The following is a 121,896-nucleotide window of genomic DNA, read 5'->3' as shown; positions in this document are numbered from 1 at the left end:
AGCTTTTAATCGATGCTACGTATTAAAAGAATTTGCTTTTCGTTACTTTTTTTACGTTTTTAAAAGCTTAAAACTTAGCGACGGATGCTTTTCTTTCGTCGAAAGTATAGTTAATGCTTTAGCAACTTAGCTTTTTGCAAACAAAACACCTTTTCTTACTTTTAATAGCCTTAATAGCTTTTTTACTTTCGAAGTATTAGCGGTTTTAAATAAAGCATTCGTATTTTTTATTTAAATCGGAGTTAGCTTTTAAAGCGTGCTAAAAGCAAGTGTAATCGTATAGCTCGCTAAAGCTCGCGTAAGCTTTAGCTTTAACGGAAAGTCGAAAGGTTTTAATTGCAAAAGCAATTGCTCGACGAATATTAGCAATTGCCGCGATAAAAATAAAAGCAAGATTTATTCGTGCAATCGTAATTTTTAATACGTTTTTATAAGCTAAATACAACTTATTAGCTAGATTTCGATCATCTTTTAAACTTAATCGTAAAGAGCCTTAAATGCTTTTAAGCTTTTTAACGAGCTTTTTAAAGCACTCGTTAAGCGAGGTTCTTAGATTCTTTTTTTTAATTAAATCTAGCGAAATTTTTTTTTAGCGGTCGTATTTTGCTTGCCGCTTGTGACGACCTTAAGCGATTACTTAAAGGAACTCACGAGAGCGCGGGGGTTTATATAAGAGCTTAAGAGAATCTCAAAGTAATAACTTAGAATTAACAACTATCGAGTGTAAAAGTCGAAGGTAGCTAAGGTTTATATACACGAAGGTAAGAGCGCTAAAGACTCGTAAACTATGGTTCATAAGTCAAAAGCGGAGAATAAGAGAATACGAAGAATACGAAAGAAAAAAAGAAGGAAGTAGCTTAGCGCATGTAAAGTGCGTCTAAAAGACTTAACGTATCGTTATATTACTTTCCCGTTCGAAAAAAGCTCGTCTTCGAGCGTTTATCTATTGCTTTATTATTGCTTAAGTGATCGTAATCATTAATACCGTTCGAATAAGTCTTAATCTATTCGAAGAGCTTCGCGAGAAAGCCGAAGAGCTTTTTGTGTTTTAAATAGAAGTCACGTACTTTAAAAAAAGCGTATATAAACTCGAAAGCGGAGTATTAAGTAAAGTTAATATCGCGGCCGAGCTAAGAAGCGCGGTATTCAAAGTGCTTTTTAGTTTAACGTACCGTTAAAATATTCTTTACTTCGTACTTAAGTTCGTTAGTGATATTAATCGAGTCAAGTTCAAAAGTGATTTGCTCGAAGGTAAGGTTATTAAGAGCTTTTCGTAACCGTTCGAAGTAAAAGACTAAGTGAACCTTTATTAAATTAAAGAGCTTAAGTTTAAAGCTGCTATAAACGTTATCAATAACTTCGAACGGTCCGTTCGTCGAGTTATCGAGCTTTTTTAACGGTCAAGAGGTAAAGAACGAGCGCATGTTTAATCAAACCTTATCATTGACGTCGAAGTTAACCGAGCGCTTTAATTTATTAGCTTGTTTAGCTATACGGTCTTAAGCGCGCTAAAAGTGCTTTTTAACGAAGTTCTAAGCTTCGAAGTAGCGGTTAGCGTAAGCGCGAGCTTCGTTTTAATTGAGCTTGCGAAAAAAGGTTTGATCGTTAAGTCGTTTTAAGCTTTAATTTTAAGTGGTCCGAGAAGCGTAGCTGTAAATTACTTTAAAAAAAGAAAAGCCGCCGAAAAAGTCGTAAAAGAGCGTCAATTAAGCGAAGTCTATTATAAAAAAGAACTCGCTTTAATCGTCTTAATAATAGCTTACGAAAGGACAAAAGCGCTTTTGCAAGTACTAGTTGTAGATTTCGATTTGACCGTTAGTCTTAAAGTATACGGCGGTGCTAAAGGTTAATTTAATGCCGAAGATCTTATTAAATTCTTTTTAAAACTCGGATTAGTATTAAAGTCCTCTATCAGAAATCAGCGTCAAAAGAGCTTTAAAATACTTATAAATATAGTAAATATAAAGCTTAGCGAAGCTTTTAACGTCGATAGACTTATAATAAAAGATCGAGATTGCTTGTTTAAAAAAGCGGTCGATTATTATAAAAACGTTGTCGTAGCCGTGTTTGTCTTTATTAAAGCTATAAAAATCTATAATAACGTGCTTTTAAAAGCGCGAAAAGATCGAAAGAAGTTAAAGCAAACTAAGTTTTTTATCGCGAAGCATTAAAGCTCGTTTGCAAGCATAGCAATTGCAGCAGTATTAATTGACGAATCTAGCTATACCGTGCTAATAGTACTATACTATAAAAAGCTTATAAGTTTTGCGAAAGCTAAAGTATATCGTAAATACTTAATCGTAAACTTTTCGGACGAGTAATAAGCGTAAGTTTTAAACGTTAAAAACTAATAAGCGGCCGTTATAAAGCAATAAGTCGCTTTTTATAATAAGTTTAGCTCGTAAATCGTAGTTTACGAGTAAAGACTTAACTTTAAAAGCTTAAATTCGAAGTGCTATGAAGTTAAAAGCGGTCCGATTAGCTTTTAAAACTTAGTTAATAACTCGGAATATCGATAAGAACTTCGCGATCTTTTCGATAATAACAGCGGTCTTCGAGAGCGTAAGTTAGCGTAGCTCTTCGATTAAAAGTCGTAAGTTAACGTTATCAGCGCGGAGCAGCGTTTGCAAGCGCTAAGTGCGCTTAAAGCTGTTTTAAGAAAAGAGCTTTTTAATGCGACGTGTTAACGCGTTAGCTAGCGGGTTGTCTTTATTTAATCTATACGTAATAATAAAGTTGTAATCGGAAAAGAGCTTTGCTTAGCGTGCTTAACGAGCGTTAAAAGTCTTAAAAGTTATAAAGTATTTTAAGGCTTCATAATCGATGATTACTTAAACTTAATAAAAAGAGCCGGCGAGTTCGGCGCAAAAGTTATTAAAAAAGCGTATAATAGCTAGCATCTTTTTATCGTAGACGACGTAGTTAAGCTTAACGAAAGCTATAGTTTTAAAATAGTAAGCGATTAATAACTAATCGGAACTATGCTTTTAAGAAAAGACTAAAGCGATTACGCCGTCGAAAGCGTTAATCTTTAGCATACAAAAAAGGTTTTAGTTATAATGCTATAAGATTAGCGCAATAATTAAAACGAGCTTTAAGAGGTCGAAGCTCTTTTAGCATTAAAAATTGAATAAAAAAAGAACGTTAGCTTTAATTAAGTATATTAAAAGCTTCGCGATCACGCCGTAGTCTCGAATAAATCGGCGGTAAAAGTTACAAAATCTAAAAAAGCTTTAAACGCTTTTAACAGTTGTAAAAAGCGCTTAATACTTTACTATCGAAGTCTTATTCGGATCTATTTTTAAGCTTTCGATAAAGATAATAAAGCTTAAGTATTTTACTTTAATAATATTAAACTCGTATTTTTTAATATCAGCTTAAAAGCTAGCGTCGTCGAGTCGTTAAAGAACTTAGCGGACGTAGTAAGCGTGCTTTAAAAAGTCGGAGGAGTAGATTAAGATATCGTTTAAATATACCGTGCAAAAGATGTTTAAAAAGTCGAAAAAAAAGTTATTTATATAGCGTTAATAAGTGGCGGGTCTATTAGTTAATCCGAATAAAAGAACTTTGCACTTATAAGCATTATAACGTGTTTTGAATGTTATAAGCTTTTTTAAAGTTAAGTCTATTCGTATTTTATAAAAGGCTTGCCGAATATCGAGTTTCGTAAAGATTTTAGCTTTTAAAAGACGTGCGAAGGTTTTATCGATTAAAAAGAAAAAGTATCGATTTTTACGAGTAAAGTTGTTTAACGCGCGGAAATTAATACAAAAGCGGAAAGAACCGTCTTGCTTCTTAGCAAACAAGATTAAAGCTATAAATAGCGCTATTAAAAGTTCGATAAAACTTTTATTAAGATTGTCGATAAAGTAAGCTTTAATAAGCTTTAGCTTAAAGATCGATATCTTATATAATAGTGAATATCGAAGCGCTTTTTCTTTTCTTTCGAAAAGCTCGATTTTGTAATCGTAAAGCTTATATAGTGTTAGCACGTTGCTAGCGACTTTAAAGAATACGTATGCGTAATCAAAGTATTCGAAAGAGATAAAAAAGTCGTTAATAAGCTTTAATAGTTCCGCTACAAAGTCAATAGCAAAGATAAAGCCGTTAGTAAAGCGTATTAGCATTGCTTAATAATCAACTTAAGTAAAAGCAATCGTTTAACGCTCGAAGATTAAGCAATCGAGCTTGTAAAAAGACGTAAAGAATAGTTCTACGTCTTTTTAGCGAGCGATTATATAGAAAGCGTGTTCGAAAACGCTATTGATTTTAAAGTTTCTATTAATTTTATGCTTAAATGTTTAGCAAAAGCGTTTAACGAGTAAAAGAAGTTCTATAAAAGCGATATCGGTTAATACAAGCTTACGGTTCATTTAAGATATTGATTTAACGTAATCCTTAAAAAAAGTGTTTTTCGTAAAGCGAAAGAGTGACGGCTTTACGAAAAAGTGAATAAAAGAAAAAAGTTTAACGATCTTAAAAGAAGAAGCGGAAAAAAAACGATTTTAAAAAGAAAGAAGTGATTTTTCGATTATCGTTGCTGCTTGATCCGCTCGTGAATTATAGTTTACAAGTAAATTAGCGTCGTAAGCTCTTTAAAAGCGGTCTAAGGCTCGATTACGCTTGTTAACGTCGTATTAATAACGAGCGTTTACTTTACGCTAATTAAAGTGTATAATCTCGATAAGTTTAACGTAAATAGCGGTCGAAAAGTTAAAACGAAGCTAATAAAGCTTACGACGAGCGCAGTTAAAAAGAATTTAATGCTTAGCTAGCTATGCTCGTCCGAAGATCACGCTGTAATTTCTAAAGTTAATAATAAAAAAGAGAGTAAAAGATTAGACGCGCTTATCAATCGTAAAGTTAAAAAGTGCAAAATATAAGATAATAGCTTTACGAGCTCTATTATATAATTTAATAAAAAATAAGGCCGAGAAAAGTTGAATTAAAGGTTTAAGAAAGAAAGAAAGTGATTTAAATAGCGCTAAGTCAATTAGCGCGTACTTATTAGCTCTTGAATCGAGCAAAGCAAATACCTTGTACGAAAAGCTATTCTTAATAAAGGTGACGAGTATAATTATAGCTTTATTATTAAAGAGCTTCGTAAGGTCGAGGTATCGCATATCTCGAAGCTAGTTTAAGAAAAAGGCTTTGCTTAAGCTTCGACGTTTCCTTTATTATCGAAAGCGTCGGAGTTAGCAAAAAAGAGCTCTTAATGATCCTTAAAAGCGTCGGAGTAAGGCCTATCGTTCGAATCATCCGAATAAAAGCCGTATTTAAGTCTAGCGCCGTATTTTATCTCGTTGATTAAGTAGTAGCGAAAAAGCTTCAGCGTATTCGAATCTTTGCGAGACGATCTAAGAGTCTTAATCGTTAACTTAAAAGCGTTTCCGAAAGAAAAGAATTTGTTAAATCGATTAAATCGATTTGCATTAGCGTTAAAGCTGTTAAAGGTTTAGCGCTAAAAAGTAAGAAAAGAGACGGAAGCTAAGCTACTTTAACGGTTCTCGTAATAAGTAATTTGCTTAACCGCTGCTTTTTAAGCCGAGCGAGATTCGTTACGAGCTTTATTATAAAAGCTTTTCGCGAATTGAGTATTATACTTAGCTTGTAAAGCGTCGTAAAGCCTTGCAAACGCGTATTAGCTAGCAGCTAATTGTTAGACGGCGGTTTAAAAGTCTTTAAAAGTTGTAGTCTTAGCAAATTCTAAATAAAGCTAATCGCGTAGCGTCTTAATAATCTTAAAACGTAAAGCTTTACGTAATCGGTCTTCGTCTTTGATTTCGGCGGTAGCGGCAAGCTTCGAGAAAATAAAGTAAAAGTCTTAAAATTGCTAGTTAAGCTTTATATAAAGTTTTTCGAACTCAATTAACGCTTTAGCCTTTTTAACGAGGTCGTTTAAGAACTCGAAAGCGATTTAAACGAGTTCCGAAGCGGTTACGAAGTTGTTACGATCTATGATTAAAAAAGCTAAGAACAAGTAAGCTGTCTTTTCGGTTTAGTTAAAGACGTAATTCTTGCGTTAGCGTTTTGTAAAGAAGTATTTTTTAAAAGCTTTTAAGTTATCGAAGACGCGAGCTTGCTAATAGCGTGCGCAGTAGCTTACATCGTTTAAGAGCTTTTATTTAAAGTTGAAGATCCGTTCGATACGAGCGCGACTTTAAAAAGCTAAAAAAGAAGCTTTAAAAGTGTTGAACTTAGCTAGAGTGCGAAAGTTAGTTAGCTTATAAAGAGAAGGTGGTTTATCGTCGTCGGCAAAAAAGCGGCAAAAGTTAACGGTTTTATAAGTAAAGAAAGTAGTTTAAAATACCGAGGGCTTGTATAGCTCTTTGCTTTTAGAATTATCTTCGAAAGACACTTAAAAAGGCTCTAACGAGCGTTCCGTAATTAGTAAGACCGCTTAAAGCTAGTCTAATTCTTTTCGAGCTCGACGGGCTTCTTTTTCAGCCCTTTCGGCGAAAGTTTTTTGCTCGCTAGCGCTTTTATCGAGCTTTTCGTTGCGGGTTTTCATATTTACGAAGAGCTTCTTAAGCTTAGCGGCTTTTCGTTAAGACTAAAAAAGAGCTTAGTATTAGGCCAAAGCTTCTTTAAAGTTAGTAAAAGCCGAGGAGTTATTTTTATCGTCTTGCTTACTAATAGCTTCTTCTTAAGTAAAAAGAACTGCTAGTTAAGCCGTAGAAGAAGAGGAAAGAGCTGTTAAAGCAGCTTTAAGAAGTATGCGAAAGATTTTGCTCGCGGAGCGAAGGTTGTTATGTTGTATAAGTGCTATCTTTTAAGTTATACTTAGAATAAGCTTTCTCGTGACCGTTAAAGTCGTTTAAGTGTTTTAACGTCCAACTATTAAAGAATTCTAAAGAAGAAGAATATTATTAAAGCCGTTCTCGGCGGAATGAAGTAGTTGTTAATAATGTAACGACCTTAAGCGATTACTTAAAAGAACTTACGAAAGCGCGAAAGTTTATATAAGAGCTCAAGAGAATCTTAAAGTAATAATTTAAAATCAATAACTACCGAGTGTAAAAGTCGAAAGTAGCTGAGGTTTATATACACGAAGGTAAGAGCGCTAAAGACTCGTGAACTATAGTTCATAGGTCAAAAGCGGGGAATAAGAGAATACGAAGAATACGAAGGAAAAAAAGAAGGAAGTAGCTTGGCGCATGTGAGGTGCGTCCAAGAGACCTGGCGTGTCGTCACACCGCTAGTAGTTAATCTCGAAGTAATCTTTTATTATAATAGCGTTTGCTTTAAACGTAAAGAGCCGAGCTTTAATTACGTAATTGTAATAAAAGGTAATAGCTTTTTTCGTAAGCATAATAAAGAACGCCGTTAAGTAATCGTTTAAAGTTAAACCGTATCGACTTGCTTAATTAGCAAAAATCTTTAATTAAGTCTTAAAGTTATCGTCGAGTCTCGAATACTTTAGTTTTTTAAAAAAGCTTTTTACAAATAAAGCTAATTCTTTCGCTTTTAAATAAAAGTTTGCTGCTTTAAGCTTAAGGAAATCGTTTTTATTATCGTTAAAAGCGCTTAAAATGCTATACGCAAGTATACTATGCTTAGCTAATAGTTTAATCGGTAAAAAGTTACCGATATAATTGCTGATAGTCCGTTTTTTTTTAAAGTCTTTAAAAAGCTTATTTCCGAATTCGAAGTCCTTTAAAGGTCCGTTTTCGAATCTTTTTAATAATTTAAAGGGCTTATTTTTATTTCTTTCGTACTCGTAGCTTCGATCTTTTTACTAATCTTTTTTGTTTTCTTTTCGTCGGTTATCGTTAAAATCGTTAAAGCTATTCGAGTCACCGGCTAAAGCTTTAGCTTAATAATATCCGTACCTTTAAGCGCGCTTTTAACGATTCTTATACTTTTAGTTTCTCTTTTGCTAATACGTAGCTTTTTAAAAGATTTAAAAAGCTTATCGATACGTTTAAAAGTATTAGATCCTTTTTTTAAGTTGCTAAAGTTAAGTACGGAAATCTGCACGTTATCTTTAATAAAAGCTAATTTTTCTCGAAATGCTTTTAAGTTTTAATAGGTCCTCTTTTAGCGTATAGCTTCCGTAGCTTTAAGTGTTGTTTAATCCGATGATAATCTTAAAACTATTTTTATTGCTATTCGAGCGTAGAATGCCGTCTGAATCTCTAGCTATTTATATACTTCGTTAGCGTTAAAAGTGTGACGACACGCCAGGTCTCCTGGACGCACCTCACATGCGCCAAGCTACTTCCCTCCTTTTTCCCTTCGTATTCTTCGTATTCTCTCATTCCCCGCTTTTGACCCATGAACCATGGTTCACGAGTCCTTGGCGCTTCTACTTTCGTGTATATAGACCTCAGCTACCTTCGACCTCTACACTCGGTAGTTGTTGATTCTAAGTCATTACTTTGAGATTCTCCTGAGCTCCCATGTGAACCCCGCGCTCCCGTGAGTTCCTTCAGGTAATCGCTTAAGGTCGTCACAAAAAGTGCTATAAATAATTACAAAACCTTTCGATATATTAACATAGCTATTCGATTCGTGCGGTTCGTTTAATAAGCTTGCGATAAACTAATCGAATTCTTTCGTAAATATAAGTAGCAAGCTTTTAATCGATGCTACGTATTAAAAGAATTTGCTTTTCGTTACTTTTTTTACGTTTTTAAAAGCTTAAAACTTAACGATAAATACCTTTTTTTCGTCGGGGATATAATTAATGCTTTAGCAACTTAGCTTTTTGCAAATAAAACACCTTTTTTTATTCTTAATAGCTTTAATAGCTTTTTTACTTTCGAAGTATTAACGGTTTTGAATAAAGTATTTATATTCTTCGTTTAAATCGGAATTAGCTTTTAAAGTGTTATAAAAGCAAGTGTAATCGTATAGCTCGCTAAAGCTCGCGTAAGCTTTAGCTTTAGCGAAAGATCAGAAGGTTTTAATAGCAAACGCAATTGCTCGACGAATATTAATAATTGCCGCGATAAAAGTAAAAGCAAAGTTTATTCGTATAATCGTAATTTTTAATACGTTTTTATAAGCTGAATATAGCTTATTAGCAAGACTTCGATTATCTTTTAAATTTAATCGTAAAAAGCTTTAAATCCTTTTAAGCTTTTTAGCGAGCTTTTCGAAGCATTCGTTAAGCGAAGTCTTTAAATTCTTTTTTTTAATTAAATTTAACGAAATTTTTTTTTAATAGTCGTATTTTACTTACCGCCGGTAATTAGTCTCGAAGTAATTCTTTATTGCAATAGCGTTTACTTTAAAAGTCGGAAGCTTAGCTTTAATAACGTAATTATAATAAAAGGTTATAGCTTTTTTTATAAGCATAATCGAAAACGCCGTTAAATAGTCGTCGGAGATCAAATTATATCGATTTGCTTAATTAATAAAAATCCTTAATTAAGTCTTAAAGTTATCGTCGAGTTTTAAATACTTTAGCTTTTTAAAAAAGCTTCGCGCGAATAAAGCTAATTTCTTCGCTTTTAAATAAAGGTTTGCTATTCTTAGTTTAAAGAAATCATTTTTATTATCGTTAAAAGCGCTTAAAATGCTATACGCAAGTATGCTATGCTTAGCTAATAGTTTAATCGATAAAAAGTTATCGATATGATTGCCGATAGTCCGTCCTTTTTTAAAGTTTTTAAAAAGTTTATTTTCGAATTCGAGATCTTTTAAAAGTCCGTTTCCGAATTCTTTTAATAGTTTAAAAAGGCCGTTCTTACTTTTTCCGTGCTCGTAGTTTCGATTTTTTTATTAATTTCTTTCGTTTTTTTTTCGTCGGTTATCGTTAAGATCGCTAAAGCTACTCGAGTCACCGGCTAAAGCTTTAGCTTAATAGTATTTGTACTTTTAAGCGCGTTCTTAGCGATTCTTATACTTTTAATATCCTTTTTATCAATACGTAGCTTATTAAAAGATTTAAAAAGCTTATCGATACGTTCGAAAGTGCTAGATCTTTTTTTTAAGTTGCTAAAGTTAAGCACGGAAATCTGTACGCTATTTTTAATAAAAGCTGATTTTGTTCGAAATGCTTTTAGGTTTTAATAAGTCTTTTTTTAACGTATAGCTTTCGTGGCTTCGAGTATTATTTAGTTTAATAATAATCTTAAGACTTTTATTATTATTATTATTAAGCTTAAGCTTTTCCGAAAACTAAGTGTAGCTTTTAAGAAAAAGATTTAAAAGTCGTTAAAATGATTTTAGCTTTTTTTAAATGATTAGCGTATTACGTAACGATTAATAGATTGAAAGCGTTAAGTACGCTAAAGCGCTTCGTCGTAACTTTTCGTTAGATTATATAACGTAAGTTCGTAATTCCGTTATTTGCTTTGCTATTACTTTTATATTTTGCTTTATATTTTTTTTTTTTTCGTAAACTCTTCGCGTAACTTTCGAATCTTTTCCTTTTTTTCTTTTTTGCTTAAAGTCTTCTTTTCTTTTTCTTTTAGACTTTTCGAAAATAATAAAAGTAATTAAAGCGTATTATTTTCGTCGTCCGTAAGGTTTTTAGCGGTCTACTTTAAATCGAAACTTAAAAGTATTGCTTATTGCTTTTTTATTTTTTCGAAAGTCTATTAATGCTGCTGCTCGTCGTTTAAAAGCTTGACTATTTTATTAGCGTAGCCTTTTTGCTTTAAAAAGCATTATACGCTTTTAAATAGCAAGTATTTTTTAAAGCTAATAAAAGTAGCAAACTTAAGGCCTCGTTTCGTATTATCTTTCGTTATTATAAAGCTCGTTTAATCTTAGCGTAAGAAAGCGTGCCGAAATAAGCTTTATAAGTCGTAATCCTTTAGCCCTTTAGATTTCGCATTTAACAAGTCTTTTATTATTATTCGAGCCGTAATTTTATTATCGAGCTTTGCGTATAATAGCTCGTTTAAGTCAAATAAGATGCTCGATATTTCGTCGTTTAATCTTTTCGAGAGGCTTAAAAGTCTTAAGTATAAGGTTTTTTTTAATTAAATAGCTAAAAGTTTCGTAGATAATGATAAGACTCGAGAAGTATAATACTCCGCTTTTTATCGGCTAGACTTTTTACTTGTAAATTTAATTGCTCGATCGGCTATAATTGCTATTTGCTCGTACGTAAATCGATTTTATTAATTAGGTTTGCTATATATAGCAAGCGCGGCTTTTATAGCTTTAAAAGTTATTGTTTTTAAAAGTGACTTGGTTCGGAATCACTTTTTCGTAAAAATAAAGAAAAATCAATAATATAAGCAAGCGACTTAATACGGAATCGCTTTTCCGTTATAAAAAGAAAAAGGTATCGTATTGAAAGGTATCTTCGCTATAAAGTTTTAGCTTCTTTATGATTAATCATTTAATAATAAATCAACTATTGATTAGTGTTAGATTACTTTTAAGCGATTAAAAATATATTTGTAAAATCGTAACGGTCGTTAAAGTACTTGCAATTGCAAAACACTCGGTTGATAAAGTATTTAAATTTTAATTGCTTTTTAAAGCTTAAAGGAGCTAATTCTTTTTATATGATTAAAAGGAATCACGTGTATTAGCTAGTTAATAAGTTTATTAATTAAGTTGAGGTCCCTTGATTGCTAACATGCTAAGCGAGGCATGCCAAGTGGCCCGTGAACTATGGTTCACGGGTGAGTTCCTTAACTACTATTAATACTATTATTACTAGCTAAGGTCGATATAGAGATACCGACAGATATACTTCCGACGATATTGCACTCGATTAGCTTAAGCATTTTAATAAGGAAACTCGACGCCGTATACACGGTCAATAGCGCCTTTTAATATTCGATAGCTACGGCTCTTATATAACGTATAAGTTTATATCTCTTTGCGAACAACTTAAAATTATTCTTTTTTGTTTAATCGCTTATTCGACTTACGCTACTCAGCTTTTAAATATAGCTTGCTTTCAAGCCGAAAAACATTAGCACGGCAAAGCTATTAAAGATAGAATTCGAGCCGGATGCAATAACTTTTCGAAATACACGTTTTTATAATGCTTTATCGAGATTCGAAAGAAGACTTTTAAGCCCGAAACTATCAAATCTGCATTTGCTCGAACCGGAATACATTCTTTCGATCATACGATTATCCTTCGAGCTTTAAAGCTTACTACGGATCTCGAAATAAATGAAAACGAATAAGGAAGACGAGTATATACTTACGATAAATATAATCTTTTAACGCTAAAGATTAATATACTTGCTTCTAATGAGCTTCGCGTACGGCAGATTATCGAGCGATTTATTTAAGAGCTTATAAAAGAAGAGCTAGCCGAAGAGCTAGCAATTATAACTCGAATAAAAGCTTAAATAAAAACAAAAGCTATAAAAATCGACGATTATAAGCTTCTTGCTCATTCACGCGAGTTAAAAGAGCTTGATCCTCGAGAAGAGCTAGCTATTACGCTTTTTAGTTCTCGCTTAAAGCTATCGATAACCCTTTAACGAAGAAATCATAAATATCGAGAATACAAAAAATACGGTTATAATCTTTCTTAGTATAAAAATACGGCTTTTATGTATACCCTTTACGAAGTAGCTAATATTAACGCTTACGCCGAATTTCTAGAAAAACATAAGAATATTATATTATCACTTTTTAAGCGAGTTAATAATAAAAAGTTTCGAAAAAGTGTAATTTATAACGCTATTCTAGCTGCAATTACAGCAAAACAATTAAAAGATACTTTTCTTTAAAATATATAAGGAAGCTAGTCTTTAATATTAAAAGAAAGCAATAGTAATCGCCGAGTTAAGCTAAATAAAAGAAAAATGATTAGTACTTCGAAAAGCGCTGCTTTACGTAATATTAAAGATCGGAATTTTCGAGATGAGTTGACCGTTATCGAAAAAGCTTAAAATTCAGCTAAATCAGCTCAATCAATGCTTAACAAAGCTATCGAAAAAGCGGCAAAAGAGGAAGCTAAGAAAGCTAGAATTGCAAAGAAAGCCGAAAAAGACGAAGCGAAAAGACTCGCTATATTAAATCCTCTTCTACTAAAAAAAAGAAGTCGATTACGAAAAGAAAAAAGTATCGCAAAGCTTGTTCTTAAGCAATTACGAACTATTAAAAAGGAAAAGAATCAAGTTGAAGAAAGTCAAGTCGAAATAGCTTTATCTTAGCGCCTTTCTCGAGTTCGAAAGCTTAGCGCTAAAACTCAAACCGCTATTATAATCGATTTTGAAAATAATATAAAAATCAGCGACGATAATTCAGCTTCATATAATAGCAAATCTAAGCTTAACGATAATATTAAGAGTCAAATAGCGAAGGAAAGTAGTATAGATTACGATGATTATTAATTGCGTATATATCAAAATTGCTATATAAATATCAGAATAAGCGAAGAACACGAAAGTCGGACTTTTTCTTAAATCTAGTATAAAAATACGTGCATCACTACCAACTTTAATTTAATAATTAATACCTTTTGTAATATAATAAATTGAATTATTTATTTTCGATCTATGTGACGTTTTTTTTGAATTAAAGTTGTAGTTGTTAAGATATTTATAATAAACAAGTAAATTTAAATTATTTAAAACAGTTTTTGATCATTTTTTCACTACATTTCAATGTATTAGATTACTATAAATTAATGCATCTTAATAATTTTAATTTACGTTTGTAAAACAAAATTTTCTAAGCATATAAAGATTTTTTTTTTTTCTTTATATTAGTAGTTGTTGTTTAATAAATGGTATACCGTTATTGTCCCGCCTTATTAGGTGTCCCGCCTTAGTGGTGCCGACCTGGCGCAGCCAGGTCGGGATTTTTTACAAATTAAATTCAAGGTAACCGACGATTAGCTTTTAGAATTATCAAAAAGTAGAAAGGAAAATGAGTTCTTACTGCATTCATCTTTGACATAACTGAGGTTCTGGCATTTCAGAAAGCCAGGGTCTTGGCAGAAATAGAGTTCCCTTCTGAGATCACTAGGCTCTTGTGCAACCGCGATGGCAAAAGTAATTGCAGCGAAAAGAGCGTTGGTAAATCGCATATTGATAGATCAATAAAAGAGGAGTGTTATTTTGAGAAGTAGATAGGTAGCAATAAATAAGATGGTGCCGGACCGTGCTGATGATAGACAAATGTGTAGCGCGACTTTGAAGGTATATAACTACTTTTCAAAAGCTTATTGCGTATCTATAAATACGTAGTATAATGATTTTAAACTTTAAACTAAGTATAACGTTTGTCGCAAATAAATATGGTTTACTATTTATTTTTTCTTCCCCCCTTTCTTTCTTGTATCAACTCGTTTCATTTGATGTGGCGCTCGCTGGGCGATGAATTTTACTACCCCCTCCTATGAATAAATGTCGAAAGTATAATTTCGCAAGGGATCTTACCAGGGGTTAAACCAATCAACTTATATCTTTGAGCCAGTATTTAGTCTATACAGTGGAATCGACAGGGCTTTGAGCCATTAAGAAACCACCGCTCTATGACCGATCGAGGCTCAATTAGACTTTTAATTTCACAAAGAGCCTGCAGCAACCTCAGTACTATTTACCACGGTACAGGCCTAAGTATTACCCCTCGAGGGTGCCTTAAAAGTTTAGTTTCCACTTTAAACCCCCTGTTTTCCCTACCCTCGAGGGGTAATACTTACGCCTGCGACGTAGTAATAATATCAATCGACGAAACAGAAGCTGTCTAGCGCATACAGCTCCTTTGTTTGAAGCCTCCTTGACCTTTCAGCGTCATTTTGTGTCGGCTAAATTGTATCTCCGGGCACGCGACGGGCACGTGACGATAGGTTTTGATGGTATTTTACTATGCTCCTTCCAAAACAAAAAAGCCAGCATGAACAGGTCGACTTGATTTACACACAAACACGAAGATGGCAGCCAATGGTGATGCTTCGCAAGCTCAGATCTGGGACGATTCTGCTCTTGTAGAGTCGTGGAACGGCGCCCTTGAAGAATACAAAGTCGGTTTTGAAATCTCGCCCCTCGATTTTAATTAGGCACAGCTGACACTAACCCAGAAATACCATAGCCTCAAGGCCCGCGGCGAAAATATCGAGCAAGTCTTGAAAGAAACAGAGGATGGGAGCAACCAACTGTCAGTTCAGTCGTCATTCAAATTCACTGGGTATCCAACATAGTCTCATGGTTACACAGGGACGAAAGCATGTATTATGAGGGAGGAGGGCTCGACCAAGATCCGGCCAGAGATCTTCAGGCCGACAGGGAAGCATCCGAGAAAATAGATGATCTTGAAATCACCTCTCGAGATGGGCGTGTTCCAGTAAGCATCGAGAGCATGGAGAACTAGAGAGCGAATCATGCGGAGCCTCAGACCTCGGCTTTCACCGTTGAGGCCCGGACCTAACTGTTGCACATCTCTAGGTGACGGAGAAATCAAATGCATCCAATGGACCAGCACTGCCCCAGCATTTGATTGGCCAAGGTGAGACCACCATCCGGCTGGGAATTTCAAAATTCATGATTGCTGATGGTGGATTGATTATGCAGTTCACGATGAGGGATTGAAGAATCTTTTGATGTCTTGGTACTACGCTGGATACTACACTGGCTTGTACGAAGGACAAAAAAATGCTGGGATGTCTGCCAAGCACGAATCTTGAGATGAACCTGTCAGGCATGTCCCGAGTGTCCGCGATAATAACATTCTAAATCATCCCATCACAGAATTCTGTTCCCAAGTCCGAGCGAAAGTTCGCCTTTAGCAGGTGTCAAAAACGTGGGATAGGCTGGATGGCGGGGAGGAAACACAGCCTGGCTCCATGAGCAAGGCCGCCACGGAGGGTATGCATCGTCCCAGTGGCTCTCGACGCAGTGAGGCGCTCAACCTCTGCTTTGGATTCAACAGAGCCTCAGACTGGCTTGTTGCCTTTTCACGATAGCCTTCAGACTTAGTTAAAGTCAAGCCCTCAAAATATCACAGCGACCCTGGTACCGGTGCACGCCAGACCTTCCAAATTCGATCATCTTGCCTTAGATAGGTTGGTTTTTTGAGTGACTGCTATCACTTTCAGTCTGGCAGGACCGCTACTGTATTACTTTCTTAATCAGTCCCAGTCATCTTCCTCTTTTTCTCGCCCACTCATAATGCATCCCAATCCTGAGAAATGATAGGATAGCAGGCGAAAAATCCGACCTTTCGGAGCATTCTAACCTCATTTTGGTTTATTCCATAGCTTTAACCCTGATCTGATGTTTTCGACCCCTATTTGCGACGTTGGCGTTCGTCGGCTCAATCGTAATCGATGAGACGAATCTGGCACGGACTTTAAAACACTCTGCACCCGGAGGTCTCGCTTAGCCAACCGTTAAGCGATCCGCGTATAGCTTTTTGGCATTTCTGCCTCGCATCTCAAATCAATTCGTCCCAAGCTCACTGCCATTCGGATGGGAGTACAAGTCTAGGCAAGGAGCACTCCGGCCTGTTTCGCTCAGGAGCTCCTGTAGCGCCAGCCTTCATGGACTATCAGCTGTACTGCCCGGCCCATCTCACGGTTGGTTTAATATCTCACTATCCCTGAGAACATGCCTTTTTCCCGTTCTTATTCATTTCTCTTGCTGCGAACACACTCTTTCGCTCGGTGATTTCATCGCTCTTCATCTCTTCATCATTACGAGCAGGCCCTCATCATCTGGCTAGTATTATTGCTGCACTTTTACGGTCCCTTGCCAGCCTCGACAACTTTGATAGCTTGACACTTCCGCAGTGCGGCTTTCATCTTTGCAATACTGTCTATAAAATACCCAGTCAACAGTTATTCATATATCCATCATGAGATTCTCCGCCATCACAGCACTTTGCGCGGCGCCGTTGGTGTTGGCCGGATCCTCTCAAGCCGAGTTAGCAGCACGAGCTGCATTTAATTCGGGCTTGATCGCACGACATCGAGGAGCATCGGTCGAAGTGATTCAAAGCTCAAGCAGCGAATCATCTGGATCTAAGAGTGACTCGCCTGAGAGCAAAGGCAACAGCAACGCCAATAACAATAAGGGAAGCGCACAAGCGAACACACATGTAACAGAGGTCATCATCATCTGGGTCAACCAGGGAGGCAATGCACCAACCCAGACCCTTGCCACGACAGCATCTGTTGCTGCTGCTCCTGCAGCAACTCATACTGTACGTACACCGCCGAGAGTAGAGGATTTACCAGCTCACAGTTCATCAGGTTATTGTTGGTGGAGCCGGTGGACTTGTCTACACACCAGCTACACTCGCGGCCGCTGTTGGGGACATGGTCATCTTCGAATTCTACTCACAAAACCACACCGCAACACAGTCGGCTTTTACCACTCCTTGCGACCCCCTTGCTGGCGGTATGGACTCTGGTTTCATAGCCAATGTCAACAACACCGTCAATCCAGCACCGCAGATGGCTATGCAAGTTACTGTTGATACTCCTCTTTGTAAGTGTCTAAAACTCTCTCAAGCTCAGATGGCTTCCTAACACAAAGATGTGTAGGGTTCTACTGCAAGCAGAAGGGCCACTGTGGAAAGGGAATGGTCTTCTCCATCAACCCGTCCCTGAACAAGACGCAAGCAAAGTTCCAGCAGATGGCAATCGCTCAGAAGGGTACCGGAACCCCCGCAGTCATCGCAGGAGGAGGAGAAGCCACACCAGCAGCGTCCGGAAAAGCTTCTGCCGTAGCGTCGGCTTCCACACCAACAGCTAGTGCCGGGACTTCCATGGTCGGTGGAACTGGATCTTTGAACACCGCTGGCGCTTGCTCATGCTCGTGTCTTTGCGGCGTCGCTGCCTTCCCCGATGCTGCTGTCCAAGGAGTTGGTGCGTTCGGCGGCATTGCAGGTCGGTCCCACCAGACTCACATTCTCATCTACGTAATCTAATATTAATACAGGTGCTATGCCAATGTCTGAGCTCACGGAATAGGTTCGGTCACTCTAGAGACAATTCGTTCGCGGAGCAGAGCAATTCTTAGAGAGGTGCTCCCAGGGTGGCCGTTGAAAGGCTTGACCAAGATTTTCATCCGGGCTTTATGACAGGTTCGGATAAGAGGATACATTTTAATAGTCGGGTGAATGGGTATACCTTTCTCGCAGTCCACTCCGCGTTCAGATAACATTTCTTTTTCTCTCTTTGTGTTCGCTACCATGCGGAATGGACAGCTTATTATCAATGTTTACGTCTAAATGAGACTCGTTGAACTTACCTCTCCCAACCATTCCTGTGAGACTTGTTTACACCTTGTCTTTGCCAATATTGCTGATCGCTTGCACGCGTATTAAGGACTTTCGCATGATACAGATGATCACCATTCGAGACAAAATCCCCTATACAGGATGAGGGGGGCTTCGAGGTATCTCCACGAGGGCATCATAGCCACGATTCTTCCCATGGAGACCAGCGCGCCAGAGGTGTAGCATATGGAAAGTGTCCGGTTACCTCCCAATCTGATGCCCAAGCTAGCCTCGGCTTCCTTGAGCGATCACCGACTTTTGGGTTGACACTTCCCATGCTTTATTGCTTTCGGCGACAAACAGGTCAAGCGAGCCAGCTCTCCAAGAGCAGTCAACGGGTGACAATGTACCACCCTCTAAATTTTTCTCGTACTGAGTGCAAAATTTGTTTGCATGGAGAAGCTTCCAACTAAAATACCTAATCACCAATAGAGCTGCCCCTATTTCCCGGCTTCCATCCCGGCCTACTCTAACCCCTCCCAAGGACCCGATCTCGATCCTCCGGAGCCACCCATCCCATTCACGAAATAGTTAATCAGATTCCATCTCCGACTCTTCGGGATCCGGACGAGGCTCTCCGATATCCCTGCCCCAATCCTGGACCGGCTCAGACCCAGCGGGTTGACGACCTGACGGACGATCTCAACGGCAAATCCATCTCTCCCCGCATCATGCGTCTCGTAGTAGATCCGTCCGTCTATGGTACGGCCTTCTTTGAAATTGGCATCTGGTTCATCCCGTTTCGCGTAAATGCTACAATGGTTTCGCACGCTGGCATTGGCGTCCTCCAGAGTGGAAAAGATGCCGACAATTCTCACTTCTGAAATTTCATCGCTGAGAGGTGCAAGTGTCTTTTCCAGGGAGCATTGCTCGCCCTGGGTACAGTCTCGGAGCTCGTTCTGTATACAGGTTGTGGTTGTTGGAAGGCCTCTTCGGCGGTCTTGATAGCCTGGATCAAAGCCTCTGACGCGTCGCGAATCGATGTTTTCGGTGACTTGGGGACAGTCTGATGTCTTTTTGTTGAAAGACCCTGAATGGGGCTTTCCGTGTCTCCGTTGGCTCTCTTACGAGATAGTGACGGCGGAATTGAAGAGTCCATGGTTACTTTAGGGATTCCGACCGGTGTTGTCAGTGGTGAGGAGTGGACGCGTAGGACCTTATTTTTCAGGGGTCCTTGGCTAATCGAAAGCTAGTAATTCAGCACTGCATGTCACCCGGTGAGCTCCATAATCCCAGACTGTACTCATGTAATCTTCCGTCGAGCTTCTCCAGAAGGCATCACGTCGTCCTTCAACCTGAGTATACTCCCAGAAAAAGAAGTGAAGTATGTTGAGGTCCATACCTGCGAGGTGTGTGTGTATCACCCGCTCCGGTGCGCCCTCCCAAATCCAATATACGGAGACCTGTCCTACCTACCCCACATCTAATAGCCCCCCAACCTTGGAGAATAAGGAACTTCCATATCTTGCAACACCCCCCTCTTTCATTCCCAACCATGTCAACAACCCTCTTCCTGCGTCAAAATCTCAGAACACTCTCCAGCATATCCAGAGTAAGGACCATGGCCTCGGCAGCACCAGAGAAATTCGAGTGGCTGGTCATCATGCCCGATCAGCCCGGGAAGCTAGCAAAACGCATGGAGATTAGACCGTCGGTGCCCCTCGACCAAAGCGTGTGCTGGGATCGGGCTAATATGATGGGTGATAGTGCTCACTTGGATGGTCTGAATTCTGCTCGTGAGAAGGGGTTCTGGAAGATGGGTGGTATGCCTCATTTGCTTCCGAGAGCTCTTTGGCCTCTGATCAAAATGACAGGACGGAGGTGCTAATCAGTGATAGGAGCCTTGCTTGAGGAAGTTCCCAGAGAGGGGGAAGGGTTAAAGATTCACGGGAGTTGTATGGTTGCGCTGGCTTCGTCCAAGGAAGAGGTCTTGGAGCAATTGAAGGCGGACACATACGCCAAGAATGAAGTATGGGACTTCAGTAAGGTGAGACTTCTGTATCGAAAGTCGTGATTTGGAAAGGTGCTGAAAACCGGGGCTCAGATACAGATTTACCCCTTCAAGTGTGCTTTCAGGACTCCGTAGGAGTGGATGAATCTGGTACCTACTCCAAGCTTTGTGGGAGAATAGGGCAAAAAGCCGACTCACCGTGAAAATGGTCGAAGAAGTAGTGCAGAAATAATCGGCCCAAAGGAGCTGATAGCTGAAGAAGAGTCCTTTCATTCGAATCATTGTAGCAAACTTTTAGTGGAAAATGCAGACCCCCACCGAACACAATCATCTCAATCGTAGAACAACCCCATAGAACCCGATCCCTACACCTAGACACCTGACATCATGACATTTATAGGTCTCCTAACAATCGTATGTCATGTAGAATCCATTCAAGGTTGTACCATGAGTAGCACTGCGTTCTGTCACTAAAATCGGTGTTAGTGTTTGAGTCCAACCATTAAAGATATGACGCTTACTTGTGAACCAACTATCTGTGCCCTCCTCATGATCTCGGAGCTCGAATAAAAATTGCAAGTGCCCAGCTTGGCCATTGCTGCTTGCTGGACAGGTTGCACTGTTGATAACCCGCGCACCCATTCCCTAGAAAGACACGGGAGTCAGTAATCGCCTCTTCAGGAAGATTAGGAAAGGTCGAGATTTTTCATCCATTACCTACAGTGGACACCTGAAGCTCGCCATAATAGGAGGAAGAGATCCTATCGCCCTTGACCACATCATTGTAGCTGGGGCTGCCATAGAAAGCATTGGGGATAAACGACTTGATCTTGATCGCCGGGGACGAGGAGCCGGCTTTGTAGCTGACGGACCCATTGGCATCTGTGACATGGAGTTGGCAGCCGTAGGACCCAGTTGGGATCTCGAAGTCGAGATATTGGATCGAATAGAACGGATCGGAAACTGAGGGGACCATGTTAGCTCATGCCACCTCAACTCCTGGCAGGCCTTGATAAGGTCCGGGAGACGATGGGAGTATGCATACCGTTGAAGGAATCCTGTCGGAGATAGAATGTCCCTTCCTTCACTCCATACTCGAAAGTTGAGAGACCTTGCGAACTTCGTTCAGGCTGAGAGCTGGTGACTGTATTCATGAGGATTGGAAAGGCGGTTGAGCAAGCTTTGGGCACCACGACAGGAGTTGGGATGGCAGCTCCAAGTGATGACAACGCGGCCACAAGAAGGAAGATTGAGCAATGCATGTTGATGATTGAGCTGGGTAAAATGGATGATTTGGTAAGATGAAGAGTACTGGATAAAGTGTAACGTGAGTTAGAATGAATGGGTATGTTGTTTGTGGATCAGGATTTTGTTGAGAGAGAAGACCATTATATAGAGCTGGCAGGTACTGAAGGGTACTGAAGGTAGAGAAACTCCATAGCTGCTCTCACAGCTGACTGAACGACATCAAAGCGATAGACTGAACCGCGATGTCATTTTCTTTCAGACACGATAGGAGTGAACTGTCTCCTCCAGATCACGGCAGGAATTGGCAACGTGAACTACCAGCAGGCATGGATGCTTTTGCGATCAAAGAAATGGTACTTTGGAATGACATCCGGGGAAGAAGCTCGCCCACCTAGATGGTCTGGTACCCCGGTAGCTCTCCCCAGATTTAATTCGCTTTGCCAATGAGAAAGGCCATCGGTTTGATCAGAGTCAGAAATGCCGTGCAAACGGAATAAGGGGTAGGCAGAAACAAAGGACGATCGACTGGTGTTTTAAGAATACGCATCTGGGGTACATGGCGAGAATGCAACCTAAAAGGTAAGCCTGGATAGTAAGCTCAATCGGAGTTACGGAAGGGAATTGAGAACATGCAGCTCGCAGCCGGCACGTTTCAGCAAGCTTTGTCCTGGGAGAACAATTCTTTCCTGACCCTCAACATCCGTTTGTCCAATAACTGTGCCCCGTAGCGGCGCGTATAAAATCCCGGAGCGGCCGCAAGACAAATTGTGAGGTTGTCGCGGACCTAGCCACAGCAAAAGGATTTCACGTGGTCACAGACAGAGGTACCCATTTCAGAGTATTGTACAGTTCGGAATCCTCATGAGTTTCGCCTTATCTATGAAAGCCTACTCGACCAGCCAAATGTTGCACCGAGAGAAAAACCGTGGCCATGCATTTGAAAGAAAAAGAGAGATGGAGAAAAGGCTCTAATCGAAAAGACCGAAACCCATATCCTCGTCTGACTCCTCCTTGGCTGTAAAGCAAGTTAGTACAGCTGTAGTCGATAGAAAGTGGCAAGACCCTTGGGAAAGTCTTACCCTCTTCCTTTTCCTCCTCCTTGGGCGCATCAGCAACGGCATCAGCACCTGCGGCAGCTCCGCCAGCAGCTGGGGCAGCGGCTCCACCACCGGATCCGACGTTCAAAAGAAGGTCCTTAACGTCCTTTCCCTCGAGGGCCTGTATTCCCAAGTTATCAGCGCCTGTTCCCTCTGTGCCGTGTCTCCTGCGATCTCACTCGTACCTTGGCGAAGAGGCTGGTCCAGATTGGCTCCACATCATCAATGTTAGCAGCCTTGATGAGGGTCATAAGCTTGTCGGCCTGTGAATTCACATCAGCAACCTGTTCCATATCGTAGCATCCTGCTGCATGGTCTCCAGAGTATTTGGATCATACAGTGATATCGACACCATCATCGGCGAGGATCAAAGCCGCGTACGAGGTTGCGAGCTCAGCGTTCGACATTGTGGAAATCTGTAGATTCGAGAGGCAATTAGTTAATGCGCCCTCTCCATTCCAATAGTCCAAGGCCTGCGACTTACCGACTGTGGTTGGGATGTCGGTTGGGTTTGGTTTGTCGTGGAGAAGAACTTTTGGATTCGCGAAGTTTGGTTTTGAATTGCGAAATTCAACGTGGGAGGGCGGCTATGGTAAAGTGGGTCCGAGAGGCTGATTGGCCACGGAAGCGATATCCACTAGATTAGCGTTTGCTGATAAGCTCCTCTTTTGTGCGGGGAACTCAAGTGATAAGTCGTATGGATGCAGCTCGATGTATTGTGACTACTCGAAGCTTTCTACAGAGAAGTCTACGACATAGGCAAAATACAGATTTCAACATTCAACAAGTGACTACCAATCAACAAATCACCGCTTCACGATTTCAGCTTCACCTTTCGACCTAACCAACGCACAGAAGACCCCTTACGGCCTCGGCAAGATGGCGGATACGCCGTCTCTCCCCCTTCCCCTTGATGCACGGGAACAGCCGATTCTCGATACCCTCATGAATATTCGGGACGAGTTGACCCTGTTGAAGCAAGACAGGTCGACATATATCAAATCTTCTGACGTCTTAGCAATTTACGACCGAGTGATTGAGCAAGTGAAGCTTCTCAATGACATCCGAGCCGAGAAACCGCAAGAAGACAATCGAGGTCAGCTCCACGCTTCCCGGATCACAACAAAGCTAATTACCTATATATCCGTAGTCGACCGAGTCTTAGATGGATGCTTCCAGTTGCTCTCCTTGTTCTTCATGACTATTGGACGGAATTCTGAAGCCCCTGCTGCTTACGCCTTGACATCGACTATACAGCGACTATGCACGCACTTGAGAGAAGTGGAGTTGTACTCCGAAAAGGATCTAATTCACTTATCGCATACTTTGGCTCGACTCAGAACTATTGTCCAGGAAGCAGAGGGGGCATACTCGCCCTACTTCGTCACTCTGCTGTCCAATCGCGTTGAGCTGTGCCAAGCAACACTTACGTTCCTTCAACGAAGGCTTGACAGACTCGGCGGAGACTTACTATCTATTCAAGAAAGACTGATCTCAATTTTACGGTCCATATCACTAGCAAATACCAGGACAAAGGTAAGAAATTTTGCTCACGTTTCCCTCTCCGGAAGTGGCGGTTGTTAATGATTCTCATACAGTTCTCCGCGAATGAAGTCGCACGTCTGCAGGCGCAGTTGAAGGAAATCGATGATTTGAGAGTCGATGGCAACTTTGTTTCTGAGAATGGAGAAATACCAGTTGGTAATGAGGAAATCTGCGATCTCTTGAACAAAGTCTTGCTCTGGTCTGAGATCGTGCAGCAAAGGTATGTACTACTCACCCATTTTTGTTAACATTTATTGAAATTTCAATAGGAAAGGAATGATGCCAGATAACTTCAGCTCAGCCTATCAGGAACTGATCGAAATTCGGAATAATCTGGAAAAACTATCACTTACCCAGGCGTGGTCATTACGAGAAACCGACCTGTATGACTACCAACGACAACTGGACAAGATTGACGAGAGCCGTATCGATGGAAATTTTGTGGATGCTGACGGCAAATTTGCTGAGCTTTATGTTCAACGAGTAAGTTATCGTCGAAAAGCACCCCGAAGAGAGTAGCCGCTGACAGTAGTAGACATTGCTGTACCTCATCCGAAGAAGTTATGGTTACATTTACTACTTGATGGTGTCCTCAGAACCTGTCTCCGAAGCTCTTTTGCCGGTTTACAACCAGCTTCAAACACTAAGACGATGCCTTATTGAAGTCAAGAATTCGGGAGGAGTCAGTTCGCCTCGCGAGCTGTACCCTTACAGTATGAAGGTGAAATGACCCTTGCGACTCGAAGATCATATCGAGACTGACCATCATATAGATCAACTCGATTGACAACATGAGAGTCGATGGAAAGTTCATGGTCGGTGATGACATCCCCGAAGGCCAAGGAAGTGTGAACGATTTACTGGCAGAGTGCTTCGAGCTCGCCTACGATTTGCGTGTCGCAGCCGCCGATGGCGAAGAGAAGGAGGATTCTGCGGGTAGTGATGGCGTTCGGAAACCTGCGGTATAATGCTATTTTGATCAGTATAATCTAGCAGGCTGTAACATCAGCGGCACGGTAATCGGTCGACTACCAGAGCTCTTGGAGTGTCACCAAATTAAGGGAGGGGATATGGTCAGGGGCGCCGGGCAATCTCGCAGCCGCATTCAGCTTGCGGCTTGATTTAATGATCCGACATTACATTTATGAACACAGGGACAGCTTGGTTTCCTTCTATAGTTCATTTGAAGTTCAAGAAACAAAGTAGTGAGATTGCAGGGGTGCGGTTAGTGCCAAGCTTCTTAAATGACTTGAGTCGCGTTCTCGCGCTTTCAAGCGCGTCCGCTTAAACTACTGTACTTATTCCACCCCGCCCAAACCCTCATGGTCAATATCATCGACATCACAACATCAACTATTATCTCCTTCACATCAAAGATGCTCAGCATGCTCCCCACGCACGCCTACACGTACAATCAATCGCAATATTACACGCCAAACCACCCATCGCCTCTCTCATCCTCGCCACTGCGAAATCCTCCTTCCCCCCTCTCAGCTCGCGATACCAATGTCTCTCCTCCACGCGCCCAAGACACCGTCATGTTGTCTCCCAGCAAGCCCGGCTCATATTCCTCAAATCCCAAATCAACCTTCACGTCTCCATCCACAACCCCGGACACTTCAAGCAGAACCCCGCTGATCTCACCTCCGCCAACGAAGAGGCATAGCGCGTATAGCAGACGTACCACGAAGGCTAACCCGTTGATGAGCGGGTTGACCGGAGATGATGGGAGAGAGACGAGAAGGAAGCTGTTTCTTAAGCGGGTGCGGGAGGGCGGTGAGGAGAAGAGGTGGAGGGAGAGGGGAGGCGATGAGGAAATTATGCGGTGTCTGTGGGTTGCGGAGAATAGGAGAAGAGATGAAAAGAAACAGAGGGAGGCTATGGGCATCACAGAGCCGCCGGAGGAGGATGAGGAGGAGAGGTTGACGAATCTGGGTATGTCCGAATCTTTACAAGAATATGGAGGATTGCTGATGGTTGCTAGATGAGGTTATGGTTGAAGAGGTTGCGATGAGCGAGGAGTTAGAATTGGAGGCCCTGTTGGGAAACTTGAGTCCTGAGGATCAGGGTATTACGCATGACGATGCTCCTTCGAATGAGATGGATATGCTCTCTGGAGAGAGCACCAACGACAGGGTTCATACTCAGGCGTCGCAATACCAGCAATCAATCTACGGGAGCGATGATGATGAGTATGACAATATCTTCATGGATGTCATTCAGGAAGAGAGCCGGATGTCAAGTCAACAACCACCCGGCTCTATCAACGATCAGGAGATGATGGATTTGAGTTAGGACTTTGTCGGAACATCACTGTTTTGATTTTTGCTATGCACATCCGTTTAGCGTAGGCGTTAGGGGGTTAGTGTACATCGGCCATCAGCGAAAGGTTTGGAAAGTATTATTGTATTACTAGATGTATGAGCTTTCAGGTCACCGGTATATATGTCAGAGATGTTTGATACACAGGCTTGTTATTCATTGCGTCGGACATCCTTCTTCAGGAGCTCCGTCGAGACCCCCGAAAGCTTCTTGCGCAGAAGCCATATCTCCCACAAGGTCAGCAGGCGGCGAGCCAGCCGCTTGCATCTGTAAGATGTCAGTCAATAGGCAGTAAAAATGTACACACTCAACGAACCTTCTGCATCCTCTCCACAATGTAATCCCTGTCCGCCACATTCTCATCCTTATAAGTCTTTGTCTCAAACCTTTTCACAATCTCACTAACATACACCTGCTGCTCTCTATACCGCTTCAAATCCGCTGCATCGACCGTCGCGGCATTCTTTTCCATCCAGCCTGGAAACTTATCATTCAGCTCTTTCATCGGCTCGTACAGAATTTCCTTGTTAGTCAACTGCTCCATCATTCCCAACAACATCTTCGAGAATTCCTCTTCGCCACCTTCGCCATCTAGTCCACCGGATTCCATAGCCTTCATCATCTGCGCCAGGATATCATCCGTGTTATCTGACGCGGCAGCCGCAGTCGCCTGATCCCCGCTGTTCTGCATGCGCTCCATCGTCTTCTTGATCGTCTCCTGGAAGGACTCGTCGGGCGCACTGGAACTCGGTTCAGCTTTACCAGCATCCTCCTTCTTCGCCGCAGGTTTCTTCTTGGTAGACGGTCCAGCCGCAGAACTTTGGCCGGCTGCGCTGTCCAGAGCTGCCCCTCCGCCCAGCTCCTTAAGCATCTGCGCCAGTTGAGACTGCATGTCCGGGGAGGTTTCGAGCTCGCCCATCAGCTCGGCCATACCGGCTTGCAACTGTACTGCAAATTCCTCATCGGAGATACCGTCTGCGATTGGGTTCTTGGGTGCTGTGGTGGGTTTGGAGGATGGCGAGGGGGGTTCTGGTCTGGTGGGTGTGAACTCATCAAGCATATCTATGGCGCCAGTCAGTCATGCTTATATCCGAAGACATGTAGCGAATAGTAGGTATGCGAAGTAGATAAAAAATGGAAGTTTGACCATCTAAATCGTCCAGGTCATCCTCGTCTGGATCTGGGAAAGCATCTTGAGATGACGGAGCTCCCTCCTTTGGTGCGGGGTCCTTGTCCTTAGATATTGCTTCTGCATCTTTCTGTATGGTCTTGCCAGATGTCGCAGTAGAACCCTCTGGATCACCCGGCTTTGTTTCCATAGTCGAATTCAAATTGTATCGTCTAGCAGAAAAGAAGAATCTTTGTTGGCAGCTAGAAGTGGCTTGTGATGAAGACGGATCAGGCAGCGAGCGTCGTGCGGGGTGTGATTGTGATTAGTGTTGATCACTAGTTGACGATTGGTATGTACTTTATTCTTTGAATAGAAAAGTGAAAGCTTCTGTTGGGACATGAAAAGAAGCCGTAGTATATAATCAACCCAAAAGTAGCGATGTTGATTGCTCCAAAAAGCAGGGAATTTTGGATTCACTCCCAACAAGACCGAGGCAATCACACCTTGGTACTGTATCCTCGCTTCTCCAATCAGGCGCGATTTCGCGACTACAAAATCTAGATCGCGACTTTTCGCCTTCTCCGGCTTCACCTCTTCACCCTGACTAGAGCCCCCTCACCAACTCTTTAGCCTACTCAGAGATTGCTCAATTCAGAAGTTGGGTATTGCAGTAAGCGAGTGAATTTGGGCTGCAATTCACTGCCTTTGTTAAACTATTTTAACTTGGCCTGCCTGCCTGCCCTCCGCCAGAACCAACAACTCGACACTTACATCTCCAGATACCAGATCTACGATACCAACCAAAATGGCTCTCTGTCAGAACAGGCTGCAGGAGGAGCGCAAGCAGTGGAGGAAAGACCATCCTTTTGGGTTCTACGCAAAGCCTCAGCGCAATGCGGCAGGCGTTCTCGACCTGAAGGTCTGGGAGTGTGGCATCCCAGGCAAGGAGAAGACGCTTTGGGAGGGCGGTCTATTCAAGCTCAACGTTGTCTTTCCCGATGGTATGTCGAAAACCGCAACCTTTGCTCTCCTCTGCGACTAACTGCATTATAGAGTATCCAACGAAGCCACCTAAGTGTATGCAGCAGCAACATCGTGATCTTTTCGTGGGACATCAAACTGACAGGGCGCAGGCAAATTTACCCCACCTCTCTTCCACCCCAATGTCTACCCCTCGGGCACGGTCTGCCTATCAATCTTGAACGAAGAGGAAGGCTGGAAGCCGGCGATTACCATCAAGCAAATTCTACTCGGCGTACAGGACCTCCTCAACGACCCCAACCCCGACTCACCCGCGCAAGCTGATGCTTACAACCTCTTCAAGAAGGACCGCACCGGATACGAGAGCAAGATCAAGAAGATCGTCCGGGATAACCCGGCGCCGTGATCGGCCGACATGAGGCTCACGAAAGAGGGGAGCAGTGCTTTTCAGTGGCGGTGAGATAGAGTGAGCATTGGCGTTCAAAGCGGATATGAAAGGGGGGTTTTCGGTGTTGATGGCAGACTTGCACAGGACTTTCATATGGATGGCATGGGTTTCACGAAATGCGACAGATGAGCTACGGACGGAACGGGAAGAGAAGCGCGAACATGCTAACTGGGCCTTTACCTTTGAAATATTTTGCGGCGTGGTGAATCAACTGTTGGCTGTGAGACGACTGCTCGACATGATGGAGGCTCGCTCTTCGGGTTGTACGAGAGGATCACCTGGCTACCAGCTGATTTCGGCCTCTCGCCCATCGTCCCACTTTGGAGGCGCAAAAGGGGCCAGCAAATAGATAGTGAATGTGAAAGATAACGACGCAAGACTTTCGCCAGATTGATCTAGTTCCTGCCACATGACAGTGACTTTGTAGATTGGAGGCATATTTCGAAGCGCCAGGAAGGGCCTTATCGGTCCAAGCACAAGCCACAAAAAACCTCCTTCGGTTCCCAGCATCGGCCTTCAAATTTGACCCCACTAACCAAATCGCATACTTTATGGGAGTCATACTCACGCCCTACCTTCAAACAACCTCACCTCTCTGCTTGCGTCTCAATCGCTCCTGGATCATCCACCATTGACCCCTTCTGAGATTCTTCCTTTGGTTCTTTAAAATCTCAATTTCTTGAGGAACTTAGTTCCCAGTACACTCCCCCCCCCCCCCCCCCCCACCTACCTCCCCCTCCACCGCTACATCAACACCACTCTCAAAATGTGCGGAATCTTAGGATGTCACTGCGTGCCTGACGCAAAGGCCTTCAAGGCGACGGCTCTGAAGATGGTCAAGCAATGCCGTCACCGCGGTCCAGATTGGTCTGGAAGCTACGTCGCAAACAACACAAGTACGGGCTGGAGATGTGTATCATGGTTATGACATGACTGACACTTTCTAGTCTTGGCCCATGAGCGTCTGAGTATCGTTGGTGTCGACAGTGGAGCGCAGCCTCTTACCAACCAGGACGAGAGTATTGCGCTTGCAGTCAATGGCGAGATCTACAACCACAGAGTCATCCGGAAGACCCTGAAGACCCCGTATCATTTCAAGACGCACTCTGATTGCGAGGTTATCATTCCTCTGGTAAGTGAAGGCACATGCAAAGACATGTCTGGTCAAGCTTTGAAGAAAATGCGCTGACATACATTGCAGTACATGGAGTTTGACATCGATGCACCCAAGCACCTGGATGGAATGTTCTCCTTCGTCCTCTACGACAAATCCCAAGACCGCACCATTGCCGCCCGCGACCCCATTGGAATAACAAGCTTGTATCAGGGATGGTCGAGTAAGATGCCAACTGCGGTATTCTTCGCTTCTGAGCTGAAGTGCCTGCATTCGGTTTGCGACAAGATCATTGCATTCCCGCCAGGACACATCTATGACTCAAAAACCAACAAGACGACCAGATACTTCGAGCCCACATGGTGGGATTCCTCCAAGGTTCCTTCAAAGCCGCTCGATTTGAAGCTGCTGCGTGAGACATTCGAAAAGTCTGTACGAAAGCGCATGATGGCGGAAGTGCCGTATGGTGTTTTGTTGTCAGGAGGTCTTGACTCGAGTTTGGTTGCTTCAATTGCGCAGCGGGAAAACCTGCGCTTGAAGGATGCTGCTCTGAAGAATATTGAGGCCAATGGAGAGGCTCAGGGAGACACTGACAAGGGGGAGGGCTTGGTTGGTATTGACGATGATGACAAGCTGTCAACTGTCACCTATCTGCCACAACTGAACTCCTTCTCTATCGGTCTTCCCGGTGCTCCAGACAGCAAAGCTGCAAAGGAGGTCGCGAAGTTCCTCGGAACCAAGCACCACGATATGACTTTCACTATCGAGGAAGGCTTGAACGCGTTGACCGATGTTATCTATCACTTGGAGACATTCGATGTGACTACTATCCGTGCCTCGACACCTATGTTCTTGCTCTCTAGAAAGATCAAGGCCATGGGCGTGAAGATGGTTCTGAGTGGTGAGGGTAGTGATGAGGAGTTCGGAGGATATCTGTACTTCCATGCTGCACCTGACAAGGCGGCTTTCCACGAGGAGACCGTCCGCAGAGTTAAGAACCTCCATCTGTGGGATTGCATGAGAGCAAACAAGTCAACCATGGCTTGGGGTGTGGAAGCTCGTGTTCCGTTCTTGGACAAGGAGGTAAGAAAACCCTGACCAACTTTAAGATGACATTCCAATGATGCGTAAATAGTTCCTGGAAGTGGCCATGAACATCGACCCTGCGGAGAAGATGATCACCAAAGATAGAATTGAAAAATATATCATGCGAAAGGCTTTCGATACTTCGGATGAACCTGGCGCAAAGCCATACTTGCCAGACCACATCTTGTGGAGACAAAAGGAGCAGTTCAGTGATGGTGTTGGTTACGGATGGATCGACGCCTTGAAAGACCAAGCAGAACTCCACGTTACCGATGAGATGATGAAGAACCCGAAGCCAGAATGGGGCGCCGATATTCCAGATAGCAAGGAAGCGTGAGTACTGCGCAGCTGCCGTAGTTTTGAACGATGACTGACAGCATCAGTTACTGGTACCGAACAATGTTCGATGAGCACTTCCCCCCCTATTGCGCCGACACTGTCATGCGATGGACTCCGACATGGTCAAAACAAACCGATCCCAGTGGAAGGTGAGCACATGGATGATATCCCCCAAAATTCGATGCTAATGAAGAAACCAGAGCAATTGCGACTCACAACCAAAAGTATGACTCGGCCAAGGAATAGAATGTCTCGGTAGACAAGCCATGAATCTGATGGGTGACGCCTATTTCCTTCAAATCATTCATTGCACAACGGGAGTTTCTGATACCTATGTTGGGTTGCTACTTCGCGAGTTCGGCGCCGCATAGTTTCTGGGACGATGCGCCCTGTAGAAAATAGACTGGCGGCGACTGCCATAATAGAAATCTGAGCCATCACCAAATCGTATTGAAATGTTGAGGGCATTGATCCCAAGCTTTGCGTGCTTGTCTTACGGAGAGGCACAAGCCCCTTTCTAGTCAGGTGCCACAGATTGGGAGCTCGAGCCAATAAAAGGCACGTTTCTCTCGCGGAAGAAACCGCTCGCGCATACAGCTTTCCGCGCAGCAGCAACCTTGACTTTCTTTTCCCATCCCCTCAAAACTTCAAGATCCACACCTCCGAGTCAATTGCACCTCCTCAAGCCCATCGAATTTCTGCCACCGCCAACATGTCTGTTCCCGCTTTCCCAGATATCTCCAAGTCATCCAACGACGTAAGTGCAGCCTTGACTTCGCTGAAGTGCTTCTCGTCCGAAGCATCAGTTTCCGTGAAACATTCCCGAAAACATTCAGACTCTTGATATTCGGAAACAAATCCATGTGCCCAGATCTGACTGATGCTCTGCAGCTTCTCAACAAGGACTTCTACCACCTCTCCGCCGCTACCCTCGAGTTGAAGAGCTCCACCCCATCCAATGTTTCATTCAAGGTGACCGGAAAGTCTACACACGACGGAGCAAATAGCGGAGCAGTATGAAAGCCCCTTATGGAATGAGATCGCATACAGATACTGACCGATCCTGCAGTTGGAGGCCAAGTTCGTGGACAAGCCAAATGGTACATCTAGAAAGAAATTTATAAAGACATATTCTCTTCCACGACTTACTATAGTTTCCATCTACCCGTACAATTACAGTCCTGTTGGATTTGTCGTGGAAATGTCCCCAGGAGCACACATGCTAATGCTTTTCTATTACCGCGCAGGCCTTACCCTCACTCAAACCTGGAACACGGTCAACGCTCTCGACACTAAGATTGAGCTCAACGATGTTATCGCCAAGGGCTTCAAGGCCGAGGTGATGGGCAGCTTCCTCCCTGCGAGCCAGAACAAGGGCTTGAAGGCCAACCTACACTTCAAACAATCCAACTTCCACGGCCGTGCTCTCTTCGATCTCCTCAAGGGCCCAACCGCTACCGTCGATGCTGTTATTGGCCAAGACGGTTTCTTGGCTGGTGCCTCTGCTGGATACGATGTCCAGAAAGCTGCTGTCACCAACTACTCTGCTGCTGTTGGATATTCCGCCCCTACATACACTGCCTCCATCACTGCTGCCAGCAACTTGAGCGTCTTCCAAGCTGCGTACTACCACAAGGTCAACTCCCTCGTCGAGGCCGGCGCCAAAGCTACCTGGGACTCGAAGAGCGGAAACCAAGTCGGTCTTGAGCTTGCCAGCAAATACCGCATTGACCCCGTCTCTTTCGCCAAGGTAGGAACTATGCGGCTTTGAAAAAGGGACTTATTGACTGATATTTCATTATTAGGCTAAGATCAACGATCGTGGTATCGCCGCCTTCTCCTACAACGTACTCATCCGCCCCGGTGTCACCCTTGGTCTCGGCGCCTCAGTCGACACTCAAAAGCTCGACCAAGCAGCTCACAAGATTGGTACTTCCTTCCAGTTCGACGCATAGATTATGCATCAGAGGTATAGATGGGCCATTGGTACGATAGATGGAAGAAAGAAGGTTGTTTCTTTGGCGGAGTTTGCATAGCATATTTTGCGTGGAACGGACGGATTTTCTATGTACAAAAACGCCAAAAAATACCACCACCACACACTACTTGCTCATACTCTTTCCTTGATTCCGTATACTCCAAAATCATACAGCATTGGGGCTTTTCTGGTCAGCATCACCGCTGTCTGAGCATGGCGTTCAATGCTTCGGAGCTCTGGTGAGTTAAGACGGGGCGGCTGAATGACTTCAGGCGCGTATGATTGTCTTTTCCCTGTTCATCAAGGTAAAGAAAGCATGGTGAAAAGAGCTGTGGTTTCCAAACTCGCTATAAGAATGCTGACATGATCCAAGGCGATTTCTTTAAATCCAGACCCGGAGATTGAATGACTACAGTACATTTTAGTTGCATTGTCGGTTGACTCTGTTCATAAAGTCGGTTTTCAGAGTAACACCCGGTTTCCGGCCGTTAGGAGGAACTTCCAGCCTGGTTTTGGCTCTGATCCATACGTCGTGGGGCCTTGGTTGCGTCCATTATCCGTATTCATGTTTCTCTCTGTCTGATGTCAAGCTTTCATCTCTTATTCTTTCCCGTCCTGGTCATTCTCTCAAAAATGAAAGTCGGCACCAAAGTCCCAACCACAATTATCCCCCCTACGAACAAAAAGTTTGCCAGCGTGCTCGGAGGCACTTCACCCGCTGGCACTTGCCGATCCTCCATCCCTTTCCTTCGCTGCCACCTCTGACTATGCCTCTCGTGCGTCCGATAATGGCTCTCGCGATCAAAATGCGGCACATCATTCATTTCATCGTGTCCCCATGCCTTCTGCCCCGGCCCCATGCCGGGCTCCCCCGCTGTCGCCGTTTCGGCATAGGCATCGTGCGCTGCTTTTCGTTTCGCAGAGTGCTCACCCCAGCCTCCGGATCGGTAGAAGCTTGGTGGGGGCCCGCGAAATTGGGTGCGACGCCTGCTGAGGCCGCTTGCTGGGCGGCCTCCTGCGGGCCCGGAGGAGTGGTAGGAGCCGTGGGGACGGTGATGCGAGTGGGAGCCGTTAGAGTGGGAAGAGGGGGAAGAGGAGTGCAGGTCTAGGGTGCGGTCGTACTCTTGACGTTTAGCGGGGGTAGATAATGTTGCGTAAGCGTCGGAGATGGCGACGAAGCGTTCGCTTGCTCCCGGGTCGTCGGGGTTGCGGTCGGGGTGGTGGGTTTTGGAGAGGCTGTAGAAGGACCTGTTTTGTTATGTTAGAGGTAGTCTGCTTGAAGGTCTGTCTAATTGGCATTGGAAGTGCCGGCTGCTGCCACGAGGGAACAGTATACCACCAAAGGTATATAGAATGGTAGGGAGAGACATACTTCTTCACCTCGGCTGGTGTTGCATCTGGGGAAACCTGCAAGGTCTCATAGTGATTGTGTCTAGCAGCACTTGTATGGAACAGCCGTTGGAGACGCGGTGCGCGAGGGAAGAGAATGGAGCGGGATGGCATTCCTCATCACGAACAAGCTCAGGTACCTGCGTGAGATATCGTGGGAATTGCGAGGGAGAGGAGTGATGCCCATCCAGTGACAGCATGATGTCGGGCATCCCCGCTCTAAGCCCGTTACCGGTAAGGCTGCGACGACTTAGGTCGCTAGTGCGCCGCAACCGCAAATACGTTGTCGGCTAGCTGCGGAGTCTCTGTTTTCCATGCCCGGCTGGTTGTTCTCTCGAGAGATTTCTCGCTGGGCACACGAGCTTCTCTCCTGTTTCTTGAGGGACATTGACCATTTGCCATATTGAAATCGACACAAATAAGTACGCAAGACCTACTTGTAACAGTGGGCACAACTGGGCTTGGCCCTGCAAGACACCATGACGTCCGCCACCACTGGTTCTCTTTCGAATTTGAAAGGTAAAAAATTCCCGACCTGTCCAACTCAAACCACACTGACAAACTCCTAGCTAAAGATCCGGAAGCCATCAAAGCCTCTGCCGCCGCAGCACAAGCCGAAAGTGAAGGCCCGGTCCCGGACGCGGAGGACTCTGACGACGACGAGGACGAGAAGGCAGAAGAAGTCGGGAAAGAAGGGGGAGCCAAGAAAAAGCGCAAGAGAAAGAGGAAGCCAAAGAAGGCCAATGGTTCGAAAGTCGTTCCTACGAAGCAGTCGGAGCCTCCCCGGGTATTACTATCGAGTTTGTTTCCCAGTGGGGAGTATCCCGTTGGAGAAGAGGTGGAGTACAGAGACGAGAACTTGTACCGGACCACGGACGAGGAGAAGAGGCATCTTGATCGCATGAACAACGATGTCTTGCAGGACTTCAGACAAGGTGCCGAGATCCATCGACAGGTTCGGCAGTATGCGGCGAAGAATATCAAGCCCGGACAGTCCTTGACTGAAATTGCTGAGGGGATTGAGGACAGTGTGAGAGCTTTGGCTGGACACCAAGGCTTGGAGGAGGGCGACCACCTGAAGGGTGGTATCGCGTTCCCAACAGGTGTCAACCTGGACCACATTACAGCGCATTACAGCCCCAACGCTGGTAACAAGACTATCCTCAGCAAGGACAATGTCATGAAGGTCGATTTTGGTGTGCACATTAACGGTAGAATTGTGGATAGTGCCTTTACTATGTCATTCGACCCGATGTACGATGGTCTTCTCGAAGCCGTCAAGCAAGCCACCAACACAGGAATCAGAGAGGCGGGCATTGATGCTCGATTGGGAGAGATTGGAACTGCTATTCAGGAGACTATGGAGAGTTATGAGGTTGAGATTAACGGTGACACATTTCCTGTCAAGTGCATTCGCAACTTGAACGGGCACGATATCCGTCAATGGCAGATTCACGGTGGAAAGAGCGTGCCGATTGTGAAGAGCAACGACCAGACAAAGATGGAGGAGGGTGAGGTGTTTGCCATTGAGACCTTTGGTAGCACCGGCAACGGATATGTGAGAGACGATGTGAGCGTTCCTCCAATGCCACTCGAAGTCGCTGCTAATATATGTAGCTCGAATGCTCGCATTATGCAAAAAAAACGGATGGCCCCAAGAATGTGCCGTTGCGGGTCGAATCAGCGAAGAAGCTTTTGAATGTCATCAACAAGAACTTTGGCACTTTACCATTCTGTAGGAGATATCTGGATCGTTTGGGCCAGGACAAGTACTTGCTTGGAGTGAGTGGTTCGATTGCTTGTTTCCTACGGAGTCATATCTGACAAAATAAAGTTGAATAATCTAGTTTCTGCCGGCATCGTAGAGGCCTATCCTCCGTTGGTCGATAAGAAGGGGTCATACACTGCCCAATTCGAACACGTAAGAGACACTGCCTCTTTCCCTCGTCACACGTTGCTAATAGATCAGACCATCGTACTCCGACCAAACGTCAAGGAGGTCCTCAGTCGTGGAGACGACTATTAAAATTCATGGATAGGTTTCGAAAAGTTCTTGGTGGTCTGATGACTCAATTGCATTGGAGTTCTTGACAGGTTACACAGGATGCGTGCACCAGATGGCTTCTCGAGGCCATACTGAATAAATGCCATGTTTTCAAGTCAAGCTCAGGCCGCACGGAGTGACAGTTCCTTGACTATGCAATGAATACCATGAGCCATCCCAGTCCTGTTTCGTTATTTTTATGTGGCACGTACTCTAGTGACTGCACTTCCACCATGGGAGTTGAAGGTGGAGATGGAGAATGCCTTCTCATGCCGCTTGGGCCAATGCCGAAAATGCCACTGGATCCTCTCGCCTAGTTTGTTTTTGGCGAAGAGAATTGGGTGATGGCATCCGATATGAATCTTGACGTTCTACCTAGACGCTCCCAATTTCTTGGTGATGCGTTGGATGCGCCTCTGATAATAAGCCATCGCTCCTACCCTCTTTATTTATGGCATCGTCTTATTTCACAGACTAAAAGAAGTTTCAATTGGCAGATATTTCGCAATTGTGTCTATTCTGGCTCTCAGCACAGTCAACCGAGGTGTCGAATTTAGAAAAACACTTCGTTCGGCCTGCTCTCGACGAGTAGGCGCCAGTAGTAGACTAAAGCCCACGACAACCGATCCAAAGCTAGCTTATTGGATACAGCGCAAGTGGGGCTAGCTAATTAGCTCGAGTGATTTTTGTTTTCAGGTTGAATTTTGGAATGTGCTGATGATTTTGTTAGGGAGTGGAAGATGAGCAAGCTCCCCGGTTGGGTTCGAAGAAAGAGGGTTGCGTCTCGAAATGCGTTTTTCTCAGTACTCTACTCTGTCCATGGTTCACGGCACCTTGCCTTTGCCATTGGTGCGTGGACGGAGTTGGTATGGTGCCCAGCGGCCTGGGTGGAGTGGGCGAGGACGCTACTCTCTGGGATCTAGGGTTCTTCTGCCCTTTTCTTGGACTCGATGTTCGTCTGATCGAAGGCTAGGTTTAACGATCCTGGGAGGGTTGCGAGATATATGGGATATACCTAACACATGAACGTCATGAGGTTTCGTTTGAGCTGATTCGTTCTATGCCCAAACAAGCTGTACATGCTCTGAGGACCTGTGGCCGAAGTCCCGGGCGAGCGGGCTTCACGCCGGCAGTGCGTGCCACGAAGTCCCGGTCCTTTTTTTGCTGGCCATGTATCGAAGAGTCATAAACTCAGAGATCTTTCTGATGTCGACTTTTTGCAATCAGTAAGAAGAATTGTTAATCTATGATGTGCATCGAACCAGGCATTTGAAAATTCGAGGTTTCGCTGATCCCAATACTAGATTCATAGAGCTAGCATTGTATTTATCTGGAGCACAATCTTCCTCTGTGGAATTTTACTGCTGTCATGATTCCATCGTGAGCTGTATTATAACGTGTATTCTCAGGACTTGGTCATGCTCCCTATTGCTCAGCATCAGCATTTCATTCTTGGCGAAAAAGAGAAATGGTGTTTACACCACCAACGTCATGTTCGATCATTTGAAGAAAGATAGAGCGGCACCGGAATTCTTTAAGCCGAACTCGAAGCAGCGGCTTTTATTGGCAGCTCAAGTTTCCTTTTGAACGGCTGCATGATTTCCCTATTGTCATTCATTAATACTAGACTAAGGAAGACAAAGGGCTGCTGTCCTGTGATGTATGGCCCAACACTGGCTATCCGTTAAGACGTGAAAGAGAGAGATTCATGAGTACATTATTCAAATCTTTCCCGCTGATTGATGAGCCGTGGCCTTAGTGATGCTAGAAATGCTACAGAATGGCTCTAACATGTTCGAAAGGCATACTGCTTTCGATGCAGCCCTGCTTCAGCACAGGCAAGGCTGTATTATCTGCAGAGGCCTGGTAATTTCCACAAGGGCACTGAGAACTCTGATATCCTGAAAGTCCAAGAAGATCCCATGCCTTGGGAGTGATGCTCAGAAAGGAAGGGGCGATACTAGGAAGTGAGTCAGCCATGGCTAGAACAGAAAGACGAGTTAAGAAAAGCCTGCAGCAAATATGACATGGAAACATATATTGCCATTGATAAGCGTCGAGACTGATACTAGTATATCTCGTCAATACGCCCTCAAAAGTGTAACCTTACTTCAATGCGAGCGAGTCTGCTGGTGCCTACCGCAGAAAAGGGTAAGAGGTTCCCCCCACGTGCTAACGCGAGAATTCGGTGCACGTCCCTTGTCGGCAACTCAACTCTATGTTGATGCTCTTTCATCGTCGGCGCACCCTCAAGTAAAAATCAGCGCCACTCTGGATATCTTCATCAAACAAACCATTCGGAGATCATTGCTTACCATGGTGAGCTCTCCGAAATCCAAAAGGAAGCTCGGTCGTGATGCTTCTATCAGCCCTCCACCATTGCGAAGGAAGCTCCAGTCCAATACAACACGTGCGTACCTACTGCTTCCACCGACTTTGGAACCATCTCAACTGATATCTAATAAAGAAACCGCTGTTGCGTCCTTCTTCACCCCTGCTTCCCAGAAACCTCCCGAGAAAATCGTGTGGCAAGAGCGCGCGCCGAATGATGACACACCAAGCACGCTCGTCGTCGGTAAATACCAGGCTCCGGATAGCTCCTCGTCATGCTCGAAGTCTATCGCTGGCAACAGCAAGAGGTACAAAATTGCAGCTTTTGACTTTGTAGGTACAGGATATGCTCTTATTCCCGTACCCCACTGACCTCGCTGAACCCTTCTGACCCGTCAACGAGGACTCGACTCTCATCTCAACTGCATCGGGCAAAAAACACGCCACAGATGCGAAAGACTGGAAATGGTGGCACGCGTCTGTTCCGGAAAAGCTACGGAAATTATACACGGACGAGGGGTAAGCTCAACACTCTAGTCTGGCCCTTCAAAGCATCATGTCACTTATGATCACACAGTTTTCGGGTCGTAATCGTTAGTAACCAAGGAGGAATTTCCCTGAAAGCCGATGCCAAAGCTCCGAAGGCTCATCTTTCCAGGTTGGTGTCGTTCAAATCCAAGGTTTCGGTTGTGTTAGGTCAGCTGGACATTCCCCTGAGTATCTATGCTGCTACTGGAAAAGACATCTATCGGAAGCCAAGACCGGGTATGTGGACGGAGATACTCCAAGACTACGACATCAGCCCAGATTTTGTTGATCATGACAACTCGATTTTCGTCGGCGATGCTGGCGGTCGTGATGCATCCAACGGTCAGCCAAAAGACTTCTCGTGCTCCGACCGGTACCTCTCACGTTTCGCAATACGCCTGCTACACTAACATCAAGCAGGAACTTTGCTCGTAACATCGGGGTTAAGTTCTACACTCCGGAGGAATTCTTTCTCGGAGAAGCACCGCGCCCTTTTACTCGTCCATTCGATCCTGCCGACTAGTAGGTAGCGAGGCAGCTTATTATCTCCCACACGCGATTGTCTCAGAATACATGGGAATATCTGTCATTTTACTCCCGAAAATACTTAAGCAAGGCAAATACTGACCGTGTGTCTTACAGCGTCGACCTGTCTCCTGCTCAAGGTTTGTGCGGTGTCACCTGAGCAAGTGGCCAGTTCCGCTTACGGTCCTATAGTTTCCGAACCCTATGAAAAGAAGCACGACTGCGACATTGTCTTGTTCTGTGGCAGTCCAGGCGCTGGAAAGTCGACTTTCTTCTTTAGAAATCTTGAACATCTTGGCTACACCAGAATCAATCAAGACATTCTAAAAACGGTACGTTTCACCGTCATGTGGGAACCCCCGAAATCGGCTGATAATCGAGTAGCGAGAGAAGTGTCTCAAGGCAGCGGCAGTGTGTCTCGCAGAAGGGAAATCTGTAGCTATTGGTAAGTTGCCGCTGCGTGTAAGCCACCCTCTGACCCTCACGCAAATGCAGACAACACGAATGCATGTCCCGAAGTTCGGAAGAAATGGATCGAATTGGCTGCTAAGCATGCTGTACCAATTCGTTGCGTGTTGTTCACAGCAGCATCTCAGATTTGTGAACACAACGATGCCGTGCGAGCTCTGAACGATGTGGTATGCGCTCCCGGGCTCCCTGGCCCTCAACCGATATTTATTTTGGGCTCAACCACGGCTCCATGCCCCGATGCAGAAAGTCCGAGTTCGCATGTGGAGCTTCTGCTAATCACTGTACATACAGATGAACCCAGAAAAACGAACGATCCTCCCCAGCATGGCATTCAAGGGGTTCGGGTCCCGGTACCGACGTCCACAGGTCGACGAGGGATTCGAGGATATCACGGAGGTGCCATTCACGGTATGATGCAGTCATCACTTAGTCAGAACAGACACATATTGATTCATGCAGTTCATCGGGAATGAGGCCGAACGACAAATTTGGACTCGACATTGGATTTGATGATCGCTCATGGAAATCATGTTGTGCAGTGGGGCCTCCATGTGCTGCGAAGCGATTTTTTTTTTTTTTTTTTTTTTTTTTTTTTTTTTTTCTTTTCTTCATAGACTGGTCTCTCTCTAGGCGAATCATACTTGGGTATCCCACAAATATTGGTGTCACACCCGCCCCATGTGCAGCAAGAGAACATGACAAGTGACAGACGGACCGTTCCCTAGTGCATGAGTGCATGCCGTGGCTTTCCAGTGTTTTTGATTTTCGAGACGGTGGCCTGTGGCTGATGGGCAGTTTTCAGAGCGCATTCTGCAGCAGCGTTTTTCTGCACGTTCCTTCGTTCGTTCGCTCGTTCGTTCGCTCGATTAGATCGATCGGATCGCAAATCAGCTTTACCTCAGTACGGTACTTACTTACCTATGTATGTATGTATATATGTATGTCTGTATCAAGAGGTGCACCCACCGCCCAAGGGGAAAAAAAACAAACAAACAGTTTAACCGGCGCAGATCGCTCGCGAGTCCGGAAAAAGCAAAACCCTTTTTTCCTATTGGGTGGGCCCGCCGGGATCCTCTTCTCGGATAGACGTCACGTCCACGTCACGTCACGTCACGTCACGTCAGGTCACGTCAGGTCAGGGACCTGTTCTCCCCGAATAGCAGGATTTTGAGTGATTTGATGTGATGTGATGTGATGTGATTTGAACAGCAGGATTTTGAGTGATTTGATTTGCTTTGATTAGATTTGATTTGATTAGCTTTCGAGTCCGTTCTTCCACCCACCTCCACCTCCAGCGCTGAGCTTGTTCCTATGGTAGGTACGGGAGGGAGGGAGGTGGGTAGGTGACTTAGGTCGCCGAGATGGAGTACTGGTTTCGGTGCTGGTACTGGTACTGGTACTGGTATACCAAGCACGTCAATATCAACATTATATCAACATCACATCGATATCATATCAACATCACAGCCCCCTCTTTCGTAGCGTAGCGTAGCGTATCCTATCTCGCGCCGTCGTGGATGGTGGGGCCGCTACTACTGTACTGTAAGTACTGTAAGTACTGTATCGTATTGGATGAAGGGGAGAGGAGAGAGGAGAGAGAGAAAGCACAGCGGGCCGCCGGTGGGCGACGCATAAATGTCCGAAATGATAAATTAAAATAAATTAAAATATTAAAATATTAAAATGTTAAAATGTTAAAATATTAAAATATTAAAATATTAAAATATTAAAATATTAAAATATTAAAATATTAAAATATTAAAATATTAAAATATTAAAATATTCAAAATGTTAAAATATTCAACATATTCAACATATTCAAAATATTCAAAATATTATTAAAATACATAAAGATCTCCTATTTTTTTTTTTTTTCCCGGCTTGCTTGCTTACCTGCTTGCTTGCTTACTTGCTTACCTGCTTACCTGCTTGCTTGCGAATCAGGGGAATCTTGCCCTGCCCCTCCCTGGTGACAAAAAAAAAAGTTGAAAAAAAAAAATTCCGAAGCCAGTTGCGAGCGACGTACGGTACCTAATCTTTGATTTGATTTGATTTGATTTGATTTGATTTGCAGCCCCCTCCCCCCTTTTTTTTGTCTTCTTCTTCTTCTTCTTTCTTCTTCTTTTTTTTGCGGGGAAGGGAAGGGAAAGGATGGGATGGGGGGGGGGGGTGAAATGTGGATGGTCATGGATGGATGGTTATGGATGGGTACCGGTACCCTTTCGATGGATGATGGCTCGAGTTCCCCGGGCCGCGGGCATGGATGGGATGGGCTGGGATGGGTTGGATGGGACTTTTGGAGATTGGGAAAGGTGGAGATGGTCTGGACCTCTGCCGCTGCTGGAGGGTTGTGGGCGGGATTTCGCAGCGCTGCATGTGATGGATGGAGGGGGGAGGGAGGACGGAGGACGGGAGGACGGAGGACGGGATGGGGGCTGGGATGGGGGCTGTGTTTAAGATGACTGTGGAGGAGGTGCGGAGGAGGTATGGAGGAGGTATGGAGTATGAGTAAGTGAGTGAGTGAGTGAGTGAGTGAGTGAGTAAGTGAGTAAGTGAGTAAGTGAGTAGGTGAGCTACTTCGGGCCTTGATGCATGGGCGTGGATGATGGATGAGGGTCGCTTCATAGATGGATAGATGGTAGGTAGGTAGGTAGGTCCTTGGAGGTATGATATGATTAAGCGAAAGAGAGAATTCCCCTTTTTCCTTCTTTTCTTTTCTTTTTCTTTTTCTTTTCTTTTTTTCCGGGAAGAAGGGAATCAAAAGTGATCTATCTATCTGCTTTGGCTACACGCGTGAAAGCAATGGACGCTATATATATATATATGTGTGTGTGTGTGTGTGTGTATGTATCTGCATCTCCAAGTGAGTGACTACGGTATTATCCATCCCTTGTATCGAAGCAGGAGAAGCAGCAGAAGCAGCAACAGAAGAAGAAAAGCTTGGCTTCTCCCCTCCCTCCTCCCTACTAGAGGTACCGGTCGGCAGGCAGGCAGGCTATCATCGGACGGAGACTCGGTAGGGAGGGAGGTACCGTACCTCCCTATCCTCTCCTCTCCTCTCGTGCAACTACTCGGTATTCGGAGAGGCAACTTCGGACGACATATGGACTAACTACCGGTAACTATCGACTCTACCTTTTCTACCTTATTCCAAGGTGATGGTGATGCTGATGCTGATCAGCGATCGATCGATCGATCGATCGGCTTTTGGATCCGAACGCTACGGGAAGAGTAGGTAGCAGATCTCGACGTAATGGCGAGAGGGGGCGGGAGAGGCTGGATGTTGTATGACCTGTTGCTACTTTGTGTATTCGTCGATGGCTATCTTGTGTGTTTTGTCTTTCCTTTATTTACGGAGGAGCACATAGAGGGGGACAACACACAGAGAGAGAGCATCGATAGCTGTTGATCCTACCGGCCGCAGCGGAATCCTTTTTCCCACGATACCCATAGCAAGTTTGCCTCGGGCGTGGCCTAGATTCATCGTTGACGCCATACATTTCTTCTGTCCTCCGGCGAGAGAGGGGCTTGGCGGTACTCTATTACGCTATGCTATGCTATACTATGCTATACTATTCTAGCATATCAGTTGGTTCGTTGGCTGGACAAATATCCTCTCTCCGTCGGAGATGCGAGGAAGGAGGGGGGGGGGGGTGATTACCTATTCGTCTGCATATTTCGTGTTGGTCGTCGTTGCTGTGTTCTTGCTGTTACGGAGGGGCCCCCTTTCACAGGGTTTCACAGGGCAACAAGAGGCCAGCACCACCGACAGAGTTCTTCTCCGCCTCGTGCCGACCAGGGGGCCAGGGGGCCATGGGGGGGGGGGAGGGGGGGCCACAACAAGAGCCGCTCCGGGAACTTCTGTCCCTGAGGGGTTGGTTGCACTTACTACGTACTACGACTACGTACTACTACTACCGTACATTTACACTTCCACTTCCATTTCCACTTCCACTTACTCTTGCCGTACGGAGTTCTGGGAATGCGCCCTTCAGGGATAAAGTCTAAAAAGTCCACTATGCATCCCTGCCCCCCTCCCTCTTTCCCCATACCGACCCTTTTTACTGTGCCGATACTGGTGATCTGGAAGATGGGCATTCACTGGAATTCCGAGATGTGCTGAGTCAGGGACTGCATTTACGTGCCCCTTCGAAACATCGAACCCGCGAAACAAGAGCGGCGGGCCAAAAGGTAGTGGTGGGTTTCGGCGATCGGTTCCCATGCTAGGCTAGCCAGCAGAAGGGAAGGGAGGTGGATGAAACAAACCACAGATCTGAGCGACCTCTTCGACCGACCCTCCTGTACCGGTACTTGTCTCTCGACCCGAATCCAGCAATGAAAAAAAATAGTGTGACGGAGCGTGTAACGACGCAGAGTAATCCGACAAGATGGAATATTAAGGGTTGATACAGGACGTTCGACAAAGTGCAGACCAGCCGCCGTCCGGGTGTTCTGATTGGTGACCCGTGACGATCCCCGTGACTTGGCTGTTTGGTTGTTGACCGTGTTTCCTGCCGTAGGGCAAGTACGAGGAGTAAGGCCGTCTTGTCTCTCCTTGTCTTCCTTCTCCACATGGCTGGATTCCCCCTTCAGCCCGAGGCTCGCGGCCATGCTCATGATCAACTATGAACGATTACGGTACGGTATCGACGTTCTCTGTCCGTCTCTCTCTCTCTCTCTCACACAAACTCTCTCTCCTGCTCGGTTTCCCGGGGAAAAACAAGAGGACACACAGCCTGAGAGCCAAGACGCATACGCAAGTGACCCGGCGGGGGGAAAAGGCATGGACATGGGCATGGTTTGGGACCACCGGCCCGTGGGAGTGGGAGTGGGAGGGGGAGGGGGAGTGGGAGGGGGAAGAGGTGGACGTGGACGTGGACGTGGACGTGGACGTGGTTACAGTCCGTGTATAGTGGAAGTGGTATAGTAGTATAGTTGTGTCGTAGTAAAGTAGAATCGTAGTCAAGTAGGATGGTAGTATAGTAGTATCGTAAGGTAGTAGTAGTAGTATAGTCGTAGAGTAGTATAGCAGTATAGCAGTTAGTAGGATAGTCGTACAGTCGTACAGTCGTACAGTCGTACAGTCGTCTAGTAGTATACTCGTAAACATTACCACAGATAGTAGAAGAGTAATATATTACTTTATATTGGCACATTAGCATATTAGCATATTAGTCAGTAGTGTACGGAGTAAAAGGGGGGTCGGAGTAGTACTACCCCACCTAGAGTTACTCCGACTACAGCGACTATGTGTGTACTTACCCGAATAGGCTTAGTCCCACCTCATCGTTCTAGGCCAGGCTGGGCTGGGCTGGGCCGGGCGCTAGGGGAAGCTGTCACCCATGCAGATAGCGCGGACAAGTGGATGGATCAAAATCTGGTGTCTTTCCCTCTTCTTCCCTCCAATCCTCTAATCCTCCTCTAATCCTCTAATTCTCCAATACTCCAACTATCCAATTATCCAATTCTTCATCTGCATCTCCATCTGCATCCGCATCCGCATCTGCACCTGCATCGGCATCGGCATCGGTATCTGCACCTGCATCTCAACCAAATACGACCAACGACGTACGACGACCACCCTATCCATCCAATCTTTCGGCTCCAAACAGAAACCCTGTTGCGCGCGTGGTGGTTAGGCGAAGTGCAGATTCTGGCCCGTCGGAAGAGAAAAAAAAAGTCCTCGCTGCCACCTCTTCCTCTACCTCCACATCGACATCGACATCGACCCCTCCGAAACTCTGCGAATCTTTTCCAGTCGCTGGTGACCACGTATATCTGTGCACAAAAACGACAACAACCGCAACCGCCACGCACAGGTCCCAGCCAGCCGGCAACTCGTCTGAACAACACAAGAACACACAAGAGATTCAACATGTCGCCAGTCGCGTCCTCATAAGCATGCGATGAGTCTCGACTTCACACACTCCACGCCGATCCTGAATCACCCAAACGCCTACACTGAAAACCCAAGAATGTCACTCAAGCTCAAGCCGCTACTGCTCCCGCAGCTGGTGGAGGAACGGAGGAGGAAGGAGAGCTTGTCGGATCCGGACATAGACCTCTCCTCGGCTTCTTTTTACACGCAGAATTCCTCATCCGTGTCCGAGACTCCGTCTCCCGTCACGCCAACTTTTTCGACTCGCAGCCACTGGCGATACCCCAGTACCGCGTCCATATCATCCGCTGAGTCTTCGCCAACCTCTCCAACGTTCGTCGGAAATGGAACCCCAAGCAAACGATCGCTACCCGACGTCCAAGAGGAACCTCAGGAGAGAGAGGGGGACTCGGACATCTTTGGACGTTTCAACGCGCAATGGTTATGTAAGTGCCAACGGACTGTGGGTTTGTTTACCAACCGGGTTTCGGAAAGCTAAACAAGAGAGAAGAGGGGGGGGGAGAAGAGAAAATGGGCTAACGGCTTTCACTTGTAGGCGATGACCAGCAATGCTTGCACCGTGATCCAAGCATGGTGCAAAGCTCCGTACCGCCGCCAGCCAGATCCGAGCTCGACTATGACCTGGCCGATGACTTCTATCACGACGCAGAATTCTCAACAATCCCACGAAATAAGAGCCAGCGAGCAGAAGAATCGCCCTTCACTGGCCTCGCGACGCGATTCGGCACGAGGTTCCCTTCACTCTCGCGTAAATGGAAATCGCGAAAGGGGTCGACGGGTGCGACATCGACCACCTCCGAAACGCAGATGGAGAATGCGACCTCGCGCGGTGCTTCGAGCCGCTCATCATCTGTCTCCAACTTGCCGCGACAGGCGGTTGAAAAGCCGTGCGAGCCGCAATTGCCCCCGACTCCTACCAGGAGCGATTTCAACGACCGGGACGAGATGGCAACTGCTGCTCCAATCGACATTGTGAGAGCCAATATGCGCAGTAAAGATCACGAGGAAGATCTCGCATCTACGCCCCTTCTGCCTCCCTTAACGATGGACGCGTCCGCCAACGTCAAACAAGTATCCGTCCAATCGCCATTGCAATCGCCATCTGTAGCAGAAGCCAGTGATCCATTCGCGTGCGTCTCGCCGATCGACTCCATCCTAGCACCCTGCTTTCCCTCACCATCGCTCAGCACCAAGCCATCTATCTCATCCTTCCACCGTGGGGCCACCACGCGTCCCGGCCACTTCGTCCCCTTATCCGAGATCCCCCCCATCATCATCGCGGACCCGAACGACGAGTGGGCCAACAAGCTCGGCCACGCCAACTTCACCATCTACCCCGAGCCATACGTCCCCGAAAGCTTCGACCTCGAGGCCTGCCGCCAGCTGCGCAAAAACTGGGACCTAGCCCGCTGTAACTACACTAAGCACCTCGTGCGCACCGGCGAGCATTACGGCGTGACTTCCAAGACCTATCGGTTGACAGAATCCAAGTGGGAGGCCATAGAGGCGGCCTGGCGCCGGAGCAATGAAACCACCATCGCCAATACCATCAAGAACGGCAGTGAAGCTTTTGTCTCGCTCAAGCACGCGACCCTCAACGACGGTCGCAGCCCCAACATCATGACCCAGATCCCCTCTCTCAACGACCCGCGCTCCGAGGGCAAATTCCCGCAGCTTGGGGACGAGGACATTGTCGGTCCGATGGTCCAGGCCACGGCGCAGCTGCGGCGCACTCCCAGCAAGAAGGAGAAGCTGTTGCGATTCCTCGTTGAGAAGTTCCCTGTCGGATTAGGGCGCGCGTAGAACTCGCCTCACGGCCCCCCATGTGTCTCCAGAGACCGTGTTTTGTCTGAACATGCTCACGCGAACTCCCATTTTGATTTTGTTGTCTGTATCAACACCCCCCCCGCCTTACGAATATTACGAAATGTCTGCTCTTTGTTACGCTTGACAAATACCCACGCTCTTTGGCAAGCTCGGCCGATATCTTGTTTTCCTTTCTTCACTTCTTTCGTACGACGCTGTATCAGCTGCCTTATTGTCTATTTGCTAAGCTAAATGCCACTGGACCGCTATCCTCCTTCTTCTTTGTTTTGGTACAGGATTTTGTTTTTCTTGGTGTTCTGAAGGAAAGGGAGGGAAAAGGGCGGAGGGGAGCGGAAATCGGATCGAACACAAGGCAAAGGATATGGGGGCGCTGGCGCTACTACTGAGAGGTGCTCACTTTCGGGGACGTGTATATACCATCTATCGGGTGGGAGCAGGAGATGCGAGTTGCAACGTGGTGAGGCTGGCTGCAGCTAGATGAGGGGAGGCGCGCAGCGAGGGGTTAAGTATTGTGAATATGGCGGCTGGTACCTGAGCATCCCCTCGTGGGCTGCAAAGGGAAAGCGCAGTCTAAGAAGTGTGTAAGGGACCAGCGGTGTAGATAGAGGTGTGCGTGTGCGTGCCGGGGGGAGGCATGGCCCGAGTGACACGGTGGAAGAGGCTGCGACCCGTTAAGAGGGTAGTAGAAGAGGGGTAGTAGAGTAGCAAGAACAAATCAAAAACATGACCACAGTTTTCCTCTACTTTATTTTCCTCTTCTGTGGTCCTCCATAAAAAATTTCCTTATCTTTCTACATGAAGTGTAAATTCCCTGCTCTAGCTTCGCTAGTTAGTGACTAGCTTCGCTAGTTGGTTATAGCTTCGCTAGTTAGTTATAGCTTCGCTAGTTAGTTATAGCTAGCCACGCCCCCGTCTGTAAACACCGGAAACGGGAAATCGGATCTATTGAACTCTCTCTTTCTGAATCTACTACGTAGTAGTACTACGTACAGGTAAATAATATACGTGGTAACTTTTGAATTAGTCGTAGAAAGAGAAGGAGGGAGAGCTGTGCTCGATACTCACAATGCTCTCTTTTACCTCCTCTACCCTACATCTACCGGGTACTTCTTACCCTACGACCGATAGGTCCTTCCCCATCTTCCCATCTCCCCATCTCCCCAGCTCCCCCCTCGCCTTTTCCGCTTCCGCTTCCGCGACGCTCGCTCTCACCGCCTCACGTCTCTTTTCTCCCGGTACGGTACGGTACGGTACCTTATCCGTACGTACGTAGTACACGGGCGTGAAGGAAAAGAAAGAAAAAAAAAAACAACCCCGAAAAACCCCGAAAAACCCCGAAGAACGTAAAAGCGTAAAAAACGTAAAACGTAAAACCTAAAATATCATGACCCAAGCAAGAAATCAGACCCGGAAAAACTGAGCTAGACCCGGAAAACTGAACTAGACCCAGGCAAATCAGACCCGGCAAAAGTATAAACCCCCCAAGAGAAAACTATAACCCCTAAAAGCTAAAGCGTAACTTTATACAGCAGTAGTACGTAGTACTACTACTACGTCGTAAAAAAAAATAAAAAAAATTAAAAGTAAAAGTAAAAGTTGGGAAAATGTGCGCTTGGAAATACGTGGTAGTAGTAGTAGTACTAGTAGTAGTAGGGAGGAAAAAAAGAAAAGCTAATTGCTGATTCATGATTGGTAATTTGATGGGGTTTTAGGGGGGAGGGGGGGTTGGATTTAGGGAAAAGGACGAAAAAAAAAGGGAGGGGGGGGGAGAGGGGGAGAGAGGGGGAGAGAGGGGGAGAGAGGGGGGGATTTGAATGACTACCTAAGGTACGTACTACGTAGTAGTAGTACGGTAGTAGTACTTGACTGGTTAGGTTAGGTTAGGTTAGGTTAGGTTAGGTTATGCGCTTCTTTGGTTGGTTGGTGATGGAAAAAAATGAAAAAAAATGAAAAAAATTGAAAAAAAAAAAAAATGGATTTGGATTTGGAAGGATATGGAGATTTGAAATGGGGATTTGAAATGGGGATTTGACTGGTTGGTTGGTTTATGCGCTTGCGCTTGCGCTTTGGTTGGTGGTGGGGAGGGAGGGAAGGGGGGGGGGTGAGGGAGGGGGGAGAGGGGAGGGAAGAGGAGGGAAGAGATGAGGAGAGAAGAGAAGAGGAGAGAAGAGGAGGGAAGAGAGCAGAGAAGAGGGAGAAGAGAGAAGAGAGAAGAGAGAAGTGAGCAGAGAAGAGGAGGGAGGAGGGGAAAGAAGGGAGAGGAGAGAGAGGCATCAAGATATCCAAAATCAAAATCAAAATCAAAATCTAAAAAAAAAAAAAAAAAAAAAAAAAGAAACTACTACTACTACGTACTAAAGCAGAGGAAATCAGAGGAAGTGGATGAGCCTAATTGGCGATAATACATACCTAGGTACCCACTTGTACTTGTACTCACTACTATGTACCTACCTTACCTACCTTACCTACCTTACCTAGCTACCTTACCTACCTACCTACCTACCTAGCTAACCAACGAGATCCTTCCCCCGCCGTACTTACCAAGTAATGAACGGTGCGTAAAGTATCCTTCCCACCCTCTTCTTTTTCCGCTAAATAGGTAATTTTTTTTTTTCCGATTTTTTTTTTCTTTTTTTCTGGTTGTTGGAACCCCTACAGAAATACACATAGTAAGTAGTACACACACACACACACACGCACGCACACACGCACAGAGAGAGAGAGAGAGAAGAGAGAGAGTACACTTCTATCTATCTATCTATCTATCTATCTATCTATCTATCTATCTATCTATCTATCTATCTACCCTATCTATCTATCTGTACAGTACCTACACCCAGCCAGCTCGCAAGCAGCCCAGCCAGCCAGCGAACTCGCCTATAAAAGATCACCCACCTACCCACCACCCACCTACCACCCACCTACCCAACCCACCTATCTATCCATATCCCTACTCATACCTACCTGTATAGGTATAGTATATCTACACGTACGTAGTACGTAGTACTTGGACGTACCTACCTACCCATCTCTAATACAATCTATCAGTCGGTCGGTTCTCTGCTAGCAGACAAGACAGTCTACCTACGGTATTTCTCGTTCGCGCACCGCGCACCGCGTTGACAGAGCCGTCTACTTACTTGCTTACTTACTTACTTAACCTTTTCCTCTCTGCGTCTGTCACGTTTCGGGGAGAGGAAATCGGAGATGGGAGCGGTTGAGGTTCAGGATTGGAAGATGCGAGGGGGTATATACATATAATTATTGTAATTTTCGGAGAAAGGACTACGGTATCTATTCGATAAATCTCGATAAATCTCGAGAGGGGTGGCATGCAGCACCGGTGGCCCCCAACCATGTTCCCCTTGCCTTGCACACTTTGTATGTCTTCGTTGCACAGACATCTAATGCACTGTGTAATCTAGTAGTACCTACACAGATGATACAGTCCACATCGCTATCCATGCACACAGACCCGTGCGTACTAGACAATTTTCTACATTTACTACATTCCCAGAAAGAAATCCTCTTTCATCCTGGCTCTGCCCGGCTTCTCCATCACCTGCCTCAGCTTCCCCATGGCGAAATCCAGCTCGGCGTCGTCAGGATCCTTCCACCGCGACCTGATCTCCTCCCACGCCTGCATCGTCCTCTCCCTCCCCGAGCAATTCGAGAATGCTTGGAAGGCCCACGCAATGATCCACTGGGAAATTTCCACGTCCTCGTTCCCGTCGTCGAGGGCCTGGAGGAAGGACTTCCACACGCTTTCGAGGCGAGCTTCGGTCCATTTCGTGTACCGGATGCCCCCGTGCGTGGCGAAACCTTGGAGGAGACGGAGGAAGATGGTCTTGTGGACGCCGAGCCCGAAAACCTTCATGTCGTCGAGGAGTTTGCTGATTTTTTCAAGCTCGCCGCTCGTGTTTGCATAGTGCGTGATCAGGATCTCGAATGTGTGGAGGTCTGGCGCGACGATGGACTTGCTTTGGAACTTCTCCCGGAGTTCGAGATTCGTCTTGGAGATCTTGCCCATGTGCGTCAAGGCGAGGTTGACGACGCGCCGGCGGTGATAATCCCGCGGTGGCAGCTGGGGATGTTCGCGCTCGAAATGCCATGCCTTCATGCGCTCGTAGACTTTCTCGGCAGAGCTTGCTTCGCAAGAGCGGATGAGGGCTGATATCATGGCATTCAGGACCACCGTATCCACGATTTCACCCCCTTCCACGAGAGCTTTATACGAGTGCCGGACACCATCTCCGCTCTTTCTGAGCCCATAGTAGAATATCAGGCTCACGTGGTGGAAGCGATCGTATTCTAAGCCCCGGGTCTCCATCTCTTTGTATATCATCTCAGCGAGGACCAGCTTCCCAGCTTTGCAGGCAACGTCGAAAAGGACGTTGAACGTAGCTGCGGTGGCCTTGACATTTGCCACATGCTCCATTTCTCTCCACAGATGGAGGGCCGCTTCGACTTCGACTTCTGTTGACCTCTTGACATATCTGGCAGCGAAGGATATTGCACTTGTCCATTCGTAAGTGTTCAATGGAATACCTGAAACCTTCATGTCATCGACAACAGACATATATCTCAACATCGAGTTTTCATCTTTCTTCTCCACGATCGAGAGATGATGCATCATACTATGCCGTAACTTGGACGGGAGATATGGAGCGCGTGGTGCGGGGAGAGCCCTGTACAAGCGATAAAGCTCCTCTTGATTTACCGGCTTTTTGGCTTGCCAACAATCCCTCATGTAGATACGTATTTCTTCCAGCTTGATCTTCGTTTCTGGGTCTGAGGGCCATGTGTAGTCTGGGGGAGGCCATTCGTCCTCAGGCTTATCAGAAACTGTGAGGTGTGGTCCGTCGCTGGGTTGGTACAGCTGTGGCATATCAAGCAGCGGAAGCTGATCCGTGTATGATCTCCCAGTAGACTGATCTACTAATTCCAAAAGCTCTTCCTTCGTCCGGTTCGGCTCGAAGGGCTTCTCTTCCTCTGCTCTCTGCAGCTCATCTGTCTCCGCGGATTCGTAGTCGTACTCAGCCTCGAAATCCTGGGTGTGATTATGCCGCTGAAATGTAAATCTTTGGGACTGGCGTCTCCTCAAAGGTACATTGGGCCGTCGTGCGGTGAAGAAACTCGAGGGCTGAGATCTTTTTGTAGGTTTGTGACAGTTGCCAGCGTCTGCGAGGGATTTGATAAACCATGCTTCAAATCCCAACGAATTCGATACCATTGGTACGCGCGGCTTGGGGCGATTCTCTTTGCTATACGAATGTGTATTTCTGAAAAATTCAACTGGGTATAGAAATGGGAGAGCTTGTCGCGGAGCTAGCTTTGACAAAATCGGCCTGCTCGTCGAAGGGGAGGAGCTGCAGAAGAGGGACATGAGCCTCCGGACATATTGAATCGGTGGTCACCGTCTCTGCGCAGCCATGAGAGACCTGAGTCCAAGAAAGTATTGTCCACGGTAGGTAATGGGCGTTGAGTGGGGGGGAAATGTGTCTGTCGATAAATACCAGCAAGTCGCGTTCTGGGATATAATTTTGTTGCACGGGGAATGCCGAGTCTAAATTCTGTATTAATCACTCCCCGCTTCAATCACAACAAATCCAGCCTCGACAACCAAACCCTTCTGTGAGGATGCCAGTAAATATAGTTAATGCAGCTTGCTAATATACTTCGCAGTCACTAGAGGACAGCTCCAAAGATGAGGGGCCTCAACCTGAAGCCCTCACGTGTGTACCAAGCAGCATCTGCACTCCTCGAGACGGGCAGCATAACCCAACCACCACCATGGTTCAAGACCATTGGGTCGATACCTCCAGCGGAAATTCTGACTCGATCCCAGCCCACTCAGCACAGAGAAGTCAACCATAGATCCCGAGTCCGCAAGCCCAGCAAATTGTTCAAGCCACAAGCGATCGGGTACGAGGAAGACAAACTACGGATCCAGTTCTACAGTGATCATCCATGGGAGCTGGCACGGCCGCGGATAGTGCTAGAGAATGACGGAAAGGATGGGCACAGGTGCGATTGGAGCCGGATACAACAGACTGGGAGACAGCTGAGTGGAGAGAGGTAGGTTCCGCCCTAGCCTCAAAACATGGTGATCTAATATGTGTCAAGTGTTGTTCAACGACAGCTGTGGCTCATCAAAAACACGCAATACACCCCCAACCAAGCATACGATATTGCGCGCAAGGAATTCTATGAGTTACGCCACGAGGAGGAAACCGAGAGGAGGGTGCAACGAGAGGAGGCGACATGGACCGGAGCGTACTTTGGAAAGGGCGTGCTGGAGATTGGAATGGAGCTCGAAGATAAGGCTTATGAATCTTGGAAGGCTTGGGCAACGAAGGAGGTCGATTCGATCCATACTCAACGAGAAGCGGCTTACACTGGAGTTGGAACGGAGCCAGAAGACACCACAGAGGTCTCTTCGTTTGAGGAGGACGAGAACGACGTATTAGCAACTATATAATGACTGTCAGATAGGTTTGGAGTGGATGATTAGATTGTACAAAAGGTGGCTTTGGCCGTGTATATCAATGGTGTCCTGGGTGATCACCTTCCTCTGATACATACATGCCTGGTGATATCTGGACGTTGGCAGTGTCGGACCTGATCTTCTGTGACGACCTGCGTCGGGTTGAGAAGAGCTCGTTATTCTCTACAGAATGGCGATTTAGAGTATGAGAGAGCGCAATTTTCTGGATATTGGAGTCCCCAGAAAACTTCATTTTGACTGGCTTACAGGAAAGATAACCAGGTTATGTAATTCAAGTGCCTCTTCTGAGCCATCACATCTGTCGCGTATCCTTTTCTAAAAGGCACTCTGATTGTGCAGAACTTCGTAAAATACGGTAATCGACCCTAAATCAGGACCAGGAATGGAAAAGTGAAGGGCGGCACTTCTCAGGTCGGTGTTAAGATTCCAAAGAGCGGCATTTCTTCAAGGGGTCTCTCAATTCAACGTCCTTAATGTCATCATTCAACGAGAAATCCTACCCACTCGACCTTCTTCCTAGCTCCGTTCCCATTGATAGTCTTCGCCAGAGTCTCCCATTGCACCAAGAATCTATCACAAATTCCCATCTTCAGAAGAACCTTTCCACTCAAGCTCAAAGTCTTAACTCTCGCCCAGCTCTCTACGTAAATAATTTTCATCTTCGATGTCGGCGCCACGGCAAAGAATTTCAGAGACAATGCAGCAAGTATGACCATTACAGCCGTAGCGGGTCCATTCGTAATGATCACATCCGGATAATGGCCAGGTGCCACTTTTGAAGTTTGTGCCGTGGTGCGTAAAGCTTTCAAACATCCAACGAAGCACCACAGCGAAGAAAATGGAGCGGTCCAAAGCGGCTGATGAATCTTGCGCGCTCGAGGTACGATCTTGACATCCCAAGTTCCAGTCATACAATCTGTCTCTCCTGCTTGCGTTGGCTCTTGTCCTCTTCTTTGTTTGGACTGGATTAATCGCTCAATATCAAGAGCTTTTCTGGCAGAGAAGCTGTCACCAGATGATATGATGTAGGTTCGGTGGGTGTACCGGCGTGGATCTGTGTCGCGGAGGAGGGACATCATTTCTGCTGTGTGGCCGCCGGAGCCAAGGACCATGACCATGTGCGAGGGGGATGTTTTGCGGACATTGGGTCGCCGGCGCGAAGTTGAGGGGATAATGTAGAGAAGTCGGAGCTATTAGAATTAGTAAAGAAGGGTTGAAATTGCAAAGGGCAACTCACGAAGGCTGTTGAAAGTACTATTAAGAGGGCTGCGATAAGTACGCGCAAGGCTGAAAGCGCCATTTTGGATGACTAGTATCGGTAAGGGAAGTTGACTTGTCGTGGAATTGCATCGCTTATCACCCATCACCGAAGGAGCCACCTTTGAGAAATAACAGAAGTATTGCGCATTTTGTAGTGGTGCATTTGTTTGTTCAGAACAGCGCGGCACCCTTTGGAGAGTCTGCCTGATAAGATATTTCCGATAAGAACCTTACTATCGGGACTTGTATGTAAATGTTTTTTGATATCACAGCAAAGCTTCATGTCTGCTGATTGTTGGGTATTGAATTGTTCCCTTGATCATTGACCTGAATCGGGAACCCTTTGGTCGTATGGATCATTCTCGGTTGTTGTAGCGACAATAAAGTAAACCAAAAAATGGACCGAGAATATTCGACTGCTACAACTGTATTTCCGAGGTTCCTTGAAGTTGAGACATTGAGCTCCACTGAACATTGAGACAAGGCTACACAAGGCTGCCGAAAAATTGCCGAGAATACGAAAGTCGAATCCTCGAACAACAACAACAAGAACGGCAGGTTCTCTCACGAACACTCTTCCACTTACTTGCCCTCGTCACGAAATGTTCCTTAGCTGAACATGCCTCACGTCGCTTTATTCCCCCATACAAAAAATATCCACGACCTTCCACCTCCACGTCGCAATTCTTGAACACTGTCCAAACTCCCCAAACTCCCCATAAACACTCAGATTCGCTTCACTCCACTTCACTTCCACGACTTCGCAACTCTTGAATGCTCTCCAAACTCCTTATAACCATTTAGACTCACTTTACTTCACTTCATCTCGCCTTACCTCACCATGGCTCGCCTTGTCTGCTTCTACTGCAGTAATACCTCCAACATCTACTACGATGGCTCCATCCGCAAGTGGGACTGCGTCAGATGCGATGCGACAAACTTCCTCGACGAGAACGGAGAAATCACAGACCCCGTCGTCGCGACGGAGATCGCTCCAGCTAATCTCATATACTCGACGACTCGACCGCCCAACACAGGGTCCGAGTCCGAGTCCCAGTCTACCCTCTTCTGCGCAACATGTCTGAAGAACCAACACCTCTACACCGCGTCGATCGCACAGTACGACTTCGATACAAACACGAGTCGCCGCGGCTACATGCAAGAGGAGCGCGCCTACTTCAAATGGAAGAGGAGTCTCGAGAAACGATACCCGCAAGTATGCAAGGATTGCGAACCCCAAGTCCTGGAGCGCATGCGTAGAGCAGGCAAGACTGCGAAGACAGACCACCTTCGACGTCTTATGGAAAAGTCTCGAGCTAGAAGAGCGGCACCACCCGAGGGCATAACCAATACTCGAATCGTCATCTTCATCGGTCGACTGCTTTGGTACTTTGGTATCCTAGGACAGCTTATCTGGAACATCACAGCAATGGTCAGTGCTGCCCATTACGAAAAAATCACCGGCTTCCTCACTACTACACCAGGCTCTTTTCCAGTTTGGATTAAGGCTCTGCTTGGCTTCATCAACTCCGATACCTGGGCTTGGCGAAGTCTTCAATGCACATATGCGTCTATTTGGTGGTGCCCGAGGGCTAAGGAACTCGAGAGAGGTTTCACAAAGCATATTACTGGATTCCGCCAGTGGTACAAAATCCAGCTCTCATTAGTCATCAGTCGATCTATCTTCTACTACATCATGGGTTCCGGCGTGTTTGCTGATCCATTTTCCCGTGCCACACTTGGGGCCCATGCTGCCATGTTCGTCATGACCACGATGGTAAAGTCCACCCCACTTGTTTTAAATGGACCATTTGCTCACTCTCGTAGATCTTCGTGGTTGCACATCGCGCTATCAAAGTCGACATGAGTCCTCTTTGGGTCAGCATACCTGAAAATATTCCTTTTGTCGGTTCCGGATCCGGAAACAATAGTCCGATGTCTAACAGCCCCGATAACAATGGATCCAACAGTTCCAGAGTAGGAGGGACCATGGAGGATATCCTGGACGAGATCATGAAACCCAATAGAGGGCCTCTCAACACCTCTCAAATCAATGCCGGGATGACCGGATCCTCCCAAGGATTAGAATCTCAAGCCTATCAAAGAACCCCGTACCAACGTCCCAACACTACAAGGAATACAGGGCATAATCTTCCAGACATTGGAAGACAACCAAACCGTCCATCCTACACACCCCAACGTATTACTCAAAGATTCGACTCCCCGTTTACGCCCCCTGGACAAGTCATCGCCGGACTGACCAAACATAGGCCTCTCCTAAGTGATATGACAGACCAGGAAGGTTCCCACTGGCTGAGTACAAGCGAGCTACCTGCTCGTTTTCAAGATCAGTATGGCAAAGATCGACAAACAGATAGCTGCACAGAAGAGATGGAGTGGCAACCAACTTTACCACAGAAGTCCACGCACCGAGCTTTCGCCCCTTCACGTCCATTACAGCACGAATCATTACAAGATAATTCCCAGAGATTTGGTGCGACGCCTGCCGGTGACCAATCATCCCCATTCTGGTTCAAAGTTCCGGCCGCCCCTCTCACGCCGGCTCAGAGGCTTAGAAATCCACCCAACCAACCCAGAATGAGAGTCTCACCCGCTGAGGTCAAAGACAACTTCTTTGGAACTCGGCGAGAGCCCGTTGTAAAGTCTTCGGATTATTCTAGCGACTTTGCTCAGCAGCGATTGTTCTTTCAGGAGAAGCCCAGCGAGGGGGATGCTTTGGCAGGAATGTTGGATTCGTTCTCGCTTGGTGAAGAGAGGAGCAGTGTCACGAAAAGTGGGACCAAGCAGACCTCATATTTTGTGCTGAGCTTAGGCATAGCAGCTGGATGTCTGTTAGCTTGGTTTTGTTGCTAAAATATGGAGTACAGAATGTGATATATAAGGATAGGGAGTGAGGAGTACATAGCAAGCACTGGTAGGCGTTTCGGAAGCTGCGGCATAGAAAGGCTGCCTTGGGATAGTGTTCAGGGAGTACATAGGTAGGCTACGAATGATGAACTCGAAATTTCAGGGTCTTGTGCACAGCTGATGGCCAAAACTGGCTGTTAAATTGAGTTATCATTATACCCCGCTTCTAATGCCGAAACTGAAGACCTACCTAACTTCACCAACCAATGACAATGTTCCTGGTATTAATATGTTTTTCTAAGCTAACTCTGAAGTTATGCCGCTTGCAGATGCTTACAGATCCTCCTGGGCACATGGGATAGCCGATCGTCTTTCCACACAATTATGATTTTGGTGGAAGGAGGAAGCATCTATTCCTTCTGTGCTGGGTGTGTATGGAGCAAACAATATTAGTAGTGAACTTGGGAGAATGTTGAGAAAGAGACGTCTTCGGTATGATGGATGACCAGCTGTGCTAGCGCTATGAGGGGTATCGCGGTGAGTAAGTAAGATGAGTTTTCGATCGGTATATCTGGGAAGTTGCGAAGAACACTGCGTTGCTGATAGGTGATAGAGAGAGAGAGAGTAACAGACCATGCACCTCAGTACTGACGAAAGACATAGTGGGATGTCGGGGCTTCTGAGTGCTCGGAGTGATCACGATCAGACGATGAGTGGAATGAATCTGACTGGATATACGATCCAGTGGTGCTGGAGAGAGTCTGTAATAGCCTTGTTGTGGTTTTGGATCCGAAGTGCTATACCGCACACAGATAATATTGTTATTTCTTTCGATTCATTCGTAACTCCATAAGGAGAGCCGGCTGCAAATGGATGCTGGTTTTCGAACTGAGAGAATTGTGATGGTTGTGAGTTTGGTGCCGCGGTGGTCTCATGCTCTAACGTCCCTCCCTGTACCACCCACGTAAGGAGTTGAGTTTGGGGGTTCGAGGAGTACCCTGCTTACGGATCTATTGCTTGGTTGCATCCGTGGGCTTGGTCAAGGTCTTGGAAAGGACGTGTCACGATCTAGGAAGTGGCTAGTAACTGACTCTGGCACCGGTACTTGAAAGGTATAACCTACTGTACCGGTATCTCTGTGTCTGAAGCTTGAATTGCCGACGAAGACTATTTGAGGATTGCTCCATTTTGGTGTACGGGGTACATGTCGAGCAAGTGCCGCACCCATTCACGCGCCCCATAAAGCTACTGCAAGAGACAAATAGTAACACAGAGATGTAAGCCATTGAAATCCGAATAGTGCATCGATGATTCGCCCTTGCTCTCGGAAGCTGCCTATGCAGAATGGGTTTGTTTTGAGCAGGGATATGTACAAGCGAAATTCCGAATGGAGAAATCCTACCACGACATCTCTCCGATCTGCAATCTCATAGACAGACGTTTTTGATTGAATGATCGACATCAGAAGGAAGAATAATTGTACTAATATTAGGTAGGGTCAGCACAACTTGCAGAGGTGGACAGTGGGGCGCCAATAGAGGCTATAACGATAAAGGTGTTAAGAAGTGCGTTAGCCGTAACTCATTGTTTACTCCCGTAAAGAAGTCTCGGATCCTGTATTTGGCTTGGTTCTGGTGGCAAATTGGGCCCAAACCAAGACACGGATATACTAGCGGTAGTCCTTTTGCTATGAAGGTGTATTCCTTCCTACTGTATGACTCCATGACTCTTAACCGTCCGTACGCTAAGTACTGCTATTGTTCTTTTACTAGTCGTACATTAAATAGTCGTCAAAAGACAGGAGATTGTACGTAGAAGCCGTCGCCAGAAAAGTTCGACGTCTTGATTGGACAGGAACGATGTATGGAGTCTGCGAGATTACCATGCTAAACCCCCCTGAAACCCTACGCTATAACATATCCCCTTACATGACGAGTTCTATAGGGTGACCAGCTCTGGCAAAACCCTCGGGATTATACTTAATTTACATCAAAATTGTTGTGGAGCTCTGTCTGGATCCTCTAAATATATGCGAGATGCCGTCATCTCTTGGGGGAAACCCTAAGCATATACTGAATAATACGCTGGGAATGTACGGTGCAGACCGGCTGTTGTCCAGAGTCCAGAGTCTGGAGTCCAGACCCCTGGATGCAATGATCCTCGACGTGCACAAGTGTATGAGGCTGTACAGTAGCGCTACGCGCGGTCGCCGCTTCTTTTTCAGCCTCGTGTTATTGTTCAGGTGAAATCGGAACGGATGGGCTAGCGAGTCATCCTCATCCTCATCCTCATCTCCATCCTGATCCTGATCCTGATCACTTCAAATTGATCGACCGTCTCTTTGAATGTCGTGTACAGTGTTTACGACGCAACTACTTTTCTTCTGTGAGGTCCAGTGATTATTTTACTACCGGCAGTCCAGCACTGCATTTGTATAATTCTGCCTAGGGCCGAGCTTGACGACGCACTATCCTCAAAGCGAGCTGCTAATGGGCGTGGTGAATCGTTAGGCCACCGAACCTCATTCTCTTAAATTCTAGCACTGATCAATCACCCAGCGATGAAATCATCAGAAAGCGAGGTCGCCCTATAAAATCCCCGTCGCCCGCTCGACCTTTTCAAGTTTCGACACTCTCCTTCTCCCTCACTTAAAGCTCACCCACGACGGCCTCGACACAACTCCCAACTCCGAACAGAAGACATCAATTATGCCTTCGACACTTAATACCCAACGCGCCCGTCGCGGTCTCCATTGAAGTCCCGCTCGAGCAGGAATTTGCCCTCCCAAGGGTTTAATCGTTTGCGAATCCAGCCTCAACTGTGGAGTGCCTACGAACTACCCAGAACCAACTACGTGTACGATAATTAAGATGAGCGGAATGACGGAAGTTAAGAGGCGGTCCGCACGAGTCTACACTGAGGAAGAAAACGCCAGCGGAAGCAGAAATGCCGAAGTGGATGCTCGCCTCAGAACAAAGAGCATAGATGAGATTGAACTGAAAAATAGCGAGTCAAGAAACTCCTCGAAGGAATCCAAGACCAGAAAGTCCATGGTCGATCTTGGGAAAGACATAAATATATTTCCAACCACAGAGGAAGATATCGAAAAGCATAGTGAGTGTGCCACATCCCAGTATCATCAGAAATGATGGATATCAAATGGTTTAGTCAGGCTATTTCATAATGCGCCTTGAGTGCATAGCAAAAAAGTGAGGCATTTACTAACTGACAATTAGTCACCCAAAGTCTCGAAGCCGCCAAAGCCTCCAAAACAAAGGAAGAGGCTCGGCCAACCAACCTTGGTGTCGTTATTCCAGGAAAGATATATCGCAGTAGCTGGCCCACCGACGAAGATTTCCTACACCTTGAGGCTTTCGGGCTGAAGACTGTCCTGTCAGTAGCGCTTGAGGCCACCTTCCCCGTTACTGATACTGATATCCACCACAGATCTCTTGTCCAAAACGATTTCTCTTTTGCGTTCAAGGACTTTGTTAAGAAGAATGACATCGCTCACAAAATCATTGACATGCCGGGAACGAAGAAGGTTGCTATCACACAGGAATTAATGCAATCGATCATGGAGATTGCTCTTGACGAGTCAAGCTATCCTCTTTTGATACACTGCAATCATGGAAAGGTATTTATTCAAACAAAAATTACTAGACGAAGCTAATCTCGACCAAGCACCGTACTGGCTGTGTAGTTGGAGTCATTCGTCATGTTGCGAGATGGGATGTCGAATCGATCGTCGAGGAATACCGGGGATACGCAGATCCCAAGGTGCGAGACTGTGATGTTGCCTATATCACTGACTACCAGGCTTCAAGCCTTCATGGTCTCTTTGTGAACGAGACAATTGTGAAGGGCCAGAGACCCAATTTGTCTGAACAGTCCAACGAAGACCAGTCCCCGCCAGCTGTTCCTTTAGAGTACAACCCTTTAGGGCATGATCTCCACCTGGGGCGCAACCGAGAAGATCGAGCGGACCTTCCTCTTCAGCGTCGGAGAATGGGTCGGTATCTCATGGCGTCTGCTTTCGCTCTTGCCGTTTGGTTCACCACTGGCTTCTACTGGCACTCCCACAATTGGAAGTGGGAGCCCCTTGAATAGAGGCGTTTTCGGGGCAGTTGATGGCATTTGGTATATGGAGAAGGCACATGCTCTGAATTTCCATTGCCATTTGCATGGTGGTGTTGGGTGTTGGGATAGAAAAGTCGTCACCACCGAAGATATCGGGCACGACGCTGGGGCTGGGTGGAGATTCGGCATGCATTGGGGGGAGGCACTGGACATAGAGAGTCTTTCTCTTACATCATGGTCGCAGTTGGCTGGGCGTTCTGGGCGTTCTGGATGGGAACCACAGGAGTCATTGGGTTCTGTAAAACATCAGATCCTGCACCCCTGAGCGAGCAGCTCTTTATGTATGCCTCGTTTCTCGAGAGTGTGCTGTGCTGTTTCCTTTGAAGTCGTTTACTCTAATCGTTTAGATGGCTTTGAAGCTCGGTGCATAGTGCCAAGTGGTACCGATTCTTCAGATACTAATCACGACAGGGCTTGCAAGGAATGTATCGACAGGCAGCTTGCCACATTGGAGAAGCAAGAGCCCTCTGTTTTACTCAGTGAGCGGACGAACGACTCCAGGGCAGTAACAGCGCCTGTCGAACACTACCATCATTAACCTGACTCCTTTTGCAGGGGTGCATTTCGGTATATAATAACCTTGGGATAGGTACCTATTTGGAATATGGGAACCTGGGATTATTCGCGTCGCATAGCTTGCTACGATTTGCCCCTTGTATCTATGAAGACAACTATCTGCTAACACAAGACACAGGCCAATCCTCGCAACATGCTGGCTCTTCTAAACTTCGGAGCCTCCACAGATCCGGAAGGCGACCATTTACATTATGTCTTCCTTCCCAGATTACTCTTCCAACGCCTGTTTTCAATTGTGGTCCTCAAGACGAAACAAGTTAATAGCGCAATCTGGCATGGCGAATTCTCATTTCTTGCTCTATTTCGAAAAGTTTGTTGCTTCGCCGGTCTACTACAGCTAGCTAGCTGCCAGATCAGGTCTTTTTAAATACCATTGGGATCAGGCGTTCGCCTCCACCTTGAAGTGGCAGTAATGTCCTAAACCTGAAAATGACTTCTCAAGGATCACCGACTTGAATAAGGGTGTGCCATGAGTGCAAAGGTAGGTTTAGTTTTCGGTTTTATGTTCTGTATTTAGGAAAGTCTACAGCCGCTCCGATTTCAAGCTACTAGTATCTTCTCAAATCAAAATATTGCATCCAGGACTACCAAACTCTAGTTCCCCCCGCTCTACACACACGAATAGATGGATGTTAAGCTTTCATTTTCATCATGTTACAGCTGTGATTCCCTGTCCACGTGAAATACGTAGTAGCATCGTCTATCTGTACATTATCAGAACCTCCCCTTTCTATCTGTGTACCTATCAACACCCTTTTTGGCGACCGTGTGGTCTACTGTTGTACAAGCCCTGTTCCCTTTCCACCTCTATATTATGCGCCGTCCGCCCATTCTCCCACCTTTTCCCTTACGGTGCGCTCTCCTCCGCCTCGGTACTCCTCTTCCCAAACGCATAAGTGATTCCGCACCCAACAACATTAACACCCGCCAACCCCATAGCAGCTCCCCTCGTCAACCCCCTTGCCCCAAACTTCGAGCCCATCCTCCCTGCAAAACTCGTACCCTTTACCTTCCTACGCCTCGCAAGCAGTAGGTAAAGACCGGACCAGGCCGCGGTGATGCCCGCAGAGTCAATTTTGTAGTCCGAGAGGTTTAGGTAGGTGCTGAAGAGGAGGACTGGTGCGAATGCGAATGGGAGTGGTTGGAATGGGCGCGCGTGGAGGGCAGTTATCACGGTTGCGGTTGCCATCGGGGGAAGGGGGTTTTCTGAGGGATAGTTTGTTAGGATTTGGGTTGGTTTGGTGTTAAGTGAAGGAAGACAAAGCTGAGAGGGGGTACTTACTGCCCCATTCTGTGGCGTAGGCGATGGCTGTCTTCTTTGCGACATCTGTATCTTTGGAAGACATTTTCAATTGTCTTTCAGCGTAATGTTCTTATATCGGTCAGCTCACGCGCCAGTTAGTAGTCGGTATTTTCAATGTTTTTGAAGCTGACAATTGAGAGCATTGGTATCTCAGCCTGGATATCTTTTGCAAGCTTGATGCCCGTCATTGAACCTTGCTACTTAGCGCCTTCCGCACGTGCATTGGATGTTATCCAAGGCCAACAACAAGTGAGGAACTTCAAAGCCAAACCGAGCATCTGGCCATTACGATTTGCTACCACCAACGTCCACGGAATCTCCATCGCTTCAACCGACTTCGCACCCATCCTCAACAATCCCCAATCGCTGCACGCTGGGAGACTACAGTAAATCGCTGCGTCATGCCCGCAGCCACCACCTCCGGCGCCGATGCGAAGACTAACGGGTCCGCTCCTCGCTCGCGCGAACACAAACAGGGAAACCAAGAAAAAGAAGTAAAAGAAGAACATAGACGCGAGGTCATGCGGATACGGAAATGCCACCCTCTCGCCTTCTACGACATTTTGAACCTCGAGTCTGTCAAGACGACATGCACAGAAACCGATATCAAAAAAGCCTACCGCAAGGTCAGTCTGCTGACGCATCCGGATAAAAATGGGCATGAGCATGCGGATGAGTGCTTTAAGATGGTGAGCAGGGCGTTTGGGATCCTTGGGGATAAGGAGAAGAGGGCGAAATTTGATAGGCATGGGGGCGATCCGGACAGTCGATTCGGAGGGGGAGCGCAGCCACAGAGTAATCCCTTCTCTGGGTTTTCGAGGGGCACACCGAGACAGAATGCCGGGGGTGGGGGTGGGGGGATGTGGGAGGAGGAAATTAGTCCCGAAGAGATGTTTAGGAGGTTCTTTGGTGGAGGCGGGTTGGGAGGTGGATTTGGGCCTTTTGGCGGTAAGTCTAGTGATGGAGAAGAAAGATTATGCCAGGACTAACCATGTGCCAGGAGGAGGTTTTGACAATGGGCCAGGATTCGTTTTCAATATGGGAGGGGGCCCAGGAGTCAGAATCCATCAGTTTGGAGGAGCGAGACCTAGGAGAAGACCAAGAGATCCAAATGCGCCCCCGGAGCAAGCTGCCTCGCTACAGTCCACTCTTATAGGACTGTTGCCACTACTTTTCGTTTTGGTCCTCCCGATACTGTCATCTCTATTCTCTGGAGACGGATCTGCCGCCTCAGGACCATCAATGCGATTCGATAATGCAGTACCACCGCACACGCTGCATCGGCATACGTCTCGATTCAAGGTTGACTACTTTATAAATCCCAACGACGTCGAAAACTTCACTCCATCCCAGTTTAGGCAGCTCGACTCGAAAGCAGAGACCAGTTTCATCTCACGCCTTAGTGTCGAGTGCCAGCAAGAAGAACATGCTAGGCAGGAACTCGTCAACCAAGCGCAAGGTTGGTTTTACCAGGATGGGGAAAAGATGGCGCAAGCGAGAACGATGCCGATGAAGAGCTGTAAGAAGTTAGATAGTATGGGGTTGAGCAGGCAGCAGTAGCGAGCGAGCTGCGGCGCATCCATTCTCTGTATATGTTGGGATTCTCTTGTAGCATGGCGTTGGGCATCGCAGCATCACTGGTGGGCTGGTTTGATTGCAGTTACGGACGATGGGCTTCTTGGTCGTCGCATCACCTCATAAAAGACAATGGAGTCGTCTCGCTCGCCAACTTGGCTGGATATACCTTCAGAACTCTCCATGAATGACTAGAGAATACTAAAGTTGGTGGCTTGGCTAGTGTACAAACTCGCAAACTGACTGTAGAGTTAGGTCAAAAGGTGACTACAATTTGTACGGATCTATATGGGGTAGCGAAACAGCTTGTACAACCCAGTTCGTACAGTCGATTTTAGCTCTAAACTAAAAGCCGAGCACACCCTCGGTCTGTACAAATCGGGCCAGTTTATACAAACTAGCGTTGAACCAAATGGGCTCTATGTAGCACACCATACATAATTTTTCTACGCTATTTTTTCTTGTTAAGACACGGTAGAACTAGCTAGTCGGTCGCGGAGCTTATTCGAAAAGGTCCTCCTCACCGTTCGAGTGCTTACTACCAACTACCAACTACAACTTCCACCTTAGCAGATGATAAAATCCATCACCCTAGCTTGTCAGTTATCGCTATTGCAGAAAGGCACGTACCTGAAGAAGCCTAGCGGTTTGTTAGCGAATCCGACATCCCCGCAGATTACCTTATCACTTCTGCCGTGTTGGACAACTTCTCCGACAAGGCTGAACTTCGATACCTTCACGTCAAAACATCACCATGGATAACAGTCCTCCACCTCCACCGGCGCCTCCGGCCAGTCTACCAGAGGCACCAGATAAGGAGACGATGGCCCAGGTCAGGCAACTCTATAATTCTCGGAAACCGAGTGGCTAATCTATATAGATCCGCAAGAGAAGAATGGAGAAGCTCTCCGGAACAGGGACTCCAATCTCTAAGCCCGAGGGAGAAACAGGAGGCACCTCCGCTTCAAATCCAGTGGAGAGAGCATCCACAGAGTCTACCCCGCCGAAGAAGATGCTCACATCCAAACCACCAACACCAGCTTCGAGACCGACCGAGAACCCCAATCCCTTTGCGAAACTCGGTGCCCAAGCGCCCACTTCTACAACCCTTCCAACAGTAAGAACTTCTGATTCAATCGCCACGGCGACTTTAAAAAGAAAGCGTGCTGAGATCGATACGCAGGCGGCAGCCCGACCTCCGCGAACTTCGACCATGCCACCAGCGGAAGAACCCATCGAGCAGTGGGCACACAGAACCCTTGGTGGCATCTTCAGAGTCACCTTGGACCCAGACCAAAAAACCGACTCCAACAACCACAAGCTGATCTTCCTGCCACAATTAAGACAGGAGTTGGAGGAAGAGAAAGTACCGGTGCTGTTGACGAAGGAGCGCTTGGATTCGGCCATCCTCGAGGCGGCATCAACGATCCCCAATAACAGGCCTGTTTTGGATTATTTGCTTCCATGCTGGAAGAGAGTGATGAAGGCTATCAAGGGATTGAGGGGTTATACTGGTGCCAAGGATGCGCTGTTGAAGGAGGCGAAGAGACTGTGCATGAGCAACTGCGTCTTTGCTGTAGAGATGCCAGAGTTGTATGGGTAAGTTATGGCAGGCATTGTTACCGCAAGCTTAACTTACTGACATGGGTACAGCCGTGAGCCTAATCCAGCCACAGACTCGCTAACACCGTACTTGCTGCTCGAGGGTGGTGAAGACAACGGTATCTGCCCAGACTTCCTAACTGAGGTGGTGAGTAGATTCGACGAAGATGAGACGGTCAAGCCCATGATCACCAAGGCCATCGCCGGAATGAGCTTGCAGCTGTCTAACATGACCATGAACGACAACTACAAGCCATACATCAATGCATTGAAGAACTTGTGTCAATTCAAACCCATTGCAATTGCTATCACTCAAGACCCGCTGTTCCAAATGGCTACTTCGGCGCCGGGCATCGAAAAGCACACAATTCTTGGACCTTTCTTTCGGGTATCTCCTCTCCAGCCAGAGGTTACGAAGGAGTACTTCGCTAGCCCGAAGACTATGGACAAGAGACACATCGTCAACTCCCAAGACGCTTTACGACTGACCCTACAAGCTCATCAGAGAGATTTACTTGATATCGTCAACCAGCTTGTCCGTGCCAGCCCAGAGGCTAGAAATAAGATTCTGGACTGGTTTGCGTACATCGTCAACTCGAACCACAAGCGCCGAGCTTTGCAGCCGGACGCCTCGCAACTGTCCACGGATGGGTTCTTGATAAATGTTACAGTTGTCCTGGATGGGTTATGTGAGCCCTTCATGGATACGATGTTCTCAAAGGTTGACCGAATCGACGTGGACTACTTGAGGCGAAAGCCCCGAGTTGATATCAAGGAGGAGACGAAGCTCAACGCTGATCAAGAGGCATCTGACAAATTCTATGCAACCGATGCTCCTGGCACATCAAACTTTATTTCCGAGATATTCTTCTTGACTGTTGCAGCTCATCATTACGGTAGCGAAGCCACCAACAGCATGCTAAAGTCGCTCGAGAAGGATATTAAGTTCTTAACCGGCAAGGTAGCAGAGCTGGAAGCAGAGAGACCCAAGTTTGCCAATGTGAGTGCGGCATACTCCACCTTACGGCTCTGCTGACAAACATAGTCACCAATGAACATGGCGAGATTTGAGGAACAGCTGAGAAGATTCAACGAAGTCTTGGACAAATCGATGTCTCTCAGATACGCCATTCAAGGTGTTCTGTTTGACAAGGTCATGCAGGCCAAGTCTCTGATGTTCATGAGAGTTGTCACTGTGTGGCTCCTGAGAGTTGCGACAGGCTCGAACTATACTCCTGACAAGACCATCACCTTACCGCTACCAGCTGCGCAACCTGAGGCCTTCAAGTGTTTGCCCGAATATGTTCTCGAAGACATTGTTGGCAATTTCAACTTTATCTTCAGGCATATTCCCGATGTCATGATTTCGGCAGTTGGAGACGAGGCAATTGCCCTTTGCATCACGTTTCTGACTAACTCTGAATACATCAAGAATCCCTATCTCAAGGCCAAACTTGTCACTCTGCTGTTCAACGGCACCTGGCCAGTATACCACCGAACGAAGGGTGTGCTCGGCGACTCACTGATTGGGCTGAAGTTTGCGAATGATCACTTACTCCATGCTTTGATGAAGTTCTATATCGAGGTAGAGAATACCGGAGCACACACTCAGTTCTACGACAAATTCAACATTCGCTACGAGATCTTCCAGGTTATCAAGTGTATTTGGGCAAACGATGTCTATAGAAATCGCCTGACGCAGGAGAGCAGAGTCAATACGGAGTTCTTTTTGAGATTTGTCAATCTTTTACTGAACGATGCCACCTACGTCTTGGGCGAAGCTCTCGAGAAATTTCCGAGAATTCACAACATCCAAGGAGAGCTGAGAAACCCTCACTCTACCTTGACGGCCGACGAACGTACGGCCAAAGAAGAGGAGCTTGCGACGGCTGAACATCAAGCACAGTCGTACATGCAACTGACCAACGAGACGGTCTCCATGATGAAGCTGTTCACTGAGACTCTAGTCACCTCTTTCACCATGCCAGAAATCGTTGATCGGGTTGCGGCCATGTTAAATTTCAACCTCGATTTACTTGTCGGTCCAAAATCCACCGAACTCAAGGTTGACGATCCAAAAAAGTACCAATTCGACCCCAAGACACTCCTGGCCGAGTTCACCGACATCTACCTCAACCTGGGCTCCTCCGAAAACTTCTATAATGCCGTGGCTCGTGACGGTCGCTCCTACAAGCCAGCCAACTTCGACAGCGCCACCCGCATTCTCACTCGCTTCAGTCTCAAGTCCGGCGAAGACATTGCTAAATGGGAGCACCTCAAGAAGCAATTCAAGATCGCCAAGGAGATTGACGACCAAGAGGAAGAGGACCTTGCCGACGCCCCCGAAGAATTCATGGATCCCTTGCTCGCATCCCTGATGACGGACCCCGTTCAGCTCCCGATGAGTAAGATGATCCTAGACCGCAGCACCATCAGCAGCCATCTTCTCAGCGACCCGAACGACCCATTCAATCGTGCGCCGTTAAAGATTGAGGATGTCATTCCTATGCCGGATCTGAAGGCTAGGATTACGGAGTGGAGGGATGGAATGCGGGCGAACGCCAAAGCGGCGCGAATGCAAAAAATGGATACGACGCAGGGTTAGAGGATGGAGGTATGCATTGGGACCGGGCGGGAGCATGGCGTTCGTGACTTGAATGAAGCGCTGCATGGGGCAGGGATTGATTTGGAGGCGAACAAGAATTGGAAGCGAACAGTGCATGGCTTTGTAAAAGGAGCGAGATCTCGTGAATGTGCCGTACAAAAAGAATGCAAGATATTTTTTTTGGAGTGGGTCTCGCGATTTCCCAGTTAGTTATAGGAGTCATAAGGTATTAAAGTCCTATAACATATCTCAGCTTGATTCCATCTTGCTTCGATGTGTCTACCCAAATAACATTCGGTTAACTGATTATACTAGAAAACAAAAAGCAGCATTTCGGCTAGCCATCACCGTTGAATGTTTTTGGCAATAGAAATGTGTGCTGCAAGCTTTCAAGTCGTCCCTTCTGGAACAGCATTTTCAACCTCAAAGATTGTCTCCAAGGCAATCGAGTCTGTTCATCCCTCCTCATACTTATCACCCCAGTCGAGAAATCGTTTCTCATTCTCTCATTTGCAGCTCAGCTCTGGGCTCCTATTTTTCGTGCGTTGTATATGGCCGGTCATTGCCTTTTCACAGCATAGCTAGTGTTCGTGTTGCTGGTAAAGTTTTGCGGAAACGACAAGGACTAAATTCAGCGGTGCATCTGCTAATTTATCGGGCTTCATATTTCCAATGGGCAAAGCGCTTCTGTTGACTTCCTATACGGATATACGTAACGGGCAAGCTACTCCAGATGTTCATTTACTGTTTGCGGTCCGGGAGGTTCAGACTGATTAAACTCTCGTTATATTTTTCGAGACAGGAAAGTCTTGAATCTGGTTCTGGCATTGGTTGTGGCCTCGTCGGCTTCCGCCCTTACGCCTTGAGCCGTCTGCAATACCGATAACCATCTGCGAGGTCAGCTCTCTTTAGTTGCATACGAGGATCAATCATATACTGAGATTCTGTCTTCAAAGCACTGCGATGTTTCAGCATGTCCAGCATCATCTGATTGTGCTGTTTATTTTCAAATTGCTGTCATTCCTGCCGCAGAGTGAGTATTCGCATGACAAACCTTCCGATGGAATACTACCATGAAATAGTTTCAAATATAGGATAATCCCGTTCACTGTCCTCTCTTCTGCTGTTATCACATCCATCATTGGTGTGACACAAATGAACAGTCTTTAGTAAGCCGCAACCCTGAACTACGATCTTGCCTCCGCGGCGGGCAAGAAACCGTTGAGATGTACGTGCGTATGATGCTGGGAATGGAACATGCGATGAGTTATGTGAGTAATGGGAGGATATAGTGTTTTTGGGTACCATGGGGGAGGGGACTGAGACAGCTTGGTATAATAACGAGACGAAATTTACTAACAGCAATACTATTGTTGCATTAAATATACGGTTCAAGACTGTCCAGAATCGATTAATTGGTTGGGTTCTGATCGATATCAATCAGAGATCAGAGGAAAGGCTGAGCCGAAGAGAGCTAACTAGTACCTCGAAGTATTGCTTGCTTTGTTCAAACCCCAGGCACTCCAAACATTTGCCACATGCTCTCTCTCATCTCCATTTCCCTTACGGTTCAGTGTTCAAAGAGCCTACTGTTGCGTCGTGTTCAAGCTTGTCCATCTTGTGACCTTCGACTTCCGAGCTGAGCCGAGCTCTTGTAGTGAGTGGCTGGCAACTTTGGTCATGGAAACCACCGCACCAACTGATACCGTCTGGAAAACCGACAAAATTCCAGCACGAAAATCTTGACTGCGCAAATTAGAGTTCCGCAGTAAGCGTTCATAACCAATAGGCAGACACTTGGTTGAATAACGAGCGAAACACTGCATTTCGTTGGCCCGGGGCTTATGTACTTATTGTGTTGGAGAGATGACAGACATACGGGCCAGACACAGTTGTTTTCATGCTCATGAGGTATTGCTTATCCATGCTTCTCTTTGCTATCGATGCAAAAATAATAAATATTTGCGTCTCGGTATACGAATCTGTCGGACGGTCTCTGAAGTGATGTTTACATCCATCCTTTTAAATTCTCGCTTAATCTCAGGGGCTCGCCGTCAACCTCAACCGAGTGCCGAGGGTGGAATGGAGGGGTCAACTGCCTGCCGCTCTATCCACAACGGGTGATTATCAAATCTAGCCAGTTGCTACCTTCGTCGGATCTCGGCTGACTCCGGTCCGGCCTCGACCCACGTCGTTACGAGACTTGCACAGCTACGCTTCTAGCTAGCTACAGCAGTCTTACCTGCTTGACTCTCTTTTGTGGTTCTCCCTTGACGAAAGATTTCTTTCCTTGTGATCCATCCTATCTGTAGGGGAAGGGAGCACACGACAGTAGCACTCGCTACAGCACTATGAATTGCTTTCTGGAGCCTTCTTGTGTGTAACTCCTTAGCTTAGCACGTCGCCGTAACCCATGGGAGGTCCCAGGGCGGCAGGCTTCGCCTACTACCCGCCCGACGTAAATAAATACAACAACAACAACAACAACTACCTTCGTCGGATCTGAACGCAACAATAATTACCAGAAGCCCGGATATCCGTCTCGTATCTAGTCTAGGAGGGTCTCTCAGACTTGACTCCTTTTTGACACACGGAATTATCCCGGAAGCACCCCTCACGATAGAGAGCGCTTTACAAGTTCGGCCAGCCCCCCAGTAGTGGAGTCCGAGCAGAATCCAGAAGTCCCTCGCTATGACCAATTAATCCGTTTACTCAACTCCGTTCGCGAAGCTGCCAAACCCCAAGAGGGTGTGGGATGGGTCACCCCATCGTCCTCCTTGGAGGGAATAGGTATGTAGCCCTAGCGCCGTTGCTCGACCAAATCCAAGTTCTGAGGCTGATACGACACAGGGCGGAAGTCCCTTCTCACTCCAGAAGTTGTGTCCTCTGCAGCAGCGTCGGAGATCCAGACCGGTAGGAGAGTCGGGCTGGGCTGGGACGTGGCCAAGCTCGAGTTCTCCCAATTTGGGAGACAGAAGTGTGTACACGAGCTCATACCTCTCATGGGACCGGGAGGGAGTGGCTACGGTGCTTGCTTGCTTTGACGATACCTACTCTATGAACCCACCACGTAAGTTAGTTCCCCCCCAAAGCTCGGGCTACTCTGCTCTCGATGGCCCCGATGTCGAGAGAGTCTCTTCTACGGTGGGACTACCAGAGAGGAAATCACGGACGCCTCTAGCTATAGAAACCGCAAGGATCACGAGGACATATATATCTAAACATATATGTAAAAATCGGACTGAAAAAAAAGGGCTAACAAACTTAGCAACCCCCTTGAAATCAACAGTGAAACTCTTCTCCTCAACCTTCCAGCTCTCTCGCGCAGATTCACATTTATCACGACTCGAAGAGCTCACTACTCGTCTCCTCCTCTCCCTCCGTCCTCACCTCGATCGATGCCGCGGCTCAACATGCTACCTTTTACCTTTACCTTTACCTTCACCTTCACGTTTTCCCCTACGCCTACAGAACACAGGAATCCTATCCGCATGAACAACAAACATCTCGTGAAAACACATGCTTAATTATTCATTCGCCCCCTCGAGAGATAAAACTACCACAATCCGCCTCCAATCAAATAAGATAAATAATAAAATACCCCCCCCCCCCTCTTTTTATTTTTATCAAAATAAATTTATATACATATAAATACATATATACACCCTTCCATGCAAAGACAAGCCCCAAACCTCAAGCCTCCTTCCATACTCTCTTAGAAACACCCCCCCTTCCCCCTCCCCCCTCCTCTTCCCTCTTTTCTTTATTAACATACATATATACACACACATATAAATATAAATACACACACACTTCCATGCAGAGACAAGCCTCAAGCCTCAAGCCCTCAAACCCTCAAACCTCAAGCCCTCAAATCCCAAACCTCAAGCCCCTCCCTCCCTCCTCTCTCTCTCATACTCTCTTAGACCCCCCCCCCCCCCCCCCCCACCTTTCCCTGGACCTGTGCCCAACACACCAAAGAGGACTCCAGGACCCATTGGGGATGGGGAAAATGATGATGATGATGATGATGATGATGACGACGAGAGTACACATCCACAAGCCCGTGTATGTCCGTGTATATCCTGGATCATCCCCCCGCCTTTCGGAGGTGTAGAGTTGAGAAGGAGCGTTCGTTACTTGAGGCGCGCGAGATGAGGTGAGATGCGTGGAATCAAATCAAATTTGCTGCTTTTCCATAAACCAAACCATCTCATCATGTGCGGGCGTGAACCGTAGAAGTTCGGGTTTACGGTACGCTCCTCCCTATCTTGATAACTTCAAAGAGATATGGATAGGCAAGGCAAGACAGGGCAGCTAGGAACGAGCCTTAAATGCTTGCCTACATGTCGGGATGAGAATCGCATCTTTTAATTATCTTATATCAAAGCTGGTCGTCAAACAATTGACCAGCAGAAGACGAGATGTTGGCTCACTGCGTTTTTTCGCAAGCAGGCCAGCCAGCGTGAATGCGCCCGTAGTGGCTTAACCGCCCTACGTGGCGTAGATCATCCGAATCCTTCCTGTATCCTCTAGATCTATCCTTTGATGAACCCAACCCAACCCACCCAGTCCTGTAACTTACCATCGACGAAAGTCGTCGTTTTTCGTCAATTTTTGTAGATCATGGCTAACAAACGCCTGTAAAGTGCTGTTATGCATCCATCAAGCCATCCATCCATCCATCCATCCCTCCTCCCTCGGGCTAAAGGCGCAGACAGATTCTCGAAGTGTTGAAATATGCGATGCCTGTCGTCCCGGATTTAAAATGTGATAATGATTCTATGCATGAAACGGACCGGAAATATCGTATATGGCCGTAAAAGTTCTTCTGATATCTTTGGTGGTCTCTTCTAATCACCTGCAGACTTGAATTCAACCTCTCCTCCAGAGACTCATGTCATGGAATTTCGTCGATTCTTCCCACTCGCGCTCCAACAGGGCTAGCTCTACCGAGACCCCGAATAGGCTCTGGAAGTGGCTCGTCCTTCATGCAAGAGTTCTCTAGCACGTTTGTCCATTTGCCGCTGGTGCCTGCATGACTGTGCTTGAGATGTTGTCTGAAATGGTCGGCTCGGAAGAACTTCTTTGCATGGTTGCACTCGCCAAACTTGTGCACTTCTTGAAGATGGTTTGCCCGGGCTTTCCAGTCTCGTTCGGTTGCAACGGCCCTCGGCGGCCCAGGCATAGACGGAGAAGATATCCCAGAGCGTGGGAAATCCTCTCCACAGTAGCCGCATGTGTCAGCCTCGTTCGGTTTGTTGGGAGAACTATGAAATGCAGCCTCATAACATGAGAGTGCGGCACAAGACCAGGAGTGCCGTCGTAGATGGAGCGAGTTCTGATGCCGTTCGGCTTCATTTTTGTTCTTGAAGCGGTTGCGGCAATATGCACACTCGTATTGCTTCTCTTGTTCATGGGCACTAGCTCTGTGGTCAGAAAATCTTGTCGCCACTTTGGAAGGGATTAATTACATCAGCTCATCTTGAGTATCGAACTTCTTCGGTTTCTTTGGGCAGCAGTCACACATGAAAACCCGCTGTATCTTTGGAGGAGGAGGATGATGCTTGGAGCGATCCTGACTTTCAGTGAGCTTTCGGGAATCCATCAATGGTCTCATTTCTGACAGTGCTCGATTGGAGTTCGTTCTGGAAGTGGATCCCCGAGGGCTCGGATTCAGTGGCGACGAAGTGGCATAGGGCGGCTCTGACATATCTGAGCCCGCGGCTGAGAGCCCTCCGGGAGAGATACCACCGGGGGACAATCGTCCGTATGAGCTCATACTTGTGACGCTACTCCCAGTGACCGAGAGACTAGACGCGTACGAGTTATTTCTTGGAGCAGAAGCGGTGGACGAGACAGATCCACATGTCGAGTGGAGCCGTGGAGTTGGTGAAGCACGGGATGCGGATTCGCGTCGTCTATACAAATCACTTGCGCTGCCAACCGTGTGCAACGATGAACCCTCATCCCCCGGGGGTGACGATGCCCGTCTTTTTCGTCCAATCGATGAAGGTGGCGAATGACCCTCCAATCGGCTAGAAAGATCTTCGATGTGCAGTCGTCTGAATCCGTTTTCCTCCATAAGGAAGCCGTCATCATTTTCTGGAGAAACCCTCGCATCATAAGTATCCCGGGACCGGCTGGTAACACTTGATACATCGTCAGAAGTAGATCCAGATCGTCCTGTGTACGGCAAAGGAGACCTATCCGGATAGTCTGCTACTTCGCTCGGCGGCCTGTGATCCAATTGATTTTGCATGCCAAATATTGTGTAAGAATTCTTTGGCGAGATCGCAGATGACGGTGGTGTTTCGACGCACCTACTCAACGGACTTTCGCCAAGACCTGGTCTGCCGGGTAAGGTGGGGAGGGACAAGGGCTTCAACTGGCTGGAATGCCTCTGTGTGTAATTCGAACGAGAAGTCGACGAGAAATCATTGGTAAATGAGCCGAAGCTGGAATTCGAAAATGGTTTGGGTGGGGGGGTCCTGTTGCTAGAACCCCTACGAGCGTCCAACTTCTGCAGCTGGGACTTGTCAAATGCCTGAGCATTACTTTGATATTTTGCGTGGACCGAGCTCTCAAAATTAGAGAAGGTTGGTAGTGGAGGAGAAGATTCTTGACTTCGTGACCTGGGAGACAATAGAATTAGTAACAGGGCTTATATAGCGATATACTGCATTCGGCATTCCCCCTTCACACCAATTAAAAAATCCCAGACAAGATTCGAACATGGTGGGCGTCTCGGCCGCCCCGAACGCTGCTGCGAGGTTCTCGGAATCGCATTGTAAGAGAGATTTCCAGACTAACTTGTTCGACCATGCGATTGTTCCAACACCCGTATAGCCTTCGTCTCTGTGGTACGAGATCTCCCTTTGGTCTGTGGGCCTAACTGTCGAGTTGGAACCTGTTGAGCGTACGAATTCGGGTCTTTGCTCAACCATGATTCGTCTCACGAAATGTCCACCATTCAAACTCGAGCCTGGCGCAATGGATGGTGTCGACCTCCCCCGATCTCCACTGTCATCATGCGAATTGCCCCATTTCCATGCGATATCTTGTCCATTGTGTCCATAATCGGCAACGTCTGCCAGATATCGCGGGGGGGGAAGTGGAGGGGGCGGTGCTTCTCTAGCATCCGGGATTAAAATTTCCCTTGGAGAAGCGGCTGAAGACGAATTGTAGGAACTGGATCTGCTTGGGTATCGAAATCTCTCGGCAGGGTCGTGTACATATATCTCAGGTAGAGCCACAGGAGCTGGTCTCCTACCACGGTGGTGTGAGGTGTCCATGTTGACGGGGTTCGGGAATTGCCGCCAGCCGAAGGAATGAAGAGTAGGGGATGCTTTGCTCCGGAATGCGACGCCCTAGAAGGTCTCGGAGGGCAGGTGGCGATAGTCTTCGGAAGAGCTGGGTTGGGGGAGGAATTGGAGGCGGAACATAGATGTCGAAATCCCAATGACGAAATATACAGTGACGAAAAATGCAAAAGCCCGCCGTCGAACTCGAGTGAGAGTTATATCATCGAAGAAGCACCCGAAGGCGCCGAAGGGGAGACAGAGACGGTGCGTGGAATAAAGGGAGGGGTGCCTTAAGTGAGACCGGTGGTTGAGAATTCGCGTATGAGGGAGAGATGGGTGCAGTGAGTAGGTGGGTAGGTGAGTAGGTGATAAGTTAGTAGGTTGGTAGGTTGGTAGGTTGGTAGGTTGGTAGGTTGGTGAGTCGGTAGGTAAATAGGAGTAGGAATTGACAGGAGGTGGTGGTGAAGGTGGAGGTGGTGGTGGTGGTGATGGTGGTGATGGTGGTGGTGATGGTGGTGATGGTGGTGATGGTGGTGATGGTGGTGGTGGTGGTGATGGCTAGATGGCAGTAGTGTTGACCTTAATGCGAGTGAGGCGAGGCAGGTAAGGGCAGGCCAGGGTAGGGGTAGGGCAGACCAGGGTAAGGCAGGGCAGGCCAGACCAGACCAGTCCAGGCTGAGGGCCAAGCAAAAAGGTGGTACTTTAGTACCTAGTAGACACTAGCCAGGCTTTAGGCTTCCGGACTTTACTGTAGAACTCACGGAGTAGAAGAAGGCTGCACTTGACGGGGGCGGTCAGCCGGGGTTGGGCTTGGGCTTGGGCTTGGGCTTGGATACCGGTAGGTGAGGTGAGGTGAGGTGAGGTATGTCGACTAGGGAGGATTGAGGTCGGCATTTACACACTACTTCTTAAAAATTCAATAAAATTCAATATAGTAGTAATAGTAGTAACAGGAAAATACTCCAACTAGTAGTTCGATGATTCTGCCCACTGTCTCTGCCATATCCGGCCTGGGGCAAGGCGGTGACATCCTTAAACTCTGGTAGCTCCGTTGCGTAGAGATCGGGTACAGCTGCTACCTATAGTATGTAGTAGTAGTATTTTTTTGGGGGGATGAGGAGGGGGGAAAGGTTGTATGTATGACACGTGCAATGAGACTTTTTTAAACAGTACGGAGGACGAGAGCTGGTTACGATTCACTCTCGGGAGTACGGACAATCAGTATCGATCCTTTCCTCCATCGAGATTATCCCACCCTGGCAGAGAGGTCGTCTTCAATACCTGTCTATTGTGGACTCTCCATTCCTCTCCTACTTTAGTCTCCAGTCTTCCCTCCTCCTCCTCCTCCTCCTCCTCCTCCTCCTCATGCTCGGGTTGAGTCCTTGTCCCCGAGTCCATCCAACACGAATACGGCGGCTGGGTGCCAATGTTTAAGGGTCATGACGAGGACGCGGACGCCATGGTCACTGACTGTTATGGTTATGGTTAGCGGCTGCTGCTTTCGGCTGGCCGTCTTCAGACTTCCAGACGGGAAAGTACGTAGTAGTAGTACTAGTAGTAGTAGTACTAGTACTAGTACCACCTACGGAGTAGGTAGGTATGCTCAGTTTCTTTTGGTCTGGCCAATGGTCGAGATCCGAAAGAAGCTCCGTCCTGGTAAGTATGGACGGAGTAGGTATAGTGACGTGATCAGATCCCGCGGGCTTTGACTCTGCGCGTCTGCGAGGGCGCAGTAGTGGCCCGTGGGGCAGGAAGCGGGAAGCCGGGGCTTTGCAAGGACAGGCGCGGTGGTCGGGTGCCGAATTGGGAGTAGTACCACTGACTGTACCAGCTGTAAGTATCAGCCCTATCTACTACGTACAACAACAACAACAATTACTACTACTACTACTACTACTACTACCACCACCACCACCACCACCTACCACTATCTCTTAGCTCCACGCCCCATCCATCCATCCATCCATCCATCCTTCCACCCATCCATCCATCCGTCCATCCATCGGGGCTCGCCTTCGGTTAGACTTTCCTTTCGCCTCATCGACCGTCATTTCAGAGCCCATCCGGATGCTTCAAAGGCTTATTTGTACTCGAGTCTTGATCTTCTGCTGCGCCCACCATCATATACCAACTGACGACGCACCAAGGCCAAATCCCGAATCAAATCCCCAAGTACGTAGTACTACGTACGTAGTACTACCAACGGTCTCGACCCCGTCTCTGCGCATTGACGGACGGACTTTGCTGGAGAGTCGAGACCATCGGGACAGCGGACTAGGGTTCACAATCATATCCTACGTAGTACTGTACGTGCTTATACAAGAACTTTACAGGAAACATGCATGATCAATGCCAACGCCAACGCCAGCGCCAGATCCAAATCGATCTACGGAGGTACAGCGGTTAAGTGTCGTAACCCTCGTCGACCCACAGCCACTTTTTCTAACCTAGTTGGGCTCGGTTCAGATGAAGTTCTTCCAAATTCCGCGCTTAGCGATCACGTTATTGCCCAAGTGGGTTAGATGTAAGAGCCGTGGGTCGGCGAGGGTTACGACACTTAACCCGCTGTGCTGTACCTCAGTAGGTAAAAGCTCCTACCAGGTACCAAATACCAGATACTACTAAGATGATCAGGGTCCTCGTGGCCGCCTTATCCTGTCTGAGCTCTGCCCTGGAAAGAAAGCCTGGGTTAAAGATAGTAGTCGGAGGAACTTTCTGAAACGGCGGGTCAGTACGGAGTTGCAACTTGCTGGCAAAGCACTATCTATAGACAAGAGAAATGAAGTAGGACTGTACGGCACATATGAATAGAATCTCGGATCCAGCTCAGGTATATTGATGTCATGTCTTCCATGAATGTTGAAGTCGGAGAAGACCATAGTTGTTAACTGATCTCCGACCAGGCCGAAACGAAGAAAAGAAGCCGAATGGAAGGCTGCATGGAAGGCTGAGGCTTGCCCTAGCCGTGACCCGAGGACCTGCAACCAAGCCAGGCCAAGCCAAGCCGTCGTGCTCATGTCCGGGTTCCAGGTTCCAACAGGGCTGAGGGCTGATGGCGATCGCACCGCGGCTTGTGGTAGGTACCGGTAGTAGTACTAGTCGAGAGTACCTAAGTAGTACTACAGTAGGTACCTCCTACGTTGTACAACAAACGTACACTGTAAGCGGAAGTTGTCGGGTTGGGTCCATTCCTCGCAGCGGGTAGAGAGGACCTACCTACTCACTCTACTTGCTAAGCTCTACCGGGCATGCCATCTTCCGGCCCGATTGCCTTGCAGTTTTGTTTCCCTTCACATAGCAAAGAAGGTCAGCCAGCTACAGTAAATTGTGCCTTTCAAAAACCGGTACCGAACGAAAGAAGCCAAGGCCAGATCCAGCACGCGATATCCGCGCGAGTAACATTCTCGGTAACAAAAGACTACTACTACTACTACTTGCTATGGATCTCTACGGAGATACAGCGATCAAGTGTCGTAAGCCCCGTCGACCCACGGCTCTTATGTCTAACTCACTTGGGCAATAACGTGATCGCTAAGCAACCGAATTTGAAAGATCTTCAATTTGACAGAACTCAATTGGGTTAGAAGAAGTGGCTATGGGTCGACGAGGATTAGGACACTCAACCGCTGTACCTCCGTAAAGGTAGTAGTACCTTCCCTCCGGCCGATAGTTTCCCCTGCCTGTTTTCGCATGCCTCGACACCTTAAACTAATGCCGCTCCACCGTATGTATGCCAGCGCAGACTTCCGTGCGCTGGCCCCTACTCCGTCAAGTAGGCCGCCCCACCCCCTAAAGTTTTTTTAAAAAAAAAAGCTGGGCCCACCATACTCTACTCCGTAAAGAGGCTGAACTGAGATCAATTAGCTAGTAAATTGCGAATGGATCTAGAAATATCAAAGACAGCGAGTCGGGTTAAGATTCGAATGATGGCGAGATCTAGACGGAAGTGGAGCACGAGATCAGGAACAAGCAAAAGTAATAAAGGAAGCTTTTAATCTATCTCCAAAATAAGGAGAGCAGATGTCGGCATGTACGTAGTACGTAGTACATACAGACCGCGTGAGGCTACGCTGCACAACATCAAACTTATGACAAGCCCAATCAACTTTGAATGGCTCGCGCGCATGGCTGGCGCGTGCGGAGGCTGGATAATAAATGAATACCACACCGGTCATTTTACAATTACACCGCCGGAAGCCTTTTTCAACCTGAGCGCGGCAATGGGCTTCCTTCGAACTAAGATAGGGTTACTTTGTATTAAGTAGTGTATTTAAAAAAAAAAGATATGGGGGAGGCATTTGGAAAAAAAGAAGAAGAAAAAAAAAAAATTCGAGAAAAAAATTAAAATTCAAACCCTTTTCGGCGCCTAGCGCGGCATTCGATTTTGAATGTTGCGGTATGCGAAAGCGTGTTCTTACACTAGTAGTACCCACGGTACAGGCCTAAGTATTACCCCTCGAGGGTGCCTTAAAAGTATAGTTTCCACTTTAAACCCCCTGTTTTCCCTACCCTAGAGGGGTAATACTTACGCCTGCGACGTAGTATGTGCAACTACCGGTACGTTCGAGGCCTGGGAAAAACTATCGGCCCTCCCTTCCTGAATCCTGACCGAATCACGCGGCGAGCTAGGTAGATATAGTACCATCGTACCATTGGTCGGAGGACCCTCTTGTCGACCAGAGCAGCCAGGGTGGGCGGTTCCTACGGGGTGGTAGAGAGGTATTCTGCAGGCCGTCCGGTCGATGTTCAGCGGTACCGATTAACTTTCCCCTGGGTTTTCTCTCTCTTCGACTACGTATCGCTGGGGACTACGGAGGTAAGTCCTACGGGGATGCCAGCGGCCGCTCCCGCCACGGAATGTCGGAACAAGTTGCAGCCGTCCCTTCCGCACCCCCCCTCCCTTGCAAGGTACTTAATACTACGTACGTAGGTACTGCTAGTACTGCCATTAATCCACTTCAGCCGCGCAGAATTGAATATTCTAAATATACTTTTCTACGTATCAGAACCATGACTACAACCATGATCTCGACCACGACCACGACCACAATCAGAATAATCACAACGCGCGCTTGCCCTCAACCATCCATCCCCCCCCCCCCCCCTCCCCTCCCCCTTTTGTTCCGTTTAATTGCTACGATTACTAATCTCTTACGCAAGGTAATCCGAGCTGACCTCTAAGCTTCTTCTCCCTTGCCCTTACCAGCTGCTGACCTTTCTCAAAATTTAGACTTCAACTTCCACGGTCCGATGATTATCACCGACATTGCCGGTAACGCAGATAGGGTTTACGCTTTTACTTAGTACTACTACTTAGTCGTAGTTGTTGGCAATTCCGTATACAAGAGGGGCTGGTTGGCTGGCTGGCTGCGGCTGTGCCGACTTTCGGTGGCGGGAGTATCCGTTAGCGTGGGACAAAACAACTAGGGTAGTTACTTAGGAGTACTTAGTGGTTGTAGTAGTAGTAGTACTGTAGTTGTACGGAATATTTCACCCCCAAAACCTTCTTTCCTTTCCTTCTTTCAAACCTTAGGTACGGAATCGAAACTCTCTTGAACCTTACCGTCGTCCGATGTTTATCGACTATCGCGGACATCACCTTACTTACAAGCTGGACGGACGAACGAGCTTCCAGGGGAGGGGGGGGTCTAAGGGAGGAAGTCCCCCTTACATACATAGGATATTACATATGTATAAGCTGGAGGATCTTAGGGGGTTTCAAGGAAGGGGGATCCATCTCCTTTTGTATTATTAGCTCTCGAATGATTGATTGATTGATATTGAGTAGGTACCTACACATTCGCTACTTACGATAAATCTCGGCGCCAGAAGCTGTAGGTGCTTATTGAGTTCTGCAGAACGGACACGCTGCTTTCTCGTTATCATTGGAACGGTACGTTTCATCTACTACGTCAGAATCTACTCCGTGATCGTATGGCCGCCGACAAGATATCAAGTATCCAATCAGTCCAAGGTCGAAAGAGAGGGAGAGGGAAGAGCGTTAAGGTGGAAGGCAGGCAAGGCGGTGAGGGGTCGTGGGGGAGGTGGGGGAGGAGGTGGGGGTAAAGTTGATGGGGGAGGCCCGGCTTGGTTCGGTTTGGTGGGGGGCAGAATAGTTTAGCGCGCGTCCTTAGGGACATGATGATAATCAGATGCGATCAGATGCGATCAACAATCAAACAGACAACCACGATCAACGAAATGCCGAAACGAAAACAGCTAAATCGCTGTGACCGGGTAGGAACAGAGGTACCGGTATCTCCTACGAACAGCGGCCCGCTCCCGCTACGGTATATTTGGCGCAGCTGGGGTCACCCTTGTAATAATTATTGCTATAATCACAAACCCCATCTACCACTAAGTACTACTGTGCTACCACTGATTCTCCCACCATTATTTAGTTTAGCCGCGCATGATGAAAATATTTTGAATGTAGTATAGGTATTGATTTGGACGTTCTTGTACCGAAAGCATCACTAAATTACGATTACCATAATAGACGAGTTTCGGAGCCGAGTTAACCCACTCAGTTATCCTAAACGCTAAGTCGGCGCCACAGCTACAGTAAGAAGTTAGTAAGCAGGGCGGTCTTCATGAGATAACAATCACTGACTGGTGGTCGACCTGCGTCCGTAGTACCCTCTGGTGTGTTATCTACGTAGTAGTGTCTCGATCTGCGGATACTCTATTCGGCTTATACTTTTACCCTTGGGTTTCGAGGTTAACTTTATGCCTGCCCTGACCCTTACCCTTGACCTCACATATCCTTCCGTGTAAAGATGTACTACCTAAGTAATGCCGCGTGGTCTCCACTCTCTGTCCCTTTTCGGAGCGCAGGGCCAAGGAGAATTTATACCGAATGAAGCTAAGGTAAGTAATTGAGCAAGTTTATTTCCTTCCGAAACCTTTCAATTTTAGAAACTTTAACTCAGTTAACTACTATACTTAATAGTACTTGTAATTGTGGGGTTCAACTCTGTAGGTAGGTAGTTGGGTATGCCCCATGTTTTGTTTGATTTAACGCGGCTTCGAAGAAACTTGTCTATGTAATAATGACATACGCGCGCCAACCTCCAACTCATGACTTACCACCCCTCTCCTCCCCTCATTACCCTCATCTGCTTTTACTAATCTGATACTCAGTTAGAATGATAGGTCAGACGTGTTGAGAAACTTGGTAATCGTAAGTTATTTCCCTTTCGGTCTTAGTCTGCTTTCTCGCTTTCGGTTTGCTCGAGGGCGATTCCCTCGAGCGGGGAATTCCCAAATGAGAAAGCAAATCGAATGAGGGCTTGGCCAGCTATTGAGCTTTGCAAGAGTACCTAGTGTCACTCTCTCTTGAATCCTAAACAATTAACGCTTAATAGGTTCGTTCAGTATTTCCGCAGTTCTAATCGAACTGAATATACTAGAACATAGTAGACAAGCTCATGATAGACTCGTTATAAACAAACACATACAGTAATACAACTAAGTGATCAAGTGGCTGAATGCTTGCAGCCCTGGTGCCGAGCCGTAGAGATCGAGCGAAGCGCCAGAACCAGTATGTGCCTAAAACGAAGCACGCAAGGCAATGATAGCCGAGATAAAGGGCAGGCGCTGGAGATCTCCAGCAGACGTAAATAGCAAGACAAGGCTGACTGACCGCCACCCTCAACGCCGCCCGTTTTGAGCCTTTGCGCCCGTTCCGCGAGCCCGTATCTCGAATCTACGGATGCCCGGCAACTTCGGCATATGGACAGAAAAAGCCAGACCGAGAACAAATCCCGCGTATGGGGAGCCGGCCCGGGGCTCGCGAAGACCCGGGTGGGCGGCACGGCCTACTTCCCGGGCAAGTATATTTATGCCTTTTCGGTAGGGCTACTGTAAGATGAAGTAAGGAAACCCCTCCCGGAGCTCGAACTCCTACGACATGTCGTATACCTATACGCTGCTTGCGATACGGATTCTTGACGCACGAAGACTTCACTTGGGACTCTACTCAGGTTCCAGCACCACGACGCCAAACTTGAGAGATGCGCTTGCGGCAGACGCAAGTCCCTTTCGCACCTCCTCGCCCTTTTATCGCTTTACACGATGGCGCTTCTTTTCTTGGCTAGAGGGAATCCGGCCAAGGACCTTACTAAGCACTATCTCGAACGCCTACGATTCTCTTAAGGCTCTTCTTAATAAGCCGGCCGACTTCTAAGCTTTCTTGACCACTACGGACTTCTATTCTAAGCATTACACCCGCTGATGGTGCTACTCTGGCTGCTTACTAATACTGCCTCTTAGTAAGGAAGTAGGGGTACCCCTCGCTTTATAAAGGCTATAAAAGCTAGCATAATATACGATGAAAGGAGGACTTCTAAGCGGCGTAGTGCATTCTCGAGAGAACTTATTCTTACGCTATTATACGATGTTAATGGACTATTTTTGAAAGTGTTATTTTGATTTTAGTTCTTGTTTCAAGGCGCTTTCTTCCTTTCTTCCTTTCTTGCAGTACTATATGCACTTGAGGCTGACCCCGATCAGGCCTCGATACTAATCGTCTTGCGATTTAAACATATCTACGCTTTTAAGCTAGCTACGGCAGTCTATACTTGCTTTACTTTCTTTTTATAGTTTCTTTTCCCTTAACGGAAGGTCTCCTGCTTTCTACGATCTGTCTTGTCCGTAAAAAAAGAGCGCAAACGATACTAGCTTTTGCTGCACTACTTTTAACTGCTTTTTAAGGCTGTCTTATGTATAAATTCTTAGCTTAGCACGTCGCCGTACCCTATAAGAGGTCTAAAGGCGGCAGGCTTCGCTTGCTACCCCCCCCCCCGACGTTAACAGATACCGGTACAATAACAACAACAACAACAACAACAACAAGATGAAGTAAGGATGGATATCAAATATCAACCCGTTATTGAGGCGTCGCAGGCCTTTAGGCTGAAATAGAAACAAAAATCTTAGAAGAGTAAACATGAATGGACCTCCGCTGAACTTGAGATCCCCAAAAAGTATGTAGTGGAGAACCGGACCCTAAGAACAGGATCTCACTGTGAGAGGAAATTATAATCGATGCAATGGGCGTCTTCAGCTGGGAAAGCCACCCTAGGGTCCTCCAGGCCTCGAAAACAGGAGACGGTAATCGGCTCATCACCTATTCATATTGTGAACTCTACAAGTCGATCAGAAGTGTAAGTACCGGTACCTAACCATGTAGTATACCGGTAGTATACTGGCACATGTGGATCTGTTTTTTCGGAGACCCACTGACCTCGGGTTAGAGAGTCTAGGGCTGCAGGTTCGTCCCGTTGGCTGCGAAAGTCGCGGAGATACCTCCGTCGATGAGAGTGGCGACAGATGAACCAAAGCCACGTGCTATCAAAAGCGTGGTTATCCAGAGAGACGTCGCATCAACATTCAGAAATTCTTGTCAATGCCGGAACTGCGTTTCATTGGCCTGAGGCATCAACGAACTAAATCTAAGCGACCGCTGACGACTTACCTCTCTCTCCCACTAGAAGAGCAGAGTCAGTCGTGCGAGGGAGGCTTTCGATCGACGGCGGAAAAAAAAACAAGAAAAGAGAAAAAAAAAAAGAGAACCCAGTCTTTTAATACTTGGAAACCCGTTTACTTTCCCGACCATCTGGAGCAAGCCCCATTACGCCGCCCCGTTGCGTTCTTGCGGATTGTCGGAAAGCCGAGACCCGCAGCTGAGTCCGAAAGCAAGCGTGCGGATCGACCGAGAGAAATCGCCACCAGGCATCAGGGTGCCTTTTTTCGCCACCAAAAGTGGATTTCAATCGCAAGGCTGGGGCGAGATCATACAGACGACAAGCAAAGCCTGGGTTGCAGACCGTCTCCGTCGAACATGGCGCTCTCTCGCGTCCCGGGAGATGACGAGCTCTACGTCGGTGGGTATGTACGGTCCACTTCGCCATTGTGGTGGCTTCATGTCCACTCCCCTTGGCTCGTCATCCACTCCTTTTTCTATTGTTCGTAGATCTGCGCTGATGGCGCGCTGACAGTATCTTCACCTTGCGCCGTAGAGATGCGCTGGAGAAGACGGGCATCACCCACATCGTCTCCGTCCTGAGATATGATTTCAAGGACTTCCAGGACTGGGAGAAGTACGAGCAGCTGAGCATCGAGGTCGACGATGTCGACGATGAGAACCTCCTGGTGGAGTTCGAGAAGACGGGGAGGTTTATCGACGATGCGCTGGAGAGTGAGAAGGATGGCAAGAAAGGAGCAGTATTGATTCATTGGTGAGTGAGTCGGTCTTGTGCTTACTGCTTGTTGGGGATGAGTGGTCCTGTTCTTGCAAGCTACACTCCTTGGAATATAACTACCAAGGACGTGAGACATGTATTTCTTCACAGCTCCTCTCTACTATACTCGGATTTCTGCCACTACATTTACGGATGCCATTTCTTCTTGTGCAGGCACCTCGGCGTTATCCGTTGGCTTCCATTGTTTTCATGCAGGGCAGAAACTCGCTAACCCTTTTTTTTTTTTACCTCCCAGTGCCATGGGCAAATCCCGATCCGTTACAATCACCATCGCCTACCTCCTTCGCAAATACCCACACCACACCGTCAAGTCCGCACTTGAATTGATTAGAGAATCTAGACCAATCGCAGAACCCAACGATGGCTTCATGGCTCAACTTCAGCTCTACAAGGAGATGAAGTGTCCACGTGACATCGAAGCTCATCCAAAGTACCAGAGGTGGCTGTATGATCAGGAAGTAGGACTGGCTCTCGCCGCTGGTATGGCACCGGAGAGAGTCAGATTCAGAGACGAAGAGGAGCAAGTGGAGAGCACTGGTGGAAAGGAGGTTGAGCTGCGGTGTAGGAAGTGTCGGTACGTAGCACATCCAGTGCTCATTTAATTTATTAGCTATCAAGGACTTTGGAATCGGATATTCATAGTCCATACCTTTGCATAGGCTAATATATCCTTCACAGGCGTACATTAGCGACAACCCCCTACCTCGTCGACCACCTCCCCACGCCTCAAAAATCTCCACCGTCAGCTGCAGAAGGCCCGATCTCCTCTCTCATCCCATCACTCCCTCCTGCCCCGCTCCATAGCGCTTGCACACACCACTTTCTCCATCCCGTGTCCTGGATGCGGCCCGCCCTAGAGATGGGTTTGCTGAGCGGCCGCCTGGAGTGTCCCAACCCGAAATGTGCAGGTCAGCTTGGCCGCTACGCCTGGCAGGGTATGAGGTGCAGCTGCGGGGTATGGGTGTGCCCAGCATTCAGTCTTCAAAAAGGGCGTGTCGACGAGGTCACCACGAAGGCAGAGACGGGAAGGGGCCAGGCTTCTAAGCCGGGAACTGTGGGGGGTGAAGAGCGGGGAAGAGCTGCTCATGGTATCAGGCTACCGCCGGGAATGAGAGACAAGGAGAATCTCTAGGAACCGGAAGGGTGCAGTAGACAGACTGATGGGAGATTTCGGGAGAAAAGAATGTATGGCATGACTGAATGTTTATGACTCGATAGTCCATCTGCCGGTTCTCACATGAATTCATACTGTTGCTCAGGACGTTTGCTCGGGACGTGTCGCTCTTGCTCGACATCGAGCATAGCTTTGATCCTGAAGGAAAGTTTTCCAAACTAGCTACCGATAGGTAGACCATGATAGGTAGTACTGAATTGAAAAGTACTACCAACACACTCCCAGTATACTTGAGTCGGGAGCAACTCGGAGAAACACGCATGAGGATCACCGGTACGAATCTCTTCATTGGTGCATGAGACATTCCTTGTGATAGCTTCCACCCTGTTCCCCACTGTAAGCACAGGTGACTCGCAGTTGATCTTGTCCGAAATCCTGACACCGCAACGTCGGCTATCTTACCGGGAGCCTGATGAGGGAAGAACAAGGAAAGGGCAGAGTGCTGCAACTCGTATGGGCAAACGCAACAGAGATATGATATGGTGGCGTTCGATGGGGAAGCAATGAAAGGAAACACCGAGATTATCATAACCAGCATAAAGCTGAGTGACGGATCGATCTTGCTCTCTCGTCCAATGGTCTCATCTCTCAAGACCTTGAACATCAAAGTTCTTGCGATAGATATGCGGGAAAGCAAAAATGATTGTCCTGTTCGTCTCAAGCTTGTGATCTTCACACGGTTGATTGGATGTTCGATTCAAACCATGAGCTTGTCATACTTCCCCACCGTCCCCACTGCGGCATACATCTTCATTGCGCATTTGATGTTTCATGTGGTGAAAACATGAATCCACCGCTGGCGATGGTGGGATCTCGAGAGGTGTTTGTGGTGTATCAAGTGGGTGTGCTGTCAGGTGGGGTCTCGTATTGGCATTCCACCACCAGCAGATGGTTAAAACGCTCGACCCGAGTCGAAGAACTGTGACTGGAGCCTAGGGTCTGGTGGCCATAGAGCTGAAGATGTAAGCACTAGCAATAGGGTCTCCAAGCGAGCGTTCGGACGTTCCCATCCGCTCTATAGGGCTGAGAACCACAAAACTCATTACTACCCAACAGGCCGCTTCAACTTGAGTGGAATCGAAGCAAATTTAACTGCTGTCACAACCGATGAGGTGCCCAGAATCTCAGAATTCGATACACGGAGAAGCTCTTAAACTGTCGTCCGACCAACAGGAGGAGCTTTTCAGCCTGGTGACTGGCGTACTAGGGGATCGGTGCTCTGAATTTATCGGCAGGGATAAGATACATGGTGTAGGAATAGAGCTAATACAACCTGGCTGAAATCGAGGCAAATGGCAGAAACCGCGTGGACGGGTCAATCATCAGGGAAGCATCTCGTCGGCGTTATGTGCTCGCTAACGTGCGGTTTCATCGGGAAAAACGGCGTTTTTAAGAGTAATAAGTTTGGCAGGCCTAGATGAGTGGCTTTATTCCGTTGAAAATTCGGGGTGGATCCTAAAAGCGACATGAGGCCGTCCCTCGGGGTGCCCCCCCGGCGCTGACTGTATCTCCCAAGAATTCTCTTATCCATGGTGCTTCTCTATGCATCCAAAATTTGCTTTGTGTTCATGAAAGCAGGGGAGGAGTGGCTCTGGCAACGAGTTGATAGAAGAAGCAGATTGAGCATGCCTATCACGTGATTGTAGATTCGATGCTTGTAGGTAGCTAAGTAGTCGGAATCGTCCTCTTACGGAAGCCCTTTGGGGACCTGCGGAAACAGGTTTGGATTCTGAAGGCGTTCCCGATTCCGTTTCGCAATCTCAGCATTTCTCTTCTTGTCGATTCGCTGTTGGTAGAAGGTCTTCTGAAGAGCAAATACTCGAGGTTCATCGTCTTTGGAAGCAGGGGCTGCTATTTCAAGTTTCTTCTGAAGTCGATTTAGATTAAGACTGCGAGGTTTCTCTCTTTGAGACTTACCTTCTCCTCGGGCTTCTCCTCTGCAGCTTTCTCGTCATCCTTCTTATCCTTCTTATCCTTATCCTTATCCTTGTCTGTGTTCTTCGCCGACTCTTTCTCTTTCTCTTTCTCTTTCTTTTTCTTCTGCTTCTCTTCGAATTCCTTTTTTACCCGCTGGATTTCCGCCTCCATTTCCTCCTTCTTCTTCTCCGCTACAGCCGCCGGGTTGATGATGGGATTGCAGAACCCCTTGTCCTTGAGATGAGCTGGACAGACAAAGAAGAAATCCTAGATCTGTAATGAGAAATGCAGATGTATGATATGTAAAAGTCTGGTATACCTTATTTTCCGGAGACACCAAGACGCTGGTGCTGGGTTTATAGCAAATGTCACATGCTTTCGAAGCTGTATCGGCCACCTTCCGGTGCGTATAGATGTTCGCAAAAGAAGCCATTCCAGAGACTTAGACTTCTGGATGAAATTCTCTGTTGAAAAGCTGTAAATTATCTGATCTTTTGGAACTGTATGGGTTGCATGGGATATACTTCGATGTTGGAGGTCTGAAGCCTTGAGGTTCTGTGTGGATCCACAAGGCTGAGGCTAATTAAGGTACAGTACTTAGCCTGCTACCCCTACCCCTGTATGCACGTGTAAATTTCAGGCAGCTTAGTTTTTGGCTATCGGCTGCTATCAAGTTTGAAGAAAAAACAAAAAAGTCACTCTCTGCCAAAACCCCCACTACTTCTCGAGTTCTGTCCAGAATCATTTTCGTTCTGCAAGAAAAATACAAGCAAACCACTTCAATTCAATCAATCGACTTCAATCCCAATCATGGCCTCAGAACAAGTTAAAACTCCCGGCAGCAAGCCAGGAGAGAACATGCTATGGGGAGGACGCTTTACTGGTTTGAGTCACCGTTGGCACATCTCATGCGGAACATACTAATCAACTGGCAGGCGGTCTTGACCCCCTCATGGTCTCGTACAATGAGTCAATCTACTTCGATCGTGCATTCCATACGCAGGATATTTTGGGCAGCATCGCTTGGGCTCGTGCAAATCACAACGCTGGCATCCTCACTGCAGACGAGTTCTCCAAGATTGAGTCGGGTCTGAAGGCTGTTGAGGCGGAATGGGTCGCAGGAACTTTCGAAATCATTCCGGGAGTTGACGAGGACATACATACTGCAAATGAGAGAAGATTGGGAGAGATCATTGGCAAGGATATTGGCGGAAAGCTTCACACTGGCCGAAGCCGAAATGAACAAGTAGCTACGGACATGCGACTGTGGTTGAGGGATGAGCTGAGGGCAATTGAGAGTCATTTGGTTGATTTCTTAAAGGTCATGACTGCTCGAGCAGAGGCGGAGGTGGATGTCATCATGCCTGGTTCGTACATTCCTCCCTGTCGGAAATAGAAGGTGTGCTACTTACTAAGTGGAATTTAGGCTACACCCATCTTCAACGTGCGCAACCCATCCGCTGGAGCCACTGGATCTTGTCCTATGCTATGGCATTTGCTCAAGATCTGGAGAGACTTCGTGAAGTTATTGTTCGTGTGAATCAAAGTACGTGCTAGACCTCGACCTCTTGGGGCAGTCTTTGCCTCCGCTTGCATTCTAGACTAAATGTTAACTGTGCACAAAGGTCCCCTTGGTGCCGGAGCCCTTGCTGGAAATTGCTTTGGTGTAGATAGACAAGCCATGGCTGATGAGCTTGGCTTCGATGGTCTGGTAAATCTTCTGTCCTCCCGAAACTTGATGCCGTGTCTAATATACAGTAGTTGTGGAATTCTATGGGGGCGGTTTCATCTCGCGACTTTGTCGTAGAGGCTATGCAATGGGGCAGTTTCCTGGGTCTACATATCTCCAGGTGGGCAGAGGATCTGATCATCTATTCAACCGGAGAGTTCAAGTTCATCAAGTTGGCAGACGCCTACTCGACGGGAAGCTCCTTGATGCCTCAAAAGAAGAATCCAGACAGCTTAGAGCTGCTGAGAGGAAAAAGCGGCAGAATTTTCGGACAAATGGCTGGCCTAATGATGACCGTTAAAGGTATCCCCAGGTATGGACACCCACTTTGAAAACAATCTTGAATCACCTCTGATTTTGAACTAGTACCTACAACAAGGATCTCCAGGAGAGTGTGGAGCCCATGCTTGACCACGTGAAGACAGTCAGTGACAGCATTCAAATTGCCACTGGAGTCCTCTCTACCGCAAACATCAACCCTGAAGCTATGAAAGCTTCTCTCGAGTAAGTAATATCTCACCATACTCTTTGCGCCCGGCCTTCTTTGCTAACCTTCCTCCTAGCCCGTTTATGCTCGCAACTGACATTGCCGACTATCTCGTCAAGCTTGGCGTTCCCTTCCGCGAGACCCATCACATTTCCGGTCAATGCGTTGCCCACAGTGAGAAGACCGGAGTTTCCATGGACCAAATGAAGTTCTCCGATTTTAAGAATATCGACTCCCGATTCAAGGAAGACATCGTGGATATCTTCAACTACGAGCACAGTGTCGAGATGCACTCTGCTCTCGGCGGAACCTCCAAGAATAGCGTGTTGGAGCAGATTGCTATCTTGAAGAAGATTTTGCAGTAAGCAAATCATAATAAGGGTTAGAAGGGATGTTATAATGTGGTGTCTAAAGAATGCAATCTTAGCTAGATTTAGAAGGCCTTACGTAAGCCAGGAAACTCGCATAAGGTATCAAACTCGGCTAAGGTGTTTAAGGTAACCGCTTCGTGGTAATGCAGAGCAGTCGGTAATAATAGCCATCCAGCTCTAGGGGTGCATCGTGCGGTAAGTAGGTATCTAATATTGGAAGCTGCCATACGCATTGCAGACAGCAGCTGTTAACTGTTGTGCAAAAGCAGACTTGCAATGCACATTGCAGTTTCCAATATTATAACCCTATTACCGCACGACACCTTTCCAAAACTTGAAATAACTTGACCCTTCTAAAAATCATCCCTATACGTGATCAACTGATTTACAATGTATAAATTCGGTTATCATAGAAGAAGAGTGTGATAAAGTATGAAGATCCCAGCCCAAACTACGAAACCTTTCGCGAGAACTCGCGCAAGAAGAGTTGGCGGAATTTTAGTAGATCTAAAGAATAAAGCGTCTTCAGACAAGAAAAAGAAATATTCGGGGATCTCAAACAAGTAAGTAAGTATTAGTTGAGCAAAGTAAGTAAGTATCCTGCAGCTCTGATCTATCTGTTTCCCTCTTTTCATTTTCACGGTGGAAGACTTGTAATTTGTGAAGAGGAGTTGATTGTTTTTGTTCTCCTCGGTGCCCGTTGATTGGGCGCTGCTGAAAAATTAAGTTGTGGTGAAAATGCTAGCCGCGTTTGTTTACTTCTGACCACTTTTTCTGCTCACCGAGCGAGCTTTCTGTTAACTGAAGTCTTTTGCTGTGACATTCTTTATTCGGTTCTCTCGTAGATATAATCATGTATAGGAATGGCTTTTTTTAACTTGCGTGATACAAATTGCTGTAACGAGCTCTTTTTAAACCTAATAGCTAGCTTTGTCGTCAGCTTATATGATGCTGATATCTTTTTGATTTGTGCAGAGCTATGCCTAAGGCTGAGACTTGATTTGCAGGATTATTTTAACTGTGACTATAGTATGCTGCGGGTACACCCTGGGGGTGAAACAAAATCAAGTGAGCTCCGATTGCTACGAGTATCTAGACAGATTGAAAGACTTAAGAGATACATACATGCAGCATACTACCTTAATGCGAGAGGCCCTAGAGACTACATCAATTCAAATCGCTTCTAGGTTCATCACCTGATATTAACCGGCCCTCCGACGAGGCAGCGCGCACTTGTGTGAAAGCTATCATCGCCTCGCTTATACCTTTTCCACTTATCTCGATCTAGCCGGCAACAATACTTCAATTATAACAACTTCATATGCTTAATCTCTACAGATCATCAAGGTTATTGGCGCATCTAAAGCACATTTACCGATAAATTCGATATCAATTCGGCTATCCTACTACTTGCAAGATCGAAAAGAAACCGAACTCGAAGCCGAAGCCGAAGCAACAGTCTACACAATTTGTTGAAGCCGGGTAGACACGGGCGCTGCGCGAAAGTGTAGCACTAGCACACCGATCATCAATGCCACAGAGTCTGCCGACAGGTGCGGTAAATTTCAGTCGCGGCAGAGTTGGTTGCTTACAGTTTCCATCGAGGCCCAGATAAATTACCCACGATGGAGATGGCATACACCAACGACCAAGGCAAAATACACTTAGAGAGTCACCTCATCGCCAAGCCAAAAGGAAACCCATCTGATCCGAATCTACTCAAGAAGACTCGGAAGAGGAAGAGAAGGGAAAGAGCAGGGGGAAGGAACCTCAGCAAACAAGCACACCGGCAGCCAATAAAGAATACGAGCAGGACCATGACCACGAATCCTGGGCTGATAGGGCTCGAAGATACCACCAAGGATTTGTTTCTTCTGCTGATGAGCCGAATCTCGATGCAGACTCTGGAAAGAAACAAAATACGGCAGATTGCGGAGCCACTGTAGAAAACACCGATTTGAGGATGCCGGGACAGTATCCATCAACGTGCCCTTCCAGCCTTCTCCTGACCCAGGAGAAGCCGGGAGGTTCGATGCCCGTACCACAAGAATCGGAATCAAAATTTCCCGGTGAATCTGGGACGGTTCTTTTTGCTATCGTGGAACACAGTACTTGTACGGAGGAATTGAAGCCTAGACCGATGGATGGTGAGATTTCGCCATAACTGAGCTGGAGAGATTCCCAGAGTCCGACTCTAGCATCAAGCCACCTCACTTGGACTCTAGAGATGACGGACGTCCCGATCGGCTCAGCCCCTGCTCTGCAGATGCCGAAGATTCTCAACCTTAACAGAGTGTATCAGGTGCCTCTGTTTCGATAGCTCGACAGTACTACGAAGCCCACATCGAAGCCAGTTTTCTGGTAGAGAAGTATTTCTCAATGGAGGGTTTGAACTACATGGGCCGTGGTCCTTTTGCTAAGATGTTGGATGTCATAGAGACAGATCTCGAAGATCTAAGTACCAGAGCCAAGACAGCGGAGATTTTGGAAGGAAAACTTTACAAATCAGCGAAAATCCACGAGGAAGCAGTAAAGAATCTGAAAGCGTCTTACGAGAAAGAAATTTCGGATCTCAGAGTTCAAGTTGATAAGAATCTGAAGGATGCCAGAGAGGAGCTGAAAAAATCTTACATGAGGGACCTTTCAGAATACAAGTCCAAGGCAGACGAGGAGCTGAGATTGGAACGAGGAACTCTCAAGAGATCACTGGGTCTGAAAATATATGGCCTGGAGACACAATTAGCGTCTGAGGAGACCAACCGGGAGAAGGATCTGACAGCCAGCAACAGGCGGTACGGACAGTTATCATCTCAGCTGACCAAGTCACAAAAGGATGCCAGCACTTGGGAGACTAGGTACAACGAACGACCTTTTCGAGAAGTCGAATATTGTTGACCTAGACTATCAGGCAACTTGCATCACATTAAAAGATCTGAAGGTCGAGCTCAAGAAGACGGCAGGTGAGAAAAATGCCAAGATCCTCGCGCTGGAGCAAAACATCGCTGTCATCAGATCCAAGCGAACAAACCATCAGGTCGAGGAAGACAAGATCAGTAGAGCCGTTCAGGATGCTAAAACAAGGCGAAGAAGGAAGTCGTTGAGGTGCAAGCCAAGATGAAAAATTTGCAGTAGACACTCCTTGAGACGCAAGCCAAATTGGCTCAGGCCAAGTCGAGGCTTGAGGCACAGAAGACTGAGCTGGTCGAGGCTTGGAACCTTGTCAATGCAGCCCGCTCCAATCTCATAGAAAACTATGATCATATCGCAAGTCTCGAAGACCAGCTTGCCGCGGCATTGCATGATCTCAGAGTAGCCGAAGGACAGAGCCATAGGTATGTGGATCAGATAAGAGAGAGAACAGAAGAGTGCGAGAAGCTTAGACGAGACGTACGAGGTCTGGCTATGATCATGCAATCCAACGCACAGCAGGCCGGGGCTCTGGCTGATCGTACCGTCAACCGTCAGCACGCTCGATAGCATAGATCCCAAGGTGGTCAATAAGGCCCAAGGATTTACTGATATAAGGTGCAAGAAAGTACGCAAAACTAGAGAGTGTTTTTAGATTGTAGGAAAGTCTTTTGAGCCAAGAAATATCCACGCATGATCATCTCCGCAGGATATCTTTTCTACTCACAACTCACAGCATTTGAAACTTCTCACTTCCTCACCGGTTCGCCGTTCGCTGCAATCAGACTCTCCTCCGTCCTGATGGGGCCCTCACCAACAGAAGTCAGAATGACTCTGCTCAAACCACCCTTCAGCACCGATATTGCTCTGGTATCAACATAACTGTAATCCTGGACCTTGACATCTTTGTCTTCCCATCCGTCTAAGTTGCCCAATGCACCCTTCAGTACACCCGCCACCGCATCCGTATTTTCGTCTTCGTAGTATATAACAGCATTTGGTCCAGCATCGAACGTGTACGCAGCAATGATCCTGCCCGCCTTCTTGTTGATGCTGTTTACAGCCGTGATAGCAGCCCGACTAACATCATTGAGGTAGAAAATCGGCGGTCTGGTATCCAAGCAAGAGGCATGGAAGCTGTTACTCTCCGCCATGGTAACCTCGCCAAAGCTCTGGAAGTTCTTCTCCTTGATAGCCTTTTCCATCAAAATCATAGCCTCGGGCACTACCTCCTGCGCCCTCGTCTTGAAGTACTTTGATGTTGCGACTGTAATTTGCATACCCGCTGTACTGCTCACGTCTTTCTTCTCTGCCGATACGACGAGGATCAGGGCGCGCATGGTGGGCCAGTGGGATGCTGGTGCGATCTCTACGGCTAAACTGTCCGATCCGTCATCCTTCTCGCCCATCTGCCATGCTACATAGCCACCAAAAAGCGATCGACACGCACTTCCGCTTCCTTGTCTCGCGATCCGTGATAGTTCTGTAGGCGTCGATTTCAACTCATACAGATTCGCAATCGCGCGCACGAGGGCAGCGAACCCAGCAGCAGAAGACGCAAGTCCAGCAGCGGTAGGGAAGTTATTCTCAGATACTATTCGTAGCGGGAGAGCAGCGAGTTTTGGGAGAGAAGGAGACGAAGCTTCGAGTTCGGAGCGCAGAGAGCGCAATTCGCGGAAACAGGCTTGTGTTCGAGCTCCTGAAACGTCTTGTGGGGAGGTATTCAAGAGAAGGCTGTCTCCTGGGCCAAAGGAGGCCGAGCAAGCTGCTGTTGTATGTGTACGCAGGTCAGCTTGGGAGAGAGTTACGGAGATCGAAGAGTTGGTAGGGAGGTTGAGCTTTGGATCGCGTTTTCCCCAATATCTGAGATTGACTTATTAGTGAGGGCTGTCAAAGGAGGGGTTGGTGGGGTTACTTGACGACTGCGATGTTGACTGGAGCAGTCGTACTGGCCTGATAGATCGGTTGGTCGGCCATCTTGAGATCAACTGTTGAGTCTAAGAAGATTTGGAAGAATTGGGACAAAAAATATTGAGAAATTGATCGGCGGATCTGACGATTTATGGAAGTTTTTTATCTTGAAAGTGAGGGAGGGGTACTTTGGCGTCGAAATTAGAAGGCGGTCAGAGCCACCCAATCGGCGATTATCCGAAAACGGTCGACGATATTTCTAGAGCGGCAAAATTTGTATTTTGCCATCACCGTCACGACTCACCTATTACCCGGCTAGGACAATCACCATGCCGAAAGAAACAGAAACTCCGCCAGAAGCATGTCCAGTTGATCACGCCACCCGCGCGGCGTGGCTAAAAAACAATTCCTCCAAGCCCGTCGTCTTCTCTGGCATAACGAAAGAAGCCAGCCAAGCCAGCGCAGGAAACAGCTGCGACTCAAAGACAATAGACCAGAGCCCGCCTCCTCCACAGCGCAGTTTCTTCTCGCGCTTCATTGCGCCTGTAGCACCTCCAGCAGACGGCTCCACAACCCTCGGACTCGACCGCGAGGTATCTACTATTCCGAGAGCTTCGCCAGTCAACAATGAGGAGGGGGCGAAACCTGCGAACAGCGAGAAGGAGAGCGGTGTTAGCAAGGATGGGAACTGGATATACCCATCTGAGAAGATGTTTTTCGATGCGATGAAGAGGAAGGGCTATGCGACTGAGTCGGCTGACATGAAGACTATTGTGCCCATTCACAACGCGGTCAATGAGAGGGCGTGGAAGGAGATTAAGGACTGGGAGAGGCCTTATGGGAGCGAACAGCAGTACGTCTACATATGTCATATTGTCAATTAGGTGAGAGATATGATGGCTAATGCGGATTAGATGCGGCGGACCGAGACTTCATTCCTTCCTCGGACTTTCCCAAACCCTTAGCCCAAAGGCACGAATCAATACCTGGCTGGGATACACAGCTCCTTTTGATAGACACGATTGGGTTGTCGACCGATGTGGTACGAGGGTGGATTACATTATTGATTTCTATGCCGGGAGGAGTGATGCGAATGGAAACGGGAAGCTGAATTTTTATCTTGATGTAAGGCCGAAGCTGAATACTTGGGAGGGGTGGAAAACGAGAGTATCCAAGCTGGTGGGCTTGACATAAGTGTGATGGTTGATGGCGTTGAATGCATTAGGTTTGAGCGAATCTCCGCTTCGACGGAATGATGTACTATACGAGTGAGGTGTACGCTTTTTGTGACTCAAAGAAAGATACTATCCTGTAAGACTTCATACTACGTGTAATGATTTCAAAATAAAATATGGGTAAAATTTATATCATCCAGAGCGGCGCTGTGTCCGTTGAAAGGAGTATTCAGTGATAGCTCTACATCGGAGGTAAATACCATAACCATGCAGAGCATACAGCCAATGATAAATGACCCTTTGTGGCTCAAGCCCTCTCATACATACAATGTCGAATTAAGGTCTCGCTTCGCCCAGAAGCGATGCCTCCCTTCAATGTACTTAACGTCTTCTTCCCCCGGCACCACACCAATTGACCCCAGAGAATGAGAGAAAACCAGAGACCACCTCAGAATGGCCCAGAAACCGCTCTCAGAATCGATGGTTGAGATCGAGGAGGTTGACCAAGCCAAAAACCTCGTTGCAACGTATATCAAGAGCTCGACGGGCGACAAGGGGGAGAGGATCGATGTGGTTGTGAGTTGCGCATTATCACAAACCTGCAAGATGGGAAGACTTGATAGAACTGATGGCGATGTAGATTCCCAAGAACGTGAATGGCTATGCGCGGAGCGTGCTCGATGCTTTCTTACCTGCCGGGTATCCGAATAGTGTCACGGAGGATTATTTGGAGTACATTCAAATTAAATGCCCCTGAGTGTTTTTGGAGCGTTGGCTGATGGTTGATTCCAGATATCAGATATATGTAAGAGCTGCAAATAAGCCATGGACTCAGTCAGAGCTGATCTCAGAAGGACTCTCTACAAGCGTTCTCAAGCTCCATAGCTGGGATGCTGTCCTCGAGAGCCGTACTAGAGGGCAAGCCTCCCCTGTCCCAAAGAAGCCCAACCATCTTACCCAATAATCCCAGGAATCGGCGTCGGCGACTCCCACGCCTCCCCAACAGCCGCCCTCCTCCTCTCGGTTCTGCAACAGAGCATGGGCCGTATAGCTACCATCGTCTTCGCCCACCGTCTCGGCACCGCTCTCGAACCCGAATGTAAGATGTACCGACTTGCAGCCGACATCTTTAACGACGCCGCTATGATCTTGGACTGTCTCTCACCTGCTCTGCCAAAGGCTTCACGGGTTGCACTGTTGAGTCTGTCGAGCGTGCTGAGGTCTATGTGCGGTGTCACGGCTGGTAGTTCGAAGGCGTCGCTGAGCGCGCATTTCGCTACCCAGGGGAATCTGGGGGAGCTAAACGCTGTGAGTATACTCCATCCCATCAGCAACCAAACCTCAAGTCTGATAAAGGCAAACAGAAAGACTCCAGCCAAGAAACAGTCATCTCCCTCCTCGGCATGCTTGCTGGGAGCGTGGTAGTCTCCTACATCACATCCAAGACCATCACCTGGATCGCTCTGATCCTTCTCCTCGCGACCCATCTCGGCACCAACTACCTCGCCGTCAGAGCCGTCTGCATGCAGACCCTCAACCGACAACGCGCTAACCTCGTCCTCTCCAACATCTTACAGCAGCTCTCGGACTTGGACGACCGGAACCGACGACCGGCCCCTCGCACAGGCGTTGTTGGGCCACCCGCTCTACCAGACGGCATCACCTGTCTCACTCCAGAGGAAGTCCAGTTGAAGGAACGCGTGTTTGAGCGCGATGGCGTGCTGCGCTGGAATGGGCAGCAGGTCCTGGGTTACTGTCGGCTAGGCGTGAAGCTGCAGGACGTCCTCGACTGCCTTAGCAGATCCAACGAGGTGACGGGCAGTACGAGTTCCCCCACGAGTCGGCTAAGAGAGCTGCTCGACATCTTTCAGGAGGAGCAGTACCTCATCTGGTATGACGAGCAGCGCAAGACGTTCCTGGTCGTACTGGATGACGAGTCTAATGCCGTTGCGCAGCTGGCTGCGTGGATGTTCGCGCTGTCGTTTGCGAAGGAGAGAATGGGAATGGAGAAGACGGAAACTCAGAAGACAGGAATGGAGAAGGATTTTATGGATGCGTTGAGGAAGGAGCGGAGTTACATGGCTCGCGTGCAGGTGGGTATCTTTGAGATGCTGGGATCTAAGTGGGATTTGGAGACTGGTGCCTTGGAGACCAAGTCAGGGGTGAGGATCAGGAGACCGAAAGCTCTTCGAGGGTACTAAGAATGAGCTACCGCGGTTAGCTGTCTACGTTACAGAATTGGAAGGGATATCTCGACTATCAGAGCCCGATACTCTCGAAATTGGCAAGTAAGCTTGGTCTGGTGTATGGGAGATGGAATTTAGTAGCTTATCTACCAGCTGCGAATCCTGCCACAGACTGGCCCCTAAACGATGCCTCGGGAAGTAGCTCCCTAAAGCCCAACAGACACGCGATCCCAAATTCTTCCCCTCTATCAAAGTAACCGGGGTCCTTCGTAGCAACATAACCCGGTGTGCTCATCACATCCCGTCGTAGAAGTAGAGACGCAGTTCTCTTGTCCCGCGTCGTAGGGTATACTTTTTTTTTGGCCGGCCCCTTCCCCCCTCCATTTCTATTTGCAAGCGATTATCCCACCATCTTCACAAGCTCCTAAGCTGCCAAGCTCGCTCCCCCGGTCTCAATGGCGTCGATCTCAGATATATCGATAGGCTGTCTTCTGAACCTCGCGGGCAACTCGCTGCGGTCGAAGAACTCCCCCTTGGCGGGAGTGACGGGACCGAGCGATTGTCCCGACATCGAGCCCAAGGTGCCGTCGGAAGCCTTTGTGCGGCCGAGAGGCCCGTGTTGCTGGGCCTGCTGCCTGTAGGAGGAGAAGGAGGCCGAGGAGGACTTTTGCGCGGACACGAAGTCGGCGGGGAGCTCGTGAGTAGGGGAGGCTGGATGGGCGCGGGGGGTGTGGTCGACGGAAGCTGGAGAATTCCATGTCAGATCTGAGAGTTGTTTGGCTGGGGATGGGAGAGAGAGAAGATCTTTACCAGGAATCGACCGCTTCCCAAGGAACTTGATTGAAGGCTGTCTCTCGGCTTGTGCAGCAGCGGCCCGCACACACTTTGTTGCTGCGAACATCTTTTCGAGAACGGGTCTCTGGACCGGACCGGGTTCTTGACAGGTCTCTGGACAGGAGGTCTCTGGACAGAAAAGCTCAGACGGATGCTGGCAGCTGATTCTGAGATCCCACTGGCGAGGGAGGAGCTGTGCGTTTTGTTGGTGCCAGACAGGGCGGGCCGCGCTAGAGATATTGGTGGTCGTTATCTTTAAGAACCTTCCTTATATCAAGAATGCGGATCTCCCTTTCTCTGCTTGGCGAATTGATGTACGGAGTACGGAGTACGGAGTGGTTGTAGAATGGGGGGTCGAATGTTTTGACGTGGCACTGCCTGATTGTTATCGGTATTCTTCTTCGGCTTCTTGTGTTCTTGATCCGGAAAGATACGGAGAAGGAGGTGGTGCACTTTTCGCTCTGACGTGTTGGAATACGGTACGGAGTCTAGACAAATCGAACGCAGACCCAACCCGATGATGCCCGGTTTCGGCCGGCCTGCGAATACCCTAAGCGCTTGCAGGGTATCTAGTACTGTAGTAGCTTCAGCGCGTGTGTGTGATAGCCTCGGTTCTTGCACGTGTTGTCTCCTCGAACAATGAGTCAGGGACTCGAGGTCCGAGGAGGCTCGATAAGTACCTACTGGTACCGTACCGCAGCATAAGGTACCGGTAGCCTTCGACCTTCAGGTCCTCCGTAGAGAACCTGGCTGTGACTGATGGGACCATATTGAGACCAGTCAATTACATAATACACATGCATAATCCACATACTTGGATACAACTACCTAATCTGCTAGTGTTCAGGATCATATCCAAGAACCTGACGTTCGCTCTAAATAGATTCGAGAAGAGACATCCCCCAGCTAGTACATTCACCAAGCCTGCAGTTCGAAGTCCAGGATCAAGGCCGCTATTTCGAAAAGACTGAAAAGGATGCAGAGGTAGCATGGCTCCCGAGGAAGGTGACTGGAGCAATTGATTAACAAACTGTTCATTTGCTACTCTGAAGTTGTGTATACTCTGTACACGGAGCCAAAGGGGAAGGAATGCCCATTCGCTTGCGATCTCCCAGGGTCCTAAACTTGAAATCACATGACCTATCCTCGTCAACTCCTCCTCGCTATATATCCAGAGTATACAGCATGCCGTTTCATTACTTACATATTCCGATCAGATCAACTCACCATGCATGAGCTCTTCGTCACAACCCATGTGATTAACGAAGATTTAGACCTTACCCTACGCATATTGCAAGGCTATTGCTCCTCATGCCCTAGACATGTCTTCACCCGGTTATTGTCTTTCCAAGGGCCTCTCACTCGAGCCCCCAAGCCGATCGATCCCAATTTGATCAAGCAGCAGCCGCCGCAAAAATTCGTGTCCTGGAGAAGCCTCTCCGATCAATTGTCCCGACAATCCTACATTCTGAATGTCTCCTATGAGATCGATCAAGACGAGTTCGGCCGGACGGAGAATTCAGGCGACGCGCAAGTCCCCCAAGAAGGATCACAGTGGGTACTCTATCCATCTATTTCAGACGAGGGAAGTTCTCGCAACGTTCAGGCCAATTTCTAATATTAATAGACTCCTTGACCAAAGATTTGGAACCCTCCGTTGGAATGACCTGCCCGAGCCAACAGCTGCCAAGCCAGTAAACAGCCGTCTTCCTGATCCTGGATTGACCCGGCCCGTCAACAGCCGGTTGGTAGTCAATATAGATAACCAGCAGGGTCTTTGCACGATTATGAAGAAACTGCAACACACGTATGTGTGTCTGTTATCCGCTTGTAGGCCATAGAAGCTTACATCTGACAGATGTGTCCGGGAGATAATCCAAGAAAAATACATGTCTGTGAATGGAGATATTCTCTTTGAGTGTAGGTCGCGAGAAAACACTCCCGACACAACAAGAATCTATGTTTGCTGATCTCCCAACCACCCAGTGACTCGCTACTTGCTGTTTCCTACCGAGCCAGCAGGTCCTATCCGCGCCACATTGCCTGCTTTCAATACACTGACGCCCTTCGACGCGGAGAACAAATGGATTCTAACGGCAAGCATATTGGTAGCCAAAGGGGACAACCCACAGCAGATGAAGAAGGGAATGGATCAACTTGTGGCAATCAAAAACGACTTTGAGGGGTGCTTTGACTTCAAGGCTATGGATCGACATATCTTTGATACAAGAGTCAAAATGTGAGGGCATTGGGGCATCTTTGAAGGCGTTCCGTGAGGGATCGGGAATATCAAATGCGCATACTTCAACCCATAGTCTCCCCTTCTGAATTGCGTGACATATTCAGTACCCCGCCAACCGTAGTGCCCAATAGCATATGCATGCAGTCACACAATTTAGGCATAGAAGCGGCATCACGGAAGAGGTCTTCAACAATCGATTCCCAAGTATCCCGATTGACCCATGCTAGCTTTATAAACATACAGTGCCCCGCCCTTCACACAATTCCATCCCCTCTACTGGTTCTTGTATGTCTGCCAGACTGCGATTCCGAAAGGAGTGCCTGTGAAGGAATTAGCCCTCGCCCTCTTTGCCACGACTCTAGTAAGATTACCGAATCCAACAGCCATGAATGTCCAGTATCTAAAGGCGAAGAATCTTGTCAATGGGTTGAATGGGATGTTCGATCTTGGGCCCTCGGGGTAGTGGTATGGGGATGACAGCTGGGCGCGGGTGGTAGAGAATGCCCGGCGGGAGGCGACCATAGATGTCGGGGACGAAGTGACGCGGATTGCTGCTCGGGAAAGCATCTGTATGAAGGATATCAGTCTGTAGCACACCAATGGAACCTGCAGAGGCATTACCTTGAAGACTTGAAGGCGGTATAGGTTGTTTGAAGATGGTGGAAGAGGGCCGTTCTAATTGAAGAGGACATGAGCCCAATTGCGCTAAGAAGAGGGCACGGGCCATCGCGTAAAATCTGCCCCAAAATATTTCTTGCTGATTCGGTTCTGCCGCCTTCGACCTGAGAACTTCAAGTTTTTGCGACTGGCTGTCGGATGTCAATGAGATTCCCATAGAATTACACCAAAGTGACCAGTATTCTGGGTAAGATGGACGACGACCTCTTTGACGTCTTCGACGACACGACTGCCGGCGCAGCAGTCCCCGAACGACCCAAGAAGGCAAAAAAGGACAAGAAGGATAGATCAAAGAAGAGAACTGCGACTGGGGGGGTGAAGAAGACTACGAATGATAAGGATGTGGACACAGAGATTGGAGAAGCCGACCCGGTAGCAGAAGACGAGGAAGAGACCCGTTCGCTGGTAGAGAAGAAGGACAACAAGAGACGTCGGAGAGAAGAAGAATCAGAGCCTGTTGTTACTGATGCTTTTCAAACTGAGCAATCAAGGGAAGTTGCTGCTTCAGCTGGTCTACAGGCCAGCGACGACGGAGCTCTGGTCATCCAGCACAATATTCAGCATCAGGTTTCCCTTCCTCCAGATTACGATTACGTTCCGATATCACAGCACAAGGCGCCCGAACACCCCGCCCGGACATGGCCCTTCGAATTAGACCCTTTCCAGAAGGTTGCTATTGCTTCGATAGAGCGTGGGGAGAGTGTGCTTGTATCGGCGCATACTAGTGCGGGAAAGACCGTGGTTGCAGAGTATGCGATTGCGCAGAGTCTGAAGAACAACCAAAGAGTCATCTACACGAGCCCGATCAAGGCATTGAGCAATCAAAAATACCGAGACTTTGCGGCAGACTTTGGAGATGTCGGACTTATGACTGGGGATGTCACTATCAATCCTACAGCAACTTGCTTGGTTATGACGACAGAAATTCTAAGATCTATGCTGTACCGAGGCTCCGAAATCATGCGGGAGGTTCAATGGGTTATCTTTGACGAAATTCATTACATGAGAGACAAGGCCCGTGGTGTGGTATGGGAAGAGACAATCATTCTGCTGCCAGACAAGGTCAGATATGTCTTCCTATCGGCTACCATTCCAAACTCCATGCAGTTTGCAGAATGGATCACCAAGACCCATCAACAACCTTGCCACATTGTCTATACAGATTTCCGACCTACGCCACTACAACATTACTTTTTCCCTGCTGGTGCTGATGGTATTCATTTGATTGTTGACGAGAAGGGCAACTTCCGGGAGGACAACTTCCAAAAGGCCATGGCAACCATCGAGGATCAGAAGGGAGCAGATCCAGCAGATATCAATGCCAAGCAAAAAGGCAAGGGCAAGAACAAGAAGACGAATAAGGGTGGTGTCAATGACGACAAAAACGACATCTATAAGATTGTGCGCATGATCATGGTGAAGCATTACAATCCTGTAATTGTCTTCAGTTTCAGCAAACGTGAGTGTGAGGCATATGCGCTGAAGATGAGCTCACTGGCCTTCAACGATGAAGCAGAGAAGTTAGTGGTCACGAAGGTCTTCAATAGTGCTATCGAGTCTTTATCGGAGGAGGATAAGAGTCTGCCTCAGATTCAACACATTCTGCCTCTCCTTCGTCGTGGCATCGGTGTTCATCACTCTGGACTGCTTCCGATTCTGAAGGAGACCATCGAAATCCTGTTCCAGGAAAATTTGATCAAGGTGCTCTTCGCAACGGAGACATTTTCTATTGGACTGAATATGCCTGCAAAAACGGTTGTCTTCACTAGCGTCGAGAAATTTGACGGTACCAGCATGCGATACTTGACACCTTCTGAATTCGTACAGATGTCCGGACGAGCAGGACGAAGAGGTCTTGATGCTAGAGGTATTGTCATCATGATGATCAACGACAAGATGGAGCCAGCAACAGCCAAACAGATTGTCAGAGGGGAACAAGATAAGCTGAATTCTGCTTTCTACCTCGGCTACAACATGATTCTTAACTTGATCAGAGTGGAGGGCATATCTCCGGAGTTCATGCTAGAGCACTGTTTCTATCAATTTCAAAACAGTTCCAGCGTGGCAGGGCTGGAGAGGGAGCTAGTAGCAATCCAACAGGAGCGAGACAATCTTGAAATTGCGGATGAATCTACTATCAAGGAATACTACGACCTCCGACAACAGCTCGATTCGTATTCCAAAGACATGCGCGATGTCATCAATCACCCTAATTACTGTTTGCAATTCATGCAGGCTGGACGCATTGTACACATCAAATTCCAAGACCATGACTTTGGTTGGGGTGCAGTTGTCAGTTTCAATCCCATCAGAGCTGTCAAAGGACAAGACCAGGCCGAGGTCAAACCGCAAGAATCGCACATGCTCAACGTTTTACTCCTGGTCTCCAGTGACTCGTCAACAGGAGGTACACAGAGCCTATCTGCGCTCCCACCCGGAATCCAGCCCCCCACGAACGGCGACCCTGGAAAGATGGAAGTTGTCCCGGTTCTGCTCTCATGTATCGAGGCAATTGGTCATGTCCGCCTCTTCTTGCCAAAGGATCTTAAATCTTCTGGTGATCGGAATTCGGTGCGCAAGGCCTTGGATGAAGTCAAGCGCCGATTTCCAGATGGGATTGCGGTCCTCGATCCCATTGAGAACATGGGCATTACGGATGACTCTTTCAAGAAATTGTTGCGCAAGATCGAGGTCCTTGAGTCCAAGCTGCTCTCGAACCCTCTCCACAACTCTCCTCGTCTCCCCGAGGTTTACAACCAGTATATTGCCAAATTAGCTTACGGGACAAAGATCAAAGACATGAAGAAAAATATCACCTCTGCCCTGAGCATTATGCAATTAGACGAGTTGAAGTCGCGAAAGCGTGTACTTCGTCGTCTTGGTTTCATCAACGATCAGGAAGTTGTTGAACTCAAGGCTCGTGTGGCTTGTGAGATATCTTCAACGGGTGACGGCCACGAGCTTTTGCTCTCTGAGCTGTTGTTCAATCGCTTCTTCAACGAGTTAAGTCCCGAGGTTTGCGCCGCAGTACTCTCCTGCTTCATCTTTGAAGAGAAGAGTCGAGCTGAGCCACTTAGGGAGGACTTGGCGAAACATTATAGAGAAATCCAGAGCCAGGCCAAGGTCATCGCTAAGGTGAGCCAGGAGAGCAAGCTAAAAGTCAACGAAAAGGAGTACATTGAGAGCTTCAAATGGGAACTCATGGAGGTTGTTCTTTGCTGGGCAGAGGGGAAGTCTTTTGCGCAGATCTGGTAAGTTACCCCTTCTCTTCTCGCCGAGGTGATACTAACGAAATGGGCAGCAAAATGACAGAGGTCTACGAAGGCTCTTTGATCCGCTTGTTCCGCCGTCTCGAAGAGTTGCTCAGGCAGATGGCACAAGCCGCCAAGGTAATGGGTTCCGATGAGTTGTCTGCGAAGTTCGAGGAAGCTCTCACCAAGATCCGGAGAGATATTGTCGCTGCTCAGAGTTTGTACTTGTAAGTCCGACACTACGCCCGAAGCCTCTGTCCATTTCTATCGGATTAATATCGGTGTTGGGCAAACGGAAAGATAATGCATGGTTGGAGCAATGGAGTTTACGCTTGCATACCAGGGGAGGAGGTCATGGCTTTTTTTGATCGTCGTTTTTGCTTTTCTCCGGGTGTGCGAAAACCTCCGCATAGATTCTATAGCGTTTGAGCACCAGATGAAATGAGCATCAGATGAAAACTTGTCGCTGTTCTCTTGTCAGTGGACCTGCATGTACTTGAAGCATGGGTCTGAATTAAAGTAATATGGCCTACGCGAGATCTTGTCACAAATCCACGGTCGATCAGCATGTTACGTGTGACGAGTCCCTGGTATCAGAGAATGATGAAGGTTATTAATATTACAAGTAGCAGTACAGTATAAAGCTTCGTCTGAATCAGAATTACTCCTTATGCACCCCTATTCTACGGGTGATCCATTTTTTTTTTTCGCGCGTCGCGATGCGATGAGCCGCGGTCCGGTACGGTACGGTACGTATGGCTGCGGGTAAGGTACTAAAATAAGGGGCTAAGGGGCCAAAAGGGCCGACGCTTGCGTACTTAGATCTGAAACATGGCGCTCGGTGGTTGAGTGCTGGTGGGAGCTGCTACCGGTATTGCTGCTGCTGCTGCTGCCAGGAGCCGGAGCCGCAGAGACTAATGTATCAATTTTCAAGAGGATTACAAATGGCTATACGGAGTACTATAATAGACAGTATGACTAAATAGTACGACTAAAAGAAGGTCATTGAAAAGCAATTAGAATCCTGCCTACAGATCTAGTCGTCGCATTGCAAGTACGGAGTGAAAAGTACGAGCTATCCAACGTTATTCTGTCCCTCGGACCTATAGAATCCAACAATCCTCTTTCACTTTCGCTCTGCATCCTTATTCCGTACTTTGGTATCCTCGTCATTTTTCACTTTCTTACTTACCTCGTACCTTAAACCTGTCAATCCCGTCGTCCGATCCTCCAAGCTGAGACACCGAGCGACAAAGTGACTAGTCGTCGGGCTGCCCTGTCAGATTCACCACGGACCCTTTGGGACGAGCATCTCCCTCTCCATACCCCGTTACCGACCTCCCCCACTTGACTTGGTTAAGTATAGTCCATGACCGCGACCGCTACCGCTACCGCTACCGCTACCTTGACCGCTACCGCTACCGCTACCGCTACCGTTACCACTACCGCTGCCGTTGACGCTCCCGTCCGTGAACAACGTGTCTCTCGCTCGATCGATTCACCGTAACGGTAACAGTAACACTCACACAGTCGACACAATTTGTCTGGTGAGAGTTGCACTACAAACCTTTCAATGACCTAAAGACACAATCCCTCACGAAAGGCAGGCAGGCCTGCAACCTCGATCAGCAGGTCTTTAAAGGCCATGGATCCTTCATCCGTTCCGCTGGCAGATTATTTCTGGATCGCAGGCATCGAATCCATTTCCTACGATGATCATGTTGTTGGCTTCGGACCCCCCCTTTCACCAACATTCGACTCAACAATAGAGGAAGACGGCGAAGCTGGAAACACACCCTCCTCCCCTCCCCCCAGAGCCACTGCCCTCCATTCCCGCAACAATTCATGGAACAGGTTGGGGAGAGGGTCAAGCGATGTACGGAACTCGATCCAGAGCCTCGAGGAAACTGGGAATACGGACAGCAACAGGAGCAGTGTCACAATCAAAGCGCCGACGCAGCCAGGACTGAACGGCAATGGCAACAATCGGGATAGCGTACTAGGAGACTTCGACTTTGATAAGGCGCTGATCAAGTTTGCGCATGAGAGAGGGGACTTCTTGGATGATTTGAGCTTCAGCGCGGGGGCGCCTGTGCACAAACGTCCGCCCATGACAGTTCCGAGAGCAGATAGGATCAGGAATAGCATGGCTACGGACACTGAGACAAATGGGGGAAGCCCGGGACTCGTGAAGAAAAGCCCTCTAAGAAGCGTTGGAGGCAGTATCCGGAGAAGGATCAGTTTTAGGGATATGAGCAGTGCAAAGAGACAGCCCTCGATAATTCAGAGAAGTTGTGAGTTCAAGTGCTTTCTCCCATGGGAGACAGCGAAGACAGGAGAATACAAGCATATTATTGACTTCGTTCTTCTTTGCTGCGAAGCTCACTGGACACCTGCTGACACCTCCACAGCTTCAGTACGGACTTCGAAGCGATTGAGTAATTACAACTCGGTCATTCCACCCCCTGAACCTCTCAATGCAGATCCCGAGATGCACCCCCTGAAGCGCCGATTCGAGCCGGTCCTGCTTGACAGATATCCACCGAAGAGTGCTACAGACGAGCTAGAGCGGAGGGGCAGATTTCCAGATTACGTACCAATGTTCGCATTCCCAAACGATATCAACATAGTGTCTGCGGACGAGAGACCTCGGTCGACATGGCATGGATTTGCAATGACTGGCGACGACAATTCCAAGATCTATGGTATCACTGTCATTGTATGGATGGCACTCAACCCCGATGCTGCGGAGAACGTCGAGAGAAGATGTGAGCAATGGAGACAGAGCCACATGACGAACGAGGAGCGAGAGTTGGCTGCGAGCCTGGGGGAAAGACTTGCTTCTGAGAGAGCCAACCTATCGCAGTTACTGGCCCGATTGCCGAGCGCCGCGTCTGGTTCCCCGGCTAGAGAAGAGTTGGAGGAGGAGATCAGTGCGGTAGAAGAGAAGATTAGTCTGATGACTGATATGCTACGACCGGTTAGACACGGTGCCGCTGCCAAGATTGATGGATTGACTGACGGGGAGACGGGACTTTGGATACCGAGGGCCTACGGCATCTTGGGCCGGGATGCTACTTTGACCAGTTTCTGGAAAGAGTGGCTGAGAGCCGTGGTTGTTCCAATGACTGATGGGGCCGTTCTCAGAGTTCCACCGAGCTCTCCCAAGGTTGGCCGTTGGCAGCCCTTGGAAAGGTACGTTGTCAACCTGTGCACCGAAGCACTGAGTCCAATCTCGTCCAAAACCCAGGTCGAGCTTGCAGTGAGGGAGTTACGGATGTTTGCCCGAAAGGAAGCAGCAAATGAGCTACCTGATTCCCGGAATACCGATCTCTACGCTCTGTTCAGATCCCTCAGTATCCCACACATTGTGGCGCTTTTTGAATACGCGCTTTCGGAATCGAGAATCATATTTCTGTCGTCACACACAGCCATGTTGCATCTTGCAAGTAAGGCGTTGGCGAGTCTGCTTTACCCGATGAAGTGGGCAAGCATTTTCATACCTGTTCTGCCAGCCAGGTTGATCTCTGCTCTGGAAGCCCCGTGCCCCTACATAGTAGGCATTGAGCGACGATATGAGAACATCGAATTACCGGAGGATGACTTCGTCCTGGTCGATCTGGATGAGGATATCATCGAAGCATCAGGGCAGCCCACCCCTCTACCTAAACAGCAACGCCGAAAGTTGATTTCGCTACTCCAGCTTGCAGCTCCCCACCACAACAGATGCGGTGTACCGACTGGGCCTCCACCTTACGCTATCGAGACGTTCCCATACGATGCCTTTTCTTCCGAGAACGAGGCGATCTACACCCAATATGCCGCGCCGAGTTGTCTCGGCAAGTACGTCAGTCAGAGCTCGGCAATATTTGGGGAACCCGAACCAGGTGCTACCAGGAGGACCTCGGTATTCAACGCATTTTTGCAATCGAAGAACGATCATAGCAGAGTCGAAAGACCTACAACAAGCCGATCAAACAAGACGAGTCCTGCAAATTCCGTGTCACCGGTTTCCCAAAATTTTCCGCCTCTGCCTACAACTCCAGTTTCCCGAAACGACTCGGGATTTGCTCTGACGGCTACATTGAGAGAGAAGAGGTCAGGGCATTTCGATGCGATTTCGAGACGAAGCTCGTCCTTTGGAGTCGACCGACAGCCAACACTTCGGAGACCAAGTGTCCCGTTTAGCAGTGGACACTCGTCAAGTCTTTCTACCTCGGCCTTGTCGCTGGGAGATGCAAAGTCAAGTTACGGATATGCACCATCCACGTATGCGGCTTCAACGCTGGCGGCGTCTACAATCATGCCCAACATGCTGATGCAGCCGGTTCGAAACACGGATTCTACAGTCTGGGTAGAGGGTCATTACCTTGTATGGCAACGAAACGACACCTCTTCAGTTTGTGACATATGTGAAGACAAACCAGACGGCGATGGTATCTACAAATGCAGTAGCTGTAGCACAACATCTCACGGCCGCTGCCTAGGTCATGTATCTTTGGTCTGCCCCTCGGCATTTAATCCTGATCGTGTCCGTGCTGCATTCGTTAGATGCTTTTCTAGCTTGTTCTACACATACAGAAAATACTTGAACCGACCGACAAAGGAACAAAAGAGCCGCGGGCAGATATATGGTTTCGACATGGATGGATTCCTGAGGAGCTTACCACATGAACAGCAGGAGTACATAGCTATGCTGAAGCAGACGCAAGGTAAGCCACACCCGCACTATCCTATCTAGTGTTCTCCGTTTTCTAACACTGTCATAGGATTCAATGAATTTATCCACGAGCGCGAAACCACAGCCGCAAGCTCCCCTAGCATCCAACTCTTCGATAGCATCATTATGGCGAAAAAATCTCGAGGTCGCACAACTTTCTTCTCGAAGGGCTCAAAGTCGGAATCATTCCTCGATGACACTTCCGACCATCTCTGGAGAAGTGCCGCTGTGCCAACACCCAGCGCGAAGTTCCCTGGTGACTATAAGACTGTGGTATCTCGCATCCCGGCACAGCTAGACGTGGCATTGATGCGTGAGCCAAGAGTCATCCAAGGAGTGCCGAGAATGGACATGCCCGGTAAAAGAGTCGGACGGAAGGCTGTACCAAGTCTCCTGGGAAGTAGCGGGGGAGTACGATTGGAACTATGAAGGACATTGTCAGATGAAATACAGGGAGACGAAGCGAAATTAACGACAGCGACGACAGAAGCAGCAAGATGTAATAATATAGCGACGTGGGACCCTCAAAAAAGCGTGCGAACTGGTGTAGATGGAGTACATATATGATTTTCTTGGTTCCTTGGGCCGGATTTGGGCAATCATAGACTCGGCATGGAGGGAGCGTGTCTTTAGCTTGATTTGATTGGTTTTTCCTGCTTGGTTGGATTCGCACCAGACGCATGCCAACATGCGTAGAGCCAGCCGTCCTACGGCGATGGGGGATTGTGCTGGTGGAGACTTTGGGTTGTCAGAGAGAGAGAGAGAGAGAGAGAGATGGGGGGGGGGGGGGGGGGGGGGTGACTTCGCGGTGGAGACAGCCTCTTTGTGCAGTCGGGTCGCAGAGGGGCAAGCTTGTACAAAATCCGAATCTCTTAAACTCAGTGGTGGGCGGCCTATAGGTGAATTTGTTTGCTTGGAATGAAGACCGGTAGGTGCTTTTCTTGATTGGCCGCCTGACGAGAACTTCGAAAAGGGAAACTAGTAGTTGTCAACGAAACGACTTTGTTTTCGTCTCCACCTAGCGACTTGTCAACAACGTTTCGATCTCCAATCTTAGTCTCCAGCGATCAGGTAAGAACGGCCTTTTCAAGATCATTTCTCAAGAGAGTAGATACTAACTTCTACGTCCAGAGAACAAGAAGATTCAAGATGAGTATCAACAACCAGAAGTAAAGACTTCCCGACTATCACAGCACCTCCCTCCCATCTTTCCTCCGACGATACAACTTCGCGATTGACTAACCCTCGGCCATAATAATAGCATCGGTCAGGGCAGCATGGCACAAGTATCCAGCACCCGCGTCGCGACTATGACTCCTCGAGTTCCGGGTGGCGCCATGTACGACCCCTCCACGAGCAATCCAGGCTCGCTCAGCATGAACAACCTGGGCTCGCTCGGCGCTGATCAAATTGGAGGAGTCGCTGCCGCCGATGACCGTAACACCACCGCCCGATACTCACCCACCACTTCTGCCGACGACAGCACCGCCAGCGAGATCAACCCAACCAGCGCGGACGACGACAACACCATCCAAGCTGCCGAGACCACCCAGGACACCACTGCCGTCGACAACGAGGCAATCGCTTACCACTGTGCCGAGTGTGCCGAATGCGCGTTCCCCTTCCCGGGCGAGTCGCAGGAGGGCTTCAAGTTGCGGTGCTTGATGAGCGAGGTCAGACATGCGAGTCAGGAGATGTACGATGATATGGCTGCGGTGTGTGCGAGCATCATCGATGCTGGCGAGAAGTTGCAGGTCATTGCGAGAGAGCTGGAGGAGGAACTGGAGAATAGACTGGAGGAGGCGCGCCAGGGCTAGCTAGTCGTGGTCACCAGGAGTAGTACTTGAGAGAGGGGGGAGGGCTCGCTCGTACGTGCTGGGTTGCTTGGGGGGATGATCTGGCCCGCTTTTTTCTCGGTGGGAATGGAGAGGGGGGGGGAGTTGAAATGTCTGGATGGTGGTCACTCTACTCTCTCTCTCTCTCTCTCCCTCTGTCTGCACTGGGTTACTGATTTTCCTGCCGCACTTCATTGGGCTTTGGCTCTGGAATAAATGACACAGACGTTCTGATAACCCTGCGTTCGCAGCTATGCGCGTGCTACTTATGGTGCTTGTCTGCTGCGCAGCCTCTGCGTGATGTGATCTCATGTGCTGTTGAGAGTGGCCATCCATTTTCGAAATTCCGGTCTCACGGCCGAGACGTCGACGGAGCGTGAGCTAGCTCTACCGATCAATACAGCGGAAGGTAAGTAACCATCGGGTGTTCGGGATCGGGATCGGGATCAGGACAGGCCGTCGATATCTAGAGTTCTTTTCACTGGACGGCAACTTTTTGTTCCTCTTCTATCGACTAGGTACTTCTTACTATGCCCGTTACTAAATGAACCCCGCGGAAAAATAGCGACCGGGCGGAGAGCCCGTCGATAGGTACTTGCAAGGACTTGCTGCCAGCGAGGCATAGCTCGGATCTCGCGGGTGGCTTTCTTAATTTTTTTTCTCTATAATATATATATATATTTATGAGCTTGAGTTCGTAGCGGAAGGGAAATGTGTGAGAGAGGCCAAGGAAGAAAGAGGATCATGCCAAATGGGAAGGAGCGGCTCTTTTTTTAAAAAAAAATTCCTTTTTCTTTTTTCTTCTTTTTTCTTCTTTTTTCTTCTTTTTTCTTCTTTTTTCTTCTTTTTTCTTCTTTTTTCTTCTTTTTTCTTCTTTTTTCCGTAAGGACAAGATGAAAAAAAGAAGAAAAGTACATGGCGAAATAACACTCGAGCGAATTACAAAGCTATAATGTATAGATGTATTTGTATTTGTATTTGTATCTGTATTGGTATCTGTATTTGTATCTGTATTTGTATTTTTATTTTGTAGCCACGGCCTCAGGACAGGACATCCCATCATCCTTACATCGGTAAGCTACTACAGTCAGAGTCTCGAGAAATGAGATTTGCTTGGCTGCGAGCATCTATGGTATGTATCGGTAGTGGGTAGTGGTATTCATCCCTTGAGGAGAGAAGTGAGTATTTTGGTTTTCATCGTACAATACAGTACAGGACAGTACAGTACTATGGAGGAATCTCGGCAGCGAAGTAAAGTAAGTATTCGAGGATTTTTTTGGAAGGGAGATCCTACTGGTTCTGCTGGCACTAGTTGCTTACTGGAATTAGTTCAGGGACTGGACTGGACGGACTTGTTTGCTTGTGAGTGGTAAGTAGATTATGAGGGTGTGGTGAGGTGAGGTGAGGAGAAGGAAGAAGGAAGGACTGAAGGAGGCCTTTATTAGATTCAGGACTAAACCGTACGTACGTGTTTGTTTGGGGCATAGTCATGTATTTTTAATCGAGCGCGGCGAGACGGACTTGAGTGGACGATGATATCATCGTTGACTAAAAGGAGTATGGTATGGTATCATGGTAACGGGCGTCACTCACGGTATCGCTGATAGCTTTAGGCCTGAGGACCTCGATAAGCGAATAAAAGAAGTATTCCTTATCTAAAATCCTCATAATAACGCAGACTAGCCTCCATATGCTACGATAGCAAAGGAGTTACCTAGATATTCACAAAGAAGCAGGCAGGATTAGCCTGGCTAGTTTTAGCTTGTAAATTCCATGAAAACTCTTACTCAAGCCCGTTCTAATCTGATTACCTGTGTAATTTATAATATCAATTCTTTAACTCATTTGCTAATGCTATGGTGGCTTCAGATCGACAGCCGTGAATCATAGTGGGTATCCCTATTTGTGATCTGGCACAATAACAAACATCTCGGCTATTAGGCGAGAAAGCTTGCGTCCGCGCCCCTTTTTTCCTCGCCACCCCCAAATCAAGATAGAAGGTGGGAACCTGCCCGAACAGCGAAAATAATTTCATGATATGTTATAAGGAGTCGCATTTATACATCCGACAAAGACAAGGTAGCAGCCAAGTACCAACGTGCCGGGACCCTGTGGGGAGGGGCGTGGGTTGGAAAAGGTAGTATTTGTGTTGCTAGTTTTAGGCACAGGCCTCCCGTTATACGACGATGTATATTCTCCAGAATCACCTGGGACATTCTCCTAAATTTAGTATGGCCTAGTTTTTTATTTTTTCTTTTCTTGGCGTGAGTTCTAGGAACAATAACGTTTTGGCCGATCAGCTAACTCTCTTTGATGTTGCCGTGCCCAGGTGCCTTGGAACCAGGTCTACCTTGCCATCCTGAGAGCGTTTCCTCGTTTGCCAGATTGAGGCATGTAGTAGCCGGCCGATGAGGGCAGCTAATGATATCGCGCTTGCCGTTTCTCGACGCTGGAGCTGCTCAGCGGGCGCAGTGAGGGAGTGTTGCCGCCGGCCAGTAACAACGGACGCTTAAGCGAATGCTTGAGCGACCGTTCTGGAATTATCAAGATCAGATCCTGATTAATGTGAAGTTTCGGTCACAGAGCGCCGAGCAGTGCAGCAGCGTTACGTACCACGCAACAGTCTTCGTGCACCATACGAGCAGCCTGCTCACACGATCGCCTTTCACTTAAGCCTCGCTCCTAAAGCCCCCGTGCTCAAAAAGCCCCGATTTCCCATTGTGCCCCTCCACCCCAGACTCAAGATCCCAAAGATCAACTTCCCATCTACAGGTTCAACTACCTCCCCTCCCACACCCAACACCTCCTCCACAAGAAAGCACACCTGTTGCACATCCCCCGGCATCAACACCGGGCGCTCCATTTCCTCCCCAACCTCCCAATTCAAACCCTGACCCTTGAAGCCCTCTTTCGTCTCCAGGATCACCACATCTAGCGTGATGGTCTCCTCCCCACAATTCTCAAGCTGAGCCTCCAACGCCCATTTTCTGCCCTCCTTCTCGCCTGAGGGCAACACGCCCGTCTTGGTGCGCACTACCATGCAGGATTTACACACGAACTGGTAGAGCTTCCTAAACGTGCGTATCCGCCCGCTCGTCGGCGTCGTCTCAGAGTACGTGACCGTGACAGCCAGGACGTGACTGCCCTCCTCCTTCAAATCGAAGCCGACGATTTTCTGGAGGCTCTTCCCCGGCTCGAGATCTGATCCCTGGTGATCCTTCTCTAGAACTTTCTCTGGGTCTCTCTCTCCTTCTTCCACTTCGTCGGTTTCGAGCTTCGAGCTTGCTTCTGGGCCTAGGACCAGTGGTATGGGCACGCTCGAGCTCGGGATCTTCATCTCAGCCTCGATCCGCACGTTGGTGATAACCTTTCCTGCGCTGCTGGAGCCAGCGAGGATCTCATTGTTGGCGCACAGTGTGCAGGAAAACGTCTCGCCTACGTATGCGGAGCCGAAGGCAGGTGGGAGGGTGAGGAGGGGCGAGAGGATGAATGGGTCCGGTTTGGAGGAGGGGTAGGCTAGGGACGCAGAGGGCGCGGGAGAGCTGAGATGCGAGGAATTTGAGGAGGGCAAAGGTGTTGGGAGGGGATGTTGGACTGAGAGGGACGGTCGGGACAGTCTAGATGTGTGATTAGAGAGCTGTGTTGAATTGGGAACTGGATTTTTACCGCAGGACTTTGAGGGATACTGCGTGTGGTTCTTTGACGCCGTCCACGATTGAGCCCCTACGCTGGTGTGACATTTTTCTCTCGAGTCTCAATACATAGGCAGTGAGAAGAGTGAAGCTGTATTGCCTGAACATGTAACCAAGTGAGGTCCGGGTTATTAGTAGAGCTCCGTTCTGCAACTCCAGACCGCCCAAAGAAAAAACGATTCTCATGAACGGAACAGAACCTCTTCCGCACCGGGCAACGGTATATTTACAATGGCTAATCTGGAAGATGCAGGCAAGGGAGACAAGAAGCCGGAAGGTTTCCCATTGACGAGGTCAGAAGGGCTCATTCTGGTCATGGATACCCCAAAAGGTAAGGGCTATATATGCTCTTCGACTGCTCGGTTTGCTGCCTCTCAGAGCCACTTTTGGGCTCGCACGCTAAAGAATTGGGCCACAGGACGAGGGGTATTCGCCAGTAAAGATATTCCAGGACGAACGGTCCTCGATGTCTCCCCAGTGCTTGTTTTGGATCCGGTGGAAAACGAGAAACACATTAAAAACACCATGTTGTTCAATTACACATAGTTTGTATCACTTAGTGTGGGAAAGGAACTCGGGCTAATTAACCATTGCAGCAACTGGCCACACACTACTTCTGCAGCTAAGATGAACGACCATGATACGCCTTCAAAATCACCATCGACTACGCAGGCTGTCATCCTTGGTCTCGGAAGCATGTTCAACCACTCAACCCTCCATCAAAATGTCGGCTGGGAGCGAGACATAAAAAACCTTCTCGTAACCTACATTGCACTTCGAGATATCAAGGCCGGAGAAGAGCTGTGTATTTCCTATGGTCAAAGACTCACATTTAAGGATAAGGACGAAGAGGAGATAGAGCCACAGACAGAAGACTGGGCAGATGTCATGAATATAATTGACTTGATTGGTTGATCTTGCGTCTGCACCTAATTCTGTGAGTGGGTCGCGGCATGATTTCTATGGAATGAGGTATCCTGCAGTCATGTACCCTTAGCCCTTACCAAAGCATTGCAAAGTGCAGTAGGCTTCTCAGTTCACATTCCAGGTGGGGGAGGGACCTAAGGTAGTCAGTACAGCCAAGAGGGTGCTCAGTTTTGCCCGACTTACAGAGTTGTAACCTGGGGCAGGGCCTGATGGCGGCGGTGGTGGTGGAGCCTCGGATGGTGGTGGAGGGGGAGCTGAGCCCGGAGCACCGGGAGCAGAACCAGGGGCGCCAGGGGCACCTTGCTGTTGAGCAGCGGCTGCCTGTGCCATGTATGCTTGGTAGTACTGAACATACGCTGCGTATCCACCGTAAGCAGCATATGGGTCGGCACCTCCTTGGCCTTGAGCAGCGTAGTACTGGGCGTACTGAGCTGCATAATCGGCTGTTGCGGTAGGACTGCCAGCACCAGGTGCTGACGTGGTTGTCGGACTCATAGCGCTGTTGGATTGCGGTGCAGGTGAATTGTTATAACCTCCACCATAGCCACCGCCGGAATGGCCGCCACCATTGTAGGAGTTGGAGCGGTCTCCATACGAGTTTGATCTGTCTGGTGCACGATCTCCGTAGCCACGCTCGCCTCCATAACCTGTGTTACCACCATAACCACGAGAAGGTTGAGGGCGGCTCTTGAATTCTTCGTACTGCTCTCTAACATTCTTCAGCAAGTCTTCGCAAAGTTCCTTAGCCTTCTGGACTTCATTAGGATCGGGGCCTCTGTTATAGTCAGTATGGGCATGCAAGCTGTTCAAACGATCACTTACGCAACATGAAGATACATCGTCTCCTCACTCTCTTGACCTGTTCCATACTCCATGAATGCAGAGCCACGTCCCTTGATCTGAACGCGGCAGCGGGTTTCTTGTTGGATGTGCTTCACATAGGCACCAGCAGGACCAACCACTTGAGCACGAAGATTGAAGCCTGGGATTGGTTCAAAGTCAATGGGGATCTTCTCTTCAGGCCATTTGCGCTACTCCGAGTAAGCAGATAACTCTTTATCACAGATTTGGTTGGTACTTACTCTACCAAACTCATCTTTCTCTACTTGTTCTGGCTCTCGTCGACGGAATCTGCGCTCATCAACCAAGTTAGGAAGTTCCTGCTGCATTAGCTCTTCGATCTTCTGGACAGCTTGCTCGAGGCCTTGCTTGGACGTGCTCGTCACGTGAAGGTAGAGAGGCGGATTCTGTGCACTGTGAGTATAGTTTCTGAATAATACGAGAGGATACCTACAGCAGCAGTGGCCATGCTCTTATCGGGGTAGTAGTTTCCGCGGGTAGTGACATCTTAAAAAGTCAACATGAGAACAATCCATGAAATGTTAAGATAACAGGTAATTGTAGCGTACCAGCTCCGGTCTCATCTTTAATCTAAATGTCACGCAGCGGATGTCAGCAGGT

At 47.6% G+C, this 121,896-nt stretch overlaps 43 protein-coding genes across 45 annotated transcripts in view; 26 read left to right on the top strand and 17 right to left on the bottom strand.

Annotated features, from left to right (window-relative positions):
- Positions 1 to 14,812: 14,812 nt before the first annotated feature.
- On the top strand, positions 14,813 to 15,687 carry L3040_005580 (uncharacterized protein; the record flags this gene model as incomplete). Its single annotated transcript, XM_066154566.1, has 7 exons — positions 14,813 to 14,902; positions 14,960 to 15,036; positions 15,096 to 15,222; positions 15,324 to 15,384; positions 15,450 to 15,486; positions 15,551 to 15,571; positions 15,627 to 15,687. The coding sequence occupies 7 exons, from the start codon at positions 14,813 to 14,815 to the stop codon at positions 15,685 to 15,687; spliced, it is 474 nt and encodes a 157-aa protein (XP_066011419.1).
- Positions 15,688 to 16,731: 1,044 nt separating this feature from the next.
- Positions 16,732 to 17,851, top strand: L3040_005579 (uncharacterized protein; the record flags this gene model as incomplete). The annotated part of the gene is made up of 4 exons (XM_007295831.1): positions 16,732 to 17,079; positions 17,129 to 17,366; positions 17,423 to 17,767; positions 17,820 to 17,851. 4 exons carry the CDS (start codon positions 16,732 to 16,734, stop codon positions 17,849 to 17,851), a joined length of 963 nt encoding a protein of 320 aa, XP_007295893.1.
- A 772-nt stretch (positions 17,852 to 18,623) lies between these two features.
- On the bottom strand, positions 18,624 to 19,258 carry L3040_005578 (uncharacterized protein; the record flags this gene model as incomplete). The annotated part of the gene is made up of 2 exons (XM_007295832.1): positions 18,624 to 19,010; positions 19,067 to 19,258. The coding sequence occupies 2 exons, from the start codon at positions 19,256 to 19,258 to the stop codon at positions 18,624 to 18,626; spliced, it is 579 nt and encodes a 192-aa protein (XP_007295894.1).
- A 396-nt stretch (positions 19,259 to 19,654) lies between these two features.
- Positions 19,655 to 20,245, top strand: L3040_005577 (uncharacterized protein; the record flags this gene model as incomplete). Its single annotated transcript, XM_066154565.1, has 4 exons — positions 19,655 to 19,809; positions 19,867 to 19,922; positions 19,998 to 20,146; positions 20,204 to 20,245. 4 exons carry the CDS (start codon positions 19,655 to 19,657, stop codon positions 20,243 to 20,245), a joined length of 402 nt encoding a protein of 133 aa, XP_066011418.1.
- Positions 20,246 to 20,515: 270 nt separating this feature from the next.
- Positions 20,516 to 21,372, bottom strand: L3040_005576 (uncharacterized protein; the record flags this gene model as incomplete). Its single annotated transcript, XM_007295834.1, has 4 exons — positions 20,516 to 20,580; positions 20,632 to 20,755; positions 20,832 to 21,073; positions 21,156 to 21,372. The coding sequence occupies 4 exons, from the start codon at positions 21,370 to 21,372 to the stop codon at positions 20,516 to 20,518; spliced, it is 648 nt and encodes a 215-aa protein (XP_007295896.1).
- A 954-nt stretch (positions 21,373 to 22,326) lies between these two features.
- Positions 22,327 to 23,212, bottom strand: L3040_005575 (ribosomal protein P1; the record flags this gene model as incomplete). The annotated part of the gene is made up of 6 exons (XM_007295835.2): positions 22,327 to 22,373; positions 22,438 to 22,576; positions 22,641 to 22,718; positions 22,794 to 22,871; positions 22,940 to 23,042; positions 23,208 to 23,212. 6 exons carry the CDS (start codon positions 23,210 to 23,212, stop codon positions 22,327 to 22,329), a joined length of 450 nt encoding a protein of 149 aa, XP_007295897.2.
- Positions 23,213 to 23,334: 122 nt separating this feature from the next.
- Positions 23,335 to 24,968, top strand: L3040_005574 (uncharacterized protein; the record flags this gene model as incomplete). Its single annotated transcript, XM_066154564.1, has 6 exons — positions 23,335 to 23,551; positions 23,606 to 23,991; positions 24,054 to 24,220; positions 24,270 to 24,483; positions 24,536 to 24,721; positions 24,774 to 24,968. The coding sequence occupies 6 exons, from the start codon at positions 23,335 to 23,337 to the stop codon at positions 24,966 to 24,968; spliced, it is 1,365 nt and encodes a 454-aa protein (XP_066011417.1).
- A 354-nt stretch (positions 24,969 to 25,322) lies between these two features.
- L3040_005573 (uncharacterized protein) lies at positions 25,323 to 26,295 on the top strand (the record flags this gene model as incomplete). Its single annotated transcript, XM_007295837.2, has 2 exons — positions 25,323 to 25,935; positions 25,985 to 26,295. 2 exons carry the CDS (start codon positions 25,323 to 25,325, stop codon positions 26,293 to 26,295), a joined length of 924 nt encoding a protein of 307 aa, XP_007295899.2.
- Positions 26,296 to 26,478: 183 nt separating this feature from the next.
- L3040_005572 (uncharacterized protein) lies at positions 26,479 to 27,641 on the bottom strand (the record flags this gene model as incomplete). The annotated part of the gene is made up of 3 exons (XM_007295838.1): positions 26,479 to 26,589; positions 26,639 to 27,384; positions 27,470 to 27,641. The coding sequence occupies 3 exons, from the start codon at positions 27,639 to 27,641 to the stop codon at positions 26,479 to 26,481; spliced, it is 1,029 nt and encodes a 342-aa protein (XP_007295900.1).
- A 597-nt stretch (positions 27,642 to 28,238) lies between these two features.
- Positions 28,239 to 28,820, top strand: L3040_005571 (uncharacterized protein; the record flags this gene model as incomplete). Its single annotated transcript, XM_066154563.1, has 3 exons — positions 28,239 to 28,434; positions 28,487 to 28,510; positions 28,567 to 28,820. The coding sequence occupies 3 exons, from the start codon at positions 28,239 to 28,241 to the stop codon at positions 28,818 to 28,820; spliced, it is 474 nt and encodes a 157-aa protein (XP_066011416.1).
- Positions 28,821 to 29,628: 808 nt separating this feature from the next.
- L3040_005570 (uncharacterized protein) lies at positions 29,629 to 31,647 on the top strand (the record flags this gene model as incomplete). The annotated part of the gene is made up of 6 exons (XM_007295840.1): positions 29,629 to 29,758; positions 29,810 to 29,994; positions 30,064 to 31,059; positions 31,112 to 31,395; positions 31,446 to 31,550; positions 31,602 to 31,647. 6 exons carry the CDS (start codon positions 29,629 to 29,631, stop codon positions 31,645 to 31,647), a joined length of 1,746 nt encoding a protein of 581 aa, XP_007295902.1.
- Positions 31,648 to 32,113: 466 nt separating this feature from the next.
- L3040_005569 (uncharacterized protein) lies at positions 32,114 to 33,356 on the top strand (the record flags this gene model as incomplete). The annotated part of the gene is made up of 5 exons (XM_007295841.1): positions 32,114 to 32,158; positions 32,293 to 32,415; positions 32,471 to 32,501; positions 32,649 to 33,151; positions 33,207 to 33,356. 5 exons carry the CDS (start codon positions 32,114 to 32,116, stop codon positions 33,354 to 33,356), a joined length of 852 nt encoding a protein of 283 aa, XP_007295903.1.
- A 616-nt stretch (positions 33,357 to 33,972) lies between these two features.
- On the bottom strand, positions 33,973 to 34,882 carry L3040_005568 (uncharacterized protein; the record flags this gene model as incomplete). Its single annotated transcript, XM_007295842.1, has 2 exons — positions 33,973 to 34,627; positions 34,752 to 34,882. 2 exons carry the CDS (start codon positions 34,880 to 34,882, stop codon positions 33,973 to 33,975), a joined length of 786 nt encoding a protein of 261 aa, XP_007295904.1.
- Positions 34,883 to 35,247: 365 nt separating this feature from the next.
- L3040_005567 (uncharacterized protein) lies at positions 35,248 to 36,794 on the top strand (the record flags this gene model as incomplete). The annotated part of the gene is made up of 5 exons (XM_007295843.1): positions 35,248 to 35,287; positions 35,338 to 36,338; positions 36,386 to 36,550; positions 36,603 to 36,689; positions 36,738 to 36,794. 5 exons carry the CDS (start codon positions 35,248 to 35,250, stop codon positions 36,792 to 36,794), a joined length of 1,350 nt encoding a protein of 449 aa, XP_007295905.1.
- A 1,867-nt stretch (positions 36,795 to 38,661) lies between these two features.
- On the bottom strand, positions 38,662 to 39,130 carry L3040_005566 (uncharacterized protein; the record flags this gene model as incomplete). Of its 2 annotated transcripts, none has more annotated exons than XM_066154562.1 (3): positions 38,662 to 38,772; positions 38,923 to 39,060; positions 39,128 to 39,130. In XM_066154562.1, 3 exons carry the CDS (start codon positions 39,128 to 39,130, stop codon positions 38,662 to 38,664), a joined length of 252 nt encoding a protein of 83 aa, XP_066011415.1. The 2 variants fall into 2 exon arrangements, with proteins under 2 accessions (XP_066011415.1, XP_066011414.1); XM_066154561.1 differs by having other exon boundaries at positions 38,953 to 39,060.
- Positions 39,131 to 39,168: 38 nt separating this feature from the next.
- Positions 39,169 to 41,177, top strand: L3040_005565 (uncharacterized protein; the record flags this gene model as incomplete). Its single annotated transcript, XM_066154560.1, has 12 exons — positions 39,169 to 39,222; positions 39,280 to 39,292; positions 39,346 to 39,476; positions 39,547 to 39,662; positions 39,721 to 40,044; positions 40,092 to 40,193; positions 40,314 to 40,336; positions 40,389 to 40,528; positions 40,581 to 40,641; positions 40,692 to 40,834; positions 40,959 to 41,075; positions 41,127 to 41,177. 12 exons carry the CDS (start codon positions 39,169 to 39,171, stop codon positions 41,175 to 41,177), a joined length of 1,275 nt encoding a protein of 424 aa, XP_066011413.1.
- A 5,396-nt stretch (positions 41,178 to 46,573) lies between these two features.
- On the top strand, positions 46,574 to 48,369 carry L3040_005564 (uncharacterized protein; the record flags this gene model as incomplete). Its single annotated transcript, XM_007295845.2, has 2 exons — positions 46,574 to 46,991; positions 47,102 to 48,369. The coding sequence occupies 2 exons, from the start codon at positions 46,574 to 46,576 to the stop codon at positions 48,367 to 48,369; spliced, it is 1,686 nt and encodes a 561-aa protein (XP_007295907.2).
- Positions 48,370 to 51,898: 3,529 nt separating this feature from the next.
- Positions 51,899 to 53,626, bottom strand: L3040_005563 (uncharacterized protein; the record flags this gene model as incomplete). The annotated part of the gene is made up of 1 exon (XM_007295846.1): positions 51,899 to 53,626. One exon carries the CDS (start codon positions 53,624 to 53,626, stop codon positions 51,899 to 51,901), a length of 1,728 nt encoding a protein of 575 aa, XP_007295908.1.
- A 560-nt stretch (positions 53,627 to 54,186) lies between these two features.
- L3040_005562 (uncharacterized protein) lies at positions 54,187 to 54,874 on the top strand (the record flags this gene model as incomplete). Its single annotated transcript, XM_066154559.1, has 3 exons — positions 54,187 to 54,189; positions 54,242 to 54,471; positions 54,520 to 54,874. 3 exons carry the CDS (start codon positions 54,187 to 54,189, stop codon positions 54,872 to 54,874), a joined length of 588 nt encoding a protein of 195 aa, XP_066011412.1.
- Positions 54,875 to 55,380: 506 nt separating this feature from the next.
- On the bottom strand, positions 55,381 to 56,201 carry L3040_005561 (uncharacterized protein; the record flags this gene model as incomplete). Its single annotated transcript, XM_007295848.1, has 2 exons — positions 55,381 to 56,091; positions 56,139 to 56,201. 2 exons carry the CDS (start codon positions 56,199 to 56,201, stop codon positions 55,381 to 55,383), a joined length of 774 nt encoding a protein of 257 aa, XP_007295910.1.
- An 801-nt stretch (positions 56,202 to 57,002) lies between these two features.
- L3040_005560 (uncharacterized protein) lies at positions 57,003 to 58,763 on the top strand (the record flags this gene model as incomplete). The annotated part of the gene is made up of 3 exons (XM_066154558.1): positions 57,003 to 57,938; positions 57,989 to 58,512; positions 58,580 to 58,763. 3 exons carry the CDS (start codon positions 57,003 to 57,005, stop codon positions 58,761 to 58,763), a joined length of 1,644 nt encoding a protein of 547 aa, XP_066011411.1.
- A 106-nt stretch (positions 58,764 to 58,869) lies between these two features.
- L3040_005559 (uncharacterized protein) lies at positions 58,870 to 59,384 on the bottom strand (the record flags this gene model as incomplete). Its single annotated transcript, XM_066154557.1, has 5 exons — positions 58,870 to 59,003; positions 59,084 to 59,112; positions 59,205 to 59,223; positions 59,280 to 59,307; positions 59,367 to 59,384. 5 exons carry the CDS (start codon positions 59,382 to 59,384, stop codon positions 58,870 to 58,872), a joined length of 228 nt encoding a protein of 75 aa, XP_066011410.1.
- Positions 59,385 to 61,899: 2,515 nt separating this feature from the next.
- L3040_005558 (uncharacterized protein) lies at positions 61,900 to 63,139 on the top strand (the record flags this gene model as incomplete). Its single annotated transcript, XM_007295850.1, has 4 exons — positions 61,900 to 62,143; positions 62,266 to 62,422; positions 62,477 to 62,666; positions 62,714 to 63,139. 4 exons carry the CDS (start codon positions 61,900 to 61,902, stop codon positions 63,137 to 63,139), a joined length of 1,017 nt encoding a protein of 338 aa, XP_007295912.1.
- Positions 63,140 to 64,592: 1,453 nt separating this feature from the next.
- Positions 64,593 to 65,091, bottom strand: L3040_005557 (uncharacterized protein; the record flags this gene model as incomplete). Its single annotated transcript, XM_007295852.1, has 2 exons — positions 64,593 to 64,951; positions 65,028 to 65,091. The coding sequence occupies 2 exons, from the start codon at positions 65,089 to 65,091 to the stop codon at positions 64,593 to 64,595; spliced, it is 423 nt and encodes a 140-aa protein (XP_007295914.1).
- A 358-nt stretch (positions 65,092 to 65,449) lies between these two features.
- Positions 65,450 to 66,608, top strand: L3040_005556 (uncharacterized protein; the record flags this gene model as incomplete). The annotated part of the gene is made up of 2 exons (XM_007295853.1): positions 65,450 to 65,996; positions 66,049 to 66,608. 2 exons carry the CDS (start codon positions 65,450 to 65,452, stop codon positions 66,606 to 66,608), a joined length of 1,107 nt encoding a protein of 368 aa, XP_007295915.1.
- A 769-nt stretch (positions 66,609 to 67,377) lies between these two features.
- L3040_005555 (uncharacterized protein) lies at positions 67,378 to 70,830 on the top strand (the record flags this gene model as incomplete). The annotated part of the gene is made up of 5 exons (XM_066154555.1): positions 67,378 to 67,455; positions 67,504 to 67,740; positions 67,807 to 68,222; positions 68,277 to 69,225; positions 69,271 to 70,830. 5 exons carry the CDS (start codon positions 67,378 to 67,380, stop codon positions 70,828 to 70,830), a joined length of 3,240 nt encoding a protein of 1,079 aa, XP_066011409.1.
- A 2,351-nt stretch (positions 70,831 to 73,181) lies between these two features.
- On the top strand, positions 73,182 to 73,874 carry L3040_005554 (uncharacterized protein; the record flags this gene model as incomplete). Its single annotated transcript, XM_066154554.1, has 3 exons — positions 73,182 to 73,206; positions 73,489 to 73,620; positions 73,681 to 73,874. 3 exons carry the CDS (start codon positions 73,182 to 73,184, stop codon positions 73,872 to 73,874), a joined length of 351 nt encoding a protein of 116 aa, XP_066011408.1.
- A 1,856-nt stretch (positions 73,875 to 75,730) lies between these two features.
- On the bottom strand, positions 75,731 to 78,125 carry L3040_005553 (uncharacterized protein; the record flags this gene model as incomplete). The annotated part of the gene is made up of 3 exons (XM_066154553.1): positions 75,731 to 76,253; positions 76,305 to 77,465; positions 77,644 to 78,125. The coding sequence occupies 3 exons, from the start codon at positions 78,123 to 78,125 to the stop codon at positions 75,731 to 75,733; spliced, it is 2,166 nt and encodes a 721-aa protein (XP_066011407.1).
- Positions 78,126 to 87,978: 9,853 nt separating this feature from the next.
- Positions 87,979 to 89,531, top strand: L3040_005552 (uncharacterized protein; the record flags this gene model as incomplete). The annotated part of the gene is made up of 4 exons (XM_007295857.2): positions 87,979 to 88,025; positions 88,136 to 88,375; positions 88,635 to 88,973; positions 89,078 to 89,531. 4 exons carry the CDS (start codon positions 87,979 to 87,981, stop codon positions 89,529 to 89,531), a joined length of 1,080 nt encoding a protein of 359 aa, XP_007295919.2.
- Positions 89,532 to 91,260: 1,729 nt separating this feature from the next.
- L3040_005551 (uncharacterized protein) lies at positions 91,261 to 91,923 on the bottom strand (the record flags this gene model as incomplete). 2 transcript variants are annotated; one of them, XM_007295858.1, is made up of 3 exons in its annotated part: positions 91,261 to 91,440; positions 91,491 to 91,757; positions 91,810 to 91,923. In XM_007295858.1, the coding sequence occupies 3 exons, from the start codon at positions 91,921 to 91,923 to the stop codon at positions 91,261 to 91,263; spliced, it is 561 nt and encodes a 186-aa protein (XP_007295920.1). The 2 variants fall into 2 exon arrangements, with proteins under 2 accessions (XP_007295920.1, XP_066011406.1); XM_066154552.1 differs by having other exon boundaries at positions 91,261 to 91,437.
- A 377-nt stretch (positions 91,924 to 92,300) lies between these two features.
- L3040_005550 (uncharacterized protein) lies at positions 92,301 to 94,071 on the top strand (the record flags this gene model as incomplete). Its single annotated transcript, XM_007295859.2, has 7 exons — positions 92,301 to 92,373; positions 92,426 to 92,857; positions 92,917 to 93,036; positions 93,116 to 93,201; positions 93,252 to 93,532; positions 93,586 to 93,723; positions 93,783 to 94,071. 7 exons carry the CDS (start codon positions 92,301 to 92,303, stop codon positions 94,069 to 94,071), a joined length of 1,419 nt encoding a protein of 472 aa, XP_007295921.2.
- Positions 94,072 to 96,304: 2,233 nt separating this feature from the next.
- Positions 96,305 to 97,004, top strand: L3040_005549 (uncharacterized protein; the record flags this gene model as incomplete). Its single annotated transcript, XM_066154551.1, has 3 exons — positions 96,305 to 96,379; positions 96,550 to 96,932; positions 96,986 to 97,004. The coding sequence occupies 3 exons, from the start codon at positions 96,305 to 96,307 to the stop codon at positions 97,002 to 97,004; spliced, it is 477 nt and encodes a 158-aa protein (XP_066011405.1).
- Positions 97,005 to 97,140: 136 nt separating this feature from the next.
- Positions 97,141 to 98,961, bottom strand: L3040_005548 (uncharacterized protein; the record flags this gene model as incomplete). Its single annotated transcript, XM_007295860.2, has 3 exons — positions 97,141 to 97,519; positions 97,738 to 98,847; positions 98,900 to 98,961. The coding sequence occupies 3 exons, from the start codon at positions 98,959 to 98,961 to the stop codon at positions 97,141 to 97,143; spliced, it is 1,551 nt and encodes a 516-aa protein (XP_007295922.2).
- A 263-nt stretch (positions 98,962 to 99,224) lies between these two features.
- Positions 99,225 to 100,089, top strand: L3040_005547 (uncharacterized protein; the record flags this gene model as incomplete). The annotated part of the gene is made up of 2 exons (XM_007295861.1): positions 99,225 to 99,748; positions 99,810 to 100,089. 2 exons carry the CDS (start codon positions 99,225 to 99,227, stop codon positions 100,087 to 100,089), a joined length of 804 nt encoding a protein of 267 aa, XP_007295923.1.
- Positions 100,090 to 100,523: 434 nt separating this feature from the next.
- Positions 100,524 to 102,271, top strand: L3040_005546 (uncharacterized protein; the record flags this gene model as incomplete). Its single annotated transcript, XM_066154549.1, has 6 exons — positions 100,524 to 100,646; positions 100,711 to 100,802; positions 100,863 to 100,875; positions 100,925 to 100,988; positions 101,041 to 101,378; positions 101,435 to 102,271. 6 exons carry the CDS (start codon positions 100,524 to 100,526, stop codon positions 102,269 to 102,271), a joined length of 1,467 nt encoding a protein of 488 aa, XP_066011404.1.
- A 409-nt stretch (positions 102,272 to 102,680) lies between these two features.
- L3040_005545 (uncharacterized protein) lies at positions 102,681 to 103,157 on the bottom strand (the record flags this gene model as incomplete). The annotated part of the gene is made up of 2 exons (XM_007295863.1): positions 102,681 to 103,000; positions 103,067 to 103,157. 2 exons carry the CDS (start codon positions 103,155 to 103,157, stop codon positions 102,681 to 102,683), a joined length of 411 nt encoding a protein of 136 aa, XP_007295925.1.
- A 1,161-nt stretch (positions 103,158 to 104,318) lies between these two features.
- Positions 104,319 to 105,333, top strand: L3040_005544 (uncharacterized protein; the record flags this gene model as incomplete). Its single annotated transcript, XM_007295864.1, has 4 exons — positions 104,319 to 104,644; positions 104,718 to 104,897; positions 104,949 to 105,010; positions 105,077 to 105,333. The coding sequence occupies 4 exons, from the start codon at positions 104,319 to 104,321 to the stop codon at positions 105,331 to 105,333; spliced, it is 825 nt and encodes a 274-aa protein (XP_007295926.1).
- Positions 105,334 to 105,605: 272 nt separating this feature from the next.
- Positions 105,606 to 106,059, bottom strand: L3040_005543 (uncharacterized protein; the record flags this gene model as incomplete). The annotated part of the gene is made up of 4 exons (XM_007295865.2): positions 105,606 to 105,652; positions 105,704 to 105,899; positions 105,954 to 105,961; positions 106,023 to 106,059. The coding sequence occupies 4 exons, from the start codon at positions 106,057 to 106,059 to the stop codon at positions 105,606 to 105,608; spliced, it is 288 nt and encodes a 95-aa protein (XP_007295927.2).
- A 143-nt stretch (positions 106,060 to 106,202) lies between these two features.
- Positions 106,203 to 109,492, top strand: L3040_005542 (uncharacterized protein; the record flags this gene model as incomplete). Its single annotated transcript, XM_007295866.1, has 2 exons — positions 106,203 to 109,261; positions 109,312 to 109,492. The coding sequence occupies 2 exons, from the start codon at positions 106,203 to 106,205 to the stop codon at positions 109,490 to 109,492; spliced, it is 3,240 nt and encodes a 1,079-aa protein (XP_007295928.1).
- A 1,414-nt stretch (positions 109,493 to 110,906) lies between these two features.
- On the top strand, positions 110,907 to 115,798 carry L3040_005541 (uncharacterized protein; the record flags this gene model as incomplete). The annotated part of the gene is made up of 6 exons (XM_007295867.2): positions 110,907 to 111,555; positions 111,673 to 113,973; positions 114,031 to 114,339; positions 115,039 to 115,052; positions 115,113 to 115,150; positions 115,243 to 115,798. 6 exons carry the CDS (start codon positions 110,907 to 110,909, stop codon positions 115,796 to 115,798), a joined length of 3,867 nt encoding a protein of 1,288 aa, XP_007295929.2.
- Positions 115,799 to 118,234: 2,436 nt separating this feature from the next.
- On the bottom strand, positions 118,235 to 119,556 carry L3040_005540 (uncharacterized protein; the record flags this gene model as incomplete). Its single annotated transcript, XM_007295869.2, has 4 exons — positions 118,235 to 118,350; positions 118,430 to 118,440; positions 118,486 to 119,433; positions 119,483 to 119,556. The coding sequence occupies 4 exons, from the start codon at positions 119,554 to 119,556 to the stop codon at positions 118,235 to 118,237; spliced, it is 1,149 nt and encodes a 382-aa protein (XP_007295931.2).
- A 183-nt stretch (positions 119,557 to 119,739) lies between these two features.
- Positions 119,740 to 120,423, top strand: L3040_005539 (uncharacterized protein; the record flags this gene model as incomplete). Its single annotated transcript, XM_007295870.1, has 3 exons — positions 119,740 to 119,839; positions 119,927 to 120,053; positions 120,105 to 120,423. The coding sequence occupies 3 exons, from the start codon at positions 119,740 to 119,742 to the stop codon at positions 120,421 to 120,423; spliced, it is 546 nt and encodes a 181-aa protein (XP_007295932.1).
- Positions 120,424 to 120,545: 122 nt separating this feature from the next.
- The window catches only part of L3040_005538 (uncharacterized protein), a gene marked incomplete at both ends in the record, with an annotated part of 2,083 nt that continues 732 nt past the window's right edge, over positions 120,546 to 121,896 (bottom strand). The window contains 6 exons of the mRNA XM_007295871.1: positions 120,546 to 120,569; positions 120,619 to 121,210; positions 121,258 to 121,466; positions 121,518 to 121,682; positions 121,730 to 121,782; positions 121,845 to 121,866. Of these exons, the coding sequence (XP_007295933.1) occupies positions 120,546 to 120,569; positions 120,619 to 121,210; positions 121,258 to 121,466; positions 121,518 to 121,682; positions 121,730 to 121,782; positions 121,845 to 121,866 (1,065 nt within the window). The remainder of the gene's footprint in view (positions 120,570 to 120,618; positions 121,211 to 121,257; positions 121,467 to 121,517; positions 121,683 to 121,729; positions 121,783 to 121,844; positions 121,867 to 121,896) is intronic.

Source organism: Drepanopeziza brunnea (assembly GCF_022702325.1).
Source record: "Drepanopeziza brunnea f. sp. 'multigermtubi' strain 214-2 chromosome Unknown ctg9, whole genome shotgun sequence".
NCBI classification, from domain to species: domain Eukaryota; kingdom Fungi; phylum Ascomycota; class Leotiomycetes; order Helotiales; family Drepanopezizaceae; genus Drepanopeziza; species Drepanopeziza brunnea.
Note: the sequence above shows the minus strand (reverse complement) of the source record. Positions and strands in the feature narration are given on the sequence as shown.